Source organism: Perca fluviatilis, chromosome 4 (assembly GCF_010015445.1).
Source record: "Perca fluviatilis chromosome 4, GENO_Pfluv_1.0, whole genome shotgun sequence".
Taxonomy (NCBI): domain Eukaryota; kingdom Metazoa; phylum Chordata; class Actinopteri; order Perciformes; family Percidae; genus Perca; species Perca fluviatilis.
This window is the reverse complement of record NC_053115.1, coordinates 22,758,980-22,903,158: the sequence shown is the minus strand read 5'-3', so window position 1 is coordinate 22,903,158 and position 144,179 is coordinate 22,758,980. Positions and strand designations below refer to the sequence as shown.

Below are 144,179 nucleotides of genomic sequence, written 5' to 3'. Positions count from 1 at the left end.
AAGTAAATTGATTGAGTGGAAAATAACTGGAAGTTTATTGACCACTGCAGGAATGAATTACCAAAAATAGACAGGTGTTGATAAATGACCATTGACTGGGATAATAGTCTTGCATTGCCAGATCTCCACAGCGCTGCAGAGGAGGGTCTGGCTAGTTCACACAGCATTCCGGGATGGGAGAAAAATGTGTTCTGGTATATTGGCATTTCTTTAAACCAATGACAATTGTCATGGGCGGCGCTAAACGCCGGACAAAGCCACGCTGCCGCTGAAATATAGAAACAGAATAATAATAACAACAGAAAACTCAGATTGGACAGATAGTCTAGCTAGCTGTCTGGATTTGCCCTGCAGAGATCTGAGGAGCAGTTAACCATAGTCCTCATAAATTCACTGGAATTTAAAATTCCAACACAAAGAAAGTGGAAGGTAACGGACATCCAACCGAAAAGAGGGACATCCGACGGAATTTCCTTGCGGCACTGGAGCAATCCTGGAAGTGGAACGTTGTGTATATCGACTAATGGGATAATCACCCAGTGAAGATTTTTAACAAACCCCGATTCCCTTTGGTATCATGACAGGAGGCCTATGCAGTAGTCTTACAATTTTAAGCTGGTGAATTGGTGATGTGAGCCGACTTTGACGCTGACAGGCAGGAATAAGCTACAGTTGATGGCAGAAAAACACCAGCATACATACAGCAACAAACAGTGTGTACAGTGCATGCGAGATGGGGACTTCCTTTGAATGCGCTGTCAGCAGTGCTGTCAGCTAGCTCCATGTGTTGCCATCTGTCAGGCTAACACTGCTAGTGCAGTCCTAATCATTTCTCTTGCTGATGGCACCAACCTCGAACTAGCACCATCATCATAATACTTAACCATCTTCAGCCGCAACATCACGCTAGGAACCTCAACCTAACCTTCAGGGTCAACTGTATGAAGCTCAAAAATGATTTTATGATGGGGAGATCGGTGCGGGTCTTTCTGAGGGGGGAAGAGAAACTGTACACAGTCAGCAACTTTAACAAACATCGATTGAGTGGAAAAAGATGAGTGTAGAAAGAGGGCTTTTTCTTCTGTGGCACAAAAAGTAATAAAATTCCAACGGAAACCAATGAATAGATGGACTTTGTATTAGCATAAATATAATTTTTTTTTGTGCTGGACAGTAAATCTATTTAAAGGGTGAGGATTTGTTAGAAGAAATATCAGATATTTTCTCTTGACATGAAATCCATAAGCTATAGACTTTTTGCAGAACCGCGGATGTTTGCTATAAGGTCACATCAGGCTGCGGCAACCAGAGAGAGATTGACGGTTTGAAAATACAGCTTCACGCTTTCCTTCCTCCTCAGCCTCTATTCAGTTTGGGTACAGTGACGGAAGGATGTTGCTGGGGTGATGAAGAGATGCTGAAGCTAAATACAAAAAAAAATAAACACAGACAGCATAAAAACAGAAATTACAGACAGACTATGTGTAATTTCAGGGTTAGTGCCAGAATCCCAAAGATCACTGTCAGATATAGAGGCTTAAAAGGAAACAGATGGTCTGCAATGATAACCATCTGGGAGATGCGTATCACATTTTGTTCAATTGTAAGCATGCAATAATAATAAGTATTAGGGAAAAAGTACATCTTTCTATCTATGATTAAGTATATTTTGTAATAACAGTGATATGAACCAAACCTTATGTGTCTTTTAAGAATGTTTTGCCTCTGGTTGAGTTATTTATGTTGACTGTTTCTGTGAAGCTGTACTACCAAAAATGTTAAGGTCAGCATGCTAACAGGCTCACAATGACAATGCTAAAATCCTTATGTCTAGCAGGTATAATGTTTACCATGTTTACCATCTTTGTTTTGCATGTTAGCAACCCTGGTATTTGCTAATTGGCACTAAACACAAGTACAGCTGAGGCTGATGGAAATGTCATTAGTTTTGCAGGTATTTGGTCATAAACCAAATTATTGGATGAATAAAAAGATCATGATGGCTCTATATAAAAAGTCAGAGGGTCATGAAAGTTATTACAACTTATACCAAGGGGTCGTCGAGACACAAAACCACAAAAGTGATCTCATGGTTTTGCTAGAGGAAGGGTCAGGGGATCATGAAAGTTAGGATTCATCCTCTGGGGACCATGAATGACATTGCCATCACTAGAGCCACGGCACTAGCATGGCTAATCTGAATATGATAAGGAAAAATGTACTGTGAGAATAGGAAATTGTTGGTTAAAATTTAGCTTTACAGGAAACATAAGTGTAACTGTCATGCTCCCCAAAAGAACCTACTCAACCTATTCAGCCCACTAGAAATTATTTTTCAAAGATTATTTTCATGGGTAGTTCCGCCTTTAATGATAGGACAGCTCAGACATGAAAGGGGAGCGAGAGATGGGGAAGACATGCAGCTAACCGTCACAAGTTGGACTCAAACCTGGATCTTCTGCGTTGAGGAATTAACCACAATATATGTGTGCCTGCTCTACCAACTGAGCTAACCGGCCACCGACTAGAAATTATTTTAAAGTAAAGATCTGAGAAAGCTTGACTTGGGGGGTTTGTTATGGGTTCCCTGCAAAGTTCCCCACATAGTGAAGCTTTACACGCGTCAACACGGCATTAGTGTTTCCTCCATTTAGGAATGAGATTCCTGTTTGGTAGGATGCTGGGGGAAATCATAGCAGAAGATGGAATAAGTATTGTAGTGGACTTATACATATGTATGATACAAGCAACTCAATAACAGCACAATCATAGGAAGAACAATCAAATTACAGAGCTTGGGAGATAGAGTGAGATAGTGAAGAAAATGATATTAGCGGAGAAGTGAGATGAGGAGAGGAGAGAGTAAGGAGATCTTGTACATTTTCTAGGAATGGGGAACATTAATCATCTATAACTTCATTTGGAGGTTCATATAGGCAAAAAAGCCACTTTAGTTGCGACTTACACGAGAAGCCTATAACCTACCTGCAAGTACATGCAAGAATGAAATGTAGGAATTGTTCAATAAGGAGATTATGAGTGTAGCTCAGACTGAGTGACAGAAAAAAAGACACACATACTGGCAGATAGAGAAGGTATTCAAGAGAGAAAGTGAAGGATAGACTGCACGGTAAAGGGCTTCACACTAACTTATTATGTAAGGAATAGGTCAGATGAGCTCTAGAATTGACTGCTGAAACCTGATATATCACATGCCACCACAATTAAGATCTCTTTGCGTCATTAAGGAAGGATCAATGGTATCATCTCTGCTCTACCTTTCTTTCCCACTCTCTCTGTCTATCGGGTATCTGATCCTCCGTCGGCAGTTTGTTCTCTCTCGCTTCATCCATAACTTCCACACCTCCTTGATAGCGCGAGTATTCAGAGGAAATGGACCTCGCTCACCGGCTCCCCAAGCACACATCCGACTCCCTCTCCTGCCTCCCGCCCTCCCATCCTTCCCCCGAAGGACTGATGAGAAAATGAGAGCTGCTTGTCTCTGAGCTCTCTCCCGGGCTTGTTCCTTTGTTTAATTGGAGTTTTATTGGTGACAATCAATTCATTTCTATACGTGCTCCAGGCTGCATTGATCTGCTGTCACAGAGAAGAGTCTAATGTACAGCTCCACTCCCACCGCACTACAAACCACAGGCTCTCATGCCAGCTACTATTATTTATTTTTTTTTACTTTCTGTTTTTACCATTTACTGATTCTTGGGATTTAAAGTTGTGATTTGTTTTTCAGGTGTACCTCATAGTTCCTCTAGAGGAGGAAGAGAGGCCGCAAACTATTTATAAGCAGTAAGAGGACTCCAGGATGAGAAGTTGAATACCAATCAGTGTTTACTTTGAAGTCAATGTTTACCTTAAATGCTCCTAAATGCCATAAAGCTGTTCAAGCTGCTGGTGGAAAGCTAAATATCTTTTAGTAAAAAAAGTTATCTTACTGTTGTTCTGAACTTGAAAGATGACATTTTTTTTAATTACACCATTGATACTGAGGTATGAGTTGTGTTGTAAGACCCTTAACATTCAAGGACTTTCATTTCAGCTATCCCGTTACTATTTCGGGTACTTAGATATTCAGTGGTGGAAACTAACTAAGTACATTTACCTTAGTACTGTACTTAAATACACTTTTTAGGTACTTGTACTTGACTTGAGTATTTCCATTTTATGCTAATTTATACTTTTTATTCCACTGTATTAATTTGACAACATTAGTTACTAGCTATTCTGCATATATCATATCATCAGTCAATTGTATCATATTATCAATACAAAATATAATCAACTAATAAATGATTATGTATTATTATAGATTAAACTAGCCAGCATTATATAAAGTAATTAAATTAGCTCCACCTTACTAAAGGCAACATTAAAGTGATTAACATGATAATGCATCAATAATGAGAATCCTGTAATAAAATAAATATTGTTTTGTTTATTGTTAATACCGTATTGAGTACTTTTAGTACTTTAAAGCTGTAGTATGGAACTTTTGTCTCACGCCTCTGTTTCCACAGACACCAAACACCAGAACTCCAGTATACTGAGAAATATAGAGAGCTTTTCCTGGTGGTAATAGGCTTAATCAGAATTATGTGAACTCCAAGGTCTTGAATGCAACAGACATTTATTTATGTGTAAAAGTTGCACTATAGCTTTAATGTATATTTTGATGGTAATACTTTTGTACTTTGCAACATTTTGAATACAGAACTGTTACTTGTAACTGAGTATTTCTAGAATGTGGTATACTGTATTGCTACTTTTACTTAAGTAAAATATCTGAGTACTTCTTCCACCAGAGTAGATAATACTGAGACCCAGAATGCCTTACAGTGACTACACATGGGAATAAGAGTCATTATTTAGGGAAATCTCCACAGGACATCATCTTTGCTTTTTCTTCATGATGTAGTTCTGTTAGTTTCACTGGTCTCTGGCGTCCGGTGCACGCTGGAGCAGTTTTTTACAGCTAAGTGTGAAGTGAATGAGATGAGGGTCAGCACCTCCAAGTCAATGTACTGCTGCCCCCGAGTGAAGGAGTTCAGGTATCTTGCAGTCTTGGTGACAATTGAAGGTAAGATAGGTTGTAAGATCAACAGGTAGATTGTTGCACCATCCACAGGAAGCAGCATGACTGAAAGCCTGTAATGATGAAAAAGCTTTTGTCTGCGGCTCATAGTCAATAAATGTGATTCACATGTGTCTTTAAGTTTGTTGATGGACAGTTGTTGCAAGAGCTTACTGATTATTGTTATTGTTGTTATAGCAATTTTTTGTTTAAGTTTTCATTCTTCCAGAGTTTTTGGCAGTTACCAAACAGCTTCAGGTGCATTACCACCATACTCTGGGCTGGAGTAGGGCCAACCTCAATTTGCATGTAGTCCGTAAAAACCAGGACAGATTGCAATCAGATTTGTGATCTTGCCAATGTCAACGCATATATGTCGCTAAGTGCAAAATAATTTTTTTAATTAGCGAATACATGTGGCTGACATTGCAGTGTCTGCTAAAGTGGGTTCCAGACTTCCAGACGTGAAAGAAACTTCAGTTGGCAACAGACAGGCAGGTCTAAAACAGGTGAATAAACAGAATCAAGCAGCAGGACATCTGCAACAGTTAGTCAAATAAAGAAAACATATTTCAATGTTGGAGTTGGCAGAACATCGCACAGTGTCTGGACTCACCTTTGGGGTGAGGGCTAACGACCTAAGACCTGCAGAAGGAGCATGGAGTACATGTGCTGCTACTTGCATTGAAAGAAGCCAGTTAAGGTGCTTTGGGGATTTACAGTTGTAACACCATTGATGCTTCCCTGTAGCAGCTTGGGGCAGACCCATAGGTCTTATCCCAGGGGTTTCAAATCCCATCTGCCTTATGAACATGGCAGGATCCCCCTAGAAATGTTATAGGACCATAGAATGTCTGGGCCACCACGACTGGGAGCTGAATTGGATCTTGGGACAGAGCTAAAACAGACACGTTAGATATAGAAGTCAAACCTTTGTCTGTTTGGTTAAAGGACATTTCATAATTTTACAAAGTGCTCATAACTGCTGTAAAAATTGAACTAATTTGTGAGACCAATAAGACAGAGAAAGCTGACTTAAACATATTTAGGTGTTGGTTGTGTGGTACTGTGGCTCAGACAACGATCATATAATAATAATAAAGAAACTTTATTTCCTTCGGCCCCCAAAAATGGGAGAACTGAAAATGACATTTAATTACAAAAAGGAAAATAAAGCCAAGAGGAAAAAAGATAAACCAGTAAGAAGAAAATGGAGAGAGAGAGAGAGAGAGAAAAAAGAAGAAAAGGAAAAGGCACTAAAAATGATTTCGCAGTCCAGTGGTGTCGCTGGATTATCAAGAAAATGAAAGCTACTGAGTCAGGGAGTATCAGGGAGCAAGAAAATGGAGCCGAGACAGATAACATAAGGGAGAAGAAGAAAACGAATAAGAGAATGAGTGTAGAGAAAGCAGAGAGGTCTGTAAGACAATGTGAGGGGAAAGTGCAAAGAAAGAGAGAAAAGGTAAAAAGACTATATATATACGACACACAGTGAGATTATGAGTGCAATAAGACAAAAATGAGAATCACTTCACCCCATAGAGAATAATCAGTGGTTTCTTGAGAAGTAATATCTGTAATATTGTTTCGAAAAGTTACCAGCTCAGCTCTGAAATAATTTTTTAGTTAAAGAAGGGATGAAGTACTTTTTCCACATATCAGGCGAAATGTAAAAAGTATTCTGGTTGATCATGAGCAAAGGTTTCAATAAAGAAAAAACAGTACTTTCCATTTGGCCAACATCTAGCATATGCAGCCAATAAAGCTGTGTACCAGTATTGGAGCAAGCATCAACTGAGGAAGAAAGAAAGAAAGAAAGAAAGAAAGAAAGTAAGTAAGAAAGAAAGAAAGTAAGAAAGAAAGTGAAATAGTACTCTCCGCCATCTCCCATCTACATAAGAGGATTTATGAAGGTATTGTGTGCCAGCTTATGTGTTCTATGCTGACAATATTACAAAATATTGCAGATGCCACTATGATTGGACTGAGAGGGAAATGTAAAAATCCCCGGTTCTGGTGTGCAGTAAGAAATTCAACATATGTCGCAATACAAACCCTTCCATCTCTGTTGCATTGCTTTGGCACTTTTAAGGTTCTTTAAGGTTTCGTGTTTTACTGTATTTGTCTTTACAGAGTTTCAGTACAGTTTATTAAAAAGATAGATTATAAAGACAGTAGCGTTCACGTATACAAGCAGGCACCATCTTGTGAAAACAGTCCCATGACCAGTCAAACGACGAATGCCGTGCTTGTGCTATGTTACTGGTTGCACGTTGGCGTTCGTCGTTCGACTGGTTGTATACGTGAACGCTACTGTCTTCATAATCTATCTTTTTAATAAACTGTCTGTACACTTACAAAGTTCTCAATGCTTCGGTTTACATGTAGAGACCCTCATTATGCTACTGTGGAAGTGTGGTGCTATTTTGAGCCTTGTTAGTGGTGTAGAAATAGCGATTTCTTTTTACTTTACCCTCTGCCCCGACGAATAGCTTTATAAGCTAATCAGCAGTTTGCGGTGGCTTGTTTCAAGCTAGAGACACATTCGATTAGCATGAAAACAGATCCCAGAGAATGGTCGACTCGGTAATCATGTGTTATTAACCCCTAGGTTCATTTTGCACCGGAATTGTCCTTTAAGGAAATTTCTTTTGGAAAATATTGCAATTTTATTTACAAGGCAGATAAGGTCCTTAAACTCTGCCAACTGTAACACACAGCTGTAAACTACTCCAGTTTAAATTAGGATGGTAGAGCTGTGAATCACTAATTTAAAAGGAACAACCACAACCAAAAACTGAAAGTATGGAGGAGGAAATGATAACTGCCTCTATAGCACAACGCAATAAAACAAGGCTATAAACTCATGTAGATTTACTGCCCTAAACAGACTATACCGCTCTTATTAACACCACCTTTTGTAAAACATGGTGGGATTATGGAGCTATGAAAGATATTAACCCCAAGGACTGTACTTTCTCCCAGTGAATATGAATCAGTGCCAAATAAGCATTCAGTGCTTACAACACATTGGGCATCGTGTTGTGAGTGGGAGTTTTCATTGATGTATGTTTAAACAATGCTGCCACAGCCAAATCAATGAGAACACGATGTGTATTGGATGTATTACTGGAGAATATCAACATTATATCAGTATCACTGATAAAACAAAGACACAATTAAAAATAAAAATGAATAAAATTGAAAATGAAATCACAAATTGTGTCTTGGTGAACTACATGATTCTCATCAATTGCAGTCCCGCAACTTGAATGAAAAGTATTGTACTCTTGCCCTTACCCTATAATCAGTTTTTAAAATCAGTCACAAAACAGGACTGTGAAAACACAGCTCACGTCTATTATGTCTTCCTTCACATCTGTCTACGGCGTCTGCTGAAAGGTAGACAAGGGAGGGAGTGAATACAAACGGCAGTATGCTTTATCTAAAAAGTCATTAGAAGATTTTGCTCTCAGGAGCCAGACTTCCGTGACGATAGATCAACTGTGTGCAGGAGTCCTCCCTTGTTCCTCCTATCTTACTGATCACATCAGATCAGCATGCCGGAGTGTTTTTTGCCTGGCTGGCTGGGTGGGCAGACTTCCCACATGTCTCCAGTGATGCCACGGCACCTGATCAATCACCCTCGGCAACTCTTTGGGGACTCGTCGGAGAGGAAGTGAGGGACGAAGGAAGGCATCGGTGGATTGAGGGTCTCTCGTTTGCATGCGGGATGGCAGGCAATGCATCAAAAGATGACAGCTATCCCATTCTTTCTTAAATAAGAGTGGTGAGACTCTTGCTGGCTGTGCCTTAACTTTAATCATTCATCTAAATAACTGTTGCAGAAGTCTGCAAGTGGAGGGGGCCGCAGCCAAGCAGGCTGCCATGGGCCTGGGGAATATGAAAACTGACGTCGCGCTACTGGATTTCTCATTTGTAAACGTGTAAACATATATCTGACTCAGATTGCAAAAGCACAAAAGCGCTTGTCTTGATCACCCACAACTCCCCCCCCCCCCTTCTCTCTCATAGATTTATGTATTGAACAAGCTTGAAATTCATCAAAGTTAGACTGAGCAGGTTCGGAGGAGGTGCAGGGTACTCGGGCTCTGGCAGCATGAGCGAAGTGTTGAGCAGCTAAGTGACAGTGATTGATGCCCTCTGTGTTTTGCAACTTATCAAGCGCATATACACGCTCTGCAAACAGATAAACAGCAAAAACATTTGAGATAAATAAAGAATCAAATAAACACAGGGGACTTGCAAAAAAGAAGAAGTAAAAAAAACTATCTGCATAGTGAATAGACGAGATGGAAAGAAGGAGGGAGAAGAGAGGCAGAGATTCCCAGCGGGTGCAATTGAGCCTGGGAGACGTCAGTTGGGAAGGGATACAGGGACACACGGGACGACTCCGACAAGTCACCCAGGCGGCAAAATAAAGCCGGCTTCCTCAGATTTGTTTCCAGAGCTCATCGGTAGGAGAGCTGGATGACGGATGGACTGGCGCTGGGCGCAACGTGAGCGTGTCAAAGTTACTCACCATAATAAAGACCTGCTCTTTTTTCTTCCATTCGCTTCCTTTTTTTTACAGCCACCTGCGGTCCCACTGCCTACAACCCATTTCATTTAACTTTAATCTGCCTTTGTTTTTCTTCCTTTACCCCTCAATACCTTCATCCTTCCTTTATTCAATCTCTGATCTGTCTTCCATCCCTTCTTTGGTCCCTTATTTCCTGCATCATTCCTTTTCTCCATCCCTCTATCCTTCCAACACCTAATTCATAACGTAATTGTAATTATGAGTTCATCCTGACACTTCTTTCCTTTACAAATTTTCTAACTATCATATGCAGTCCCGGCAGAATGGATGGGCATTGACTGAGTCAACTGTGCCGGCCCTGGACGAGCCTTCGTCCCCAAACTCAGACTAGCTAAATGTAATGTATATTTTACAAGACTTTACAGACCCCTTTTTAGTTTACTGCGGCTCCTCTGGCAGCAGGACACCGTCTCTCCCTCTCATCTCATTTCTCGCCGTGTGCACGGCTGACATGAGTGAGTGACTATGGTAATGGGCAGCGGTGTCGCCAGGTCATTTTGTCAGGGCACCTCTTCCTAACTGGACGCGATGCGAACAAGTGATTATTAGATTGTTCTGGTGTTTCTCAATGAAGATGTTCTAACCTGCTCTTTGTTAGTGAACAGGCTAAGCAGCATTTGGCTTGTTTGAAAAACCTCTGGCTCTGGCTCTGTTTTTTTCAAGGTTTCACACACGTCCTCCATCTCATTGGTCAAAAAAAGAACTGAAACTATACTCCAACTATATAGAAACAAGGCCGACAAAAGGTAACTTACCCTAACAAATATTAGCCGTTTGTTGACAGAACAATAGTAAAATGCCAACCTGGCTGAGTTTCAGAGGAGCACACAGCAGTGAAAGGCAATGTTGGCAATGTTGGCTCTGGATTGTTACAATAAGAGAAAACGATATGTCGACCTTCACTCCTTCACATAGGCTACCAGGACTGTTAGGTAACAGTCTGATCACAATTGTTTTGTGGTTCGCATCCTAGCTACTGGCTTGAGCTCTGTGAGTTGATTCTTAAAGCAGTCACGAGATCTCGGAGAACAAAGCGACCCAAAGCAGGGTTCAGTTCACAATGTTCTAAAGGTTAAATGAGACAAACAAGGATATAAACATTTTCTAACAATCGCTGCATTCACTTCAATGACGTGAGAGTAGATAGATAAGAAAGAGGATCCATGGAAAAGGAGGATTGGTAGGTTCACACAGATACATCTTCAGAAAGGAAAACAGTGTAACAATTTATGATACAAATTTATGATACCAATTAAAATAGATGAGAGAGGCTTTCTTCAGCGTTATAACAGAATGGATTGTAACAGATTCACAACAGTGACCCTCTCCGTGACTGTAACTGACTGAAAAAAAGCAGTGTTGGCTAAATATCACAACAACAAAAAATCTCATCTCTCTTTGCTGTGTGCAATCGTTCGTAGTATATCTAGTTTTTTGCATTCCATGTGCCACAGTACGCTGCTCGATGTATGTTAGGGGGAGGTGTTAACCTGGAATTTTTTGACTGCTAAAAAAGCATCAAATTGTAATTGAAAAATTATCACTGGCTAAGCCTGTTTATGTCATGTTTACTTGTATCACTCTGCTGGTCTGAAATCAATCTACATCTTGGCAGTGTCAAGATGGGAAAATAGCTGCATTTCCACTGACCTGTTAAAGGGGGGATAGAATGCAAAACCGATTTTACCTTGTCATAGTTGAAAAACGACAGTGTGGAGGGTAAACAGGACATACATAGAACCTCAAAATCCCATTGACACCTCTTTCCTCTGCAAATCTAACAATTTGAAACTGCCTCTGAAAACGGGTAAATCTCAACGCTAAATGAGGAGGAGCCACCGAGTTGACGTCAACTCGGTGGCTCCTCCTCATTTGGCGTTAGTCTCTACCTTTGTCACGCCCCAACATTTACATAGGCTACACCACTGACAGTTTAGTCTTCTGATTCTAGTTCAGTGAATCTAGTAAATGTTATACATTGTTCGTCTGCTTTTTAATTACTAAATTCACTTCTGATACTTTTTTATGTGAGAAATCAACTATGTAGAGGTCAAATATGGGCTGTTTTATGAAAATTCATTTTCTCATTGACCCATCATTCCTTCCTTCCTTTATCTCATGTTCCAGCAGTCTCCATCCTTTCATTCATCTATAACTAGAATTTCAAATTCTGATTGTTCCTTAATTTCTTTCATACTTCATACTTCTACTTCCCTTCCTTCCATCCTTACTTACTTGATTTTTCTCTCATCTCTATATTATTCTTTGCTTTATTCCGTCTTTCCAGGTTTTATTTCTTTACTGTTCCACCCATGACTAGACATGACTAGAGTTACTCTACTACCTGATAACTTCCTCCATCTTTCCTTCCTTGATTCCTTTCATCCCTCATCCCTCTTGCATTCCTTTTTCTTCTTCCATTTCCTCACCTTTGCATTCTTCCTTCCCTTATTTCCCTGCACCCATCTGCACGTCTGTGACTAGCTCCTGATACTTCCTTCCTTAATTTCAGTAACCCCTCATCCTTAATTCAATCCCTCCATTTGTCCTTCCTGACTACTTTCCTTCCATCCTGCTGCCAGAGTCCAGGACTCCCAGTCTCTCTACCTGATTTGGGAGTCAGCGGACTTTTGTGATGTAATAGGATGATTAGACAAAGATGAAAAGACTAAGCGTTTCCATGTCTGCTTCTTCCCTGCTGTGAAGGACAATTTCCATGTGTTTGGGGCCTAAGCTGAGTGGGGCTGATCGGGGGCAAAGCTCAAACCTGTGAGGGGATACATGGCTCTCTGGTTTGGGGCACACTGTCTTCACCGGGGCTGATGGCAGAGTTAATTGGAGAGAAAACAGTGGGAGGTGCCAATGAATAAAACCCCTCAGAGATGCCGGCAGCAGGACACGACAGCATTCACCTTACACTTCAAGGTTAGGCACACACGCGAAAACACACAACTGCTACTGAAGCGACAAGGTTCCTGCAGTATCATTTGCATAGAAAGCACAAGATTAGCTCCACTTTATTTTGTGAGAGTAATTTGATTAAAAGGAGCTGGAAATAACACGATGGATAAGATAGATAAATATAAGACAACACATACACATTCAAGCACACAATGTATAGCAAGTTTTCTCCTCTCCTGCCTTTTGGATGCCTTTGCCAGTGTATAAATCACCCTGCTTCAAGGACGCAGCATTGGGACCCCTAACTGGGATCTTTCACATCCACCATCTGGACGCAAAAAAACCAGAGTGCTGACCAGCGGCCCTGCTCTCATTCTCAGGACGAGCTGCAAGATGGGGGTTGGGTGTATACTGTAGATAGCAACCTAACGATCCAATGACTGCTTAGTGTGTCCTGGACTTTATAAAAAAATCCTCTCTGCAGATGAAAATGAGTCGAATAGAGCAGTAATGAAAATGTTTGAGAGAGCGACAGAGGCCAGAACAGACAAAAAGAAGAGAGAGAGAAGCCGTCATGTTGCTGCTCATCCAGAACTGTCCCAAGTATTCATTCACACTCTCCCTCCCTCTCTCTTTCCTCTTCGCTCGCCCTCCTCCAGAGACGTGTCCTTCTATCATTCGACTTGGTTTCACACTCCGAGACCCAATATCAGAGTAGATATGAATGAAATGAACACAGGATTGTCTTTCCACAGACAATTGTGTCCACTGCGGTTATTTGTGTCATGCTATCCACTGGTGTTAGTAGGCCTATATCTCTCTGGGCCTCTCACTCGTCTGCCTGCCTGCTGTCTTTCCATCAGGCCGAAAACATTACTGAGGACAGCAGTATTCCTCTTTCTCTCCCTGTCTACCTGATGGGACAGTCACTCACACACACACACACACACACACACACACACACACACACACACACACACACATACACACACACACAATTCTTGATCGCAGATGCCCACATGCATCATAAACATATCTGGTGTTAATGCTGAAGCCTACATATATCTGAAAATGTATTTACTTTATCCAGTGATGCAAATAGGGCTGCAACTAATTATGATTTTTTTATTATTTTTACATTGCTGATTAATCTGCAGATTATTTTCACGTTTTATCGTTTGTCTATAAAATGTCACAAAATAGTGAAAATGCCCATTAACATTTCCTGAAACACAAGGCGATGCCTTTATAAATTGCTTGTTTAGTCTGATCAACAGTCCAAAACCAAAAGATAATCAATTTATAACACATACTGTATAAAACAAATATAATCTGCAAATTTTCAAAATTGGGAAACTGGAATTAGAAAAAAAATCTCCCTAACAATCAATCGATTATCAATTGATTGCAAATTACTTATCTGTCAAACAACTAATGCATAAATCCCAAAAATCCAATAATGCCATGCCATAAGGCCATCCTGCTAACTGATATGCAACATTGCATGCAATGGCCAAACACAACCTGAGATATATAAGATCATTTGTATTCATTAAAACTTTCTTTGTAGCTTTGGTTATTGTTTCCGTTCTGATAGCATTTTACTCACCAAGTTAGCTGCTAAGAACAACCAAAACTGCAATTTTGTGGTCAATACGATATTGATATTTTTAATTTAACAAATCCCCAAAAATACGTCTGTATTTCTTTTTTACATTAACACAAACATTTTGATAAGGATCCCTTTAATTGAGTTATAATAAAATCGTGATCAAGTGATGTACTGAGCAGGACATTTTACAGTTGTCTTTGCTCCTTGTTGGACAAACTATGCTTCTAAATCACCTCAAACACATCTTTGGCATTTCCAAACGTCAGTTTCTTTCTTACTTATTAGTCGACATATACGATACAGATATATCTACAATAGGCAAATATTGGCTGTTATACTGGTTTGGCTATTCCAGCTCTGCTGCCAAGATCTGGGAACACGGTGACAAACCAATAGATTAACCAGATTATCTAAACCAGTTTATTTGGAGGTAAAACCAAAAGTGAGTCATTTTAATAATAATCCCTTAATACACATTAAAACTGTTTGTGTGCACAGCTAAAACAAGCAAGGTTAAAAAAGAAAGTTTGACCAAGAAGTTGATCTGTGAACTGTAATGGTAAGAGTAACATATTTACTGTTCACCTTCCTTTTCAAGTAAATATGAGTTTAAAACCCGTCAAATCATCTGGGTGCACGTTTCTTGCCTCATTTGGCTTCTTTTTAGCAAAGTCTCTGTGTACCCAGATCTTAGTAATTAACTAGATAAGTACAATCGTAATTATCCTTGGTATAAACGATAACGTCTCACTGACAAATTAGCCAACCCTTCCTTTGTATGACTTCTGCAAAATAACTTCGAAATTTGTATAGAAAGTTAAATTGTGGCACTGCTATGATAGCTACATTTGTATTAGTAACCTGCACTCATTCACACTGCTTGTGTTGATTCAACAGCGATAAAAGGCTCTGGACAGACCAAGACATGTGACTAATAGTCCAGCAGGATCTGTGGTTCAATTACTGGGTAGGGCAGCTCTCCTCTGCCCCTTGGCTAGATGCTTTACTGGAATAGCTTCAGTAAACACACACACACACACACACACACACACACACACACACACACACTGAAGCACACGCCAGAGCCCACGCACACGCACAGCCTTTATAAATGTGATGTCACTGACCAAGGGATATCAACACTGATACATTTCTCTCCCTCGTTTTTTTCCTTAAAGATATGTCCAGAAGAAACACATTGGAAGATTGGATATTGGCACTATCTAAATTAATGTTTTTAGGCCCTGGGGAGGCAATGGCTCACTGCACCGTCTGGGTCTTTAAAAATCAGGTGACAGCCGATGAAAAGCTTGGCTGAAGCAGTTTATCCACAATGAGTGAGAAAACTCAGGAAATGAATACTGACCTATGAGGTCTTTTGACAGTTAGTGGGTGGGAAACCAGTTTCAGCTGGATTCCTAATTTCACTCAACTGGCAACTGGTCTCTTGTAAGTTTGAATCCAAGGACTCGTAAGGTACATCTTGGGCAAACAAACTTGATTTACTGAAAGATGTCAATTCCATTATGTTCCATGTAGCACAGCCTCAGTTTTGGACACTATGTGTTTAAAAACAAAAGCAACTGGGCCTTGGCATTCACAGAAGCAAAAAAATGATGAATGACAAAGCATGATTAGAATTTTCTTGAGCTCCCCCACTGGTCCAACCCAAGCTACAGTGACAAAACTGAACTGACTGACACACGCACACACCAACGCCCACACGGTGTAAACACAAGACGGGTTTAACGATCTGGCATGCTTCCAGAGCAGATGGGTGGGTGGGGTAGGGGAGTGGGGTGGACCTGGTGGGTGGGGGGAGCAGGAGAGCGCCAATCTGTCATTTCTAACAAGCCAGGAGACTTGCAGCCAGGGCAGGTCACAGACACACACACACACACGCGTGCACTCCTCGTCCTTATGCAGGCGTCACATTCCGACTGTGGCATTCCTGCTAATTAGAACACAAATTAATGATCCAAGCAAGTGAGACTCTGGCTGAGGCTGACTCTCCCTCCCTCTAGTCAACATTTAGCCTTCCTCTCGGTTGCATCTTCCTTTGCATTGGCATCTCAGTCTTAGTCCTCTTCTCTTTTGTTTAACCTTTCTTTTAGTTCTATTTTCCTTTGTCTTTTTATGTCTTCTCTTCCAAGACAGGTGAGAAAAACACTAAAGGAAGGAATGATGTGCAAATACAACCTGTTTCTAATTTATCAATCAAGAAAGAAAGGGCATCATTTGCATACTGAAATCCAGCTTGTAGGCGGAGGCAAATATGCTCAGACATCTGTCCAAGGGGTTGTGTAAAACCTTTTGCATGTTGAAAATATAGTCATTAACTGCCATTAAAATAAAGGTTATTATCGAAAAAAACGTTTCAATGAAATTTAGTCCAGTTTCAAAAGATGGCTCGACAACTTTCCTGTGCTGTTTTCACTCTAACAAAAACAAGCTGAGACTTTGGTAAAAAAACAGAAAGAAAAAGCCACAAGCCTCTCCACCATAAAATCAATTCCACTTTTATAAATCTCTATTAAATGACAAGGAACAATGACCGACATGGAGTCGCCGGCGAGCCGCCTCCACATGTCGCTTACCTCTTTTAATTAGTCCATACAGCATGCTGACATCCAGACTGGGAAGGTCCAAGAGAAGCCGTAACATTATGTGAATGTTATTTTTGTCATGACTTTTCAGACTAGTGCTTCAAGACTGAATAACTTCCACGTTTGCATAGACTCTACATTTAACGGTCGACCGTGAACAATCCAAACATATGTTCTTCTGTCATTCGCGGTTTTAAAATCGTTGTGGTTTCAAACACGTCATTAACATTGTGAAACAGTAGCAGCTGGGTCATGTTTAGGCACCAAAACTACTTAGTTAAGTTTAGAAAAAGATCCTGGTCATATGTTATGTTACTTGTATTCCGGTTACCCATGTGACACAGAACATGATCTAGCCTAGTTCTGGTTTTTCCGTAAAGTAAAAAAAAAAACTCGCTTTTTACTTATATTTTCAAATGGGACACGAGTGAAAGTCCTGTTTGTTTGACAACTAGACTCCACTTTTGGCCACTAGAGGGCGCCGCCACTATAAACGTAAATATAACTTGTAATTGCTGCTTGAACAAATTACTTACAATGGGAGCTTTTTTTTTTTTCTCAATAAAAAAAAAACTATAAATAAAGGTAGCCATGTAGTTATATCCTAATTTGCTCTGTCTCTTTGAAGATCCTGCATTTTTTGCCTCTCTTACATTAATTTTCCATTAGCATGAAATCATCGGTGCATAACTTGGAGAAACTGTGAGAAATGGGGTGTGTAACTCACAGAACAAGTGCTGGTAGTTCTCCCTTCAGAGCTGCACTGCTGAATAAATTGCTTGTTCTGTGATTGTATCTGTTATTCTTTCAGGAAGAACAGTGATGAATTCTGGGGCAAAGTCACAGAAAACAACAACAAACTCAGTCTGGCAGTGCTCCTCAGCAGTCCAGGACACCTTGCCCACAATGCATCAGTGGAGGGCTGACCTTGAGTGCTAGGCATTAAGTTCAGGAAGCATCATTATTCCTGCTTCCCCGCTGCATGGCTAAGAATAGAAACACAATCACTCACTCATCATCTCCATATATCTTTTCTTTCTAGTTTTTTTCCTTTCTGCAATTCATTATTTTTGATCAGGACTAAAAGAAAGGAAAAAATAAGGAAAAGGAAAGAACTACATAATGTACTGTAGTACATGTGGGCCTCAGTAAGTAGGATTAAATGAGCAGTAGAACGTTTATGAATGCCAAATTAATATGGAACGTGTGTCTAATGTCACGCTTAACTTAAAACACAACTCAACTTAAACAAAAGAATGATGTCCTTGTTTTGTCTTTAGTCTGTTGGAATAAACTGGAAAAATGACACCTTACAGACGGGGAAAGAACAAGTTTTTTTTAAACACATAGGCTACAAATCACCTACTGGTAACAGTACAGACCCTCCATCTTTGTTTCCTTCCCTTCAGCCCCAGTTGGGGCTCTGGCTTACAATCAATACCTTTCACCGCTAAGCTAATCTGCAATAATAAAGGCATTACAGACGGGGAAAAAATAACACCAAATTGTATTAAATATGGGAGATGGTCTCTTTCCTTCGATGTCTTCCTGTCTCTTGTTGCCTAGGTGAGCAGGAAACTGCTCCATTGGACAAATCAACAGGCTCAGGATCAGCGCGGGTATTGTGGGTTACAGGTAGAGTTGGGAGCTTAGCATTCTGCTCAACTCTCATAACAACCATGGATATTTCACAGGTTTGCCTTTTATATTCAGTCTGTGGCTCAGTGGAGCACTCATCTTTATTTCATTTTGTGGCATTTTTTAATTTTAGCTGAGACTTTTTTTTTGCACCCTCCTCCTCTTCCTTCTCCACCCCCTCCATCCTTCCTGACAACCCCCTCTGCTGACTGAATCAGTAATGACATTATGCATCTTGCACTCTGAAGCTTTCAGCAAAGCAAGCACCGACTTCTAGCAATCTGATTTCTGCCCTTACTGCACCAAGCATGGAAAGAAAGATATTCACATTGTAAAAACACCTATGCCCAATGTTTTTCTTACACAATGAACAAAAATCTACCAACCAGCCATTCAGCATCTCGACACTTTGATTTAGAGTGACGAATGCAATTTGAAAATTACACTTAAAATGTGATATTTCATTTAGGGTCAGTTCCCCAAATCACAAAAATTGGTCCTGATGGGATTTAACCATGCAAATACTTTGGGTTTTATTTACCCAGGTTATTTGATTTCTGCTGCTGAGACGTCTCTCACCTAAACAACATAATGAAGCTAATGTCACCCAAAGGTTTTTTTTTCCAGAAACAATGTTTTGAATTACTATTTCTTTGGTAAACACAAACAGTACAACAATATATGTGTATATATATATATATAAACACACACACACACACACACACACACACACACACACACACACACACACACACTCACACACACGCACACACATATTTTGTTGCATGGCTTCATACCACCATGGGTAACTGGGAAAATATTCTACATACATAAAATATGTTTTTGTGAAGAGTGAACTGACCCTTTAAAGGTGATGGTAAGGTGTTAAGACCAGTGTTGGAAGAAGTATTCAGATCCTTTACCTTAGTAAATGATAAAAAAATACACTTAATAATATAAATAAGATAAAAATACTCCATTACATGTAAAAATCCTGCATTTAAAACTGTAATAACTGTATATAAAAAAAAAGTATTATTGACAGCATAAAGTACCAAATGCAGGCAGAATGTCCCTGTTCACAGTGGTAATGTTTTATATTATAACATTGGATGATTATTTCTCATGCATTAACATTTGCACAGCATTTAAATGTTGGCCGAGGTGAAGCTAATTTAGTTATTCTATCCAGTACTGTTGGCTACTTTGACCGTTTAATTCTGCATCACATTTAGATCGTAATCTGCATTAACGAGTAAGCGGTCAGATAAATGTAGTGGAATGGAAAGTACAATATTTATTTATATACTTATATGTGAAGTAAACATATGAAGACGCATACAAGAAAATATAGAAGTGAAGTACAAGTACCTCTGAATTGTTAACTACTTAAGTGAATGTTACTTTCTATCACAGGTTAAGACACAGAGCTACAAAAGTGAGATGAGAAAAGAATATTGTTCTCTCTCCTCTTTTAACCGCAAACATATGAATCTAAAACTTTCTGTTGTCTGTAAAGAGTCATCACGTCTTCTCCACAGTGTCGACAGCAACTTTCCTTTCACACTTCTGAACTATTGCCCATTCCAGAGGACTCACACGTGACAAGGAAGGACGACGGAGCTTTTCAGATCGACTCATTACAGTTGGCTCGGTCTCAAGGGGCAAATTAACCCACAAACACACCAATCTAAACACACTCGGTTAGCTTTGCCAATACACCCTCAAGTCAATACAACCAGCAGCCCACTCTTTATTTACACTTTTGTTCATGGTCTTGTAAAAGCTGTTCACAGGCCCCCTGGACTTTCCCAATTAGCTTGTGATTGAAATTGAGCTTTCTTGATAGAGCCAGAATTATAACAAATCCACACAAAGTCAATTTAAAATGTAATTCACGCTACTGTGTGTACAACATGCTTCATTGATCGTCCCAAAAAAGTTTTAAATTAAGTGAAGCATGGATGTTGAGAATAAATTGATATATCCAAAAGTTATCACGCTCCATTCTTAAAATACAGCGTTTGGTTCTGAGTCCTGGGCAAAACTTCTAAGCTACTAAATACTAAATAAGACAGTAAATGTCCTATGAACACATGACAAAGTACTAGTACTAAAGCTGTATTGCTGGGGGGAGGAAAACTGTTATCTTTATTGGTTATATGTTCCTCCACTGTTAATCACAGCCTCTTGTGCCAAACTACTTTTAGTTATTTTGCATTTTAGATAATAACAACACACAAAGACAACATGCAGAGTTCCTTTACCAATAAAGGTTTTGATTTAAAATACTGTATTTTAGTAACTATTTTAGATATATCATACATTTGTTTGAACAGCATGCCATGAATGAAAAAAATACTCCTTTAGCGGGAACACGGCACCCAACATTAACAAAACTAACTGAGAAAAAAATGACTGAATTTAAATGAACTGTCAGCGGAGCCAGTTGCTGCATAACATTATTGAAACCACTCATGAGGACAAGCTCATTTAACACAACTTTACAGAAATCTACAAAACATTTTCTCTCATGTCTCCTTTCATTAAAATAAGTAGTGAGCTTGTTATAAAATAACTAGAATCACCACCTTGCAGTTGTATGCCTTCGCCAAGCAGTCAAGTTGCAGTTTACATCCATGTCTGTCTAGACCCATATAAATAATTTGAAAGAAATTTCATAAAGGGTATTAAGTGTATTTTGTCATAATTAGCGTATTTATTCTTGAGTTATGGCCAAATACAGTTTTTTTGAGATCATCTTCACAATCAGTTCATCCTTAAGTCAAAGTGGACGTTTGTGCCAGATTTAAGGAAATTCCCTCAAAGTGTTCCTGAGGTATCGCGTTCAAGAGAACGGGACGGATGGACAACCCGAAAACATAATGCCCAGTCCCTCCAGAAAAACGTGATTATGCGATCGCATAATTTAATGCGCAAGTCCGCATATTTATGCGGGGGCCGCATTTTTTCAAATATGCCGCACTTTTGCCGCATAAATTGCTGATTGCCACGCAAAATGTGCGGGGCTTGCATGATTTCATAATCCCCGCATTTTCGTTGCAAAAAAGTCACATATATCTTAGCAGAAAGTTGAAAAATGTTGCGTTTACTTCACACAAGAGCAGCCATTTTCCATTGTTAACATGGGAACGTTATGAAGTGACGTAATTACGCGACGTGAACATAATCGAAAAGCAGGGTGTTGGGGGAATAACTTTTTTTTTCTCTTTTTCATTAAACTGCAGTTTTTGCAAGTTCCCGCAGTTTCATCGCATAAAATTGCATAAATATCCTGCATATTCCATCGCATTTTTTAAGAAAATGTGCCGCATAATCAAGGATTTTTGCCCGCAACAATCACAAAAAAACTGTCGCCGGTGCAAAGGCATAAAAACTAATTGAAAAATGTATCAATAATTAAGTTCAAAAGTGTCATAGGGAGTATGTAGAAAACAGCAATGTTTTGTTTAACTGTAACTATATATTGCATATTTGCAAAGCCTAAACATAATGGGTGATTGTCAATAATCATAAATATTAATATTAAATCATTAGCATTACTTTCTAATCTACATCCTACAAAATAAGGTTTAGTAGTACAATCCTACAAATGATGCTAATGTTTTCACATACTGACACTGACATTCCCATGTCTCATACTCATCTCAAACATCCACTTTGCTGAATTAATAAAGAGATGTATTGCATATTTTGCTAACTGCATTGCATTGTAAAGTTATGCAAAATAATTTTCCAGATTTTTCTGATTCCGTAAAAAAGAAAATGTAGATTTCAAGCAATAGTGTTGTACAAATCCACAAATACTGCATGTACATGTAGAAAACCTCTGCGACTTAAAGGACTGACACCTCTTTATCTAACATGACATTTAGTCTGATCCACAAAACACGTCCGAAATTATTTGGTAACATATTGCAATCTCCTTTTCTATGATGAAAAGGACACGCAGGGGTTTGAAATGTCAATGAAGAACAAGAATGAAATCATTAACTAAACCATTTGGCAACAGAATCTAATCTTTGCTACATCAGACATTGTAAATGAAAATGGGTGGGTGGGTTGATATCTCAACAAAGAACATTTGTTATCACAGATTAAAATCAATTCTTTCCAAAATAAAAATCATTGTGGAGGCAATGTGCATAAAGACACAAGAGGTGTTTGGTGTAGCTGGTAGGAGGGGTACAAAAAGCATGGTTTAAAACCGAACTATTTAAGAACACATTAAATCTCAAAGCCTTTTGTAATCTACGTCATGTAAAAGATAATAACTGGAGCAAAAAGTGTATCTGATACAAATATGAAAAAAATGGTGGGGGAGGAATGTGAATTACAGAATTGATATGGGTGACACAGGGTGGGGGCTTCTGTAAAGCACTGACCTTGTGGATTAAACATCCAAGAAAATTACAAAAAACATTTATCAGCAAAATTCATTTGTAAATCTCATTTTAATCTCTATTTAGTGGATGTGGCAATCTCCAAACAATGAACATCCAGTTAAATACAAATTGCTTTGCCTGATGAGATTTTGTAAGATGTGATAAACCTTGAGGCACACAACAATGTGGGAGCAAAATTTTTAGACGCATCATTTTTAATATTACTCTAAGGTTAAGTCATCAAGTCCATCTCAAGAATGATGTTCAGATAGTAAACTATGCCATAAATTCTGGGTGTTTGTCGCTCTCGAAGCAAGTGTTTACTCATTCAAGGTCTACACAGGGATTTTTGATCCCCGACTACTGCACAAGTACGTATATCTACAATATTATGTTTTATTTTTATTTCTTTTTTAGCCTTTTGGCTGTTATATTTTACAAGGCAACAAGGTAGTAAATCTTTCACAGGTATCTTTTTAATCTCTCTCTTTCTGTCCTTGTGTGTGCATGTGTTTGATTTATGTGGCTCAGCAGGCCACCAGGACACGATGCTGGCCCCTCAATACTCTGCCGTCTGATGTAGCAAGACATGAGATCATGCTGGCCTCCTTATCTCAACTGCAAGAAAACATACAACCACATCAAGTGACAGAGAAAAAATATAAAGGAAATGAATACCTGGAAAACAAGAGGAGTCAGGATAACACTGGGGAGTAGAGGAGGAGGTAGTAGAAGTGGTACAGAAGGGCGAATTAAACAAGACGCTAGCGGCTCTGTAGGCCTACTTTGACAATGCTAGCATGCTCACATTGAAAATGCTAACCTGCTGATATTTAGCAGGCATAACGTTTACCATTGTCATCGTCTTAGTTTTGCATGTTAGCATGCTATAGTTTACTGATTAGATAAAAAGTTAAGGGAACACCATCATGATTACTTAGTACTAAGTTTCATTGCAATACATCCAAGAGTTGTCAAAAAAAAAACACAAAATGTCAACCTCATGTTGAAGTAAGCCAAAGTCATTAGGATTAATCATCTGGGCATCATGAATATCTGCACATAATGCTATGGTGATCCATCCAGTTATTGTCGAGATATTCAGTCTGAACCAAAGTGGTGGACCAAACAACATGCTATCCACCTTGCACCCTAGGGAAGTCGACATTTAAAATCACCAAAGTCATTCCTTTTTGCAGTCAAAAATCAATATCAAGGTAATTTTCAAATGTATTGGTTTTTATTAGCGAAAGAAAGATATGGACCCTTGAAGGACGAGACACCAAGTTGTGGAAGCTAATGATAATCTAAGTAAAGAATAAAGAATAGTAAAAGGATAGTAAAAGGAATGAAAAGCTATTTAGGAGAACATCTGAAATTCTCCTCTAGTCATCAAACCTCTAAGTGGGCAGGCCAATGTCCACGTTTGATTGACAGTTGAGCCAGCATGGGAATGGGGAGACAATAAACAAACAAACAACCATATTCAAATCACGTCTGTCCACGCAGACAAAGTAGTAGCAGTCAAAACAGACTGGGCACACCGCCATGAAACCAAAAATATGAAATATAAATGGGTCCCTTTCGGCTATTTTTTCTTAAAAAAGCATAAAGGACGTAATTGTGACAGTGGATCTGTATCTTGTAGTAGAAAAAACCCCACAGAGTTTCATTTCAAACTTTAAATTCAGTAAACATAGAAAATAAAACATTGTTTGATAACTGAAAAGTGTGTTACAAATGAAAAAAATGAAAGAAATAAAGACTTTTAAAGTCCTACAGTGTGTACTGGATGAGCTGAATGCATCATAGAGCTCGCAAACTAACCAGATTCATTCAAGGGATCACTGTCTTTTCATCCCTAAACTGTAGTTAGTTGAACTTCACGCAGTCACTCATGCAACATATTTCTCTACAGCAGACATGCACTAAGAGTTTAAAGTTATACTGTTGCCAACTTCTCTGCCCAAAGTCATAAGGAGAGGAAGAAGAATTTGATCAGCGTTCCCACCGGTTGGTCCGTCAGGGGGTTACACTGATTCTGCTGATGCCCTTCTTGTTAAAGTGACTATATGTAACTGTTTAATGTTTCTGAAGCTTCGTCAAATTTCATACAATAGTCTTAAATGACTTGTAACAGCAAACGAGACTAACAGTGAAAAGAACGCTATTTTTATATAGTTTTTAGTAAGGCCTCTGCCCGGGTTCGATTTTTCCCGCAAAGTCACAGAATGATTTGCAGCAGGTAGACGGCGCTACAGTAACACATTCTGACGGGTCACAGATTTCTTTGCCAGTGTTAGCGTATCCAGCCAGCAGAGCCAGGTAAAAGGAGATTTCTTTATATTGGCCTAATTGTATTTTAATGTTATTTTAGAAGTTATCTGATGTAGTTATGGTGGATACTGGGACAGGGCCATCAAAGGAAAAGGAAATTAAAGAAGAACAACTACTAACAACTGACCCCGAATTTTCCCTCAGGTATGTAATATGTCTATTTCATTAATAAAATAACTTTACAAAGCACCGTGTGGTTGTACAGCCTACATTAAATCACATCCCCCTTCCAATTTGCACTGACGTTTTTATTCCTTTTGCTCCGTGTTTGTGTTTGCCTACTATTTTCTTTTCCCTTGTCGCCCTGTAACGTTACTTGTGTAAAGTGTCCGACATCCGTGGGTTTCATGAAATACGCTATATAAGTTATTATTACGTTCTTTGCTACAACAAACTCTTAATATTTGGCTCGTGACACAGTGACAGTGATACCAGGTTTAGCTCACGATACATTCTGAGTAGGCTAAGTTACTGTACGCAACACTTAAAATGCAAAAATGCATCTGTAACTTATTCTCTTAGTGTAAATGAATGATTTTCTGTCTGAGCAAAACATTCATCGCAACTATGTGACCTCCCGGTAACGCTAACTCAGTAATCTACTGTGGGTAATACAGCACCGTAACGAAAAGATCTTTACGACAGCAGGTGTAGTAAAAACACTACCGCTTTTGTCCAAAGTGGCCGCTAGAATCAACACAAACTGAAAGTTACAAATGGTCACTTTAATGCTGCATTACATTGTTCACACTCTCCTCAGCTGAACATACAGAGAGCCTCTTGCTGGTGCAGCATGTGTGTGTCTCAGTCTGCCTGTCAATTCCCAGCCCTCATTCTCTGTCTGTCTGTAAGGTGCATTTAGGTGCATTACAGTATGTCACTGTCACTGACTGGTCATGTCGCTACATGCAGGTTGGGGTCTGGTCCAAGTGTCGGCCGAGGGGAGGGTGACATCTGGTGAGCAAAGTGAACCTGGGCTTTGGGGAACTGGTTCCTTCTGCGGTTTTCTGACCAGGACACACAGAGAGAAAGCTATTTCTTTTTATATGAGCGTGTGTGATCCAGCTGGGAGTCAGAATGAGTGACGGAGACTGCAGTTCCAGCTTTGTTTATTAAGGCCAAGGTCTAAATTTGCGTTATAACCTGAATTTTCATACACTGGGTTTGATTCAAAAGAGATGAGTTGTTTTAGCTAGCTAGTTGTGGTGATATATAAAGGTTAAAAGTTATTTTAAGCTACATTGAAATAGTGACGCTGTGATTTTGGCAGAGGTGGAAAGAATTTTTTACTCAAGTAAAAGTACTGTTATTTTAAAGAAATAGTACTTGTGATGAAATTTACTTTAATAAAAAGTAGGTCAGTTAAAATGTTAAATGTTACTTTAATTCCTCACAATTTAGGTAATGTTATTCTCTTCTAAATCTCACAAGCTCCATTTTTGCCATGATATAATAATCTTGAAAACATTAAGTCTGAACTAATCACTAACCTGAAAAAAGAGGTTTATATTATGGTGACAAGCAGAGCTGTATTTTGAATTTAAACTGAGCAACACTCCCTACTTTTGAATTAAAAATAGAGAAGGCATTGCAGATCTAAAATCAAACACAATTCAGAGACTACATTGCATTATATTTTAATCACCACAGATTCTTTTCAAAAGACAGTTTTAGTGAATAGTTGAGGTAACCTTTTCAGCTAAAACAAAACCAACAAATCCTCTTAACTAAAATGACAAAATATAAAATACTAATTAATTAATACAACCTCTAAGTGAAGGTTAAGGACTTTAAGGACTTAGGGCCCTATTTTAACGATCTGAAACGCAAGTATGAAACGCCAAACCCAAGTAGCTTTGTGGGCGGCGATCTCGGACACAAATCTAAAATGGGTTGGTCTGAAGTAGCTAGGTGTGGTTTGGCGTAGCGTAACGAAAATAATAACCAATCAGAGCGTCATCTCACATTCCCTTTAAGAGCAGGCGCGCTTGTTCCGTGCGCGGACTGCTATTATGACGGCGGTAGTTGCCTGCGCGACGCCAGCGGGAGCTGTCCGGGATGCGGCAAAGTAATAAATGCCCGTCTTGGCTGGGTGGCGATGTTGCTGCGGCCTCTCGGGCGCATCTCCTCAAGTCTGGAGAGGATTGCTGCAGCCATGGAGCGTGGGCCTCCAAACGCACCACCTGCACCTGTTGTGCCCCTTCCTCTTCCCCCCACTCCATCTCCGTCCACCCGCTCCGTCAGGAGCGCATCGCGCATTACTTCAGATTCACCAGATTCCGCCGGAGTGTCCAATCCCGCTGTAGTTCAACATCACGTCTCCTTAAGTCCTCTAATATTTCCTCATTTATGTCATCAACACATCCATGATTCATGGAAATGTGTAAAACACAACAAGCCACAAAGAATGCTGCGACTTTTTGAGGACTGTACTGTAAAATGCCTCCTGATCTATCCAAACACCTGAAGCGCATTTTCAGTAATATTTAGGGCCCGAGCGCCGGCGAAGGCCCTATTGAAACTGAAGGAATTATTCTTTCTTTCTATTCTTTTTCCCGTCAAATGAATTGGCTTTTTGAGGGGCTTAACATATTCAAAAACTCACCAAATTTGGCGGTCGCATCAAGTCTGGTGAAAATTTGCGTATTTTAAGGGTTTCGGGAATAGGTGCCCAAAAATGGCTCGCTAGCGCCCCCTAGAAAGTTAAGAAAATTGAGCCCCTGCAGTGTGTTTGACGTAGACTCACGAAACTTGGTACACATATGTAACATGTCCGCCATTTTGATTTCAAAGTTCGAAATTAGTGCGATTTTGTGTGTTTCGCCGCCAAAACAGGAAGTGGGTGTAACTCGAGTGTACGTTGTCCGATTACCTCGGAACTTTTCAGGATTCATAAGAGTCCAACCCTGAGGACAAATAAAGGCCGATATTTACTTAAAGTCATAGCGCCCCCTAGTGGCAACAGGAAGTAGGCCTAAAAGTCAAGGTGCTATACTTTAACGAACTCCTCCTAGAGATTTCATCCGATGGACTTCAAACTTGGTCTGTACCATCTCAACACCTTAAGGATGAAAAGTTATTAAAAGAAAAACTTTTCGTCAGGCGGTGTGGGGGCGTGGCGTGGCGGCCATTTTGAGTGTTTAGCGATGAACAAAGAAGTTGTTGTAACTTGAGTGTACGTTGTCGTATCTGCCCGAAATTTCTCACGATTGACAAGGGTCCAGGCGTGAGGACACCTACAGGCCAAAATTGACATTTGGTCATAGCGCCACCCGCTGGCACCAGGAAATCTGCCTTATATGACAAACATCATCCGATTTACATAAAACTCAGACTGTGGGGTCTACATGTGATACTGAGCCGCACCCTATAATATGGCCACGCCCACTTACTCACGCCCCCCTTTGATAACATTTGAACCGTTTAAGGTAGAGTCTTGTGTGAGGTGTCATTCAACTCAGCACAGAGATACTTTTTAATTGGTCATGGTTTGGCCCGCCCCCTAAGCTTTAGCCACGCCCCCTTTTATAACTAATGACCCGTTTGATGTAGACCCTTGTGTGAGGTATCATTGAACTCAGCAGAGAATTCCTTCTTCATTGGTGATGGATTGGCCCGCCCCCTATGTTTAAGCCACGCCCCCTTTCATAAATGCTGACCCATCTAAGGTAGAGTTTTATGTGAGGTATCAACGAACTCAGCAGAGACTTCCTCATTCATTGGTCAGGATTTGCCCGCCCCCTATATTTAAGCCACGCCCCTTTTATAACTAATGACCCGTTTGATGTAGACCCTTGTGTGAGATATCATTGAACTCAGCAGAGAGTTCCTTTTTAATTGGCGATGGTTTGACACGCCCCCTATGCTTTAGCCACGCCCCTTTTCACAGCTAATGAACCATATGACGTAGAGTCTTGAGTGAGGTATCGTTGAACCCGGCGGGGAGTTCCCTTTTCATTGTTGACGATTTGCGGCGTTTGAGCGCCGCGCAAATGCACGGTCACAAGGAGCGGCGTCCGCCGGTAACCCCGACGCGCGCAGAGGCGCGAGGGCCTGTCCATCGCTGCTCGCAGCTTTAATTTTCTTTGTAATTATGTATGGTTTTCAAAAATGTGAACTGCTGTAGATGAGAGAAGTGTATGCGCGTTGTGCACACACTATATTATGGCCAAGCATTCGTCAGCACTATCTCACCACTAGGTCAATGGTTAGGATTATGGAGAGATAGTGATCATGGAGACAGTTTCTTCATCTAACTATCCACCCCACCCTCTTCCTTCAGATGTTTAGAGGCGCTAAAACAACGTCCAATACTTCAGTCACTCATTCCAAAAGAAAAACAGTGAACTTGCATGACCACAAAAAGAGTAAACAACCAATCTTGTCATTTATCTGATGAGGGCAGTCTCTTATGGAAAGCCCTTTAAACATTTTAATGATTGACATATTTACATTAAAGATATCCACAATGCATTTATGGCATTTATCATATCTATAATCACATTTTGACAAGACAAAATTCAATGTAAAATTCTGCATGCGTAATGAAATTTGCCAATGTGAAGGGCAGTTAAGATGTGAGACGATTTTCTGAAGTTCATCTTTTGCCCACACAGTCTCAAGTTTAGTTTGCTCTGCAATCCTCTCCTTCCTTAGCCCTGACCTAGACTCCCTCCCCAGCAACCTCCTTTGGGCCAACTTGGACCAAGTTAAAGGAGGGAAAGTCTACCCTTGCCGCCTCCGCTCACACCACTCTTTCCCTCTTGCCATCAATCTCCCCATCCCCCCTGCTTCTTTCGTTGCTTGGGCTAATTAACTAAAAAACCAAGCAGAGATTTTATATTATTCAGCAGCGAGAACTGCCATGTCTTGATCCAGAATCACCCAGAGACAAACATGGTGACTGGAGCCAGAAACAACCACAAGAGGGAAAAAAAAATGATGAAAAATAAAAAACTGCAAAGCTTGTCTCCACTATGAGAGCACAAGGAGCTGGAAGCTGAAACAATGAAGTTCTCACATATTTAATTTTTTCCAGGGCTACATTTTAATCAGACACAAAAGCAGTTACAGGCCGGACTTGACCAGTATCAAGGCGGGGAGAGCGGTAGAGAGGAGGAAGTGGAAAGAGCATGCAAGAGGAGAACTGGGGCGACGGAGTAAAAGATAGAGGCTCGATTGTGAAGGTTTTGACAGGCAGGTGGCAGGTGAGAGAGGTGTAAGATGAAAGACAGTGAGAAAGACAGAGAAACAGACTGAGAGAGGTGCGAGGGATCTGTGACCAAATGGTTCTATGGTGTACTCGCTTCTCCCCTGAAATCTCCGGACCACTCTCCATTAAGCTCGAGTCCAGGAAACAATATATATAAAGAAAGTTGTGACATGGGAAAACACTCCCAAAACAAATCACAGCTTGCACAAGCGTATTGTCTTGCTTTCATCTCAATAATGCATCCCATGTAGCTCCTGAAATCCTGAAAGGACAAACAAGAATGCAAGACTCCATTATTGCATGTCTTATTTAAAAAAAAACATTCAATCCCTGAGATTCTTGTATATGCAGCGGATTTCCGCAGGATTTTTTATTTATTAAGATGCTGAGGTTCAGTGAAATACTGAGGTTTACCAGAGGGGTCACCATTCTAACTGGGTTACCTATTTTTTTACTCTCACCCTGCCTCAGTTCTCCAATAAATCTAATGCATGTCTGAATTAATGCATTACAAGCCATGCTGGAGATATTAAAAAATGATAAAAACTAATCCCTCCTCCACAGTCCCATCTGTGACAGGGTCCTCACACTGAGCTGACCCTGCGCGTTCTCTGCCGTCTGCACCATGAGTTATGATATTTGGTGTCGCACGGATTACACTTTAATATTTCATTACCTGCACAAAATCCTATAAGACGTTGTGAAAACCCAAGGCTGTCTAATACCTTTTAACTATGTGCACTACACTCATATGCAAATATTGTGTTGGAAAAGAGCTAAATAAATCAAACACGTACATATACAGCATATATAGAGGTAATTACAAATTGTCCACATAAACGGCAACAGACCAACACACACATACACAACCTGTCGTTTTCTTTTTTTTGCAACAATTCAGCACTCTGTGTGAGCCCATGTTTCGTTCATGCTTGTCTCTTGCACCAGTAAACACACGTGACCGCATCAGAATACACACTGCTATATCAAATAGCAAAAGTATGAAGCACAGCGTGTGTTTTCTCCAAGGGGGAGCAGAGACTAGGCAACACATTGACCACAGGCAGCGGCGTGATGCCATATCTGATGGTCCCCGCCGAGAGCAGAGCTACTCATCATGCATGTATGAAACAAACACAGTGCCCATCATCAGGAGCCAAGCGTCCATTCTGATGTGATTTATTTCCAAAGCTCAACTCTGCTCCTCGCAGCCAGGAAAAAGAGAGAGAAAGAGGGAGAGAGAGATATTAGCACACTGCTCACAGCACAGATGACTGGGGACCTCTCAAAGTGGAGCAACATCAGCAGAGCAATCCAAAGTAGGGCTGACCACTTTACACCCAGAATCTGCCCCTGCTGCTTTATTTATTAAGTCATGCAAAAGAGGACGACGACAACAACAAAATCCCACTGGAAAATCAGGCAAACTAAACTAATTACTCAACAAAACAACAAAAAACTGTGTCTCAAAAAAAAAGAGCTTTGTTTTGATTAGTCTGAATCAACGGAAGTACATTTCCAGAATAATTGCCTGACTATAAAAAAATAACATTTGGGCAGAGGTGTATAGTCCAGGTGCCAGAAAGTAGAAATCCTGTCCAGCAGCTGTCCCAACCATCACTAAACCAGCTCCTCTACCAGGTAGATGAGCTCGTTAGTGAAAACACCTGTTCTAGATGTAGAGGCAGATCCAAAAACATGGCAGGATTTTTACTTTCTGGCACCTGGACTATACACCTCTGCATTTGGGTGAAAAGTCGTCTACCACTCGTCACTTAGGCTTAAATTAATTTTGCATTAGGTAAATATTGGTCTGGATCAACGGAATTACGTTCTCAAAATCCCTTTGCTTAAGACAACAACAACAAACTTTAAGCTAGCAAGCTACACTGAAAATGGCAAGTTTTGGAGAAAATGTGGTTGAATGATTGTAAAGATTTACAAAAAAAATGTTTACGACATTTACTATCTAACTGTGACGATTTGGGATGGATTGCGCAGGATTGCTATAAACGAGGTACACATGGTGATATACTGGTAAGAGCAAATTACATTTAACCATGTATCCAGCTAATTTGAGTATAATTTTACCATATTGTGTTCACAGTTAATTTAATATTTATTTTTTGTGGGGTACAAATGTTCCAGGAAAACAAGTTCTTTCCCGAGACAATTTTGCAGAGGCATCGTTTAAAGAAATGCAAACAACCCACAGCGTTTTATTCTCCTATCCCAGAATGTATCTGTGGTGTAGGTCTGGCAATGCGAGACTAGTTTTGTTTGACAATAACTTTTCAATACTAGTATATGATACCTGAGTTTCAGTACAATACCAAAATGATATATACTTCCAATGCCATACTTTGAGAAATACAAACTCCAAGGTTCTCAAATATTAAATGTTGTCTAACAAGACTAAGAATCTACAGCCATCCTAGTGGCGCTGTAAGGCTGTACTAACAGTGGTGCTATGAGGTAAATGCTAACGCCAACATGCTAACAATGACAATGCTAACATGCTGATATAATGTTTACTGTGTTCACCATCTTAGTTTAGCATATTAGCATGAATTGCAGTTTTTGGCACTTCTGCATTGGCTTAATGTTTCAGCACCGAAGGTTGCTGCTTGGTTGGTAGGCACTCCAGAAACACAAATGTATGTGCACAAGTACTGAAAGAGTTTTTTTATGATATGTCCCCTTTAAGTTTGGCAACCCCTGCCCTCCGTTCAGGAGGACACGTTGCAGTGATGGATGTGTGCCCTCTTATCAGACAGAGTTACAGTGTCATGACACACCCAGCTGTAATGTCCCTTTATCGGCTGCAGCTAAGTGTTCATTTTCTCCTGTCTGCCATCATGGTCGTAGTACTCCAGTGGTAATTGCTGTGTAATAGATAAGCTCTTTGTCTATCACACCTTGGTCATGACAACATTAACAATCGGGTACTTGTGTACCCTGCATTCCTGAATTTTACCTCTTGGTTGTATATGTGTTTATGCCTGTGCTTTGGGATAATTCATTTTATCACAGCTCCATTCTATACATTCACGTCCGTGCCACATATATTTTCAGCAAACAGATTATGAGTAATATTTTCAAATTGATTCCTTTTCAGGCGTTATCGTCTCCTCGTGCATTCCCTTTTTTTTGCCCCCCCCCACAACTCCTCTCAGGAAGCAATTTTCCACAGTCGCTCCATAAGGCTTGGTGAGTCATTCTCAGTACTAGTAATAATGGTAGCCCATCCATTGAGGCAGGCGAGGATGCATTAAAATGCTATGAGAGTGTGTGTTCTGCGGTATGGGTAGAGCTCAGTTCAAGACAGATCAGGTTTGGTTATCTTGACCTGGACCTCCATATGTGCTTCGCCTGCTCTGCCCTCATCCTCCTACCCTTCACTTGCGTAGAGAGGAGAGACAGAAAGAGGGAGAGAGCAAATGGAGAATACAGAGGAAACAGAAGTTGAGTCAGTATGAGGAAAAATTATCAAAAAGTGAGTAGTGGACGTAGCAGTAGTGAATTCACCCATTGGTTTGTGAACTGCCGTTTTGAAGCCTAGAGTTTGGTAATTTGACCGTCGTCATCTTGGTTTTATTTGAAACCTGACATGACAATTTTTTGACGAGAGGGGGGAGCTGGGGAGGTTGATTCGGCCAAGCCAGTGCTGTTTATTGTTGCAATGGCGCTGCGCTAAGCTAAACGCTAAAGTTGCAGATTTTTAACTCTTCTGAAGTGAGTCATCGAGTGGCATGCCCCCCAGGAAGTGTGACGGGCTTTGAAGGAAATTGGACATAGTGGCCAAACAGTGAAATTGCATACATGAAGTTTCACAGACTTCCTGTTTCTCTATCATCCCAGCCCACCAACAACATCATCATCACCTCCTCCTCCACCACCCAAGCTGGCAGTTACATATCTAAGTAAGGGAAAGGTTTTAAGAAAACATTAACAACCCAACAGATTTCTTTAGTAGTAAACCCATAACGTTCAGCCTCTCTCCCCAATCGAATAAACACATCGTTTAAATTCATCAGCTGAAGCGTGACTTATAGCCTTCTAAAGATATGAACTTTAAACCACACCAAGGTATGACTGACATTATGCAACAAAGGTTGTTGCTTTATTGCAAGTTTATTGGCAAACAAGCTCTTCAAAATACTAGCATTCACATAAGTGAAAACATTGACTTAACAATATTTGATTAGGCTTTGTTTACCAGGAATGGAGTTTAGAGATTCTCAACTATGCAAACATAATCTGTGCAGCCATTTGGTTTCAGCATAATTTCATTTCATTTTCATCCCCTCAGTACATGTGACAAGTTTTATATGAAGGCACCATGAATGAAGCATTTTTAATTTGTTCATTCTCTCATTTGGTTCCACTGATTTCAAAATGACACAGAACACAAATTCAAAGACTTAAAGGGGTGGTAGAATGATTATATAGGGTATTTCACACTGTTCCTTAAGATCTCCTTATCAGTGTTGGGAAAGTTCACTTTCTACATAAACTAGTTCACAAATTTTAAAATGAACTAGTTCAGTTCATAGTTCATACTTCAAAATGTTGAACTAAGTTCACAGTTCCAAAAATGAAGTAGTTCATAGTTCTTTTTTTCCATATGTTGCTTCAGTTCAATGCGCCGTTTCAGGTTTGCTGTGGATGTGACTGAAGTGCGGATTTTCTTTTTGAAAGCTGGTGGGCAAAGTTTGCACAGAAATGTAAGATTTTTTCCATCCTCACCGACCTTTAACCTTAAAACTCGTTTAAATGATCATACGACTCCTCCTTGCTGCTTCATCGCCTCCATGCTGCTATCGCCTCCATGCTGCTTTTTCTTTTGATGACACATGCGGCGGTGCGACACTGGTGGCTGGTGTTGCCAGATTGGGTGTTTTTATCGCTACATATTAAGGCCTGTTTACGGTGTGTTTTAGCCAGGTTTTCGCCTGGAAGGCTGTATAGAAATCTGGCACCCTATTTAACAAAGTTAAACTGAGAGAGCGTCCCGTTCACAGACACCAGAATGAACGAGTTCACAGTAACGTTCATCAGGCAGTAATACGGTATGTTCAGTTCACATTCACCCAAAATATGAACGCGTTCAGGCACAACACTGCTCCTAATAGAGTATGTAACATTGGTTGGGCTGAAAATGGCCTGGGTGCTATTCTATGGGCCCTTATGCATCCCTGTGTTTTGGCCCTATTTGCAACGAGAGCTTTTCTTCCAAATATGGTGTTCTCATGAATATTTAGATGAGCTGTGCGCTGATTGGTTGAGTGGACCACATACACATACATTGGAGACAAGACAGCAGGTCTCATATTTCAGACACTGCAATGTTTCGTTACTAAATTCACTTCTAAGACTTTTTTATGCAAGAAATCAACAATATAAAGCTCAAATACGGGCCGTTTTACAAAAATTGATGGCTAATTGCAAATTTGGTAAGACGTGTCGGAGTTCAGGAGCTCCACACAGTCTGACGAGACAGCGGCAGCCCGCTGTGCTCCATACCCAGGGCAAAGTCACCGTTTCTGGGTTACTGGACTACTGGGGATCGGGGCTCCGCGGAGCTGGCCGGCTGCCAGCATAACTATAGTATGTTTACAGTTTGAATTTCGTCACGTCACTTATATTACAGCTACCCTAAGTTCTTACAAAGCTAACGCTTGTGTCCGATTTCAATTTAATGCATTTTTGTGAATTTGAGGGGTTTCGTTAGCTGCTAGTGTCCCTTCGATCCTATGGGTAAAGCTGCAGGCCCTGGAGCTCCGTCAGGGCCTCGGCATTTGGTAGTCCAGTAACCCAGAAATGGTGACTTTGCGCGGGTATGGAGCGCTGTGGGCTGCTGGCCGTGATGGAGATCCATCTAGCTCACAGCGGGCCGGGGTCTGTGAAGGAGGACACGCCAGGTGGCGAGGCAGCACTGGCCGCTGTCACGTTAGCCTGCTGAGCTCCTGCTGAACTCCGACACACAGTCAGACAAAATTTGCAATTAGCCATCAATTTTCGTAAAACAGCCCATATTTGACCTCTACATAGTTAATTTCTCGCATAAAAAGTCTCAGAAGTGAATTTAGTGACAAAATAGCAGACGAACAATGTATACAATTTCTGACCTATTCAGAAGTCTACCTGCTTTCAGATCAGTGGTGTAGCCTATGTAACTGTTGGGGCGTGACAAAGGTAGAGACTAGAGCCAAATAAGGAGGAACCACCGAGTTGACGTCAACTCGGTGGTTCGTTGAGATTTACCCGTTTTTAGAGTCAGTTTCAAATTGTTAGATTTGCTGAGGAAAGAGGTGTCAATGGGATTTTGAGGTTCTATGTATGTCCTATTTACCTACCAAACTGTCATTATTCAACTATGACAAGGTAAAATCATTTTTTCATTCTATCACCCCTTTAATTCAGCCAGTAAAGATAGTAAATCACTAAACACGTTTTGTTGTATTTGATCACTGCCATCATGCCATAAACTATTACTATATGAAAGACATTTTTGTACCATTTTATATTAATTTGAGCTTTCTGGAACACCACGAGAGCCCAGACGAGACACAAGGAGGTGTTTTATTCATATTGTCCACTTCTGCTTCTCTGATTTCCATGTTTTTCTCACCAAAATAAAAGCTTCAACCAATTGCCAATGTTATTTGCAGTTATGTGAAAGTCCACCATCTGGCTTTTGACAACCAATCAACCCAAATCAAAGACTCTTATGAAAGCTGGAGGCTAGTTTGTAAAATTAAACAGAAAAATAACTTGTTTTTTATAAAATCCTGTATTTCCTCACTGCAAGTGCTTTGTCCTATTTAAAAAAAGCATTTATTTAGAAATAACTATGTATAAAGAGATCAAAGGAGAGCAAATACCTCACAAGATAAGTAAAGCACTGTTAAAAAGTCAATTGAAAAAAGTAACAGACTTCGAGAGAGTCAAAAGATAATTTCACTTTGGTTAGTATAACTTTGTTTGTACACAGGGCCTCAATTAAAGACCTGTACCACCTTCTGCTCAATGATTTGCAGATTCAGAGCACAACTTCACCGCATCTTCTCGCCTTCTGCTTCCATCACAACACTGTTTTCGAAGGGCAACGTTGCTGCATCCTGGGCTTGTGATTGGTTTAAAGAAAAAGAAACAACCCAGAGCGTTTTTTTCTTCCCTAAGTATGGGCTCAGCCAGACCTTTCTGCAGGTATAGCTCGTACCAGTGTATCACTGTGTACTTCGTCCACAGCAATCCCGCCAATTAAATCTTTACAATCATTTACAATCATTACCAAAAAATGAGGCAGAGGATGTTTAGGTACAGTTATTTGGTAGATTGAAATGGTAAAAATAAAATAAAATAAAAAATTAAAATAATTATACTCCTTCAATAAAACTGTGGAACTTTTTTGATTCTAATTTGGATCTTGATTTTAAGACGTTTAAGGATTAAACCCTAAAATTTGTTCCAAAGCCAGTTGCATGTGAGGCAGTGGAAACAGCACAGCCCCTCTTTCCAGCTGTTTCCTGTCTGCCCAAAGAAGTATGCTCTGCCTCTGCATTTTAACCTCTGACACAACTGGTCTGCTTCAGACTGGCGAGAAAAGAGCCGGTTAGAGACGTTGAAATGTGAAGAAGCGCAGGACTTTAGTAAACGTGGTAGCCTGCCATCCGGCAATGGCAGGCATTATATTATACCCACACTGTACATCCGGTAAGCCATGCTACTCCTCTCTTGTCTTTCTCGCAGCAACAAAAAAATAGGACTTAAAAAAACTCTACTGTAGTGCACATTTGAGGTACTTTACTTTGGTATTTCCATTTCATACTGCTTTATACTTTTACTTTTGTTGTGCTTTTTATCGACAACATTACAGTTTCAGGTTTTATATACAAAATATATGTTTATAAAATATGATGCTAAGTACCGGCACCTCTAATTTTTGTCCATATGAGGACCCTTTCATCCAATTTATTTATCTATTATAATAACAGTATTATTAATAGGCTGATATTTATACCAAAATAGGCTATATATAATGATTTATTGGGGAAACCAAACAATATGTGAAATCAGACCTTCAGCACCACTATTTAGCCCGAATGGAATGATCCTCTATTTCATTACCACATTTACAGACGCTGTGACGATTCAACTGTGAGATTGGTAGTTGATTCAGGATCCTTATATCGAATCATCGAATAGTCAACTATACTCGATCATCATGTCATGCACTTGCTGAGTTAGGGTACTGGAACCTTTTTTTGGTCCAACTCAGGCACTGATGCATTGTTATAGATACCCATTAGCTATTGTATCTATTGGTTACCTTAACCAACTACAGTAAAACAGTAAAATGATACGTACACATGAATGTATCAGTAATAATAATCCAATAATAGAATAATTCTCACAGGGGTAATTCTTCTGCATAATTGTGTGTGTTTTGCTAATAATACTTACATATTTTTACTTAAGTAACAGTTTTAATGCAGGAGTCGAACTTCAGATGGAGTTTTTTTTTTTTTTTTTACAGTGCACTGCTACTTTTACCTAAGTAAATGATCCAAATACTTCCACACTACTGGTGAGGATTCATTCTGAAATCACTACAGAGATTGATTAAAAAAGTGTTAAATGCATTTTCTATGCATGAAGAGAACCAAACACCCATAACTGGCCTGTTCAGCTGAGAGAGCAGCAGCAGCAGCTGTGAATATGTTCTGGGTTTCTCCTCCTTTGTGCCTTAAAAATAATACCATCGCCTTATCAATAATTTCAGACATAATGCTCCTTTCTTGGATCCTCGAGCTGTCAGTCAAACAGAGGGTGCAGACATTGTTTGTAATTGAATTTTGGCACCATAGTATTTATTCTTGAGCCTGCTCTTTGTCTCCATTATTATAACAGCATCATCTAGAAATTGCAGAATAGTAGCGTGATTATGATGCAGTTATACATACATACATATATTATACATACTCAACTTCGTCTTTAAATAAAAATTAAATGTTTTAGATAATCAAGTGCAATTATGTTTAGGTTAACAGTCCTAAATGAGCTCCACAACCTGAATAGTGATGACAGATGCTTGTACAAAGCAGAATATACACGCGTTTATAACAATGTTTTATTTTACATTAGTCTAAAATATATGACATCTTCACACATTTAAATTAAATTCCCCTCTCCTTAAGGCTAATACAAAGCCTGAGGTGGAACTGTTCACTGCACCAAGCAAGTGATAACTCATTTTAAAACTAATGGGTTGTCAAAAATGGGGCACAGGGCTGTTGAAAGGGGAGAAAACAAATTAAATAAAAATGGATCGTTGCTTAACCTTAAGCAAACCATGTTAGAATCCATTAAAACACAGGATGAATATGTACCATTTATTTTTTTAAAGTTAAAGAATGCTTTGATCTCTGGGAACAATTTCAGAGGCAATAGATAGAGCAGTGATTGTGATTGCTTCTGTCATGTTTCAACAGATTACATATCTAATCGTTCATGAATAGAGAATATAATTTGCACAGATTACAGACCAGTGGTGCCTCCTGCTTGTTAAAACTGGGCCGTTTGACAGTTTAGATGATCCACAGACGGACAGATGGATGGACAAAAAGACAGCAAGTGGGAGGGAAACCACCAACCACCTGGTTTAATCTGTGGTGGGAAAACAACGTGTCCTGCTGTTTTGATGGCTCAAAAAACAATTCTCCCTTACAATGTCGTGAATATAAGTGTGTAACGAGGGCACAAACATGAGGCATGGAAACACACGGTTGTATTGCTAATGCACATTTTACAGGGACAGAGACTGAAATGCAAAGCTATGGAGAATATATGTGATTGCAAAGGAAGTAGGATATACAGTATAATGAAATTAAAGTGACTCAGTTGCGGTAATATCCCTGGGGTATATACAGTAGCTAGTTGTTTTATGGGGGGAGATAAGAGGATTTTGTCAGGTTGAGATGCCAGCTAATGCTATTGTTCCAACTGGGAGCATAAAACAGCAAAGAAGCTTTTCACACATCTTTTCTTCTTTTGTAGTGCCGTTACTATAGATGAGACGAGGTGAAAAAAATGTGAATATTGCAGAGTTGGATATCATATGCAGGATTTACAAATACAAATATATATATATATATATATATATATATATATATATATATATATAATGTGACACTCACTCCTATCAGAGTATGTTAAAACAATTAATTTTTCAAAACAAATTTTAAAAAAAATCCATAAAATAAGTTGACATTTTAAATGTGTTAAAAATGTATTATAAATGATAAAGTTTGAAGGTATCATGAGGATTTTCGTCCTCCCCCACTTTGTCTCCCCGTCTCCTCCTCCTATTCTTCTTGCAAATGCTCACTTATGCACTTGTTCTTAAACAGACCTCTAAGTTACTGTAAATGGCCACTAAGGCTGGGGTTTGATCCAAGAGACCATTAAATTAAGTTAAAGAGATGGTTAATGTTACCTTTACTTCCTTCCCCTCTGCTGATTTCTTTTTCTCTGACTCCTCTCTCCTCTCCTCCCTGTGTACCAAATGTTTCACCTGCCTTCACTTCTTCACTGCATCCTTTACCTCTTCACTTATTAATCCTTCAAGCTAATAGTTCTCCCAAGGATGTAACATGTCATATTATGTCAGCCGAATCACTGCCAACTACACCGCATACAGAACAAACAAGACTCTCATCCTTCCTGACTTCTCAAAAAACCAACAAAAAAAAAACAACAACGATCCAACACAATTTCAAATGGCACATTACTGAAAAGCATGGCTGATATAATCTAATACTAAGTCGATCCTAATACTTGAACCGGAGTCCACTCGCATGCGGAAGAGGCACAGCACTTTGCAGAAGAAATGATTTGTATTCAATCTCCAAAAGAAGTGTAGGTGTTATTACCTGTTATAATACAACCTAGCCCCAATCTGCCAGCAGCCAACAGGGTGTTTAAAAAAAAAATCCCACGCTATATTTTGGGAGAAAATGCCGGAACAGTGAAGGTTCCCCACTCCTCCGCCCCCTCAGCTCTTTACAGGTCTAACACTAAACAAGTGATGCTCCTCTGCTATTAAGACTTGTTCCACACTTTCAGGGCCTTGTAGAAAAAGAAAATTGCAAGATTAAAAAGTCTTGTCAAACCACAACAATGTTTGACAGTCTCGTTTATTTAATGTTTTAAACTTTATTTGAAGACACAGCAAGTGGTTTTTAATGGAAATCAATGTGGGGGAGATGATCCCTAATGGAACAGGAGGAAAAATGAAGGAGACAGAGGTGATGAAGAGGAAAAAGAGGAGAATCATGGTGAAAGGTCATGTTTTTATTCTCTTTCATTTTCTTGCTGAGGCCAAAGACATACTGAGTACAGATGGTCTGTATGAGACATCCTTCTATAGTACTCTGTTGTATTGTATTACGTGTGGATATGTACTGTATATATATATATATATATATATATATATATATATATATATAATAATAACTAACTACATTAGTACTGTCAGTGTGAAGCAATCAGGAAAACAAATCGAATGCGCCAACAGCCAACGATGAGTGTGTGCGCGCGCACACATACACGCACGCACGCACGCATTTAACCACACATAATCAGCAGCTGCAGCAGCATCAGAGCCAAACTAGGCGTACACACTCTTTGCCATAGCGATGACGAGATAATAAAACAAGCCACGGGCGTGTTTCAACTTCTGAAGAAAAATTAGAAGAAGTTGCTGGCAGCGCAAATAGATAAATAGATAAGTGGGGCTGCTTAACTGGGAGTAAAAGGGAAACGCTCAGACAGCAGAAATCTGCGCGTTTGAAGATCGGGGAAAAGTCCCACACCCGTTTATTCAAACTAACAAAACAAAATAAGACAAAGAAATACGCTTATTGCGGGTTGTTTGTAGTCTAAACAGCTGTCATGAAGATATTTAACAACTTCAAATCAAGATCCAGGGAACACAAATGTTATGGAGATCCCGCAAATAACTAAACTATTTAAAATCTCCAGGTCCTGCTGCGTCTGATTCCGTAAAAATAAACTTTATGTGACCCGATAAAAAAACATTGTGCACGTATCATTTTTATTTTTCCCAGCGGAGTGATTTCTAGGAAACTGACCCTATAAAAGGATAAGGCAGGTGTTTCTCTCCAAACGCAGCACCCCACATCTCTATGGTTGGATATATGAAAGAGTTTTAGTTTTTTTTTCCCTCCCTCTCAGGATGATAGTAAACTCACCTTCCGTAGGATCCACTGGCACAGGAGAACTATGGTCCAACCGAGAACCTGCATGTCACCTTCCTTGTAGCGGACCACCCCGAAAAACTACACGTCTCCGCGGCTGAACATATAAAAGAAACACCGCGGAATCCAAGCAATCCCAACAATCAAGCGACAAGTAAAAAGTATTAGGAAAGCAGAAAAACGCGTAAAGTTGTCTGCTTGTTTAGTCAGTGTCACGGGGGTCTCTACAGGCAAACTTTGAGGGGTGGCTTCAGTGGGTCTGGTCCGCCTCATGTGGCACATCCATGGTGTTTGTTTCCGCTCATGCTGGACGTTTGCTGGAAGTTTGCGCGGAGACCAAGTCAGTTTGGAGGGCGGAAGCAAAGAGGGGATTTCATTGAAGATCGCCAGCGCTTCTTGTGTTTTTGGGATACTGACTGGTTGATTTTCTCTCTCTCTCTCTCTCTCTCTCTCCCCCCCTCTCTCTCTCTCCCCCTCTCTTTTTCGCTCTCTCTCTCTGTCCACGCGCGCGTCACGGCACATAGCAGCTCTTGTTTATTCGCAACCACACTGATCAGAACTGCATGTAGGCTATGATATTTTGTCCTGTCAATGTTTAGATATTGACGCGACTATACTCGTCGAAGTTCTTAATCTGAGAGGATGAGATTATGTTTTAGACTCCAATTAAAGTCTAATCCTCTAATAACTAATTGAGCTTGGCTTAAAATATGACTTTCATTCATTGTTTTCTGCTAGAGCTGAAACGACAACTATTAATATATCGACTATTAGTTTTTGATAATTTTTAAGTCATTTTCATCATAGTAAATTTAATTTATTTGGGTTTTTACTGATGGTTGGACAAACAGGCCCCATTGAGCTCTGTGGAATTGTCACTTTTTTAACCATTGTAATGTGTTACACAAGCTACACACATTGTTTGTGTTAGCTGGTCAAAATTGACCTATGATTTAACTCAGCCCAAAATACTCAATGTAAATAAAACAATGATTATCATTCAATAGTTTTTTAGAACGTTTGTAACGTTTTGCCTATAGGTCTCTCAATCAAAACAATGGATGGTAAACACAGACTTTTGATGACATTGTGGAACTATGTGAGTTGTAGTTTTTATTGTTAAACACCATCGCTGATTAGAATGCATCTGTTCACGGAAGAGTTTACCCATTCAAGTTTACGTTTAGTAACGTTTATTCATGTCACTAATAAAATAGCTGCAGTTTCCCCCAACATAATAACCTGTTTCTTGATTCAATTTGTAATGGTAGCTGACCAGTTAGCTAACGAGTGAGCAAGCTAACATTAGCCAGCCAGCTGCTAAAACCACACTATCACAATTTATTTCACACGTCAATGTCATCAGGGCGAACAGGGTTTGTTGTAACGTTACTCAACGACGCTGGGAGACGGGTGTGAGTAGGGATGTCCGAATGGTCCGATGGCCAATGTTGTGTAGAAGCAGAAGAACTCCCAGCTGCCCGGGATCATCTCCCCTTCACTTTTTGTAATCTTAACTAGTCGTTATGGTGCCTAACCCCCATTTTGTCGGGTTAATTTAGCTAACTGTAAAGACAGTTAAATACGAAGAGGGGAGAAATTGGGCAGGGAGGAGATTTTCGGCATGGACACCAGTAAAGCTAATGGAGACTTAATGTTACGGATGGACGCTGTTCTTACTCAGGTGGCTGGGGTCTGATATGGTCTGTTTCCTGACGGTTCATTAAACTGCCGTTAGCGTCCTTAGTACCGGTGCTGAAGTTAAGTGCTGGCCAGGTTTGAATTGCTGTAATAATAGTGGCTGGCTGCTAGCTGGCTGTGGGCTGACTGTGGTTAGCTAACGTTATACACCAAGCATGAGGATTAGCTACTTGTCAACCAACACATGCCTAAAGTTAAGTTGGATTGAGCGATATTGAAACCAGTCAATATCAATAAATAATGTCTCTGCTGTATTACTGTGTTGCAAAGTTTCAGTTTTCTGGTGAGCGCTGAGCGTTACTGCGCAGCCTCCAACTGAGAGAGACGAAGTAAATGTGACGTGAGCAACCTGTCTGAAAGTTGTAAGTCTTCTGGTAGCTTTGCCAAGAGAAATCTCAGTCATTCCCAATCTTGCAGAGACGGAGAACGTAGGTATATGTAAGGAGATAACAGGCTAAAATGCTAGTTAACATTATTAATTAAACCTAATTAGCTCATATAAGTCGAAACTGCCTGCGAGCTTCTCCTGTACTATACGGTAATTCCTCTACTATGTGACACAATCGTTAGCCTATTTTTACAAAAACGTCTGCTATGGAGCCATAATGTGAGGTACAAGGTAATGGCGTCTTTTACACATTGTTGTATTTCCTTAGAAATAAACAATGGACAAATAGAGTCTTTAAACACTTCAGATGTAAAGTTATTCACTGTCAAAGTGACGTCAAAATGAATGGCAGTCAGTGGAATGGTAACGGAACGTGATCGTTTTGTAGCATCAAAATGGCGCCATAGGAGGTTCAAGTTCTGAAGCGAAGCTTACCCCCTTGGTTGTGATGGAAGTTAGAGCACTAGAGGGGTCAAAGGTTATATGACGCCACTGACAGGCGACTAAAGGAAACGTCCCTTGTCACAAATATAATTAGAGCTTTCTCTGGGTTTGAAAATTGTTGGAAAAACTTGGCATATTGTAAGTACAAAACTCGAACAAAATATATAGCATAGGTTTAATCCTGTTTAGAAATTTTAATGCAGAAATGTTACATATTATACATTTAACCAATGTTAGAATAGCTGTTTCTGAGGATATCATGAAGCCTTGTTCCAACATCTCTGAACTTGAAAACGGGTCAAATTTGACCCTAACATAAGAGTTCATGTTGACTATTTATCGAGAAAATAATCAGCAGATTCATCGATAAGGAAAATAGTGGTTGTTAGTTGCAGCCCTATTTTAAATCCCCTCTCATAACATTTCATTTTAAAGTTTACATTTCAGTCTGTATATTTATATAAAGACACCACAGATACCAGCTTTGGGATTCAATGGCTATGTCTTTACACCAACGACAGTAACTTGTAACTTTCTTTGTGGCAGTTTAAACTCTAAAATACATCAGCAAATGGAGAACAATCATTATCTTACACAAAGACATGAACCTTGACTGCTTCATTTACATGACTGTGTGCGATGGAGGCCAACAGCACAAGATAGCCAGACTATAAATTCCCAGAAAAACAGTTTTGAAATATTAATGTTGCATGGATATATTGGGGCAGCGTGGCCCGACATCTCTCCCTGATGGCCAGTCCCAGCTGCTGCCTGCCTGATTGTGGAGCTTTAAAATGAACTGATCTGGGATGCACAGTGTTTTCTCGCCTGTCTTGCGAGTTTATCTGTGTGGAGATCAGCATGTCTGTATGCTGGATTGTTAGTGCGTCTGTCTGTGTAGAGTTATATAATGCTGTCAATCAGTCATACATATCTGAGTAACTGGCGGATGTCTCTTCAGTAGAAGCGGAATGTCTGTCTCGACTTTCTGTCTCTGTATGATGAAGTGTGTCCCTTCTGGATAACTGTCTGTCTAAATGACTTACTGACCAGCTAACTGTCTATTTTTTTTTTCCAATTCCCCTTTATCTACCTGTCTGACTTATATCCTTTTCATGAATCTTTATGTCTGTGTCTTATCCAAATATTTACAGCATGTATACAGTGCATATTCAGTACACTAAATTATCTTTTTTACGATTCTTAAGTAGTTTTTACTGTCTCACTTTCAAGAAGAATTTGGCACTAAACCCAAAGATAAAAGTATGCAGATCAAACACAGACATCGCAACGCTTCCTCTTCCAGACACCAGACATTTTAGCTCACCTGTGGCATGTCCCCATGCTTCTAGTCTCACATTGACCAGGCCAGTTCTTTGAACTGCTGGCCAAAGTGCACATCATGTTGATGGGCCTGTTCTGTGATAACCTAGCACAGATGAAGAGGAGTGTCTGTGTAAAATGAGCTGCATTGCTGTTATGTGAGACTTTATATATTGTATATTAGCAATCTGTTATCACTCTTTGAAATGCAGGCTTTTTGTAGACTGTATGCGGCTCTCATCAGTGTGAGAATGACACAGCACTGCCTCCCTGCGAGGGAAAGAGTCATTGCATGCAGAGGCAAACTTCAGTGCTACTGTAAAAATACTTGATCCCTGGGAACTGTGTTTTCACAAGGGAGGGATCGGAGTGGCAGCAAGATTAAAAATATTTCAGGAATGGATTCTGATAATTGCAGTATGATGTACAGTAAGTCTGCCATTGGCTGGATGATCAAAATGCTGAAGCAAGAAGAGCAGGTAATAACATACCTGTCAAAGCAACATTTCAAGTATGCAACCATCTTGCTGAACGTATTGTTTGGCAAATGTAATCATTTACATAATCTGACAAGAAAAGAGGAAAGACTTTCATTTGTTTAACCTACAATATCCACTCATCGAATATAATACAATATCCTCTTCCTTAAGGTTAGGGAAAGATCATAGTCTTGGTTTAATATTGAAAAAGTCAAACAGTGACTTATAGCATGGCGTGTTTACTGTATTAGTATCTAATCAAAACCACAAACTTTCCCTAACCTTAACTTAAGTGTTTTAAAACCTAATCACATGGGGCGACCTCTAGCTCACTTGGTACAGAGTCCTTGGCAGCGCTCAGATTCAAATCCAACCTTTTTGCTGCTTGTCATCCCTTCTCTCTCTCCCCCCTTTCCTGGCAATCTCAAGCTATTATAAAGGCAATAAAAGCCCTTAAAATTATATTTAAATCTTAAATCTTAAAAAAAGAAACCTAACCTCAGGATACAAACCCCCAAATCTGGTGTCAAAGGCCTGCGATTTTTTATTTTATGTTATCTCCCTGACTACCTACATACACCTTGGGTGTGGTCCAAAACCAGAGCACTTTTCTTTATATAAGAAACATGTGCCTCTGAAATGTAATGTAATGCAAATGAAATTTCCATCAAAACGAATTCTGGCTATTTCGAGACACACAAAAACTTTCTTCTGTATATACACTACTGGTCAAAAGTTTTAGAACACCCCAATTTTTCTAGTTTTTTATTGAAATTTTAGCAGTTCAAGTCCAATGAATAGCTTGAAATGGTACAAAGGTAAGTGGTGAACTTCCTGAGGTTAAAAAAAAAAGTAGAGTACCCAAAACTGAAACATTTCAGAATTTTACAAAAAGGCCTTTTTCAGGGAACAAGAAATGGGTAAACAATGTAAAGCTGTTCTGCAGCAATGGAGGTTGATCAAGCTTTGAAAGTTGGTGATACCAATTCCCACAGGTGTTCCAACTTGTCTGGGTTACTTACAACCCCCTCTGTTTGTATAAAAGTATTGTTGGAACAGACTGTGGTACCGTACCCTCGTGATTATTATATGAACAGTATTGTACTGCAGAAACTAGTGTGTTGCTATAAAAATGGCGGGAAAAAGGCAATTAACAATGGAAGAGAGACAGACCATCATAACACTTAAGAATGTTGGTCTTTCCTACAGAGAAATTGCAAATAAAGTCAAGGTGTCAGTGAGTACAGTATTCTTCACCATCAAAAGAAACTGGGGGGAACTCTGACAGGAAGAGGTCTGGCAGACCTAAAGCCACAACAGAATCAGAAGACAAGTTTCTGAGAGTCAACAGCTTGCGTGATAGGACAACACACAGGACAACAGCTTCAAGCACAGCTTAATAGTGTTCGTAATAAGCAAGTCTCAGTTTCAACTGTAAAGAGAAGACTTCGAGCTGCAGGTTTGATAGGTCAAGTTGCAGCAAGAAAGCCATTGCTAAGACGTCAGAATAAGAAAAAGAGGCTTGCCTGGGCCAAGAAACACTGCCAATGGACTACTGAAGACTGGTAGAAGGTGTTATGGACTGATGAATCAAAATTTGAAATCTTTGGTTCATCACGTAGGATTTTTGTACGCCGTTGAGTAGGCGAAAGGATGGTTCCTCAGTGTGTGACATTAACTTTCAAACATGGAGGAGGAAGCATGATGGTCTGGGGCTGTTTTGCTGGATCCAGGGTCGGTGATTTGTACAGAGTGAAAGGCACCCTGACCCAAAACGGCTACCACAGCATTTTGCAGCGCCATGCAGTACCCTCTGGTATGTGCCTAGTTGGTCAGGGGTTCATCCTACAGCAAGATAATGACCCAAAACATAAGTCCAAGCTATGCCAGAACTACCTTAGGAAAAAAGAACAAGATGGTAAGCTTAAAAACCTGGAGTGGCCAGCACAGTCACCAGACTTAAACCCCATTGAGCTGGTTTGGGATGAACTGGACAGAAAAGTGAAAGCAAAGCAACCTACAAGTGCCACACATTTATGGGAACTTCTGCAACAGACTTGGGAAGAACTTTCTGAAGAATATTTGATTTCCATTGTAGAAAGAATGCCACGAGTGTGTTCAGCTGTTATATCTGCCAAAGGGGGCTACTTTGATGAGTCAAAAATTTAGAATACATTTTGGTTTATAAATTGATTCCATGATTTCTTTTTTAACTTAAATTGTTCATTTGTTGAAAAATTGGGGTGTTCTAAAACTTTTGACCAGTAGTGTATATAAAAAACTAATATGACTTAATGTTTCCTTAATAATAAAGAATAAAATAGTTTACAGTGGCCATCAAAGACCATCAGAGTTAGTTACTCTTTTGGTTTCTGTCAGTCTTACAGCAGCTATAAATCATTGTGTTACACCAATTGCTTCATCTTCAGTAGAGCATGAAACCTTGTCTATCAAACACAGCAGGTCTCAAAGAATGCAACAATTTCCCATTTCCATCACTGCCCTCCATTCAATTTACTGTCTGTGATTTGTATGGCCACAGCACACTCTGTCCTCCTGTTTCCCCAATTTTTTTTTCAACCACTGTCAGACAGGGGTTGCTGGTGTGAGTGCAATTTCTGATCCACATTGGAAGTGGCAGGTAAATTTCGCACAGCTGCTCTACTTCTCTGTTCCACTTAGCAGCGACGCTCCTGTTCTGAGTCATTCGGTCGCCCTATGGTTATAGTAAATGAATGAACATGCTCTGAGCGAGAGCCAAGTGCATCTTCTTTTACAAATATCATCCTCAAATCATTATTCCTCTTTTTCCTCCCCATATGTCAGGAGAAAGTTTTTTTTAACATTTCCAAAACTGCACACTTGAAGGCTGCCTGTGTTTATCATCTTCATGTTTGCAAATGAGAAGTAGTACTGTATGTATCATTGAAGACACTCAATAACAGTCCAGACTAAGTGCATCTAGAAGTCTACACAGGTTTAATCATTAACTAGCCTTAAAGCACTTGATAGATCAGGAAAAAAGCAGATGTAGGTGTAGGTGTAGGTGGTAAAGAAGGATAAGTGAGGAGGACAACATTGTGAGTATGATTGAGGAGGATAAAGCAGCAAGTGGAAAGAAGAGAATCAGCAAATGAGGAAAAGTAGGGATGGTTGGGGGGGGACAAATGGGAGAGAAGGTGGTACATTTGGAACAGCAAGGAGGAGGAGCAGAAGGAGGGAGAAAGTGAAAAAGGAAGTGGTTCAGCGGATTCAAAGAAAAATCAAGTTTAAACTTGATGACAGACCCACTGTAGATAATCTGCAGCATATAGGTTTTGATTTATATTCATCGTCATATTTTGCCTAGCATAGGCACACCAACATTACACAGATGTACAGGTACAGTACATGATCAGGCCATATCGTGCTTTAATGACATACTGGCCTTTTTTACACTTGCCATTTCAAGTGTCTCATATCTAGATAAAATCAAGATGTTTTTTTAAAAATGAAAACACATGAGAGACCAGGGTCAGCCCAACTCCAGTCCAGAGAGTGGTGGTAGTGCATCTGTTTAGTGACCAAAACCGGCAGAAGAAAAATAACTTATGCACTTCAGCAGTTTACATCGATGGTTACAACAACGACAGTGCCGCTAGCTAGCTAATAATTATCTATAAACTGAGACACATGTATGGTTGGATCACATTTATGGACTGAAGTAGGACAGAAGCTCTCGCTTCCACTGCTCCCTCACCTACACAGATCCATGCCATGAGTGACTGAACTGATCAGGGATCAGATGCACCCGCTTTCTGTATGATCGTATGTATTGAAATCACACTTTTTTTTCTTCTTTTTTTTTTACTGTTGCTTTAATGAGACGGGAAGAACAACGGCTAATATAGGTTTAATTTTAGTGTCTTCTCAGGGACAGACCCAGTAGAGATTATTTCCACAGACTTACTAACGTAGATGTGTGTAACTAAAAAGGAGACAATCGCTGAGTTTTTCTTAAACTTGCTTCATATGTTGTCCTAATCGTCAACATTGTCCACTGGATTTAGGAACTTGTGGGTGAAAAACTTATTTTTACAGTCTATGGTTAAAACAGAAGCAGCCCTAGCAGACAATTCATAGTTGTTATGGTCTCCACGTGGTAACTCTGTAGCTGCTGTAGCCCTGATGTGTTACATTTTTTGGGGGAGGTATACATCAGCTACCCCTTAACGCACATTATAAATTCACTTAAAATAGTGGAACAGTAGGATGTTGGAGGAAAAGCAGAGAAAGGGGAGGAGTAAAAAATGGAGGGATGAGGGAGAAGAGGTAGCAGACAGATGTGGGGAGAGGTGGAGATGAAGAAGGCAGAGGAGGAAGATATATGACACAAAATCAGCCTGACAAGGTCGACCTGAAACACTACTTACAGTACATCAACCCAATCTCAGTGCCCACTAAAACATACTCACACATGCCAAAAATTCATTTTGTCTGTAGAAGTGTGCACTTGTGCACACATATGTTAACGCAAACACACTCAGGCAGTAGATAAACTTCAATGATTACGCAAAATGACATACAATTGCAGAGCTGGAAAACTCACCATCCTGAGTCTATTGTATAGAATAAAATCTCTTATCTTCCCAATAAGGTAAAACATGTATTAAGAATCATTATAAGTACATGTAATTGCAAGCATGCCCAGATGGACTAAGAAAAAATATTGTTAGCCTGCCATTTTATTTTTTTTAAAGCTGGAATGTTTAATGCTAAAAATAGAAGGCCGTGCAGTCGTTGCAAAAATGACAGCAAAAAGAGAGTGAGAAAAAAAGTCGGTATGAATGATTCCTTGGCATAGTGTTAGGAGCTCTGGTACATACACAATCACACTGCTCAGTCTCACACACACACACACACACACACACACACACACACACACACACACACACACACACACACACACACACACACACACACACACACACACACACACACACACACACACAGACACTGCTAACACGTACACTGAAGCGCCGATCCTGGGGTGTCTAACTCAGGGGTTAAGGAAGACAATGACAAGAGGTCACCTGGCAGTAATGGAGCCTTTTGTGTGTGGAAATAGTCATTTCCCTGTGTAGTCTCGAGGTATCACAGCAGCGATATGAAACCCTGTCATTTTGTTTTCCTTTCTATCAATTTCAGAAAGAAGAACGTGTGGAAAGGAGAGAGGGCGAGATAGGGACAGGAGAAGAGCATGAGCGGTGTGCCTGTTGCGGGTGTTAGGACTATGCCATTGTCATTCAAATGTTTTGTTGCAGGAAGGGAATTTGAGAGGAGAATGGAAGATGAGTACTAATGGGGAGCAAAGGGAGAAGTGGTATAATTGGATTTGATTACGTCTGTCTGTCAGAACAGGACAGGACATAATATGCGGCTGGAATTATTTTGACAGTATCACAATGTAGAAGACTCTTTGTGAAGTTGGTCCGATGTGAAGAATGAAAATTGTCTCGAGTGAGATTTGTAGCCCTGCTTTCAGCATGGCTAGGGGTAGCAATGTCTGTCAGTCAGTAGATCAGTCCACCACTTTGGTCCAGACAGAAATATATGAACAACTATTTTATATACAGTATATATATATATATATATTCGGGGTGGTACGGTTCATGAAAAAACACCCGAACCGCTCGGTTCGCTAGTCTCGCTTCGGAGCATGTGTGTACCGCACGGTTTGTCAGTACACTGTTAATGTGCACTAACCTCTTACTGCCGTAGAGTCCACTTTCGACACCTATGTTAAAACAGTTACTGGAAATGACGAGTGGGATGGGCGTGACAAACGCAACCCATGGCAGCTGATTGGACGATTGCGTCACATGGGTCTGGCTGGTCCCAAATTTCAAAACAGACTGTCATGGCGGCTCGTTCAGAATACGATCTCATATTGTACTAAAATAGTTCACCGAAACGTGTTTCTGAAAACATTTTAAGCAAGAAATAGGCCATGCAGTTGCTGAATCTGTCTTCATTTAAGATCGACAAAGGTCAGTTTAAAAGATTTTCATCAGATTTTGAGAGACACCGAGCCGACCGCTCCTCAAGTGGCGTGCTGCCGCTGCAGGTCACGTCACGTCACCTGCAGAAATGTCTAGTAGGAGAGATGCTGCCCAGAGCTGGAGGATGCGCCAGCGTCGTTTATAGTCTGGTGTGTGGGAACATTTGGGATTTCACGTTACCTATGATGAAATAAAACAATATAGAACTGCCACTGTGTGCACGTTTTGTGCAACATGCATTCAATATGCTAATTTTAGCTATATGCTTAAGTATATTCTGGAGTGTTAAAGAAAAAATAAGAACCGTACTGAACCGAAAACCGTGACCCTAAAACCGTGATAAGAACCGAACCGTGGGTTTTGTGAACTGTACCACCCCTAATATATATATATATATATATATATGATCTTTACATTGTTAGTTAATTTCCTATCCTGGCCTGGGACACATTTATGCGGTTTGATAAAGTACTTATTGGACTTTAACTTATGATTGTACTTACAATAACAAGCGTAGCTGTCCTCAATTTAGGTCATCCTGTAGCCTACATCTCATCTCCGGTTTTTCCTGCATCCACCGTGTGTGTTTGTGTGTATGCACACGTCAGTTGTGGGGAGAATTGAGCAGAAGCCCCACCCGCTACAGAGAGCCGACAGGATTGAAACAGCAGCAGCTTTCAGTGACTTTAGAGTGAAAAATCGTTACAGCGTACATTGATGTTAAAATGTATACAGGTTGGCAGGACGGTCTGAAATGTTTTGCACGGTCTTTCACTGTATGTTTTGTTGGTAAATGTGAGATGTTCGAGTTACACATGTCTCATCTTCGTGTCAGAAACAAGGAAATAATTTTGCCGACGTACGTGTGTTACGTCAACCCGTTCTAACTCCCGCTTGGTCACATACTGATGCAAAGTCTGGCACGTAGGACTGCTGTGATTGGTTGAAGTCATGGGAAACTCCGGTTATAGAGAGCCGAAGTCACGCCCCTTCCGGTGGACCTCATGGGACCTTAACTCGGGAAAAAATATGAACAGTAGTGAACAGGGAGAGGCGAATAATTTTTTTATCCCGTTTGAATTAAAAGATAATTTTTCAACCAAAGAAAGTCTCAGTTAGCCGTAGGTTTGTGGTAGTACCACTTAGTTTTGTGTGAAACCGCTCAGTGAACTACATCTCTCGTCTCACACAATTTACATCAGCTTGATGCTCAACTTGCTCGCTAGCTAGCTAGCTTAGCTCTGTTCCACAACACATGTAACGTTATCTTACCTGCTGTGTTTTATCCAGTGAAGTGTTTTCAGTAGATAAGCAAAAGAACAAGCAAGATCCTCTGCTCATTTGAGTAACGTTACATCCCCGGTACGATATACACAGACATCGTAGCTTCAGCGAGACGTCATCCATGAGACATTGAAGTGTGCAGTCTTTCTAATTACGTATTTTCACAGTGTTATATTTCAACAGTTTAACAATAAACGGAGACTTTCTTTGGTTGAAAAATAATGTTTTAAATTGACAAACATCATATTTGTAATCCATGGCTCAATTCAAATGGGATCAAAAAATAATTATTATCGCTCCATTGACTCGTTCATATTTTTTCCGAATTAAGGTCCCATGGACCGGAAGTAGAAGGGCGGGACTTCGGCTCTCTATTGGTCAAATTTGTGGTAAAGACATGGGCTGTGTTCTTTCACGCAGAGCTAAAGCTGGTCTGAATGTGGCTTGTAGTCTTCTTGAATTTGAGTTAATGAGACATGTCTGTGCAGTACATCTAGCTGTGATGAACTTTTGAAAGTTTTAATTTTATCTCAGTTTTTTTAATGCTGCTGTGAAGAACTACCATTTTTTTCTAACATAAAGACAGAAAGGTCAGTAACAGAACTTGTTTTTTGAATCTACCTTATTTACCACTGATATAATTAGAGGTTATATAAATTAAAAGGCCTCAGGATGACCATGAATAATGAAGACTGATGCGTTGACTACAGATAAGACTTGGATACAAGCTGGAATCTGATCGATTCTAGCCTGGAGACATGGCTGAGTGTGTCTAATGTTGAAAAGACCCTAAACACTCTGTGACCTAAGGTTACATCGCTGATGTGTCCAAATGCATCAGATGATGTACAACATCAAACTCACCTGACAACATGCACTTACTCCATCTAATCACACTAAAGCTGTAGACAAAACATCTTAAAAAGACACTTTGATCAAACAGAATCCGATTCCCTTGTCTGACTGACATATACTCCAGTTTCATCCTTGATTTGTACTGTTTAAGGTGGATGTTGTACTTTTGCCCAATTTAAAACGGTGACTCTATGAGTGTCTGGTGCTACAGGATCTCTTTCTTTCCTACACACGTAACACAAAATTACAAATAGAGAAAGTATAATTAACACTCAGGCTCAGTTCACCAAATGTTACAACTATTTAACAACAATTTAGCAAGCTGCAATTTGCAACATAAGATAATTTGTGTAGGACTCTTAGGTGTAGGATTTGCGATTTCTAAGAGACAATCATGTGTTAACCTGACGCTGCCATCATTTTCAATCTGCCTGCATACATGTCACATATAAGCTGTTCACTTGACTATCACAAGTCAAGAGAGCTAACAGCCAGCTATTACCTATGTTAACTTTGACTGAAAAAATATTTGCACGTTATAATAAGTTAGCTATTGTAGATATCTGGCAAACTGCTCTCTGATGCATGAGTTATCAAGCCAATATTAGGCAGAGCTCTGTGGCCAGGTCACATGATGACCAAAACATGACGATGTGCCAAACACAGACATAATTTAGTCCAAGACCTGTCCGATAACAAATTGACTATTCGTAGCAAATAATTAGGCTCTGCTCTCAATATGAATAGATGTTACTAGATAGCCGGCAGCAAAGCTAACGCTATGCTGCATACAATAAGCAACAGTCATCACAAACATTTTTCATTTGCCTCTACGTTCTATGTTGAAATACAGAATAGAACATTTTCAGCTACTTTGTTTATTTGCGCACCTTCTCATTTCTATGAGTGAGAGTACCCCCTACCCTCAGTGTTCTACCAAAAGGCAAATACAAACACATCACCTCACAAATGCACAAAACAGAGAAAGCATAAATACACAAATAATTTGAGACACAGTCTATACTGGAGTCAGTTGCATCACTGCTGTTGGAGTGGTGAAGATAAAAGCCCCTTTAAGCAACAATAGTTATAAATTACCAAAATGGCACCTAGGAAGCACAGAGGGCCTGTCAGCACTCTGCAACTCCCCATCTGTCACACACACACACACACACACACACACACACACACACACACACACACACACACACACACACACACACACACACACACACACACACACACACACTGTAACAGCAACAGCATGCATCTGCTTCCACCTCCACTAAACCCCCCACCCACCCTCATCCCCACCTTATTAAGATTCATATCCCCGAAAGGTGACTTCTTAGTCGGGCACAGTGACAACCCCCAACCCTCAGCACCCTGCCCCACAAGCTGCCTGGAGGTATAGGCACAGTGACAGGTAGCTCTTCACTCCCCTGGGCCCTGGGCAGGGTTGCAGAGGTGGAGACATGTGTGCGTGTGTGTGTGTGTGTGTGTTGGGGGGGGGTTCAGGGTGGTAAAAGTGACAAGAAGCAGGATTATCAAGTCAAAGATGCCCCTTGTAGATAAGAAGTCTCTGGGGAAGAATGCCTGTCTGAGAGCACTGGGAACTGAAGCCTCTCTCCCTCTCTCGCTCTCTCTGTCCTCTCACTACCTGCTCTCTTTCTGTCTGTCTATCTCTTTTCTCTCCAGGCTTATCTACCTCTCACCTCCTACGGCTTGCCATTCTCTTTATCCTCTAACACTCATTCCCCCTCCTCCTCTCTCTCTGGCACTCCCAACTCTGAGCACTCCCTCTGCACTCAAACAAATGAATCCAGCCACTTGACTCCTGATCCACCGTGCGGTTAAAGCAAATACTCAGCTCCCCAAAGCAGCCATATGGAGGGGGCAAGGATTGCGTTTATTCTTGTTCCTCTTAGATTGTACCATTTTGTAAGAGGTTGAAAGTTCCATCTTTGTTGGTCTTGTACAGAGTATGGATGTCATTGTGTTTGCTCTATTCTATTCCACCATATTTACAGTAAAGCCTTTAATCATACAGATTTACGCACTTTTCAATGACCAGAAGATTTTGCCTTCCATGTAGCTTTCCATAACTACAACAGAAAAGGTAATGAAGGTATGAAGGTTATGATAACATTGTACTACTTCAGGGCAAGAAATGAGCAGTCAACAATCAGACAGGTTGTAGACAAGCCATCAGTTATCTAAACCACTTAATTTCTAGGTTAATGTGAAAGGAATTACACTCAAAATGTCTATCAAAATCCCTAATTTCACTGGAAAACATTGTGCACTTGGTACAGTAGGTAAAGGAAGTTGGTCTGTAAATTGTGGGGATGTTCACAGACAGTTTGGATACACTTACAGTTCTTTCATTTTTTATTTCAACTAAGTTTGACTAACGTAGATTTCCTATTTTAAATCTGTCTCATCTGACTTCTTCTCACCCTGTCTGCAATGTCACTGTTCTGGAGAAAAGTTCCAGTGGAAAACAATAAACAGATTATTTAGAATCCTTTCCAAAATAGACCCCAGTCAAATGAGCGCATGTTGGAAGGCGTGTGGGGATGAGTCTGCTAACCATACACATATACCTTATGTTGAAAATGCCCTCACTTGGATAATTTTTGGAGGGAGATATTTGTGGGGGGTGTTAGAAGGTAGAGATGAAGGTGGCATGCAAACGAGGAGGAGAGGGACAGGGACGTAAAGGAAATCTATACAGACTACAAGTTTTGGATGTCAGCAGAATTTATAAGAATTGTTTTTGTAATAACTCAATTGGGTTTCTTTGCCCAATAAACATAAAGTTGGGAAAAAATACATTAATTTCCAAACGGATTTTAAACAGGAGATGAACACCAGTCTCCTGGGTGATAGTCCTGTGTTTGATTGACCAATCCACCACCCCTCCCACTGACCCTTGACGGACTTTGGGTCTAAATACCATGTTACATGACTTCCTGCTTTGCTCCCACCACTAGAGGGCGCTGCCTAACAATAATCGTAAATATGGGTCATAATTGCTGCTTGTACAAACAACCTATAGGGTCCTTTTTTTTTGGTGGGATGGGGGGGGCAGTCTCCCTTCACGGTCTGGATGATGTCATTAGGTAGACGGTGCTAGGGACTGACTTCTGGTAACAAAAATGTAAACAAACAATGGCATCCGAAGTGGTTGTGTAAGATACTGGCTAGCCTGTTCAGAAAAAAAGAAAAGGAAAAACAACTGTGACCTTTCGTCTGTTTCACAGTTACACATAGAAGCACCAACAACATCATTCCTCTTTTGCTTTGACATCTTCACAGTTATGAGCGGAAGAGTTCTCTGTGGTCAACGCCACGGAACACGTTGTGGAATTTGAGAGGAAATGTCTGCCATGCTACTCTTTTTGTTGGGACGTTGTGAGGCTCATTTTCGTTCCCGACGCCTTACATCTTTTGGGTTTGGCCAATTATCGGGCCGATATCATGCAGTCTGAATCCGGCATTAGACACTTGCAATAAAACTGGGCTACATTAGCCTAGAAATCTAGACGCACCATATCCATCCATCCATCCATCCATCTTCTTCCGCTTATCCGGTGTCGGGTCGGTGTCAAAACAGACGCACCATAGCGGCAGCAAATTTATTTTGCAGCCAGGGGGGTCTAGGCACTCTCCGTTGACTTGCGAGCTAGAAAAACCAAACTCTGGTCAGGCCAATCACATCGTGTATAGAGTCGGTGGGCGGGCTTATGGCTGCTGCTGCTGGGAACAGCGGTCTTCTGGAAGACTTGGAGTTAAGCTTTTCTTTGAGAAAAGAACAAAGAACGGCACAGAAATCATTCTTAAAAAAGGAAGATGTGTTTGGAGTTTTGCCGACCGGATACGGCAAACGTTTAATCTATCAACTAGCTTCTCTTCCTTCTTCGTTGCTCTGCCTGGTTGTAGCACTATCCTATTGCGTGCAGAGGGAATTTTAAAGACAACCATTTATCCCGCCCCTCAGTTTGAGCCCTGTCAATGGTGAGTCCCCAGACCCAACATCTTGATGTGGGTCTGGCTTGTCAGGCTAGGGCTACATTTGAACTCATGGAGATGGTGCATCTAAAAACAGGCTTCTATAAACACAAGAGACAATTGTGCAAAAGTGAGCTATATATTACTACACAAGAGCACTTTGGAAGAATGTATTCTTCCATTGTAGGGACCAATTCCTTGGGACTTAAAAGCATGTGAATAAAGGAAACCGATGTCGCCAGGGACAGTCAGAGAAGGAGAGGGCCAAGTTGAGGGACTTAAGGTAAAGTTCTGTTTGGTGGCACCTATCAGGTGAGGTGTTTAATGAGGCGGTCCAAGCAGACAGGCAGGGCTAATACCTTCACACCAGGCTGATTAGTGTGAACCTCCCCTAGGCTGGCTGCTAGAAGCATGTCTAGGTGCCAACCTGACCCTCATTATTACTCTTCAAGAAGGGAGGAAAGAGACTGTATTTTCTTTAACCTTTTTTCCACAATCTAAATGTACTACTTATACATTGCAGGTCTTAGGTCATTTCATTTCACTTCTGCTGGGACACATCTTAACAGTCTTAACAGTAAATTTACTTCATATCTGAGAGGCAACATCTTGTTTCCTACCTCCCCTGAAGTTCCCAGCATGTAAGCGATAAGTTTTGTTTTGCTTTGCTTTCAATTCACACAGCCAAAGGTAGACTTTTGCCGTTCCAATTCAAACTAGCCAACATGGCAACCACCATTTATTTTACTTATTAACCACACCATCATCAATAATAATAAGACAAAAAAGGAAAGTGAGTTCACGAAACAATAGTTTGTTACACTTCTCGTAGAAATAATCAACAGCTTCAGAACAGCAGCTCTGACCTCTGCATGACAGCGTACTGTCTGAAAGGTCCAAGTGATAACAATTTCTGTACAAAACGGCCTTGGCTGCCTGATTGTGGTGGAAAAATTCACTGACTGCACCTTTACGATGCTAACGATGGTCCAGTCTTTTTCTCTTTGCCATTTACAACTAAGGCTTTGAGCCTTTAACATCATATGGCACTATCAATTAAATGTGTTTGCAAGCCACCAGTGGAAAGAAGCCTTTGACTGGACACATTTTACACCATGAACTCTACAGCGTACAGAAAGACCAAAGAAAGAAAAAGGGAAACAAAAGAGAAAGTAGAAAGGTAAAGATAAAAGGATGTTCTTTGTATTTATCTGCAGTTATGAATTAATTCTAAAAAATCTAAAGCTGATGGCTACAGTCCACCTGAAACAGTATAGTCAATGCAGTATCCATACAGTAACCATGTCACTGCAGAGCGTTACACTGCAAGGACCATGAATTTATCATGATGGACTTGAGATGGAAGCACACTCCCAATGTCAAAGCGTTTGGTGCTAACAACCAACAGTGCGACCGTTCTACAGAGTGAGTAATTACAAACAAAGACACCACCTACCTACCAACAACCCAAACACTCCGCTGCAGCATGCACACAGTTCATTAGCATGCATTGTCCAAAGTGGGATGCAACGCTCAGGTCCTGTCCTTCATTTTGAGATGTGGATGTAGCAGGATAGAGGGCAGGAGATGGCAGGTTAGCAGGGATGGGTTGTGGCTCTTAATGAGCTCCTTGGTGCCTTCCCATCAGCACAGAGCTGGGTTCCACTTACAAGGCACCCTGGGAGCTTGTTAAGAAGCATTCCCTTTAAAACAATCATCTGCCAGCAATCATCGCTTCCCTGCTTTTTGTCTGTATTTCCAAAGTTATTTTATGTCACGCCCTCTGTTTCTCTCTGCCCAAGCCTGACTCTGGTTTATCTCACCCCCCTCACATGAGCTTCTTTCCCACTTGTTTTACCATTTCCTCCCTACCTCCACATCACCTGTTATTATGGCATTTTGCTCAGTATTCAGATTGGTAGCGGTGGCTTTCCCTGGGGAGCAGATCCAGAGTCTGACATGTTTAAGAGGGATCAGAATGACAGGAAGTTGAGATGGGAAGAGAGCCGGCTGAAATGCAGCAGGAGGAATATTCAATATGCATCTCTACTGCTGAGAGGTGGTAAGATATGGAGATAAGGGAGAAGAAATAAAGTAGGTAGCCATAATGTACTGTATTTGCAAATGAGAGTATAGCAGAGAATTGGGAGAAAGAATTTTATCCAGCAACGTTGTTTCTAACAAATGACATTCATATGCCACTGTTCTGCATTAGGGATTTATATTTAGGAGCAAACATCTGTTTAAATGTAGGAGGTATGTTGTATAAGAAGATCACGATAATAGACAGTCATTAAAAAAAAAGGTTTCCGTACGGGCAATCTGGCTGTCACATCCTGTCCAATGTACAGAATCACATTACTGAGTAGCTGTGGAATATTATATCATTTAAAAAGGTGTGCTTGAAAATGGAGTTCTGTATCTGGGATCTTTTTTGTTTTTGTAAATTTGTACATAGCTGTAAACTCTGTGTTTAAGTTTGTATAGTATTGGTGCTCTTGCACGTCTGTGTGTGGGGGGAGCGCTGAGGGCAGGGGGAAGGGTTAGTCAGAGCCCAGCGCTACTTTCAAATCTCGCCAGCTTCTCAACCTTACCAACCCTGCCTCTAAATACAGAAGACACGTTTTGGTGTGGTGGATTTTGAGTGCTTGAAAGACACCTTTGTCAGAGCTGTGCTGACAGAATAGTAATGTAACGAGCAAAGCAATTTACTTGTGCTGTTTAGAAGTAAAGTAATGAAGGTATTTTTCACTAATGAGTCATTGATTACATTTTTCAAGTAACTTACCCAGCACTGGTTGTGTCTTAGGCCTAGTAGCAGATACACTATATTCAATATTGATATTCTTTTAGCTGCAGAAATCTGAGAGAAAGTAAGTGTAAGAGAGAGAGGTAAAATAAGTGAGGAGAGGTTGAAGAGGATGTGAGATGAGAAATATGTTAAATTAGTAAGTAAAAATCTGTGAGAATACAGAAGTGCAGTTGCCACATACTGTAAAGCACACCAATGTGTTGTGCGCTCTCATCACACCTTCTCAAACACAGAGTTAAAACCAGCACACTCACAAGAGAGGTACACTTTCAGAAAACAAGGCGCGGAGGTTTGCAATTAGTCATTAAATTGTACCTAATCTAAGATTTGAAGCTAAGTCAAGGTTGACGCTGTGGAAAACAAAGTATGGTAGTTTGAATAGTGAGTACTTTACTTCTTTGCCACAAAAGCATCCTTTTTTCAAGTTGTGTTTTTTTCCACACAGAAGTATGCTGGCTATTAAAGCTTTGTGAGGATGTTTCATGCAGTGCCAAGGGGGTGACCATTAACACATTTTGGGATGAAAAGTGTTAATGCAGCCTAGTTTTTCTGTTTGACATTAAAGAGCATTTCAACACCATTAATGCGAAACTGTCAGAACAAAACCAGATGATCATAAAAGTGCCTGACAGTATATAGATTTCCAAATAAAACTGTGTCTGTTAGAGAACTCTCACCACTCTGATTTGTGTTATTAAATCGGTCTATTAGTTAGGATTACATTAGTCTATATCAACGACGTTTCATTTACGGGATTATTCAGGTGCCGGATGTCCCTCATTTCAGCCGGATGTCCGTTACCTTCCGCTTTCTTTGTGTTGGCATTGTAAACTCCGGTGGATTTCTGAGGACTATGGTTAACTGGTCCTCAGATCTCTGATGGGTAAATCCAGACAGCTAGCTAGACTATCTGTCCAATCTGAGTTTTCTGTTGCACGACTAAAACAACTTTTGAACGTACACGTTCTTTCCCGAGGCTATTTTGCAGAGACACTGTGGCTCCGTCCGGCGCATAGCACCTCCCAAGACTACTGTGATTGATTTAAAGAATTGCCAATAAACCAGAACTCGTTTTTCTCCCATCGTGGAATTCTGCGTGGCAATGCCAGACCTACCATCACAGGGTGACATAGGTTCACTCTGAACCCGCCTACACATGATCCGTGGTAAAATCGTTCTGCGCTGGCTGTGTCACGGTTTTTCTTTAGGGAGAGTGGTGGAGACAACTTGGAGGAAGCGCTTCCCTGGCGTGGCGCTTTTTCTTCGGCCGCTCGTTTGAGTTAAGTGGAGCGGACAGCACCGCAGAGTCATGTAACTGCGACTTCATGACATTGTATTTCGCAGAAACACTGCAGGCCATATGAAAACTAAGGAAACGTGGTTATCTGTAATATTGTCAAAACACATTGATTTTTTTTAAATGTCATGAAATCTGAATTTATCCATTAGACCTTTTCCATCGGGACCATCAGACATCTTTTATTGGATGTACTTCATAATAAATTACTATTGGATTTACAATAACTCCATTGTTGAATCCCTTGTGTGTTGAATTGCTACTGTACTAACTGTTAAAAATAACAAGTGTCCCACCTACAGCTTCAACTGAGCACCATGCCATCAGAGCAGGGGGGATTTTTCTTCACCTCTCCCACGATTTTTTATATTTTTACCTTGTGTGCTCCTGCGTGCTGTGCTATTTTTTTGGGGGCCTTTTTTTCCTGTCTTCTCTCTAGCCAAAAGAGCTTGGGCTGGTCTGGAGGCGGTTAATCCTGTTGGCCTGTGACTGAGTCATTGTGACTTTGTCATTGTATTGTGGCTCAGTACAAGTGCCACACAGAAAATTGAGTACATGACGGTACTTAATTTAAATACAGTGCATTAGGATCGGAACTATTATAGTTTTGTTTAGCCTCAACTTGTGGCAACAAATACAAAATTGGATTAGAATGTTATTTTACCATTTGTTTTTGCAGACATTTCTTTCATATTTCATTCCATCAAGCCAGTGCAAGGATGTTTAATGCACCGGTTTAATGTAGAATAAATGTCATCAAGCCAAATTCAGGCAAACCAATGAGGTAAGGTGGTCTGAAAAAGTCTGAGGGGATAATCTAAAGATCACACCTAATAACAAGTCGATCCCTTTTGTATTACTGAACATTTTAGAGAGACATTTTACTTGGAACAACCATTATGTACTGTAGTACAACATGCATTAATTTGTTTATTGAACATTCTTGGCTTTAAAAAAAGTCTCTTGATTTGATTCAGAATTCCTAATGTGGCTGTATTCTTGTTATGTCTATTAGAGGAAGAGAGACAGTAAAAACGAGAGAGAAAGAAGCAGAAAAACACAGGGGACAGCAGGGTCTCCACCGTGCACAGAGCTAATGTGTCTGTATACATTGTGACATTTCCAAGTGGTCTCTGATGTAGGGATGGCACACCTGTTTAATGAGCCACTAATGGTGGCACTAATTGAGGTGGGCTAATTTCATGTCATATGGCACCAAAGGAATTTTCTGTGACAGCCGCCGGGTTAAATCGAGGCTAGCCTGATTGCTAATAACCCCCCTGAATCAGACAAGTCTCTCTCAGCTCTCTGGATGTGAAATGCAGAATTATTTCGATTGGCATCAAAGAACTTATCATTTTATTAAAATGTATATTCGGCATTAGAAGACTGCGCTTAACGTGATGACAGCAATACTCGACTGAGCAGCCACTCCTTAGATACAAGACAGATTAAAAAATCTTTTTTATGATGTGAATTTTTTCCTCTGTTTTTTTGCAGCAACACTGCTGTAATGAGCAGCGTTTTAAAGCTTGGCTGAAGGTTTCAGTGGAGTGGTCTGAAGGATTGTAAGGCAGCGGACAGTGGAGAGTTAGTAGTTAGGGAGAAGACACAATCCCCTCACACCCCCAGGGCTTTTCCATTATCCTGCTCTTTCTGGATCATATAACACAGGGCTGTGTGTGTGTGTGTGTGTGTGTCTGCGGCCAACTTGTATTTGGCTGTGATTGTGTGCACGTGTGTACTCTATATGGATGTGTGCACGTTCACATCCATCTCACCAAGTCCCTGTTCATTTCTTGCTCTTCCCTCCTCTTCTCTTCTGTCTGTTCTTTCTTTTTATTACTGTCAATATCTGGTTTGTTCTACCAACTGGGGCCAATGACAGGCGTGTTTGATATTAATTTGCAGAGTCTTGAGAACTTTGTGGGAGGAGAGAAGAGGAGCAGGATAGGAACAAAAGAAAAGGAGTAAAGTGAAAGAAGAAAGATAAAGAGAAGATTTTCATTCATCGTCTGACACCGCATTGTCACACCACAGTTGTTCCCCTCTTTACTCGGCACACAGACAGTCACACACTGTTAGGTACGGAGGAAGACACAAACAGGTTCACTGACAGACATGCATGCAACCACACTTAAAGCATAGGTTTACGATTTTCTGTCTTAATACAATACTCACATGGACACATGTACATTTACAGTTGCAGGAGTTAATGGTGGCTGTAATCATTCCTTTTGTCCAAACTGTCTGTGTGTGACAGATTGAGACAAAGAAGGAAGTAGTGTTACGTTATTATACAGCCATAAGTTTCACAAGGAAAAACGGCAGACTTTAAAAGGGGAGATCACTGTTAGTTTCCCGTTTCCTATTGACAGTCAGCGATGGTTTCTTTTAACCATGACCTCGGTCATTCCCCAACCTTAACCAAATGGTTATTACTGTAATTATGACATCGAAGGTCCCCTAAACTTAATGAAGTTGTATTTTTAACCCAAACCATGATCTTTCCCCAAAACCTCCCAGAGTTTTATCGGGCCTTAACCATTGTCATATCAAAAAACTGTGATTTGTAACAATTGGAAGGCACAGACACACTATGTCGTCCTGATAGTGGCGTCAGATCAGAAAATAGTCTGTGTATGTGTGTTTCTAAATGTGTCGACTTGTTGGATGCACACTTAATTTGACTAACTCAAAACTGTGTTTTTAGTACAAAATTAGTATGAAGACAGTATTCCGTACTAAAATGACAAACTTTGGTTGATACCCACTTATTTGAAAAATCCAGACGGATCAAGTCTCATAGTAGCTTCAGCTGAACTTAAGTAAGCATTTTACACAGAACATTAGCAAGGAATCTTTTAACAACTACTATGGACAGAAGAAATGATTACAGTCACCATATGGCCATTTTGTACTAAGGTAGTAAAAATCTGAATCTATCCTTTAATATTTTCTCCCTCCCTGGATTTGCTCTCATCACTGCTGCTCCCACACAATATTACATCAACTCCACTTCCATGAAGCTTGCATGGACTCCAGCAGGGCCCTACGCAGTTGGTGGACTGTTGGTGGCACTATTCTACCTCTACAGTAAACATCCCTCAGTACTCTCTGTGTGCGTTAAGACACTTCATGTCAGAACGTGCCCTGGGTCAGCGTATGCCTTCTCTCTCTTACACACCGCATAGCCACACTACTGTCTGCAGCCTTACAAAGCAATGGAGTAATGAGTCCCATGATAGTCCGGTGGAATAGGCTCTGAATAGGTAATGATGGAGTCTGAAGGTGCTGGAAACACTGTCTGTGTCTGATCGGGGGGGTTAATGTAGTCTTGGAACATTCTTCCCTCTGCTAGTCAGCGAGAGTTGTGCTGGCACAATACCTGTTATTGTATAACGCTGCATGCCTGCGTTGGAGTCAAGTTTACCCACACTCTGCCCATTGAATCATATTCTGATCCCTAACCGTGGTTAATGGTCTATACATATTGTACTTCCCCCATATGTATGCTATACATTCTGCTGGGCTCGTAATAGGGAGGTGTACGGCAAAGCCACTATGACGCTTTATATTCAGAGGTGGTGGAGCCCAGACAACGACTAACTGACTGGCTGGACTGAGGAAGCTTGGGACCTCAGCTGACAGTTACTGTGTTACATTCCAATGACTTGTGTTAATGTGCTATTCTTTGCAGCTCCAGTGATTGCATATTATTGTGTTTATCTGTGTGTGTGTGTGTGTGTGTGTGTGTGCGCCACATGTCTTTGTGTGCCTTGCTGTCCACCTGTCTGTATATTTTTCGATCTGTACTCATGTATTTATGTATTTATGCTCAGAGAGAGGCTGCCTTGTAGTGCCTAAGGCATAATTAAGGCCCAAGAGTCGAAGCAGAGGAAAAGTTCTGGGAGGTGAATCAGAAAAAGTAGCGCCTGGCAGACGCTGATAGACAGGAGTGGACGGTCATCTCTGTACCTCCCAGCACTGTGTGTGTGTGTGTGTGTGTGTGTGTGTGTGTGTGTGTGTGTGTGTGTGTGTGTGTGTGTGTGTGTGTGTGTGTGTGTGTGTATGTGTTGGGTGGACACATAATGCTCTATTCCTCCATCTCATCTGCGGGCACTAGACAGAAAGAATTTATGGCTTATCTCATCATCATCGTTCTCCTGTTTCGTTTTACTGCCCTTGAGATTTCACCCTTGTCATCCAACTGGTAATCAGAGTTTGGAGAGTTACATGTATTACTGTACAATCACGTATCTGTGATTAGCTGCTCTGTGGCTTGCCCTTTCTTGCACTTTAGGCAGTCTACTCTGTTACCTTTGGATTACAATGCCTCCACATCTATAAGCAATTTCCGTACCTATCGATAAAGTGAAAGTAACAACGTACTTCATTATTGCATGAAATCCTTGACTAAATGTCACCCTAGTGATACATTCAGAGAGCTGGAAAGAAAATATAATTATTGGATACGCAGCTGTACATTCTTACTTAAGCCATGTAGCTGCACTCTTGAAGATATGTTTTTTTAAGGAACATTTTGAAAATATTTATCTTACCAAAAATAAAGCCTACGTGGCAAATTAACCCTTCATTGTTGGAGCACACATGCACCAATGATTGTAAAGTTATGTATTATCTGACATTTATGTATTATGTATGTAATCACAGCTATAGGCTTTTTTTTATTGAATCACATTTCTCACACACAGTAGCATGCTGCTCTTTAATGCTCATCAAGTGTATGAACACCTGCTGTACTGTAGCAGCTGAGGTGCTGAGCAGATGAATAAAATGGTTGTTCATCATCGGGAAATATCTCCAACCATGTGCCTCCTCCTTAAACCACCATGTCTCATTTTTATTTCCTCAAGTATTAAATACATTATTAAAACATTTCTTAGATGCGCCTAGCCTCTTTGTACATTAGTTCTGGAGGTCACAAGCTTCTCATGAGGGGAGTTTAATCAGGACACCAACATAGACCGGCGAAAAAACCTGAACACCACAATGAGGTTTTTCAGCTTATGTCAGCATTATCAACAAAAGGTATGGCGAGTGAGGGAAAGGAGAAGAGGAGATGGTGAAAGAATGCATAAAAAACTACTAAGAGCCTGTCAGCCATAAATCTTACGACTCCTTACCAATTGAGTGGCTGCAGAATGCTTTACCCCTTCCTCCCCATCTGTTAAAAGCCTGTCTGGTATGGTGGGATAGGTTGGCAATGTGGTGTGTATGTGAGCGAGCAGGTCAACACAAACATGCATGTGTAATGTTTCTATCTGTCTTAAGTGGGGTTGCAAGGGCCAGCTGGTTTTAGGGATGAAGACTGGCCACCCACTCTCTCTGTAACGTCTCCATCTCTCACTCACTCACTCACTCACACACACACACACACACACACACACACACACACACACACACACACACACACACACACACACACACACACACACACAGTCTGAACCTGAGAATACGGACATTTTTCATTGTCAGAAACCTGCTTGAGGAAAAACACCAGTGGTAAGGTCTGCTGATTTCAGCAGGATAGGGATTTAAACATCATAGCTGCGTGGCATTGTTAATGTGAGAGTCTCTTTACTCTGCTTGATAAAGCCATTCATAAAAATGTAATTATTCTTTTTTTGAGTTCTGGCAGCTGATGTTAGACTCTGGTAGTGAAGACATCAAAAGGGCAGTAGAGCTCAAATCCCCACAGATAAGACTTGGGTCAAATACGAGCAGTAACCACTACGGCTAAGTGGAGAAGTCAATGTGAACCTGCGTTAAGATACACCTCCTCGGTGGCCGCCTGATGCCAGCCACAAACAAAAGGGAGACGGTTCTTTTGTGGCAATATGAAAATTGTCTGTTTGTCTGATGTAATGTTTGAAAGTAATAAACAAACTGCATTCAACACCAGTTTGTTTTATATTTGATTTTTGCGTATATATATTTGCCATATTAATAATAATATATCACAATAATTATTTAATACTTTAAAATAATAAAATTAGTATGAAATGACCTGATGATATAATTTATTTTAAACATTGCCTCCTACTTGGCCTACTTTAAAGTTGCACCGTGGAGTGCATGGGCGTCCTCGTGCACGAGATAAACAAAACAGGGACCCACTGATAGAAGAACAGCTCCAAAACGCTAGTAGAGGTCAAAAACTCCACAGGGAACCTTTTAAAAGAAACTGCTCTATACAACTACGATCCATAATCAAAAATCCCATCGAAAATATTAAAGAAATATAAGAAAACTTTGCTTTGTTAATACTTTGTGTGTGATTACATAGTTAACAAAGGTTTTACATCTCTTCCCTCACTAAGAAATCCAGAATACTGTATATCAATATTAAAATATTTTAATTTGAAATGTTTACTGGACACAGGATGTCTCCTACTTCACTGAAAAATCCATGAGGTTTCTAGTTTCCACATCACACAAGTTGTGATGTCACAAAAACATGCTTGCACAAACAGGTCTTAAAATTGTAGGTGAGTACAGATGCTTATTCACCCTTTTGCAGAAGAATCTGAAAACTAGTCAAAGTCTGCAGTGAAGGTCAAACATCCAATTTAACTAACAATAAGCAGGACACATTTTTGAGTGGTGGTGGACTTGAAAAAAACAAAATGGCTAATGCTTATTTTATTGTTACCAGATGATGTAATGTTCTACATTATGTCAACTTGTTAGAGACAAATGTTTAACTGACCTTCAAATAATCTTTGCTCTCTGCTGGTATTGCATTTCTTTTTACAAGTTGTAAGCATCATCTACAGTATCTAGTAGCATTTTGAAAACCAAACTAAAATTACTTATTAGTTTGCCATTCTCTACCTCTCCTCCCTCAGCAGCTGTGCCTCAGCACAACTCTTGTTAGTTGAACCTTTATGCATGAGTGCTGACCTTCTTATGACGATATGTGAGAAAGAGGGACCAGAGAAATGATCCTGGTGTCTCCTCTGGATTTTCACAGTCATAAAGTGTCTTAATCAACTCAAGGTAGAAGTACTTGCAAAGTTGTCATTCCTATGTGAGTTAATGCTCCACAGCAAAGTTTGAATACTTGATTTAAACCTCTTCATTGTGAGAAAGAAAAACCTGCACAATTACTTACATGTGCCCTTTCCTGGGCCCATTGTCTGAGGAGATCTCTGTTCCTTAACCTTTATCCAGTGATGTATGAGCTTAGAGAAGTGGCTGCAGGCCTGTGCATCCATAAAGTCAGAGTGGAGAGGAGCATGGCACGGGAGGAGTGAGAAAGCCATAAACAGGACTGTTATCTTTTTAATTGGCTTTAAATAATTAAAAACAATTTCTAAATGTGCAGTATTGGACACTTCTCTGTCTAACTCCTCTGATTAAAGCTTCTCTAATGTGAGAATCGGCTGCTTATTTCTGTTTTATATCATATTACATTAAATATCTTTGGATTTTAGACAGTTGGTCGGACAAAACAGGCAATTTGGAAATGCCACCTTGGGCTCTATAGTGTCTGCCTGATGGAAGCAGTGCATATTTATTGAAGAGTATGTGTGAAGGATCTTTCAGGATTCTGTGTGCCTATCTGATTACGATTGACTCAAAGGTGATTTGAAGGGATGGGTATGATTTCTTCCATATCACTTTCATTGCTGTTTTGATCATGTTTGCTAATTTTGCTGATATTAATCTGGATAGGATATACTGTATAACAAAAAACATCTTTCATGCAAAACAGTTCTACAGCACCACAAAGTAAATCCACCAAAAAGACCATACAGTTGAATCAACACCTCTATAAAACAGTTTCAACGAAAACTGAACATGAAGCAAGGATTTATCACAGGACTGCATTAGTTTTAGCTAGCCGTACCTAATAAACTGGAAACTGGGTGTAGTTTTCATGATACGGAGGATGGCAAGTTTTGTACCCTCGTACGTTACCAGTGCTTCTGCCATAAGCTCCTCTAACTTAATAATGTCTGTATTTGCCACATTCCATATCTATGTTTGTCATAATCATAAAGATGCATGAGCAGATACTGTCTCCGAAATTTGTGTTTTTTTTTCTTTACATAACGGCTCACCTACCAGGCAAGTATACAGCCACAGCTGTAATAGAGGCTTATCATTTGGAGGCAATTTCACACCATTCCGCCCCTAATTGAACAGTCTGTTTGTTACACTTCCATTTTCCCCTCTCCACCCTCTCAGCGAGCATGTGGGACAGGCCTGAGAAATGACAATCTCTGCGTCTCATTGAGCATCCTCAAGCTCAAACAAAGCTCACAGAGCCGCACACAGGAGCCACGCATGGCTGCCTTGACTCATTGCTTCTACTTTGTCTGCTTGTGAAGGAACAAGGCAGACAAAAGGAGGGACAGAAAGAGGGAGCCTTCAGCTGGCATTGGCTTGGAAGAGAATCTTTTTACGTTGGTTGTCAAGGCCATTTTGCAACATGGTGACAAAAAAAAAAAGATTGTAATATAATTGATGGCATGTGTACATCCACCCACTCTCAGTCCTTCTTGCTAAATGTCAATACCTCTATTTCATAAGAAAGATGCCCTCAAATGTTTCAATGCAGAGACTGAGTAAGATGATAACCCTGCAGTCACTGACCCCTTATCTGTTAATCCTAATTAATATCCCTCTAATTGGGGGATGGCTGAATGTTCATCAGCTTGAGAGGAGAGATGCAGAAAGTCACAAAAATACTTAATTGGGCTACTGATTGGCTAGTGCTAATTGAAGCGAGCACACAGAGAGCAGAGAAATGGGAAAAAGCAGAGCACAGGAAGTCACGAAGGGAAACAGTGAGCTGTTGATGATGGGAACGGTACGACACTTCTGTATAGTGTGAGATGTTGTTCCAATTAAAGCCACAGAGGATCTGTCTTTCTGTTTGCCTCTCGCTCTCCCTGTGTCTCTCTGCTTGTTAATTACTGGAAGGAGTTTTGAACAATCTGCTTCTGAAAACAAAGTATCTGCTATTTTCTTTAAAAAAATAATTCAACAGATTTATTAGAGATATGCTTTCGGTGGCTGCAGAAAGAGGAGGGTGATTAAAACTTTCTCACACCCCGTATCATGGGGGGAAGCAAGTGAAAGGTCATTTTATGATTATGATGATGACAATGAGAGGGAGGAGGTTGCTGATGAGGAGAGGGATAATATTCAGTCAGATAACCGTGTGTCTTTGTTCACAACTGCAACAAGTTGTCCATTTACAGATGACTTTGACTCGCTACAGAAAGTCGTGTTCATTCCTGTCAAAGTTTCTCACAGGGCGTCCATCGTTTCTGAGAAAAAGACAGCCTAGCCTGTAATTATATTCTAACACAGTTGGACAGCAAACAACTTCAACTAAATCACTAGAATGTGTTTAAGTTTCATATTAGGAACTAGAATCAAAGTTTTCAGTCACAGACAATGGATTACTTATAATAAAGAACAAAGCTAAATCTCCGTCCAAATGCTATCTTCAGATATCTATTGTTGCTGTCCAGTTAAAACCCTGATTTTGTCAAATGAACTGAAGCATTCAATGCTAAACTGATATTTTGGCCACTTTGGGGGAGGCGGAAACAAGTTGTAAACACAACAGTGACATAATATCAACAGTAAAATTGTGGGCCAGAACAACAAACGAGTTGAAAGTCGCTATAAAGCACCGTATTTCCTAGGGGAGCTACAGAGTCGAATTCTCTGTAGGTTTGTCACTACAAGCGACCCTTTTAACATACAAGTAGTCAAATGAGCCATTGTTAATATTAAAATATTGATTATACCTGCTTTAAGGGATGAGACAATTCTCGTAGTTCTTATAAAACTCTTTAAAAAAATCTCAAAACTTGATTGCCATGAGGCTTGTGAAAAATTGACAGTGATGCTATGTGACAATACTAAAAATGTAAACTTTTAAATAAGAAACACAGAAGCACACTGCCAAAGTTATGCATTTATTATTCTGTGTAAATGAGAAATACAGTTGGTATAAATGACCACTCATGTCTCTAGAAGGAAAAAAAGCCACCACTCTATTTTTATGCCTGCTCGCAGTACATCAACATTAATCTTTACCACCATGGTTTGACAGTATGAAGACAGTGCCAATTATACAGAAGTCACTATGGCTAATGTCACTATAAGATGATAAAGATTTGATGATTAAAAGAAAACACTGCTTGGATGAAAACGTATGAGCAGCAAGACGTGTGTGTGTACTTTATCCCTGCCACAGTTTCTAATTCTACTGCCTTTCCATTTGTGTCTATGTTCAATGCAAACCATAAGAAACTTTTACTGGTTCTTTTCCTGCTGCTCTGGATCACATGGTAGATCATCTTCAATCCCATGACACCTAAACAGGACGTTTCCAACAACCTACCATTCCTTAATAATAGTCCTGTCGACCTCTTTACCCCAAGTTGTCCCATTCCTCTCTTCCTCCTTCCAGCCAACCTCACCCCTTTCCCTTCATCTCATTGTCTCTCCATTTCCTTCAACACCCCGCTATTCTTTCTTCCCTAATCCGTGGCATCCCCCTCCCCTTGTTTCAGAGGCTGTCTGGTATATGATGAAGTGCACATATTGAGAGACTCTGGTTCCCATCTTCATTTCCCTTTATCTCCCCCGTTTGGAGTGTCAGTGTTATTAATGCAGGCCCAGGGTCCGCAAAAGGGAGAGAGAGAGAGACACAGGTAGAGAATAAGAGAGAGAGAGAGAAAGAGAGAAGAAGGACTGGAGAGAGACAGAGAGGTGGCACTTGGACTTCCAGCCGCATTAAATACACAAGTAGGAATAGGAGAGAAGGAAGAGGTGTGTCACGGTGTGATTTATTACACAAATTTCCTAAGGCAGCAAACAAAAGGTCAGGAAACCTTAAGGTGGGCCTTGGCGACTGATGGAAAATGCAAACAGCTAAGTATTCTTAGATACAATTAACCTTTTCCTTCTCTCAGTGCTCCTCTCTCTTTTCCTTTCTCTCACTTTGTAGACTAGTGCAGCACGTTTCAGTGACTGGAGCTGTCAGCAGCTGCTGTTCCCCAACACTTATTAGGCTTTAATCTTACAGTTTTAGATTTCTCTCCTTTTCTTTCTTTTTATTCTTTCTCCGAACAACTTGGCTTGGAACTATAAAGTGACCTGTGCCTTGGTGTGACACATTTTTCTCATGCTAATTTGCAGACAAATGTGAAGCTGCCTATTCTTTCAACACAACAAGACCAATTTCAAAACTCCTACATTAGTCACATTCAGGCGCTATTATGGTGCATTTTCGTGTGAATTTGTATTTCCATTCAAATGTCAAAGGCTCAATTAAATTCAGCCCATTGGCATGCTACTGCAGTGAAAATATCGCCTTTTTTTGAGGAAACTCAACATGAAAGTGCTCAATGCTATAAAATTGGAAGGTACTGTTCAACCCTAATTACTTTAAAAAGCGTAGTGAGTACAAATTATTTCATTCAAAAGGAAGCAAAATCTTACCAACACTATAATTATTTTAAACTAAAAGGCAACTCATATCTTTGGTGAGTGGCTCTTCACCTTCAGTCCTTTTCAAGACCTTAACTGAAGCAATTTACCAGAAGGACGTCTGTTTAAACGAAATTCTGTTATAACATTATTCTATAACTTCATTCCTCCTTTCCTTACACAAAAGAAAGAGTTTTGAAATGTATTTTATTTGATGTTTAATTATATGAAATTCTACTTAATGAGTAAAGAATGATTTGCCTTGTTCTAACTTAGCTTTCAAGCTATTCTACCAGAGTTCCCAGGCAATCTACCAAATCCTTAAAGTTTAGGATGCAAGATGGAGTCCTGCTCGCTATCTCATCCTCCCCAGAGGCAGAGTAACAAGTTAAAGCCCTCATAATACACCAACTGGAGAAGTCACACGCCTGGACACACGTTTACAGGATGAACCACAGTAAACAGACTGGAGGACATGTACTGGTGCCATTCAGAAGTAATAATTCTGCGAGTCTTGTGTTGAATACTTGGACACATTTTATTTATTCAAGTAGAGGGGACCATATTTTTATGATGAACACATAAGGCAAACAATCAAGTTTTCAAGGTTATCATCATTTCAGGGCCGTTTAGTGCACTTGGCATTTTAAGTTGACAACACAGTTGATGAGGGCAGGATGGTTTATGACGGTTATCATCGAGAGATACAGTTGAGTGGTTTTGGCAAAGCAGTGGGACTGGTGGTGATGGCAACAGACAATTTGACCAAGAGGCAGCGGAGATAATTTAAAGCTTTAGTGCGTAACTTCTTGATATTAATGAACGTCCGTTACCTTCAAGCCATTGCCAAATGAGTTGCTACAAAGCTAATTAAGACTATCAGCTCCACAAAACTCTCCAGGGCTCAATGCTAACTTTTTAAAGTAGTTGCCGGCTTGGCAACCAGGCATCAGCTTTTGGTTGCCGAAACTGACAATACGGTTGCCATGTTTTAAACTGCCTATATTTGTAACAATTAATTTCTTATACACCACACATTTTAATAATGAAACAATGAGATAATGGCTTGCAATATAATTCCCCATCCCTCACGAATAGGGGTGCAATGGATCACAAAACTCACGGATCGGATCACAGTTTTGAGTCACGGATCGGATACATTTTCGGATCAGCACAAAAAAGGGGGGAATTAAAATTATTATTAAAAATGTAATAACTATTAACAATAATAAAAATTTCTTTCACCAGTAAATTGCTGTTAAAAGACAAAAACAGATGAGAAAAGGGTATTTTACAATAACTTTGAATGCACCACAAGGTTTACCAGTAAACGCAACATTTAGTCCCGTCTGTTTTGCGGCAGGCTGTTGGAATCCTCTACAGTGAAATACAGTCACACTTTTACATTGTTTAGCTGTCAGCATTTTAACCGTGTTTAATCCAGTTACTACTGTAGCTAACGGTAGGCTAACATTACCTGCTGCCAAGTGTAAAGTGTTATTTATTTATTTTTTATTTTATTATTTAGTAGCAATGACATGCAGCGATGCTTCTGTTGCCTTTTACGTCTGTTTCGGAGCATCAGAAACCAGCACATTCATTTGGATGGCACTGTAATGAAGCACCGAAATCCGCGTTGCATTTCCATCCGGTGGATATATTAGCACCAGATTTTAACATGCGCCGTTAACATGAACAGAAAATTGCTTTGCCTGTATCTTTTCACAGCCTTATACAATAAAAAAATGCAAAATGTATAAGCAACCAAACTATTGAAATTTAACATTATTCATGAAAGGAGTACTGGTAGTTTACTGGTATTTCCACGGATCTAGGACTCACCACCACTGAAATGCAGTCTGTTGAACTCCACACTGCAGGTTTACTGGGTTATTAATGGCCTTAAATGTCCTGCTGTGAGGCTCTTCTCTGCAAGCAGATGCTGAGGTAACCGTTAACTGGCCGCTTAGATGAACATTTGTGCTAGGCAGCCTCTAAAGCACCACCCTGATATCATAACACCACCTGTTCTCTCCAGATCCTAAAGAAGCAGAGTGCGTCTGACTGTCATAACCTGTTCCAACTCTCTCTCTTTTTCCAACATTTGCAACCTTCCACTTCCCTCTCTTAATTCTTAATTTCTAAGTCTTATTTCATACACTTTCTTTTACAGTAAACTAAGCAAACATATACTGTAGATCATAAACAAGAACACAGGGAAATACATGCTATGATCTGTCCTCTGAAGGGAGCAAATTACAGTTTGTTGTCAGCATTGTTGACAACAAACTGTAGTTCAATGAATTATCTATAATAAAAACACACATCACACTGCACAGAGTTACTGTAGCAGTGGTACTGACGTTACAAGCTGTTTTGGCCATCCAGTCAGTTAGTAAGGAGCACCATGATTGTTACCAGCAGCTATGTTTCAGAGGGGCGATACAAATAAATAGAGTTAAGTTATCACATTTATAAACACACTTTCTCATACAGTTTCATGTTACATTGGATGCAGTTTCTGGACTTCTATATGTTGACTAAGATGGCCATCTTTGTGGCTGTGCAAAATAGACAGTTGTCAGGTCTCAGCCAATCTAAATAGTTTGTTTAGATTAATTCAGTATTATCTTGATTCGGGACTGAGAAACAGATTTTTTATCATTATTTAGCTGTTAAGCATTACTTTTGACCTCCCTGGAATGTGTTTGGGATAACATCAAGATAGATAGATAGATACTTTATTGATCCCCAAGGGGAAATTCAAGGTCCCAGTAGCTACAGAAATCACACACAACATACACATACATCATAAACAGGATTATAAAATAACAAAAAACAAACAAATCCACATGAATAATATGGACAATAAAAGAAAAATACTAAATAAAAAATCCACATGAATGTACAAAGGAATGTATAAGCATGAGATGCTTGCAGTGACAGGGCAGGTAAGGTGCTCTATGGCAAGGTGCTCTATGAGAGTGTGTGTCATGGTGGTAGTGCAAATAAGTCCAATAGTGCAAGGAATATAGACATAGTTATATAAAAACTATACAGCAGTGCAAGGATAAAGTTTAAAAAAAGACAGCATTAAATATGGGCATTATATGGGAATAAAGTGAACAGTAGGATATACACAAATCAACAGTCAATATTAGGTTTGAATATCTGTTTTTTTTATTTTCAGAACAGATGACAGACGCTGATGTCAAACTTTGTGATTAGTTCAGTATTGACAGTCTAAACAATATTATACATTTTGCTGTGTGAAATAACATATTTATCTTCAACATTACTGTACTCCAGCCATGTCAGTATTTTTTTTCCTTGGCTATTTTCACTTTGAAAACTAGTAATTGTCTTGTGATGGATTTCAGATGTACACTGCTCACATCTACTGTAGTCATTATGCATAATGGAGAGTTACTTATAATAAAATCTCCACAGAACACAACATGTGCATTTTTAGTACATTAAGTCAAAACAGAAATCTAAAATTGAAGATTCTTTTAAGTGATAAAGATTCACTGAAGTACAGAATAACATTGTGGAGCTGCGCCATTGTTACTGTTATTCAATCCATAAGCCAAACATTATTTTTCTGTTGTTTACTCCAGTGTGGAAGGAATATTGAAGGTCACTGTGTAAAATCTGCTACAATGTGAATTCACAAGAAAACCCATCAATAGAATGTGTATCTTATATAAGGTGTTTCAAATGTAGTATCAAAGTATCATTGTATGTGCTCATTGCAAACCAGATACACTTTACCAGTCCTTCCAGAAAAATGCGTTTTTTTGTGATTGTTGCGGGCAAAAATCCTTGATTATGCGGCACGTTTTTTTTTAAAAATGCGATGGAATATGCGGGATATTTATGCAATTTTATGCGATGAAATTGCGGGAACTTGCAAAAACTGCGGTTTGATGAAAAAGAGAAAAAAAGTGATTCCCCCAACACCCTGCTTTTCGATGATGTTCACGTTGCGTAATTACGTCACTTCATAACGTTCCCATGGCAACAGGGGAAAATGGCTGCTCTTGTGTGAAGTAAACGCAACATTTTTCAACTTTCTGTTAAGATATATGTGACTTTTTTGCAACGAAAATGCGGGGATTATGAAATCATGCAAGCAATTTATGTGGCGAAAGTGCGCCATATTTGAAAAAATGCGGCCCCCGCATGAATATGCGGACTTTGGCTGATTATGCATTGAATTATGCGATCGCATAATCACGTTTTTCTGGAGGGACTGCTTTACTAACAACAAACATGCTGAATGCAAAACAGCACAAAACCTTTCACAACTAGGTTTGATTACAGTAAATAAGGTAGCACTATAAAAAAAACTACAGGGATGTAGGTAAGTTTTTGTGGGCAAACTATGAATGCATTTTCACACTCTAGATCCACAGAAAGAGTAGTCCCATGCAAAACGGCATTATCAGTTTTTGTTTAAAAGTGACTTGTGGTGCATTATCTTCCTTTCACACATACACTAGCTGTATGCATACAGTATGTGTGTTTATTTGTGTCTGTGTGGCAGCGGCCCTATCACTTGTCAGTGATAGGGCGACAGATGGGAGTGTGTCCACCTGTGTTTTTGTAAATGCAGAAATGGGGTGTGTGTGGGTGTGTATTTTGTGTTTGAAGCAGTGCAGTGAAGTGTGAGGTGACCTTTTGGGTGGTGTGGAGGTGGCATCACTGTGACAGTGTGACAGAGTGAGCCTCAGCCTTCCTGTAATGGATGAGCACTCTCAAGGTGAACACCTCTCCTTCCTCCCTTTTCTCTTCCCCCTTCATCCCACGTGTCCTCTTTTCCACCTAGACTTCCTGTGTCTTGGTTTTTGCTTTTATTTTTTCTGTTTTTGTAGTGTTGCCGTGTAAGACAAGAGCCTGTCTTATCCCATAAATGTATCACAATAGTATCAGGTAACTTTTCAAATGAACAAATTAGAAAAAAAAAGATTTTGAAAAAGAAAATCCACTCAGACGTATCATGTGATTGGTTCATTATCAGTTACACTAAACTACTATCTATCCTGTTGTATCTCATAGAGCTTATCCTGTCAATTGAATTTCTGTAGTGTTCCAATCTAGCTGACACTGCCCTTTCAAAGAGGGGATATATGATAATGATGTTGAAAAGGCACATACGAATCCCTCAGAGAGTGGAGGTGTGGATGGGGGTTTAGAGGGGGGTGTGCAATCTGTTCGTGTTATTGATCTAAGCTGAGGGGACACGCATGGCAGGTCACAGCAACATACTTGCATGATATTGATGAGTGAGCAAGCAGCCGGCCACCCACATCTCTGAGAAATGGACCCTGCTGTTCGTCCTTTAGACCGAGCAGACTGTGGGAGACTGTATTCCTCTTGCCTGGACACACAGGCAGCGGACAGTTCCAATAAATTTATGACGACCAACAGCATTCCCTAACATCAGCTCACATATGCAAAGAAACCTTTTTTATTATTCAAGTGTACAATAACGTTCACACTTGTTTACGAGTCAAGACCTCAGTCAAGTCCAAGTCAATTGCAAAAATGTGTATTCAAATTTCCAGACCAGGTCAAAAGTATCGTAGGTTGAACTGTAGTCGAGAGTAAATCTAGTCCATCTCAAAGCCAAAAACAAATTTGCATACTGTATGTGTTTATTGTGAGCTATTACGGATGTCTTTATAGGTTTAAACTAGGAATGCAGCATCTCTTGACACTGATTCCGATACCTCAAATTTCAAAATCTGTATACCTATAGATACAGATGGATTGTTGTTGTCCTAGTTTAAACATCGGCATAATTTTAAGATGCAATTATTTGGTATTGAAGCTGTACATATGCTCCAAGATTTGCCTTAAAACGTGAAAAATACCATCCATCACACTTTTAAACTAAGTTCGTCTTTGTGTGCAAATGTAAAGTAAAATGTAAGCACACACAAACACACAAAAACACACACACACACACACACACACACAAAGGAAGAAGAGGGGCATGACCTTTGTGTCCTCAATAGTAGGTGAAGTCCAAGGTGTAAACAGAGAAGCCTACATAAAAAGAGGTGGATGAGATTGAGACAAAACAAGTTTGACAATTTTTTTTTGGAGAGAAAAACAATAATAATCAACAATGTTGAGATCAAGACAACAAAATGTCTGAGCCCACCTTGTCAGTAAAGAGACATCAAGGGATTTTTGACTGAACCGACCTGGTTACTAACAAAACACAGTGAGCTCACTCAGCCCAGCTGTGTGGTTCAGCACAAAATGACCATCATGCTGTATATGCTTTATGTCACATTAGCTCCACAGCTACAACACATCCCTCAAAGCTAATTGAATATACCGTGGCTTTGCCTTAATTGTACAATATGCTACTGTAAACAAGTCTAACGAGATTAACATTTACACACACTGATATGAGATATTTGTCATACGTATGTACTCTGTAGTCGTTGATTTAATTGTCAGATCATTAAACGTTAATGACATGATTAGGGCAACACTCTAGCTGGTTTAGCACAGCACACAAGGCCTTGCCCTGAGCTGGGAAACAGCAGAGCGATTCAAAGAAGATTGCATTTGTGACAAACACCATTCCCGACTCATCCATCATGCTTGCCAAACTTAGACATTCATTATAAAGTTTGCCGATGGATGCAGCCCGTTCTGCTCGGCCATTCATTTTTTAGACCCTCTCTCTCTTTCTCTCTTTTCATCTCCATCTTTTTACCTCTCACTCTCTGTTTTGCTTTTGTGTACAGCGCGGTGTGAATGAGTTTCTCTGGTTCCTTCTCTCCTACTGTGGACTGAAAGATGCTGAGCAGCAGTGTAACAAAGGAGGCAGTGCATTAATTAAATACAGCAATTTGCTTTCCTCTCCTTTTTGTTGTGGGGACAGCACCACTAAGATTGATGAGGCACTGTCTGATACACAAGAAGCCCACTACATCTATATCTGATGCTGATTGTGATGGAACACCCATTGAATGGCCAGTATGTATTAAGATGTCAACTTTTATATTATAAACTGTGTCGGTCTGTTTATTCACATTTTATTTCATTTATTATTTTTTTTTCCCTCTATTTTGCATGCAAGCATATTTGTTTGCCAAGCAGCAGTCGCGCTAATAGCAGCTTTGCAAGCAGTGCTGTAGTGCATGTGTTTCTGAAGTCAAATCAAAAGCGAGGTTAAGGAAGAACTGGAGAAAAAAGAAATCAGTTAAAAATGTTTTGGTAAAAACACAGACAATGTCCATCTCTACAAAATCTGAACTTTGTCTTCTTTGAATACGGCTAATGTGATTCTGCTGCCTCGTGCAAACGTTCACATTATGTACAAGTGTGTCAGCATACATTAACGTAAATGTCTCTGCATGATGTCCATACATGTTTGCAGAGATGACCTGTAGTTTGTTTTAACTTTATGCATGGAGGAAAAAAAGAGTATGACATTAGAAGAGCTGGGAAGGAAAATAAGGAGAGGAGAAAATAGGACTAACTGCCATGGAAGAGCAAAAAGAGCCCTTGAGGGTCGTCTCATTATCATACAGGTCGGTATGGATTTCACATTGCGGGGCCGTAATGACCATTTAATGAAGGTTTTCATCAGCCAAATTCACATCAATTACAGCATATTATTAAATGTTTCTGTGTTGATATATGAATCCTGCTGGGATTTGCCTGAAGGCACAGAAACAATGTCCTACTGTAAGTGAAAAAGGTCCTCTTGGTGTGCAGCATAGCCCAACCAACGCTGGATTTTCAAGGCCAACAATACTCCTACGATATTTGAGAATTTTAAGTTAACACCAGGCTGAAAAGCTGTGTTTCACTGCCCTCTGTGATTGAGTTTCTCACCCAACATTGAGTGTGGTCAGAAGTAGGCCTGTAAAAATTATTATATAATTGTCTAATTTCAATTTTACATAATTGCGGTTTATTTGTTTAACCGCAATTAATTGCTGACATAAGTTAAGGTCCGGAAAACTATATAATACTGTACTTTTGTCAATTTTATGTTCATTTAAGAAATAATTACAATGTTTTTATGATAATAAAATGGCGTGGTTTATTTCAGAGACTGTGTATTTGTGTTATTATATTATCTGGGTCACATGATGATGACCAAATGACGTATCCTGGAATTCCTTCAAAACTTTCATTTGTTTGGAAAAGTAATAAATAAATAAAAGAAATTGACTGAAAGAGACAATTAAAATTGTTAATTGCAATTATTTCTGAGACAATTAATTACATACAGCAATTAATACAGCAACATTTGGAATTGTTACAGGCTTAGTCAGAAGTGCACTCTTTTACACCAGTGATGTCACAGTGTACCGACAAAAGCTGGCGTACACTTTTAACACACCGCAATGGGAAAAAGGTGCCTTAACACTTTCCTGCCTCGACCACTTTTTTTCTCTCTGCTGCACTTGTAGATGGCTGCAGCGATGTGAGAGATGTGTTGATTGGTATGCCAATGTGGTAAAAGGTTCATTGGGCTGACACGGTTACTGGGCCAAACAAAGCTAAAGTTAGCTCACTTTTGGCAAGCCCATATCACTATAGCTAAGTAAAACAGAATGATTTCATATTTTTATTTTATCTACAATTTGAATAACTTGGAGAAGTGAATGTAGACGTACAGTTTAATGATTATTTGTGCAGCCACATGCTATTTTCTATCACCCTCTAACTCACCGAAGTAACACTATAATTCCAATGTAGTCTCAGAGCTTCACTGAACACCCACCTCTGCATCAGCAGCACTGTGCCTTGCCGTTTCGTGTCTTCGTTGTATTTCTCTTCCGCCCTCTTTCACCTCTGGCCTCCCCTTGGTGCTGCAGCCTCTCGCCTCTTCACTCTAATTGATAGGAACAGACTTAGTTAAGATGTCACCCCAACACATCCACAAGCCCTCAGACATGGCGACAGCCAACCATTGACAGCCCACTCCATGCCACACATGGACTAACCGATGGTTAAATTGGTGTTGTAGGAGGGTCAGGAGTGCCTGTAGCCCTCAGGGAAAATTTGACCCTTCCTGTCACACACTTGCAAACCCGTACACACTTTTTACACTTCAGCAGGCAAAGCCCAAGCCCCACAACCCATTTACTCCCACAACAGCTTAGTTAGAAAATACAGCAAGTTGTGCACTACTGGCTTTTAAGTATGCACATAATAACATATATGCACACACCGTTCACAAGCAGCATATTGTGATTTGTAATTGCTTCTCTAAGTCTGACCCAGCTGTCATGATCAATGGGTGTGACCAGGTGATTAGACAAGAGAAGCACCCAAAGCCATTGATTAGAGACATCCATTCCATAGGATATAGATTTATGAGCCCATCCACTGCACAATGAGTCAACCCAATGGGATTTCTTGTGTAAAGGTTACAAAAGGGTAGAGAATTTTCATTTCGAACAGGATAGAAGTGACCTTTGTAAGAAACTTTGTCAGAATAGTGAGGGATGCAGTAATTGCAGAGCATGCATCTTTAAAATTCAGAGTATGGACTCCGTTGTAAGGCAGAAGGGTTAGGGTTAGGGGTCTTGATTGAAAATCAACTAATTATTTCTACTTCTATGATGAAAAATTGTCTTAAGTTAGCATTGGGTCCTCTCGTGTTTGTAAATGATTCAGGGAAACAAACCGTTACCATCACTGTTTTCACTGTACTTAACACTGGAATAAAAAGACAACAAACGTCTAACTACATTGTTGATTACTATTCTTTAAACATGTTACAAATGAATTGAAAGTCATTGTAGAAACAAAAAAATGAATTACTGTAAATGTTTCTCTCATGCATACAAATAACAAACCATTAGGTGGGATCAATACTCTACAGTTGTTATTGTTGCATTGAGCAAATCAATAGACTGTAATGTAATTGTTTTTGGTGTGGTTAGATGGTACTGCAGATGGAGGTTCATTAAAATCAGTGTGTGTGTGTGTGTGTGTGTGTGTATTTGAGTGTGTGTGCATACAGTATGTACAGTAGATGGGACAGACTCAATAGGACCGAATGGATGCAATTTTATTAGTTTTTGCAGTAGCCAGAGGACAAATTCATAAAAAATGCAAAGTTGTGTTTTTAAAGTAAGCCTAGTCTTCCAATTGAATGATATCCAGAACTTATTTAAAAAATAAATAAATGTGCTGTATATGAAACTTCCAAAGTATATTCTTTTTTTCAGTATCTAACTTTGTCCTGTACTGTATGTAACTACATAAATTAGGAAGGAAATCCAAAAACCTCATACAATAAGCGTCACATGTCATCTTCATCATAGTTTGATTACAATATAAATATTAAATGTTCTGTTCTTAACAATACCTCAGCTGTTTTGTTCACTGTTCTGATTGGACTTGATGTACCAGATTGGGATAAATGATCTTTAAGATTTAAAGAAGACGCTAAGCTGAACACCTTCAACATGCACCTTGAAAATAAAGGACTGCTCCGACTGCGCCTTGTGCACCCTGGAGGATCTCACTTATGGATTAACTTAGATGGGAGATGTGATGGAAATGCCATCTTAAGAACTCATGCTTTGTGATAGTGGTACCCCAGATCCCAATCAGGTCAGTGTGCAATTTGACAGCAGTAGGTCATACCCAGTTCAACTCTATTGGCGTTTTTCCATTACATGGTACCTGCTCAACTCGCCTCGACTCTACTCGCCTTGACTCAACGTACTGTGTCCGTTTTCCATTGCAGATTTTAGTACCGCCTCAGCGTGGTTGGTCCTCATAGCGGCGCCGCAGTAAACTGCCGTGACCTAACGCGGCACACACACAGAATGTCAAAGGTGTGTTGTTGTTGCCACAGCCAGAAGACACATTTTGTTTCAAATGAAGACTGAAGGCAGCAAAACAAAAACACAGCTGGCTAAACTATTTAAAAATGGCGGGTTTGTTCAGGACACCCCCCTCTGCCGCTTTCACGTCACCTTTTGGTATCGCCTCAGCTCGCTTTGAACCTGGACTGAGGTGGTATTAAAAAAAGTACCTGTTAGCAGGTACCAGGTACTTTTTTTCGTAATGGAAAACCAAAAAAGGTGAGTAGAGTCGAGGCGAGACGAGCAGGTACCATGTAATGGAAAAGCGCCATATGTCTCCATAGAAGACGGGCGACATAACAGTATCAGTATGATAAGACAGTGCTGCCTCAAGCGCTCCCATCCCACCAACGTCAGGGGAGGAAGTTAACACATAACACATACTCACATTCATATGCACAAACCTAAGGATAGCATCTACTGCAGTATGGTCTAGCCAACAGTGTCTTAACTCTGTTGTGAGGTGTTTGGGTTCCTGATTAAGGTAAGCATATGTGTTTACGGCGCCTGCAATATCTTTGTTTACATTGAAGGTTCAGCTAAACTTAACACCTCCAGCATGAGTTTAAATACACCTTCAGGAAGACACGAATGCCAAGGTTGGGATGGCACTACACGATAACACTTTGTGGTTAAACTGTACTGTTTTCCTAAATTCTCCTCCATCAAGTTCAATATTTCTGTGTAAGTCATCAAAGTCTCCTAAACCTTCTTCACGTATGTGAATATGAGTTGTGCTGCTCCTGAGTTTTTCAAAAACTGGAGACGTGAAGCATAAACCTTATTCATTGAGGATAGAGAAAATTAAGAAAACTAAGAGTGAACAAGGCATTATAATCCATTCAATAGTTCTGGTGGAAGGGGAGGAGGGGGTTTCATTTATCTGAAGATACACAACCAACAATATTTCACTGGATAAAAACTGGCCACATGCCTGGCCTGTTTTTCCTGTGTAAACAAAAAAGCAAGACTTAGCATCTCCCCCCCTGCTGTTCACGTGGTGATCAGCAAAAGTGTATCTCAAGAAACTTGCTGTCAGGCAGAATGGATTGTACTTAATTTCCAATAAGGTGCTTAAGAACGATCCCTAATCACGCCTTTAATTAGAATCCCTTGGTCATTAAGGGGAGATAATTCAGTGAAAAATAACTATGCTCTCTGTGGGAGCAGCAAAGCGGCAGACGGACCAACAGTCTGCCCTGTACATAGGTCAATTCCTCTCTTTTTGTGCAGAATATGTTACAGAAGGCCTAACTATGCAGGTAAAAATTAGGCTCCATTCGTCTGACCGTCCTCCTGTTAAAGGAGCGGCAGAGACTGTAAACCTTTGACCCAACAAAAAGGACAATAAACCATATAAACATATCTCATGACCTTGTGTAGACTTAAAGTGATGGTTCGGAGTAATTTCACCCTAGGGTCCTTTGCAGCATGACCTCGAGCCAACACCCCTTTTTCACAGTGCGTTTTTACCCGGTCTAACATTGGAGAGTTAGCGTGAGTAGCGTTAGCACGCTGAATAGCTTAGCGCGGGCTAATGGATCCGGTCTCTTAACATTACCCCACTAATAATGCCCGAAATGATACCAAAGGTCTACACTAGTATATATAGGTTATGCACTCATAAAACGATGGATTGTAAAGTTTGTAAGTACACCAGAAGGTTATGTAAATAACACTTGCCTGCTGGCTTCTGCTCTCTGCTGTTGTTGTTGCTGCTGTGAGACGAGTGCTTAGGGACATCTACAAATTACAACACGAAAGAGATGCAACAAAAATATTTTTAATTTAACTTATTTTTTAAAGTAAGTGCTGTAGTATAACTAGCAGGAGACAAGTAATAATTGAGGTAAGTTTGGAGACATTACCTTATTTAATCATTAAATTAATAAATATTTTTGTTGCATTCTTTTCGTGTTGTAATTTGTAGATGTCCCAAGCACTCTTACTGTCCGGTAGTAACAGCAGCAGCAGCAGCAGAGAGCAGAAGCCAGCAGGCAAGTGTTATTTACATAAACTTCTGGTGTACTTACAAATTTTACAATCCATCGTTTTATGAGAGCATAACCTATTTGTACTACTGTAGACGTTTGGTATCATTTCGGGCATTATTAGTGGGGTAATGTTAAGAGACACTTCGGATCCATTAGCCTCTGCGCTAAGCTATTCAGCTGATAACGCTACGCTACGCTAACGCTAACGCTCCCAATGTTCGACCCAGGTGAAAAAAGCTTCTGGGGGGGGTGTTTGGCTCGAGGTCATGGTGCAAAGGACCCTAGGGTGAAATTACTCCGAACCATCACTTTAAGGACCACTATTTTCTCAATCAGCTTCTAATGAGCAATTGAATCTTACATTAAGATGCAATTTGCCAAAGCTGGATTTCTGTATTGTATTGTTTTGTTATATCTGTGTTCTTCTCACTGATGTAAAGTAGGCAGGAATCAGTAGGAAAAAAAGTGATTTCATGTAGGCCTATTTCTGCGCACTCATAAGGATTTAGCAATATTTGGATCAAAATTTGACAAAGGTGGACGGTTCGTGAATCAAATCTGATCAAGGCCATTTGTGTAACTAAAATGACTCTTTGATAGTGTCACTCTGCAGTGTGGGCATGTGTATGCAATTGCAGTTTGGCTGGCTGTTTGGGGCTTACCTCAAGTTAGCATTGGTGGTTCAAGCCCAGGCTGACTGCAACTGGTCAGCCTAGTTCATCAAAAAGGTTGAGGTTGGGGTCTAAAAAGAAACAAATATGCAGTTAGTCGGTTTAACAGTTCTCACCTAAAGAAAAGTATAAAAACAGGCATGGGTTCTCTCTCTCACACACTCACACACAACTCCAGTGCTGCTACACATGAGCACAGAATACACCTAGGTCTCTGAGTTAACTGAAAAGCCTCTACCAGCCAGGCAAAATAAAGAAGAAAGTTTATATCGTAAACCTACAACTCAAGGACTGCTGATTATACTAAACATGCCCTTTGGGAGATAACATGGCTGTCTCTTTTTTAAAAGAGGGTGTGACTACACAAAATGATTTTTCTTTGTCCAAATAAAAGTGGAAAAGTTTACTTTGTTTTTTTAGGTCCACATTATCCAATTACATGCTGTAAACCAAGGATACTCAACTTGCTTTGGTCAGGGGCCACTTTTGCAAAATGACAGGCGGCCAGGTGATAGGTTGGATATTTCAGCCTACATGTTTCAAATGAATCATCACCCGATATCACCAGGGGCCAGTTAACAGGGGTGTCCGACTGGGGGGGGGGGCAGGGGATGGGACTGAGTACCCAGGGCTCTCATGTGAGGAGGGCCCAAAAAGATGCTAGAATGAATAGCTGTAGATTTGGGGAGGGGCCCATAGAGAATGCGTGCTACGCCCCTGCCAATTAATAAAACAAATAAAGGGAAATTTGTCTGTCCATTTTTCATTGAACTGCCTGTTTTTAACCTTTCAATGTTAGCTGTCCTCCCCTGGCACTTCTTTCTTTTCACTGTCTTTTTTAAATTTCACTGCGGCACCTTATTTACACAACAAAATTATTTACAAAAAATGTTTTCCAGTGTGAATCAATTTATTTTCAGTGTAAATTAGCAAAGGGTCGGCAGGACACCCAGCATTTGGTCTGAGGGCTGTAAGTTGAGTGTCACCACTGTAAACCATGACTTGGGAACAAAAGTCACATGAACACAAAAAAAAAATATGTCTTACGTTTTAGTAACCTGCTGAACCACCAGCTCAGGGACTTTGGCAGCATGGGAATCCCGACTGCAGTGGGAGGTTGTGTAGTATTCCAACAATTTCCTGCACGCCATAAAAATAAATGTCATAGCCTAGTGGATTTACTAGTGGTAATCGGCCTAGAAGAATGTGTGGAACAATCCATGGATGTGTGTGTGTGTGTGTCTCCTTAGTGTTATTTTTTGTTACTTATGATCTCTATCACTCGTGTGCCAATTTTTTTGTACGTGTTTGTCTTATTTGTGTGCCCGAGATTCAATCTGTGCATGTGTGTGTGTGTGTGTGCATACAGTATGTGGATATATAGTGGCGTTTGATTAACAGTCTCCTGACCATTTCATTACAGTAATCAGGTCTGGGATCGGCAGTGGTGGCAGGATGACTGAGAACTTTGGGCCTCGCCTCATTAACTCCCTGTGACCAACGAACGACACCCTCGCGACAAATTGGAATTGCCTCAGCACCCTGACTCAGACTCTTCTGCAGTGAGTCCAGTAAAAGGAAAGATAATATCCCTTTCCCTCTAATCTTCTGTCTCACATTCATACCTGAGATCATATTCCAAGTAACCTGTCTCCTTTTCCCTAGAAAGCCTTATGTTCATTTTTAACATTGACAACACAGATGTACAGTACTATTAAAAATAGTCAGAAATATATTTATCAAAACTCAATCCCAGTACAGGTACAATGATTTGCAGTCCTTCTCTAGTACGACACGTTTTATTAGCGTTTAGTAGCATTGTAAACTGACCCCTTTTCTTTTATCTTCAATCCTATTCCACACTATTCAGTCCTTCCAGAAAAATGCAGAGTTTTTTTGTGATTGTTGTGGGCAATAATTGTTGATTATGCGGCATGTTTTCTTAAAAAATGTGATGGAATATGCGGGATATTTATGCAATTTTATGCAATGAAATTGCGGGAACTTGCAAAAACTGCGGTTTGATGAAAAAGAGAAAAAAAAGTGATTCCCCCAACACCCTGCTTTTCGATGATGTTCACATCGCGTAATTAACGTTCCCATGGCAACAGGGGAAAATGGCTGCTCTTGTGTGAAGTAAACGCAACATTTTTCAACTTTCTGCTAAGATATGTGACTTTTTTGCAACGAAAATGCGGGGATTATGAAATCATGCAAGCCCTGCATATTTTGCACGGAAATCGGCAATTTATGTGGCGAAAGTGTGCCGTATTTGAAAAAATGCGGCCCCTACATAAATATGCAGACTTTGGCTGATTATGCATTGAATTATGCAATCGCATAATCACGTTTTTCTGGAGGGACTGACTATTAAAGCTATAGTGCATCGTTTCTGTCTACCCCATGAGGAATTCTAAGTAATGACAACAAAACTGTCGGCGCATGCACATGATACAAGCCTTCCATGATTGCGTAACACCCCCACCCCTCCTCTACGCAGTTGCTTGTAACCATAGACAGTATATAAGAATGGACCAAGAGACTCTGGACGGAGACCAGTGAAGGATATTAGAAGCACTTTTCCGGTGAGCGCTGAGCGTTACTGCGCAGCCTCCAACTGAGAGAGACGAAGTAAATGTGACGTGAACAACCTGTCTGAAAGTTGTAAGTCTTCTGGTAGCTGTGCCAAGAGAAATCTCAATCATTCCCAATCTTGCAGAGACGGAGAGTGTAGGTATATGTAAGGAGATAACATGGGCACAGGCTAATTATTGCTAACTAAAATGCTAGTTAACGTTAGTTATTAAACTTAAACATCTCATGTAAGTCCAAACTGCCTGCAAGCTTCTCCTGTACTATACGGTAATTCCTCTACTATGTGACACAATCGTTAGCCTATTTCTACAAAAAAGTCTGCTACGGAGCCATAACGTAAGGTACAAGGTAATGGAGCCTTTTATACATTGTTGTGTTTCTTCAGAAATACAATGGACATAAAACAATGGACAAATAGAGTCTTTAAACGCTTCAGATGTAAAGTTATTCGCTGTCAAAGTGACGTCAAAATGAATGGCAGTCAATGGAATGCTAACAGAGGTGATATTGTTGTAGCATCAAAATGGCGCCATAGGGGATTCGAGTTCTGAAGCGAAGCTTACCCCCTTGCTTGTAACCAAGGAGGACACAAAGGATTAAAAAAACATGGACTCTTCAGAAGAGGTAGTTATCTTTCTAAACACAGCCATACTGAGAAATACAGAGAGAGTTGTGCGGACTTCATTAGCTTTATATTAGCTTGTTTGGCAATGGCTTGAATGTAACGGACGTTCAACAATATAAAAAAGTTATGATCTAAAGCTTTAACCCAAATTTCACTTTTACTTTGTCTCTGCTCCTTTGATTATTGTTTTCTATTCATCTTCTCATATGTCAGGTACAAAATAAATTATGTTCTTTACTTATATTATTTCCTTTAGCATGAATGGTCTCCTGCCTCAAATAACCCAGTGACAGTTATTTTGACTAGAAAGTATGAAAATAAATACTCAGTTAAATACACTGCATACTGTAGCTGCTATTGCTTAACAATTGCCTGGACATGTGGTTTTAAACTCTTTAGGCATCACTAACTCCCAATTGTACATTTGAAGTCAGATACTTTCCTAAAGCTTGTACCCCTGTTTACTGCAATTTGCATTTTAAGACATCTAGCTAGTGCCCACGCTTAAATAATGACCTGCTGTCATCTCCATGCCCTCTGTATCCCCCTCTTAATCAGCCCCCTCCCTGTGCAGTCATACAATTTAATTAGCCACCCACCAATGTTATTATTAAAACTAATTGCAAACATCCCAACCAGACTGATCACATCCTGATGCTCAATTTATTTTGCTTTGGTGAAACCGGTAGCTTTACAGTCAATAGATTTTCAAAATAAATATTTTGCTGTAATGTATTGTAAAGCCACATCACTCAGTGCTGGTTTGATGAGATCTGGGGGACATTATGTAAACTGGCCCCTTTGTAATTTGTAATTCAACAATAATTAAATGAAAAAAAAAACTCATCATCACAACTAGCATCCAGAGTCGGCAGAGCAGGGGGCCTCTTAACCACGACCCTTCAATGTTAAGATCCTGGCTCTCCGTCCCTCTGTTGGAGCTAAATGACCTCCATATTTCCCTGTGTAGCTGACACTAATGGAAAAGGCGCTGTGTCACACAGCTCACCGCCCTGTCTGCCTGAATTCACTGATGCTCAACCTACTGGATTTCTCTTTTTCTGCGCTGACCACAAGTTGTGGAGCAAAACTTCAATAACCCGCTGGGCTAATGCAATTAGTAGTCAACAACCATATCACTTACACAAGCAATGAGTGCTGCCCAGAGGAAGAGAACGCTGTTCGGGTCTATGCGTGATAAACAATGAGGTCTTCATAAAAGGGGCATAGGAAAGGAGGGGTGGAAGGAGTAATGCTCCTGTATGATACAGCCTTGGTGTTATCAAGTCATCAGTGTGAGGTTGAGGGTGAGAAGGAGAGAGAAAAAAAGGTGAACTGTGTGCTATCATGGGATAGGATGTTATCTCAGAGGAATTTTGTCAGTTTTGCCCTTACTACTGTATCACCGCTCTATCTCTGATGAATACTCCATAGTTGCAGTGTTCACACTGCGAGAGATATGGCACCTGTAAAAGTATTTTTTCCTGCAGCGCAAACATAACAGGTAGATAAAGAGCTCAGAAATCTAATGGTTTTCCCAATGTTTCAGAAAGAATTATGGCCTTTTTTGTTTTGCATATAGATTCACCAATGGCTACACTACATATACTGTATGTTTTTGCATATTTAATTGAGTATGGAGCTGTGAAAATAAGTAAACGTGTTTGTTTTTAAGTCAGACACCATAAAACATAAAGGTTTCTACATTTGCAAGGATTTCAAAGCAATTTGTGTTGCTTAGACCACAAAATATTAAACAATCATTATACTATACACATAGGACAGGTGTACATTTATGCAATACTTGATATGACATTTTTCAATAGTTCAGTGCATCTTGAAATGTTATATAGGTAAAGTGTTTATCAGCACCCGAAATGTACATTTTGGAATATGTTGGTAAAGATTATGTCTAATTAAACTATTAAATGAAAATAATAGCTTGTTTATTTTTGGTGAGTGACACAGGCTGAGTATCCAGGTGTCCGTTTCAGGACGGAGGTTAAAGGTCCCATGGCATGAAAATTTCACTTTATGAGGTTTTTTAACATTAATATGCATTCCCCCAGCTTGCCTATGGTCCCCCAGTGGCTAGAAATGGTGATAGGTGTAAACCGAGCCCTGGGTATCCTGCTCTGCCTTTAAGAAAATGAAAGCTCAGATGGGCTGATCTGGAATCTTGCTCCTTATGAGGTCATAAGGAGCAAGGTTACCTCCCCTTTCTCTGCTTTGCCCGCCCAGAGAATTTGGCCAACCCAAGAGAGACATCATGGCTTTCAAACAAGCAAAGCAAACCCCCACCCTCCACCTTGCCCCCCCCTCTCCTCCTCAATAGCTACAGACACAGAAATGGCACATACTAAGGAAAGCTCATTGTGGGACTGGCTCTAGTGGCTGCAATTCTGCACCAATGCTGAATTTCGCAAAAGAGACTTCAGATGCAGTATTAGGGGACCACTAAGGTCTGTATAAAAGCATCCAAAGAGCACCATGTCATGGGACCTTTAAACAAACTGAGTCTAACCCAGCGCCGGCCCGAGCCTTTTGGGGGCCCTAAGCAGAATTTGATTTGGGGGCCCCCCCTCCCACCACGCGGAGTCACCTGTGCTTGACGATTATTGACACAAATGTCACGCTATAATGTTACATTATAAATTAATACAGTGAGGTTATGTATTAATACAGTGACAGAGTATGAACTACTGTCCCCCTGGGCACAGATGCATAAGGACCCTCCCCCCCTACTCTATTTGTGCAAAAGTGGGTGCAAACCGTGAGGAGTAGGGGGGTCTGGGGGTGCTCCCACAGAAAATTTTGAATGTGATAGATGTGATTTCCTGTATTCTGGTGCATTTTTGGGATGGTCAGCTTGAGAAGGGGAATACCTAAATTTGTTCAGATTCATAGCCTTTTGCTTTTTGACTTAATAAGGTAGTGACTTCACACAACTACTTGGGCTTCAGGGCCAAACAACACGTTCAATCCCACAGGGCTTCATGTTCTCTAATTATCCTGATAGGGATGCATATTTAGATTTTTTGTCCTGACCGATAGCCCGCCCATGTTAACCGCTTATTAACCGTTAACAATCAGCCGACTAAGTCCAAGTCCACCCTTCTGGGAGAGTTAGCAACCACATCAATTAGTTTAGCTGCATGGTTGTCAGCTGTGGGTTTGCCAGACATACACTGTGTTAGTAGGAAGTAGGGCTGGGCGATATGCCCTCAAAAAAAATCCCTGATTTTTTTCACAAAAAATCTGATTCATGATTTAAATCGATTCTTCCCCCCTACTTAAAATCAATCTGCAGATGACAAATAAATGACAAGATCACACACACACACACACACACACACACACACACGGGACATGTATACCATTATGATTATTCATGCCAATTTTATGCAAATTCATTTGAGTGTTTTCCCAACAATTGTACTGGGGGGGGGGGGCGCCCTCCGTAAAAGAATGACAAAATGATATCATGCTATATATTCAAAAATTATATAATTATGCTATCAACAACTAAACGGATGTGTGAGATAAAGCTGTTTTCACACATACAGGTAATTCACTTCTCGTTCCTCAGTAAAAGTTCAATTCATTTTGACTTTAGTTGTTTAGTAGTTTGACTTGCTCCTGTTTTCACCTGTTGCTGAGTAACGTACATTAACATGCCATGGTCTCATGAGTGTAGCATACCTGTAGCAAGCTCCTTCGTAGTAACTAGCGGTAAAAAAACAAAAAAACATTGAAGAGGAGCTCCGTGCTATAAAGCGGCGATTGCTAGTTGTTTAAGCCGCTACAGACCTCCGTCACAGCTCGGTTGTATCAGCGGCTTAATGGTGCGTTCTAGTAGATGTGTTGAGCTGCAACCGAGTTCCTCAACACCGGGTCTCAACAGCTGACGGTGCTCCATGGTGCTCCGTCCAATACTCGCTCCGTCAGGTCAGCGGTAGTTCGTGGTTCAATTATTCGAGAATAGGTGACTTTGAGCCGGGTAAAGAGCACCATGTGCTGCCGGTCATTTCGGTGGAGATTACGGTTAAGTAAGTAATGAAACGACTAGTTAAGAAAATAACTAATATTAGCCGCTGTCGCTGCCATGTTGTTTGTGTATCTCCAAGGCAAACGCGCGGGGGGAGGCCTGGGCCCATTCTGAACTACGGGAGCCCAGATGGGACCGTCGGCGAATGTTAAGGAGACAAAACAACACTCGATTGGGGGCCCCCTGGTGGCCTGGGGGCCCCAAGCAGCCGCTTAGTTCACTTATACCTCGGGCCGGCGCTGGTCTAACCCTGAACTCTGAGTTGATTACCCTGAGATGGGAAACTCTGAATTTTCAGTTCCAGAACAGCTGATTTGAGTTGGTTCAATCAAGTCGGTGTCGGTTCACTCAGAGTTAAGCGCGTGCACCACCACTATAAAAAGGCAGCATGAATGGAGCCATGATACTACGATTTACCATGGCAACAACCACAAACAAACTGGTCGGCAGAAATACTCATGCGCACATACAGCGAGTCTGAACATATATTTCGTTAAAAAAGCAACACAGCTGCTGCTGCAAAAGAGCGAGAATTTGTGCGGGAGAAAAATGCTGCTAGAGTTTATGTGTAAGTTCCACTATAATATATTCATTTCATATTTAATCACCTAATATTACTGGTGAAATGGTATTGAACCTATAAAACCTATAAATTTCATTTAGGTGCAATCCTGCAGGCGAAAAAAGTCCTAGGCCTACTAATCCCATTCTGAGGTTGCAGCACCATCATTAACAGAATTATAATTCATACTTTTATTTCAAAGGGTTTACATCATTCACCTGCAATCCTGTGGAACTCCTTTTTAATAGCTCTCACTGGTTTGTGTCCAGGGAACACTACAAAAATGTTTAAAAAACGTTTCAGAGCGAGTCACACTCTTCTGACCGCCCTGCATACAGTGGCTTTACTAATATTCTCCGCATCACCAATGTTATGAAGAAAACTTCCGTTTGCAAAAAAAACTTAATGTGACACAAAGAATCTGCTGGGATGTACTGTAAGAGCATGTCCATGATGGGTGACGTTAGTAATATGAAGACGGATAAGGTTATATAAACCTACATATCTGATGGACTGTGAAGAAAAACGATATAGCTGAAATAGGTAGTTATCTTGAAATGAAAATGCATCTATAGTTGGGCCCTCAATATCATCTACCGACGTATGTTTTAACTCCCTACGAAGTAATACAGCTTCTTCATTGACGGGATTGTCGACAAAAGGAAATACCATGTTTTGAGAAAAAAAACATTTTATAGTCTGCCTAACACAGTTAATAAACCAACACTGTTTTTTTATTCATGCAGGTCAGAGGGAGGAGACTGAGACAAACTCAAGGTTTCTTGAAGAAAACCTGCTCCCGACCAGGTTAGGTTCACAGGCTCAGTTAGTTAGGTTAAGTTACCTCTCTTTCTAAACGGGCTGGAGTTACCCCTCTCCCTCAGGTTTGATTAACCACCCTTTCTGATACAAAAAACCCAGAGTTTCCCTCATCTCAGGGTTAACAAACTCAGAGTTTTTACTAAACCTGCTTTCTGAAACGGACCTCACTGAAGCACTTAAAGGTTCTCTAAGTGATGTGACACGTTTTTTAGGCTACAACATTTTTTGTCACATACAGCAAACATCTCCTCACTATCCGCTAGCTGCCTGTCCCCTGAACACACTGTTAAAAAACGCGGTCTCTGAAAACAGCCCAGGCTCCACAAACAGCAACAAAAACAAACTGTGCCAACCTGCCCCACGAACCATAACAAACAGTGTTCCAGCCAATAACAGACAAGAAGGAGCTGGTTGAGCCATCACTGCAGCAGCATTAGCACGTAGGCTACTTCCACAATGCGTATTCATGACTCAACCAACTCCTTCTTGTCAGTTATTGACTGGAACACTGTTTGTTATGGTTCGTTGTGCAGGGGCCTGTTGCAAAAAAGTAGAATGAAGAAATCCAGGATAACTGAAAAAGCACAGCTTCACTTACTGTGGTCTACTCATCTACTTAATCGGTTGCACGTTTGCCAAGCCAGGATGAGAAGGTGAAGCTATGTCAAGCCAGGTGTACATAGCTGGGATAAGGGCACGTCCACGGCTTTCTTAAATAGACCACGGTATCGATCACAGATTTACTGATGCAGAAATGGAGAAGACGAGTGTGGCATATGTTTCACCCGCTGAGCAGCAGCTTTTAATGGAAAATTACGAGGAGGTGAAACATATAATATGCAAAAAGGGAACTACGGCTGTTGTTATCAGACAGAGAGAAAAAAGCCCAACAAACATTAGGGGACCGACTGAATGTGTAAGGATTTAAAAAGATCTACTTAGAGCCTACTAGTCACTCCACATTTTTACAACGTTGTACACTCTGTTTTAATTGCTTTTCATATGCTTGTTTTATGTGTTGGTTTTATTGCTGTATCTGTTTTTATGTGCTAAATGTGCTGGTTTTACTGTAAAGTCTCTTTGAGTAGCCTGTAAAGCACTATATAAATAAAATGTATTATTATTTAGCTTACTTTGCCTTAAAAGTGAGCAGAGGGAATTCTTGTTCCTCGGGAAATTTACCCTAAGGACTAGGCTTAATTTCTTAACTAGAAAAATAAGTGACTTCAATACACACTGTAAGCATATCTTTAAAATAATATAGTCTATTATTCATGTTTTTTTCTCACTCCCAAGCTTCAAGATGCGTAACAGCACCAACATAAAAAGATTAAGAAGCTTTGTGGCATTCCAACACATTCTCACTCCCATCTCGTAAAATACGGACATTTGGTCAGGTGCCATTGTCGTCGTTATTGACGCTAAAAGTCTCCTTTAGAGTCCGCTGCACGGTGTGGGAGGATCCCCCTGCCTCCCCCCACTTTTCCACGTTGCACGGGGCAAATTTTTTTTTCAAAGCAGCGGAGGAAAAGCCCATTTCCTCCGCATTGTCCCACTTTATCTCCGGTGCCAGTGCAACCCTTTCTTACCATCCAAACAACTGCAATAGTAGGATTTAAATCAAACTTGTGACAGCAATAGTGACAAGTAATGCACGGTAATAAAAATAAAGCAGAACACATTCAGAAGACAATGGAATAACTGTTAAACATGTTTATTTCGGATCAGAGCAGCAGCTGATTTAACACACTCTTATTAATCTTAGCCTGGCTGTTAGCCTGCTCTGGAGCAGGCTAGCTGCAAAGAATAAATCTCCATGGTTACTTGGCTGGGTTTAATTCAACCTGCTTTTGTGCAACCAAATCAAAGCTAAATTCATCCAGGATAACTTGAATATCCAGGCTTAATCCCTTATCCTGGTTTTGTGCAACAAGCCCCAGGTTGGCGCAGTTTGTTTTTGTTGCCGTTTGTGGAGCCTGAGCTGTCTTCAGAGACCGCGTTTTTTACAGTGTGTTCAGGGGACAGGCAGCTAGCGGATAGTGAGGAGATGTTTGCTGTATGTGACAAAAAATGTTGTAACCTAAAAAACGCGTCACATCACTTAGAGCACCTTTAACAGTGGTGGTTGTGGTTAGTGCATTACACCCTCTTCACCTATCGGAAAACACACACCAATAGGGCTGGGACGGTATGGATTTTTTCTTACCGCGGTTGAAAAGCAAGAAATTCCCGCGGTATCGCAGTAAACTGCAACCCCCTTACGAGAGTAGCGTAAATTAGAGCAAGAATGGTAGGGTGCCTTAAGTGAGTGACATCAGTGCCCGTGTGGTCGCGCAAAGAGAGCGAATGGTAACAAGGAAAAGAGAGAGGAAAAAGAGATAGCAAAGTCGATGTAAAGTGAGTTAAAAGTAGGGTTAGGTACCTTTCGCATCTGAACCAATCCTAGTCCTGATACCGGTACCTGAAATTCGGTTCCCAGTACCCAACGGTACTTTTTTCGTTACTTTCCCTCTGTAATTACAAAAAAATTATTTCAGTTGTAAAAATAATTCCAAACATATTTCCTTAGAACATGATGCAGTCCTTTCAGAAAAATTTTTCTGTGATTGTTGCGGGCAAAAATCCTTGATTATGCGGCACGTTGCGGCACGTTATGCGGCATATTCCATGCAATGGAATTGATGAAAAAGAGAAAAAAAAAGTGATTCCCCCAACACCCTGCATTTCGATGATGGTCACGACGCGTAATTATGTCACTTCATAACGTTCCCATGGCAACAGGGGTAAATGGCTGCTCTTGTGTGAAGTAAACGCAACATTTTTCATCTTTCTGTTAAGATATATGTGACTTTTTTGCAACGAAAATGCGGGGATTATGAAATCATGCAAGCCCCGCATATTTTGTCTGGAAATCGGCAATTTCTGCGGCGAAAGTGCAACGTATTTGAAAAAATGCGGCCCCCGCATAAATATGCGGACTTTGGCTGATTATGCATTGAATTATGCGATTGCATAATCACGTTTTTCTGGAGGGACTGATTATGTTATTTATTTTGAATATTTTACACAAAAATAAATAAAAATAAAACCCCTCCCTCTCTCCTCCCAAACCCATCCCTACAACCTATTAAAGTGAATAATTATTAATTTCTTACTCACTGTAACTTTTGATCTTGTATTTGTATATTATAATATTTTATTTTCGTCATGACCGTTTTTAATTGCTCTTTAATGTTTCATGTAAAGCACTTTGAATTGCCTTGTTGCTGAAAGGTGCTGTAGAAATAAAGATGCCTTGCCTTACAACCTCAGCCTGTCAGTCAGTCCCCAGGGCATAGAAACTACTGTTGTGCCATTAATATCATATCACAGTGAATGGTGTCTGCGCAAAGTTTTGTAAAACTGTAACCACACTTGAAACCACTTAACGGCATTGCCGTGACTCACTGTGACTCCAACAAAACTGCAGAGCTGACGTAGTTTGCTCCGTCCTATGACGTTGCAGACTGCCGTCCGCTGTATAGAGCGTAGGCATACACGCGGATAGCTCAAAATGCGTACAGATAAAACGCCACTTGGCTTTAGGTTCATGCGAAGTCATGATATCACGTTGATAAAATAGTTTACAGACAATGCCGAGTGCAGCCCGTCTAGTAGCTGAGCAGACAGAGAGCAAAGAGGGCGACTTGGCAGTTCGCTAACTTGTTGCTCCCTCTACCAATATAAGCCGCTCTGTTTTAGGATACAAAATGTGCATGCAGGCTGAAATTCAACCGTACCTTTTTATCGGGATAAAGCTATAAACAGAAGGAAACTCCGCTAGCTGCTAGGCTAATGTGCAATGGTAAACACTGCAGCTTGTTAAGCTAGTTAATGTGTCTACTTCAGCTGAGATCAGAGAAATGTCTCCATTACAAGACATTACACAGGTACTCTCGCATATATAGGCCTAATTCTCAACACGAATGGAATGTTATTATGGGTCATGGAACATTGCGCTCCCCAACTCGCGAAAGCTCGGATTTGCTCCATCTTTTGATGATAAGTTTTGTTTAGAAAACCTTGAATGTTTTTTGTGGTGATGGTGGTGACAAGCTCAGACCTGTCACGTGTCCGCGGTAATGCGGTGATGCGGTAACCGTCCCAGCCCTACACACCAATATGTATGATAATTTAAGGAAACCTTGACCAAAAAGACTTTGGCTACAGCTGCATTAATGATGCTTTAACAGCAACATTCAGGGTGTACATCGTCTCGCCTCTCGTTGTGGTTTGCCCTTTAACCTGATGACAATCAGCACCTGATGTAATTAATAAGGTGATTAATTGCTGGATTGATCCATTGATCAATGAAAAGGCTCTTGGGTAGAAATTAAAATCTAAACCCAGTGTAATTACTGGGAATTAGGAGTTTAATTGGATCTTATGGTCAATTTTGGTGAAAATGTGTCTAATTATTTGTAGTATGCTGTGTGAACTTCTTTAGTATTAGTTATTGAAATGAAAGTAATAGCACCAATAATTGAAAAAACTGCAGTGTGAATGAAGTCTTACAAACTTTCATTACATTTTGAATAAAACAATGTAAATCTAATTATTATAAAAAGTGAAGATACAATCACATTAGATGATTTTTAAGTCCAAGCTAGGACTGTTTACTTTGTTGCCTTTTCGTTTATAGTACAACATAACTCCACTGCATAATTGGCTAGGGAACTAAATCATAAGAACCCACAAGTAGCTCAAGTATTGTATTGAGCTTTATCAAAGCTGTCGCACAACCAGGTGAGAGATTGTGGCAGCACAGGAATCAAAACATCCAACTGCAGTCTTTTAGCTTAGCATTATGAACTAGTCTGCACTCGTTGCCATAACCTGCTTTTTGTTGTGTTCACAGCTACAAAAGCTTTGTCAAATTACTCTCTGAGACCTTTGAAATTCCTAATACCTCTGGATTCTTGCTTGATTCATGCACTGTGATAGTGCTGTAATGTTGCAAAATATGATTTTACTGTTTATACCAGGAAACAACGAAACAAGAGGCTACCATAGCCTGGGTTCATTTTGCTTTGCTAGGCTAAGGCTATGTAGTCAAACAGTGCTTTGCAATATTAGTGCTTTGGTTGTCTGATAACAAAGCCAGTGAAAGTAATGCTGTTTCCTGCAGCCGACTTTCACGTCTTAAATGCTTACATGGACCCCTGTCAGAGAGGAAGAATATGAGGGATAACGTGTGTGACGGTGAAGACATGATGAAAAACGCAGGTAGTAAAAACACAAAGGAAAGCACAGGCACTGCTAGAGAAGGAGAGAGAGCTGAAATAAGGTAGTGGTAGTAGAGGCTTGTAGCTTGGGAAGGTGACCCTGAGACACAGGCAGCGCTGTTCATTTAGGCAGGCAGGGAGCAGAGCAGTGACAGCCAGCACCAGAGTAGTGGTGGACCCCTGGAGAGAGGCACTGTAGCAGATGGAATAAGAGAATTTAGATTCAACAATCCCACACCGCACAATGTCACCATGTTGATGCTGTTCTCTTTTTAGAGGTTATGTTGGACTCTAGTACCTGAAGGACTTGGGCCAAAATAATTGAATTCCTCTGACACAGCCTTTTTAAGAGAATACATACACAAACCAAAAAGGGTTTTTATGGTAACGGATGACCGAGAACTGTGTTAAATAAATGATGAGGATACAACTAAAGTATTTTAATTATTGGTTAACCTCTAAATTATGTTATCGATGAATCCATTAATTGTTTAGTCTGACATTTTTTTGAAAATAGTAAAAAGCACCCACACAATTTCCCATAGCCCGAGGTGTAGTCTTCAATTTGCTTTTTCTTTACAAATAGCAAGATATAAAATTTTACAACAACACATAAAACTAGAGGTAGGGTAAGAAAAAAAAGAGTGAGATCAGATTGAGTGTGTTCAGGGTTGGCCAAACTCGTCATTATTGGGTGCTGGACTTGTAATTTGTCCACCTCAGTCTCATTCCCTATTTCAAGGACACACTGGCTGCTGAGAGTGTTGCTGTACCAGCGATGCTCCATTGTGGTTAAACAGCCAGCTGCCTGATGTATTATATCTTCTGATTACCACCCACCACACACACTGATAAGATCCCAGCTGGAATAGGACAGAGGCCAGAGTGCCAGCACTCGGTCTGTATGTCTTTTGTAAACCAGTATCGGCATACCTTTGCATGAGCATGTTTGTCTGGCTACTCAAACAACAGCACGCCTGAATGTATTAGCGAAGACCACCTGACGTCAGCACTTCACATCTGGGTGGTGTTGGGGAAAAAAAGGGAAATACAAAGACACCATTACTCACACACATGCAAACATACAGATGAGCTCACACACACAATCCACATACTCATATCACACACACGCATGAACAAACAAACATAAAACACAGATTCAATTTAAAACACTTCCCTCTTGTCCAATGAGTTTCATGTTCCAAAATAAATAAATTTCTTAGAATTATAAATTTAGATGTATATTTGGTATAGCTTCTTCTGGGCACTGTCCATGCATCCGCACCACCCAGGGCGGTTGTGATTGGTTTAAAGAAATACAAACAAGCCGGAGCGTTTTTTAGACAAGCGATGTAGCCAGACCATACTCCAGCACTGTGTCAGCACTGGCAGTGCGAGACTAATAATCTAATAATACAGGATGAAATAAGAATCAAAAAGTTATCTCAACCTTTCATCACTAGGGTTGCCAATGTTTAGCTCATTACTTGTTGTCTCATCTGTCAATACACAGTGCACTTGTAATAATGATTAACTTAAAAATAGATACAAAGGGAAGACTGGTAGCTTCATTATCAAGTTATTGGAATTAACCAGGTCTCATTGTATCCATCCTGTTTGCTGTTGTTGCGTTTGTTGCAACTATCCAGGCTGTTGAGATTATTTTACTTTATTATCGCTATTGTTGTGCCTTCTCTTTCTGACAGAGCCATTTCTCAACAAGACACTCTCTTCTAATTCATTTTCCTGAAACATAATTTATCTCCCATTTCTCTGCAAATACAGGAACACATTCATATTTTCTCTTCAATAAAAAATAAGGGGAAAGGGACTTTGTTGCCGGAGAATGTCTCCCATCTATTTTTTTTTCTGATGTTCCTGATGATCATCTCTGTATGTAAACTGTCTGAATTTATAATGTGGCACTGACAGATGCAATCATTTTATTGGCCATTTGTCTGATTCAATATTATGCATGTATCTGAGAGTGCTGCCTCTTCTTCTCACTAGCTGTTACAAAACTCCTCCGGGGAAGAAATTACTGTGTAAAACTCACCTCAAATGATGCCTGAAAATAGATGTATAGATGTTTATCCCTCCCTTCAGTCTGATGTTGATATGACACTTGTCTGTCACTTAAAGGTATTATGCCTTTCTTCCCCAAGGGACCATGTGTATATGATAGCTGATCTGCCACTGGTGATGTACACAAAGCTCACTTGAAGAGTAGCAACACACACACACACACACACACACACACACACACAAATTAAGAAAAAAAAAAAAGATTAACATGCAACACAAATGTCAGATGGATTTTTTTTACATTAACAGCCCTAAGCCATTTTTTCCTCATCTCTCCCCTCCTCTCACCTCTTCTTTCCCCTAATCTCACTCCATCTTTCCCTCATCATTCTTTCTGTCTTTCCCCTCATCTCCTGAACCTCCAGAGGGTTCTTCCTGATTCATTATTTCCTGTCAACCTGTGTCTCCTGAGGCACCCATGCACTGGAGCCCCTTCTCTAACTTCACTTGAGCTGTTAAATGGGTACACATCCCCTCTTCTGCAACGGCTGAACCTGTGTGTCAATGCTTTAACTTTTAAACAAGTAACAGGTGCCTTATATTGAATAATATTGAAAAGGTTTGTGCTCTTGACTTCAGGCTTATCCTAAAGTGGTGCCAGGTGCATATAGCATTAACCCCCAAGATGTACTGACGAGCTTCCTATGATTTCAGTGGGAATTAATCTAGACTGTAATGTAATGAGTTTTGAAAGAATAATAAATAATTAATTTAAAGTACCAGGTTTTTTCCCGTAGCTGTTAAATAGTTATACATCAATGTGCCTGTCTAAAGGCCCTCGTAACAACAGCTCCTTGGAAATACATACTGTAACCAAGTTGTGACATAAATGGTGGCTTGTGGAATTTGAGCGTATTTAAAATTGCGTCATTGTCCACGAAAAGGTTTTGTTGGAGTAAATAAGGAATATTACAAGCATAGTGTTGATGCCAGAGTTATGTAAATTATGGTAAGCCAGAAATAGAGCTGGCAGTGCTTGCTAGGCCTATAGGGGATAGAGCGTGTCATATGCTGTACAGATTGTAAAGCCCCTTGGGGAAATTTGTGCTGCTGCCTTGACTTGAGTCATGTCAGTGGTGGTGAAAGGCCAGATACATTTGAAAGTAGGTGTTAAAAATATATAATTTTTTAAATAAGGACCTGGAGTACTAAATGTAAAATAGAACGCAGCATTAAAATGTTGTTGATGTAAAGTTGTTGCCTCTTTCTTACAATATTTGCAAAGCAAGGGTTTGATTGAAAAACACTGATTCCTGAATAACCTGAATAAATGCTTAGAGAAACATAAAGAGGTGCTTCCATACAGGGCATGATGGGTCCCTGAATGGTTTGATGAGTATAAAAATAATGTGAATCATAAGCTGTGGCCGTTGCAGTCACCAGATCTCCTATGGGAGATTTTGGACCACCATGTTGGACAGCACTCTCCCCCACCATCATCTAATCACCAAATGAGAGAATACCTTTTCGGAAGGTGTTCATCTCTCCACTCTTGTGTGCTAAGGAGCATTGACGCCGTTCTGGAGGCCTGTAGTGGCCCAACACTTCACTAATGTTTTTAACCCTGCTGTACTTTTATATGCATGCAGTACAGTATGTGTATGCACAGAAAAACACACACAATAACAAATACCCTTACTCTGCATCTTGTTTTTTGGCCCCTGCTGCTCGCAGGATCCATTGGTTCTCTCAGGGCAGCATCAGTCCACTGTGTCTCTGCCTTTAGCTGGTATTCACATGTCCTCTCTGGAAATCACTTTTTGGGGATGAGGGAAAGAGAGAGAGAGAGAGAGAGAGAACAGATCAAATGTAATTTATCCGGTGTTGGACAGCCAGCCAGTATACATGCTGAAAAGGATCATGAGGCCACAGAGTGGAAGGTCACAACTGCATAAATATTGACACAGCAGTCCTAGACATGATTGGTGTGTGAATAATGGAAGATGTGAGTGTAGTACGTATCTTTTAAAGACTGTGCTACAAGCTGACCCATACTCACCTCCTTTAACAGCTTCTTCTGTATAATTCATAGTACCTTACCTCTCCATTCTTATAATTATTATAAGAACGGAGAGGTAAGGTACTATGAAGTATACAGAAGAAGCTGTTATTGAAGAATATGATGTTAACTTTTCTGCTAATCTGAGTAAACATTATCATATCATAACTGGAGAGGATTTCTATATGGACTGTCACTTTGCTCTAAGGTGTTGTTAACGTGGTTTCTGTGAGTTATGGGCAGGTGCAAAGCAATCTGGCTCCAGGCTGTTGGGGTCAGACACCTTAATGATCTGACCTGAAACCTTGGACTGTCACATTGGCAATGGAGGCAAAAAAACAGCGACGGTGCCAGTTTAAAGTAAGTCAGCGCAGTTTGACAGGTCATCATCACAGTATATAGAAGAGAGATATGTACTGTATTGTATGCTTATCTTGGGAGTGATACGGTACTATGACTGCATATAACGGATTAAAGCAATTACTTTGAATGTGACATTTCCGTCAATGAATTATATAATTTTACCATCAGATTTAATCTGAGTGTAATTCATTTATTCATTACATTAGTGTTCAGTATATTGTAATTTTCCTCAGGGTTGACTGAAACGTAAAAGGTCTGCACAGAGGGCATGGCAATAATATATTGGGGCTCTGATTGGGGTTTTGGTTATCAGACATTTTTATTGTAAAAAGTACTACTAAAAATGACACAAAGGTAACAGTGTTGCATATTTGGGCAGGAAATATATATATAATTTAGCAGCGGATAAGCAGTCAGCCAGCCATTTTTTCTCTAAAAGCTGACAGCATTTCTTTGCTCACTGCAAACTGGAAACCCCAGTCAACTTCTCCTGTTGCTCAGTTTATAGAAAATCAACAGTTTATTAATTTGTTTCTGGTGTTGATGATTGCTATAGTGTAAAACTTGCCCTCACAAGTACTGTTCAACATTTAACTTCTTTATAACCTATGACACCCAAACTCTTTTTATCCCTCCCTGCATCCCACTGTGTCCTAGCAGTCCATTGGCTCTGAAGGTCAGCCTGTCTCTCCTAACATATGACCCTGGCTGACTGTGCTGCTTTTGGGGCAAGAAAAGAACTGCAGGTGTGTGTGAGTGTGCGTGTGCACATACTGAACCTGTGGGTTCTGATGCATGTTTGTAACTTATGTTTTAAAGGACTGTAGAAAGTCGGTTATTATTTCTGGCCCAATTCCCACTCTAGAACACGGAGCTTTTTGCTTTAGCAGTATCCTCAGCCTGCATACCTGGCTTCAGTCCGCATGCAGATATCACAACATGGATTTTATCGATGAATTTAACTTGTTCTGGAATCGTGCGTCTCTTTTCAAAAGAGATGGGATCCATCCCAACAAGTGGGGTAGCCAAATGCAGCCTGCAATTATTCAGTATGAGGACCAGTCTTCTCCACGTGCATCAATGTTTACACAGCACACACCCACCACAACGAAACCCCCTTTCTACTCTCCTGTCTCATCTCCAGTAGCCCCCCCCCCCCACTGTCCTCCCCTGGCATTACTGGCAGTAACAGAATTTTGTGATGGATGAAACCTTAAATATATGATATTAAACCCACTTAGGACTGATCCATTACGATCCTTTAATGCTAAGCTTGCCTTAGATCTCTATCCAACAAGACTTTTATCCTAAATGATGTTATACATGTTATTTAATTTGGACTTTTTTATTTTTGACAGAAACTTGGTTGAAGGTTGGTGACTATAGTCAGCTCATTGGACTTTGCCCCCGAAACTATGAGTCTTTCAGCTCTCCCCTGGTTACTGGTCGTGGTGGTGGCCTTGCTGTTGTTTTTAAAAATCAGCACAAATGCAGCCTCATTACAAGAACTTCTCAAGCTTTGAAGTAAAATGATTGGGGCCACTCCAGTGATGTGTGTGGGCATCTATGGGAAAGTTGAAGGTATGAAGGAAGTTGTTTTGGTGGAACGTGTACGTTCAAAAGTTGTTTTAGTCGTGCAACAGAAAACTCAGATTGGACAGATACAGTAGTCTAGCTAGCGGTCTGGATTGACCCTGCAGAGATCTGAGGACCAGTTAACCATAGTCCTCATAAATCCACCGGAGTTTAAAATTACAGCACAAATTAAGCGGAAGGTACCGGACATCCGGCCGAAAAGAGTGAAATCCGGCGGAATTTCCGGCAGCACCTGAGCAATCCCGGAAGTGGAACATCGTGGATACAGACTAGGGCTCTAATAAAAACCATGAATCAACTGGTGTTCTTTTTAACCTTATATCAAATCACACCAGTGACAAAATGCGGATAATAATACAGATAGAAAAAACAGAAAATGTTCTTGTACGTAAAAAATAGCTATTTTTTCTTAATGCCTTAATTAATTAATTAAGAAACATTTGCATTATTTTATAACAGGCTTACTATCAAACTTCACTCTTTAGTTTTGGTTAAAAACCAGCAATTATAACAAATATTTTACACTTGTGGTAGTAAAGGACAAGGCATTTGGCTACTTTTAAAGTAACTGTGTGAGATACAATGATGGTGTAAATAGTCCAGTTCCCATCAGCCAACATAGCCTCTCTTTAGAGGAAATTGTTGTCCTTGCACAGAAGTGTAGAATTGCCACAAGTGGATGAATTGCATCTTAAAGTAAATTAGCATGGGAGAAGATGACACATTTGTTTGCCTGCCATGCTGCTCTTGTCCCAGAAGACCCGATGCCCAATGAAACAAATAGTTCAGTGAAGTAAAGTGCAGAGACAAACAGAGGCAACAGCAGTCTGCAGGGACAGGGACCCACCAGCCACATCTAAAATCTAAAGAGGATGTAACATACAAACACACCAACAGCTCCATGTTGTTTGTTACATGACAATCATTCAGTCTAGAGCCATTGGTTAAAAAAAAGAAAAAGGTATTGGCAAGTGTTTGGATTAGTTTGAATGGGCATTACTTTTTAAAGCTATACAAATACAGCACAGACATAATACCTTCTACCTGAGTAGGCATGCTGTGTAAGAAAATATCTGAATGATAAAAAATTGCGTGTACTGCTGGACCATGACTGACACACACCTTTCTGTGCCTTTCCTTCCACTTCACCACAGACACATTCATGGAAAGAAACCAAAATATCAGGTACAGGTAAGAAAAAGAAGACTGTAAAGCTCCAAAGTGCAATATGAGGAAAAATGCTTGTTCCACAGAGCACCTGGTGTTAATGAATGAATACACCTTGTTAGCAGCTTTAAGGGTGATGAAAGTATTTTGACTGAAAGATTAATTCCATACAGAAACAAAACATCACACCACAACACCCACCTTTGGTTTATCACTACTGTAGTAAACACTTTATGTATGCGGTCATAAAAGGATGTTAATGTTAGAAAAGCTGACGAGTAGACATGAAGGTACTACAGGTAGGGAAACCCATGTCCTCAGTATCTCTCTGTCAGAGAGATACCTTGTCTTTTTCAATAGTCAGACATGAAGGAGTTACGCAGAGGTGATTACACTTTTCTTAATCTTCCACAATGTTGTGACCAATCATGTTTCTAGATACAATCTGCATTATGCTTTCATATATTTCTTTTCTGGTGTTGGACAACGTAGGTTCTGTCGTTTCCTAACGTTATAGAGACCCCCCAGTACTGATTATCACTTATTTTCCATGAGCGTACGTTGAAAGTCATATCATTAAGTAGTGTTTAAAGGGGTGATAGAATGCAAAACCAAGTTTACCTTGTCATAGTTGAATAACGACAGTTCGATGGCTGAAATGGGCATACAGAGAACCTCAAAGTCCCAAACGGGCAAATCCCAACGAAGCTAATAGTTGACGTCAACTCGGTGGCTGTACCTTAATTGGCTCTGGTCTGTACCTTTGTCACTCCCCAAAATGTACATACAGACCACTGGTCTGAGACCAGCTGGTCTTCTAAAAGTAGGTCACGCAGATCTCACACATATAGTTTAGTTGCGAGCTTTGCACTTCCAGGGGAATTACAAAAAAGAAAGTTTGGAAGTTTTTCAAGGATATTGAAAATGAACCACGGTTGTAAATGCAGTGTTCCAGGCTGTACAGGGAATGCTGACACTTTTCACATTTCATCGCGGGCTGCCGGTCGTCGTGCTCCAGGTAAGCGGTAGTTAGTGGTTCAGTTACCGGGTAACTGCGAGTTTGGCTTGCATGTTCCCTGATATTAATAAATTAAAGTTATGTTTTCATATATATTGCAATGTAAATAATACACTTAACCAGTAGCGGAGTGCCAACCAGAAGAGTCGGGATTTTTCCCCAGTGGGCCAGTAGTGTTTAGAGGCTGCGAGGGATGGTCTGATAATAGTTATATGGGCAGTGTGCTGCTGGAGCTGCTGCTGCTGCTCTCTGTCTGTGTGCTTGTGGGCTTCACTCTCCGCTAAATGTCCCCGCGCTGAGACACTGAACTAGCTACAGCGCAAGTTGTGATTCCTTGTCTGGAAGTGGAGGTTTTTTATGTCCCAAGGGTAACGTTACAACAACACTAGTTGTAATGAAAGTGTTGAAACTTTGCATTGGTGTGTGCTTGACACACTTGAGCATGACTAAACTGTAACTAAAATGTGACTCTGGTGCTTTGTACAGTAACATTAGTTGATGAGTTTAAATGTGTCGGAGCAGAAATTAAGTTTGAAGCCAGCCGGGGATATTTTCTCGGGCCTCGGCTGCTCCAGCCATTCCTGCTCCGGCGGCGCTGCCGCTGTCTCTCCTACCTACACTGGCCCCGCACCCTGTCCCTTCTCCCCTTTCTACCTGCCTGCGCACTGTGACAGTGTTGCCAACTTAGTGACTTTGTCGCTAGATTTAGCGACTTTTCAGACCCCCTTAGTGACTTTTTTTTTACAAAAGCGACTAGCGACAAATCTGGTGACTTTCTGTAGAAAAGACGTCAGTATTGTCGAGCACATGAGGTATTTCTTTCCTGTGGCCGCCAAATCACCTCTCTCTGTGTCTGAGCTGCTGAGGAGCAGCATTGCCTCATTGTAAACCAACCAATCAGCACGCAGCTCATCTAAATATTCATGAGCATACCATATAAGGGAGAAAACCTCTCATTCATTCCAGGGCAATTTCACAGGGTTGCATTAGGGAGCATAGAACAGCACCCGGGCCATTCTCAGCCCAACCAATATTACATACCCTATTAGGAGATTTTAAGGAACAGTGTGAAATACCCTATATAATCGTTCTATCACCCCTTTAAGGGTGATGCCAGAGTAAGGCCATGTTGTCACCTAGATAAAAAGGGTTTATCCTCTGTACATTTTTGGACATCTCAGACTCACACTTACGTAATATGCTGACATTTAGTATGTTATTGCCGCATTACAAAAGTAATGCAATTACAGTAATGTATTGCTTTCTTGCAGTAACGCAGTAATATAATGCATTACTAATAAAATGTCGATAATATTATACCCGTTACAATCTCAGTGAAGCGAGTTACAATGCATTTCAACCGGAAATTAAGGTTGTTTTTTTTTTGTTTTTTTTTAAGAATTCACTAACAGCGTGAAACATTTCGGCACCAGAGAAAAACAATCTGTGAGTAAAAGAGTGACGTTATTTCCTGTTGCTGGAATTTGATGGTTGAGATGACTGCAGAGACTGATTCTATATGTGCAAGATGGACATACTCCCATTATTTTCAGGAGTTATTACACTGCGTTGAAGCGAGGTGCTGTCTCAGTACTGTTCCTGTGGTCAGAGGCAGAAACAGAGACGGTACGCACAACACCTGTATCCCAACAGGTAACGGTACGTCAGTGTGGACACCGGTGTGTCCGAGCAACTGACAGATATAAACTTGTCGGGAATTAAAGTTTAGGCTTGCTACACGTAACTTTTAGCATTACATTTATCAGCAGTGGAAAGTAACGATACTGTGCTTTAATAAAATTGTAAGGTAGCCTACTTGTAACTGAGTATTTCCATTTTCTCCTACTTTATACTTCTACTCCACTACAATTCAGTGTCAATTATTGTACAAGTATTTACTTTACTATTTATTTTATAACTTTAGTTACTTTGCAGATTCAGATTAATAATACAAAAGATTATGAATAAATAAATTATGATGTATTCAATTGGATAAAGACTTTGTTGATCATGTGGTGAAATTCACAAGCTACCAGCCAAGTCATACTTCCGTGGTTATTTTGGTGAAAGTAACTAAAAAGTAACACAAAAGCTTTACAATTCAGAGACAGTAATATTGAAATATATTTAATTACTCTCAAATGACAGTAATTAGTAATCTATAATGTATAACATTTTGGAAGTAACTTGGCCAACACTGGTTGACATTAATCACGGACTACAGCTGAGGCTGACAAGTTTTTAGAGGTATCCTGTCTTAGAAAAGTTGAAGTTACAACTCAGGGATCACCAAAGTCACCAGGAGTTATCCTCTGAGGACCATGAATGTCTGTACCAAATTTGATTGGATGACAAACCATCTAACCATTGTCAAGATAATTTACCCATCATCGTTTGGTCTGTTCAAGTGTGAGACGAACAGACCAAAAGGCTAACTGGGATTATAATAATAATAATAATAATAATAATAATAATAATAATAATAATAATAATAATATAATGAAAATACATTTTATTTGTAAAGCACTTTTCATTGCAAAAAGCAATCCCAAAGTCCTAAAGAGTAAAACAAAATTGAAAACAGGTTTACGTGAATTTCTCTTTAAAAGAAAGGTTTTTAGCCCCTTCTTGAAGGAGTCAGTGGTTTGTGGAGCCCTCAGGTAGTCTGGGAGGGGATTGCCCCATGACTTGCGGCTAAAAACCTTTCTAAATAAATCTAATTAAATATATAGCTATTGCGGCCACATATATTTAACCAGAGGAAACACCCTAAACGTTGATAATATGTGCTCCCAGAGTCCCAATATTCATTTGTAGAATCTGAACTACAAGTAACCACAAATCTGTTTCCCTCAGGCTTGATTTGACAGTGCATCTCTCAGAATCTGTCTGTAGAGGCCCGGTATATTCTCTAAAGGGTATTTGTTGATCAATGGCAACATTCTATCATTCAACAATACAAATGATTTACCTGAACACAAAGACTTGAAAGAATATAGTCAATCTTTATCAATCGTTTCCTGTCACTCTTCTTTTTCTTAAAGAGCTGTATCTACTGCCACCACTTAAAATATTACAAATAGATATTCAAATTTCAAAAAAAGTAAAACAGATAAGGTTCATGAATGCAACTATTTAAATAGAATAGAGGCTTCGTTAAAAAAAAGTAAGTCTAGAAACACCTGCAGAAAGGGAAACTGAAAAAATCTTCTCACAGCACTAAACCACCTAAAAACTAAAAAGAGGATTAATGGTCAGTGTCTCATCAATACCATTGCTAACTGAAAAAGAAAAAAAAAATGGGGCATTTTGCAACTGGACAGTAATGTTTACTGATTTTCAGCTGTCCCAACTTTTCACTGGTTTGAATGACTCTGTTTTGTAAGAAGGTATCATGGTAGTTTTCCAGAACTTTTCTCAAGAGGGCGAAAACTGCTTACGCTCTATTGATTTCTCTTTTTTTTTATTCCCCTCTCCCATTCTGCAGACTCTTCACTTTTTTTCTGCCCATCTGTAAGTCCTGCATTTCCTGCCAATAGATAACAGTTATATGCACAGTTATTAGTAGCGACTTAATAATCAATAGAGCTAATATAAAATGGTAAAAAAAACAAGAAGCCTGATACCCCAAAATACATTAGCATAAGTGGGTTTGAACGCAGAAGCCACCAGGATGAGTATTAAATGAGATGGCGGGTGGGAGACATGGAAATGAGTGTGGTGTAGCTGGTGGCATTACCACCTCCACTGCCACCTGTCAACACATACTGTACACACACACACACACACTAACATGTACACAATTACATGACACAGAGAGAGAGAGGGAGAAATCGAGAGGAAAACAATTGCTAACACATACATACATACACACACCAGTCAAACCACACTGCCTCGCTACCAGTTACTTTACACACAGAGCCACTAGTTTGTGTCTGGCCCATCTGCTGAGAGGACAGCAAAATGAGTCCCTGCAAAAGAGAGGAGAGGAGGATGAGATGAAAGAATATACTGTGAGTATGTGTTACGCTGGTAACTGTCACTTTTGAAAAAGCATAACGCATTCTAACTGAATATAACAGAAAGCTGATAAACATGCACATAAACAGCCTTTTGTGTTTATATCTCACGGGTACGCATTTATGCTCGCAGAACATTATGGTAGTGCAGAAGCATATGAAATATATAAGCACATTCTACATGGATGCAGTTCGCCATTTGAATAGAGACATCTGCAGCAACAAACACATCCACACAAACAGAAAAACTGATGTGTGACTGAAAACAACAAGTAGCACCAGGAAACCAGAGGCATCCGTTTTCCATGAAACTTATATTTACGACTGAGAAGAATATCAAAACATCATACAACAACTACAAGATGGAGGCATTGATTACAAGTGGAAAAAACAAGCTGAAATGATGGCAAGTATTTTGATAATCGAATAATACATCGATTTTTAGCTGGAGGACGCAAGACATTTTAGGATTTCACCTTGGACTCATGGAAACAGAAGGACATTTTTTCACTGTTTTGAATAATACATAAAATACTGTAAAACGTGCTATAATATTTCACCAGCGATAAAGTCATGCTACCTAGAAAACTAAATAATGCGAGTATGATGAATTGGAAAGGAATGGGCATATTGCTTTATGGGCCTTTATTTTTTGCAGAGCACGCTCTATTTCCTTTCTTTCTTCACAGTGTTTGAACTTGTTTAAACTTTGGAGCGTATGTGCAGTCTCTCAAAACAAAAAAATGGAGTGCCGGGTACACGGGAAATGTTTGCACTGAGAGGGTGAGAGGGTAAAGGGGGATACAGAAATAGAGTTGTTTGTGAGTTTATTTTGAGCTCCATTACCCCTATTACAGATGAGTATCTGCTCTCCACCCTCTTCTAAACGCTGAGGATGCAGGTGGCCCACTGAGGAATGAACCTATAAATCTCTCCCTGGCAATCTACCTATCTGTCTGCCCATTTATTCATCAGCTCATCTGATGACAATCTACCCTGTCCATTGCACTATTCTTCTGCCTCTCCTCCATCTTTCAGATAATCGGTCCATCAACACATCCATTTGGGCACCCATCCAGCAATTCATCTACCCATCCATTTATCTCCCCATCATTCATCCGTTTGTCTATCATCTATCCATCCATCCATCTATCCATCCATCCTAACACACGCTTGCTTCTATCAGTTTCCAGCGGCTCCATCAAGACTCCAGCATCTCAGTTGTATAAAGTGCCTGAAAAGAATACAACCAGCTGTATGTTAGACTTCAGAACAGAGAAACAGAGGAGCTTTTCAATCAATAGACAGCTGTAACCACTCTTGTGACTCGATAGTTCTAGGAAAATGAAAAATACAGCAACAGGGGAAAACAATTAAAAACACTAATAGAAAACAATGTACAGACACTGTTCGAAGGCGTTGATTACCAAGACTTCGTCAATTACCAATTCACAGATATATCCTGTAATTGAAATGGATTAGTGTTCAATGGTTATTCTCCTGTGCTATGTACAGTAAGGCAGTTGTGTAACACTCTAGTAGGCACAGATTAAAAGAATAGTTTGAAATTTGGGGAAATATGCTTATTTTTTTCCATAGAGCTAGATGAGAAGATTGATACCACACTAATGTCTGTAGCTTAGCACAAATACTGGAAACAGGGGGAAACAGCTAGCCTGGCTGGTAGGTTAAAGTCCGCCTACCAGCACCTCTAAAGCTAAATAATTAATATGTTGTATCTTATTTAATCCATGCAAAAACAAAGTGAACAACAATTTGGAATTTTCTATATAGTTACTAATGTAACTATTTTACTAGTTACTAATGTAACTATAGAACTATGACAAACCATGAACATAAATGGTAAACCAGATGCAGAAAAATGACATAGCATAAATGAAGAGCATAATCTAGGGGTGGGTGAATCAATATTATAATTAATCACTTTACAATGTTATCATATCACGACTATATAATCTTAATACATTATTGTTTTGCAAAATATTGGGGTTAAATCAATAAGATGAAACAAATTGAGGTTAAAAACTAATTGGTTTGTAAATATTTTTTTACATATATTGAATAATAAAAATAATTTCCCCCTGGGATTATTAAAGTATTTCTGATTCTGATTCTGAATTGCTCTCTCTGATGTGGTGCTTAACAGTGGAGCACCTTTCAGTGCACTGAATACCAATTTATGTCATACAGTGACATATATCAATATTAGATACTCTGTTTTCCTATCAATGTCAGGATACTGACTTAAACCCATCCTCCGTCGTAGCAAAATCTTATCTTTATTATATACAACTTTTTTACATGCAGATGACTCTTTTGCAGATGACTCTTTTGCCTTATAATGTTCTCCTGTTTTGACGTGGTGGTTTAGCTTTATTCATATAGGCCACCTAGCAAGCGATTGACACTTTCTTTTGTATACTGCCCTGGACCTTAATTTGACACCATATTGGTTGAATGCCAATTATCGGCATTAACATTTGTCAGCTAAAAAAGAGATCTGGCAATCTGGCAGTAATGAAAATTGATACTGAAAATACTTTAACTTGTTCGGTAAACCAACGAGGTAAGTAGTGGCTCTGTATTGACATCACCTCAGGGGAATAAGAACTGAATATCTGTTATTTGCAAGGTTTAGTATTTTGGACAATCAACGAATTATTGAGTACTTCCTCTGTTTATGGTGGAACATCTGCAATTGGCTGCGAAGGTGAACCTCGATATTAGGAAGAGGAGAAACAAATCCAGAGGGAAGAGCTTAGCTGAACATGTCATTCTCTGACACCCCTGCAGGCCAACAATTACCAAGCAAGCGGCAATCACCATTTCATCAATGTTCACTGCACGGCCTCTCCCCCTCTCGCTTTTATTCATGTGTGCTTCCTTTTTAGTTTTGTTTTCCCTCCTCAATTTCTCATTTTAATTTCATCACTCCTCTCCCTCTCTGAGCACTTCTCTCCTTCCCTTGGTTGACTGTGGTGGATTCATCTGTTTATCCGCCTCTGTATGCGCTGAAGAATGTTGATTTGAGTGAACAATAAAACCCCATTGTGTATGATTGTGTACGTCTGCGAGTGTGTGTTGGTGTTTGTTTGCATGTATGTGCAGCCACCTCAGGGCGACCTGATGCACCCTGGTGGCAGATGAGGAGAGGTTGGTGTCCGGCGGCACCGCTGTTATGGGATAATGGAGGATGTATCACTTGTTTCTCTCATTTCAGGTCTCTGTCTTTCTCTCTCACACACCTCTTAATGGTCTCTTTTCTCACGCACACGCACACACACACAGACACACACACAGACACACACACACACACACACGTGTTCCCCTTCCCTCCCTCTCTGAGAGGCTTCACTCACAACCTTATCGACTTAAACCAGCTCTGACAGTGCTGGCCCCGCTCACACACACCTTGTCTCGGGGGCACACCACATTATGAAACAATTACTCCCTTAATTGACAGTTAATTAATCTAAAGTCAATTTGACCTTGCCAGCCTAACCTTGAGAGATTGAGAGCAGTGGTAGTCATGACACTGAGGCAAATAACTGGGTAGATGGAGGGATAGAGGAGAGCAGAAGAAGAAGCGGAGAGAGATGGAGGGAAATGATAGACTAAGTCGACTTATCTCCACACCAGCGGAGAAATCACTTGCAGTATCTCGCTGTCTGAGTGAAGATAGTGTGTGATATGTTTCTGTGTGTTGTGGCTTGCTTGTGTGTGTGTGTGTGTGTGTGTGTGTGTGTGTGTGTGTGTATCATTACACATTATCTGACAATTGCCAGCTCATTCTGCTGAGTTGATCATTTAGGTGTTAATTATGCCTCTCATTTGCAACGCATAGGTGTTCATTCTCTCAGGAAACCACCTTTAAGTCAAGTTGAAATAAAGTTATGTCAGCAATAATCATCCGATCATCTGTGTGTGTGTTGTGTGTGTGTGTGTGTGTGTGTGTGTGTGTGTGTGTGTGTGCGTGTGCGTGTGCGTGTGTTTAAACTTTGGTTTGATGGCCAATCAATAGAGGAAGTGATCAATCAGGCAACAATATTGATCATATTTGAAAGCATATTTATTCACAACGTGTCAGACAGACATTAGACGGGAAAAAGTATGTCCAGAGAAAACATAGATCTATTTAGGCAGCAAACAAAGCCATACAAGTCTAGTATGTCACTCATCACTCGTCACTCGACCACAGTAACTTTCCCCCGGAACTACCTTTTTTCGACCGCAGGGACCAGGATTTAAATTTAATTCTGGGGACATTTTCCAGGACCTTTTTATCCCCTAAAAAGTCCCTGACTGCAGAGACGTTGGCTGTGAACTTGTGCAAACGAAGAGAGAAAAAGAGAGAGAGAGCGGAGGAACGGAGCTGTGAATGAGAGAAATAAAAATATTCTCTGATTGTTTCACAGCGGCGTTCTAAAGTACAAATAAATAACCATCAAACACTCAAGAGATGACTACTCTAGTATCGATTTATGACCATTTTAGGACAATGGGGAACATTTCTTATTGTTTAATGAAGCTCAGCGTAAATTCTTAAAGGAAGACTTCATATACCTTTTCCATCACTCATAATGATCAGCTGTTTCATGGTACGTCACTTGTCAGTAGCAATCAGATCCAGCTGTGTCGTTGTTAGTTAAACCAATCAGGGTCGGCCATTTGTCACGAGCCTATCACAGCATGACATCCTGCTTTAAATCTGCTCTCTCTTCCGCGGTTGGCAGTTGTTGTTTCAGGAAATAGAGTGCGTCCCGCCTCCTCCCCTTCTGCCACCGGTGGTCACGCCCTCGGACTTGGGTTTCGTCTGCGCTTGGCTGTCGATGGTTCCTCTGCTCGTTCACCACCACCAGTGTCTGGACTCCATCGGGTGATATGTTTGGGTTTCCTTAACCCTTTAGGACATTTGGTTTCGATGGAGTCCAATCTCCAGAGACTTGTACATTTACATGTTTGTCTGTACAATAAATATGTTCATAATTGCAAGGAAGTCTCTCCTGATTGAAATAACATTAAAGTTATTCTTTGCTGTCGGCTTCACAACTCATTTTAAAAAAGAGAAATTTTCACGCAAGCCAGCGGCCACACTGAACTGCCTGCTGCAGATGTGTGTCTCGGGCGAGCAAGAGAGAGAGAGAGAGAGAGAGAGAGAGAGAGAGAGAGAGAGAGAGAGGGAGAGCGCAGCAGTGCTGTCAATGAGAGAAATAAAACCTTGTTTTCTGAGTTTTTTTTTTTTCAAGTGTTTTTAGATGAAACGGGCGTAGGGCTGCAGCTATTGATTCTTTTTGTAATCGATTAATCTAGCACTTTATCGATCGATTAATCGGATAATTTTTTTTTTTGCGTTTTTAAACAACCAAAACTAGGGAAAAAAGCAACATTTTCGGAAAAAAGCAACATTTGTATTGCCTCATTGCTTACAATATCATCTCTCAAAAAACTAAACATATTAAGTGCATTTAAGTGCCATATTACATTGTTTTTAAAGATTTTTTTTTTTCAAATGATATCAACCTCAAACTAAGGCATACATTAAACATACACAAACATTACATTAAGTTGTGCAACTTAACTTTCAGAACTACAAGTTTCAACCTGAGACTGATCTTTATATACAGTAGGCCTATATGTAAATATTAGTTAAACTCAACCTATTTTCATTTATATATTTGATCATAATGTCACACAGCTCTGTTACACTTATGCTATTAGATCGTTGATCAGCTGTTTCTCCGTGGAGAGAGAGAGAGAGAGAGAGAGAGATGCACAACAATCAGCTGTTTTTCCGAAGGGATAGTCAACTCTTTAGATCAGATCGTGGTCACCACTGCGTATTTTCTTGTCTTTGATTTTGGTAGTTGTTGTGTTTGGTGTAGTTTCATCGTCCATACGACTCTGTGATTTACTTTTGTCGGGTCCGCTTCGTGGAATGGAGGATTAAGTTAGACTCCGTGTTTTCTGTTGAGATGCTAAAGCACTGACTTCGTGCTATTATTGTGGTAAGCTAGTTTGATTTTGCAGTAGACATACTGTACAGAGTTTTAGTTTTAATTACGTTTGAACTGATTCCAAACTTTGGACACTTTCTGTCGTTTTCTCCAGCCTGTCTCTGCCTCGCTATTTACGCTCTGGCATGTGTCGCCAGCAGACTGAGCCGCGTCTGGTGTGCGACAGTAATAATGCTCCGTGCAGAAACACCGTCCGTCAGCGATACAACGTTGGTAACATTGATTTAACGAAGCTTCGAGGCAAGTCATTTTGCATCGAGGATTTTTTGTAATCGAATTATTCGAGTTATTCGAGGAATCGTTTCAGGCACTAAATGTAGGTTGCAGAGTGCGTTTATCCTCGTGACCACAAGCAGCCTGTCATGTTGCTTTATCAGCGGTCTAAAATTGGCCTAATCTTCACAGGTTTTAGAACGTGGTGGAAAAGATGACAACAATGGGTTGAAGGAACCTTCTAGGTCCTTTAAAAAAGTTCTGGGGACTCAATCGACCACAGAACCTTGTGTCGAAACGCGACTATAGTTTCAAGTCATGGTTCCTAGTAGTTATACATACATTTTAAGTAAGACTTATTACCTGGTGCTAGGTAACAAGTCTTACTTAAAATGTATGTCTGGGTTCTCCATATATGGACATGTTAACATCTTGACATCTGGCCTCTCCAGCTAGACTGAGAGAACCTTCTAGTCCCTTCATACATTCTCAATAGAGAAGAAATGCAGGCATAGTGTCCTAAAGTTACTCAAGCTTATAAAAGACGCATAACAGATTCAAAAGTGAGAATGGCGTTATTATGAAAAAAAAACATATTAGATAGGATTATTTAATATCATGGTACAAAAAGCATCCTATCAGAAGGTCTCTTCTGCACTAAATCCAACCTACAATCAAACACAGAGGCAGGTGACATTCAGCGATGAATGTACTCAATGGATTAAGAAGATGGTGGGAGATATAGTACATAAGACAATATCTGCATTGTTACATAGATTGTAAACTGACTAATGTGTTTATCAGGTACACCTGTAATGCAATCCTATCAAGTAGCCATGTTTGTGAAGCTTATAATATTATTTTTTTGTTCCCGCTGTGTCAGAGAGGTGTTGTTTAATTGTTATTTTTAAAGCTGTAATTGGTGGTGGTATTGTAACGGACTGCATAATATTAAAATATGTTTCTAAAATTCTCTCTGCTCCTATTTACATACAGTACATGAGAGGAATGAATCAGTATCTGTAGTGTTAGTGAACATTATAAGCTTCACAACGCTGATTTTTAACTCATTACTCTACTCATTACATTACTGTAGCGCAACACAGCAAGAGCCTGGCATATAGCTCATAAAGGGCTTAAACACACCTTCAACTCACAACACAACAGTAACAGTAACATCAATGTGTTACATTAGCTCAGTTACAGCCAAATTTGATTATATTATGACATTACTTTGTAAGGAGTAACCCCCGAACACTGGATATCATATGTGTTTAAAAGCATGCAAGGACATTTTTTACTTATTACTTATTGTATATCAAGAAAAGAATTCTTCACAATTTGTGAAATATTTGTTCTCTTAAAGAGTCATCTACATTTTGGAACAAAATGTATGCAGGGTTGAGGAGTGACTAGTTACGTGTAATGAAATTATTTTATTAAATTACAAAATTTAATTTTTAAAAGGAATTAAAAGGAAATTGCTTTGCATTGATAAAGTAATCCAAATAAAGTCATCCAAACCACATTTATAGTGGGTAACTTATAACAGTAAGCAATTACATTTCCAAAGTAACCTTCCTAACACTGAATATATGTGAGATTCAACACATTATTTCTGTTGTGTGACTGTGTGGAATTTCTTTGAATTTCCATGAATTTAATTCCACTTCCTGTCATTCAAATTCAAATTCAACTTCCTGTGGGGCGGAGTCAATTAAATTCAAATTCCAATTCATGAACTGAATGGAGGCCAATTCTGAAATTCTGAATTTTGCACAAGCCTGCTTCTGATAAGCCAGGTGCAAAAACTGATTTAAACTGGCATTCTCTACCTCCCATGCATTCTCAGACTTAGACGGGCCGATCAGGGCTGTTAAATTTACCCCCTCCACATTGCTGTCAGCTTGGGAGAGGGTTAATAAGCAAGTGATTCTCCAAGACTCTTTGTTGATTATCTCAGACTCTCATGATGAACTGAACCTTCTTTGGGCAAAGAATAAACACTTAAAAGACTTTGTTGACCGAATCTTTATCTCAGATATCACCCTATGTTGTAGAATTTCCACCACAGGAGCAAATGTAACCACGTGTTGTTGCACCAGCTTGTGTGTGTTCTATCAAATATATTAGCATAATACTGCATTTGTATTAAAAACGCACTCAGCATTAATAATGTCAAGCAATTCCAGAATCACAATGACAAAAGCAATTCTTTATCCAGCTTCAACTTTACATCGTCATAGCTGTCAAGTTAAAAGTTCAACCAAACAGCAGTCTACACTCATGAAAACAATATCAGGGCCGACCTCAACACGAAGACCCCTATTTACGTTTAGACCCTTCTCTTCCCAAACGCTTACACATGTTCTGTATCAAAATCTATGGCTTGCTGGATAAATTTGTCTCCACTTTGTGTTTCTTTGACAAGACAGAGCTCCGGCTTCATGGCCGACTGAATTTGTGTGATTAAAGACGACAAGCAAAACCATCTGCTTGTCACATCCATCTGTCATCGCCCAGCATTCGCCATCAGCTGCACATCACTCAAAACAACAGCAAGTCGTGGAAAGAGAGAGAAAAAAGAGAGGGGGCATACGCCGCAATGCCTCAGAAAGAGAGAGAAGAGAGGAGGGAGGAGAAGAAAAAGGAAGGAGGGCTTAAGAGACCAGAAGGGTCAAGAATGAGAGTCAGAGGATGTGAGTGAAAGTAAATGAGCAACGGTGAAGAGACAGAGTGCAGGGGTGATGGAGAGAGAGATGAACACAGCAAGAAAAAGAAAAAGACAGATGGGAGATTTTCTGCTGTTTTCTGCTGCCCCTCTCCGTGCCAACCTGTGGCTGTGCCCTGTTGTGCCCAAAGACTTTCTTTTAGTTACAGTGCCCTAGCTCCCACCAGCCAATGATCCAATCTCACCAGAGTTTTTATCCCCTCTGCTTCCCCTACTTGCCATCCTCTCTTCTTCACTAGTGTGTTTTTACACAAAATACTAAAAGCAAGTAGACAGCTATCACTCCTTTTACAACAATACCAAAAATGACTCACCTGACCACACAGTCCTGAGTGTACCATAGAAGGACAGGACGGCTAGTGGTAATCTATAGATTTTTATTGTCAAAAAATGAAAAGTGTGAAAAAGTCTAAAACCAATCATTTATTCTGGCACTGTAACAAATGCATTATTTCCTCCTGTAACATCAATGCATTATTTCCTCCTTTAACACCAGAAAAACCTAAAGCCACAGAACCAGCTCTACCATGACTCTGCATTTCTTAGCAAGCTTAGTCAAAAGTGTATAAAATAAGGTTGTTGTTTTAGTGTATCTCTGCTTGCTTTCCAGGATTTCTTAGTTTCATTCATTCTCCTTTTCCTCTACCTTCTTTGTCTTTTTCTCTCCTCTCACCTTAACTATGTCCTCTTATCCTCAGATAAAAACACAGTCAGCGAAGGGGCCTTTGGGAGTTTGTGGGAAAACCAGCCCTCATCTTTCATCTTCCCATCCTAGCCTCTCTCCCTCTCCTATTCCTCCTCTTCTCTCTCTCCCCCAGCCACTTTCTCTCCATCTTTCTCGCTCTTCCTCCCACCAACTATCTCTAGGTTTATCGATTTAGCGTAGGCTGTGATTGAGTCTCACTGGGAGTAATGCAGGCCCTAAGGCGTCTTCTGAATGGAGAGCATCATGAGTTATGGACTAACTATAGTCACTCTTCCACAACACCTGAATCACAGGCGGACATGATACACACACACACACACACACACACACACACACACACACACACACACACACACACAAATGATCTGATGATTATTGCTGACATAACTTTATTTCAACTGACTTAAAGGTGTCATTTTATAACCTCTTGTGCTTTGGCTTTTGTTTGTTTGCAATTTGAAAAAAATAAACCTTTACTCACCATCAAAATAGAAGAAGACGGAGGGTCGGTGCGGAACCATCTTAGGATAATATCCTTTCAGTCATTAGTGCCCTTTGTTGCAATTAAGGTTCCTCTTAAAGCTCAGCAGCAGTAAGCAGGCGGTTCTTGTGTGAGGCATTGGTCCATGTTCAGTGAAAATAATCTACAAGGCGAAAAAGACAGTGGTCTTAAGTAATTTACAGTACTGAAAGTACATTTAGTCAAGAATTGTACTGATGTACAACTTTAAGGTACTTTACTTTCCGATTAACACTAATTTATACTGTACTTCTACTCAACTGCATTTTCAGAGGAAATATTGTACTTTTTACTCCATTACAGTACATGTACAGTACAAGTGTAATACAGTTGCTACATTATACTACCTACATCAGATTAAAATGTTTATCCAAAGCACACAATAACCTTTTAAAATAGCATTTAGCCTACTGTTCCAGCTTAAACTGCCCAACAATATATAAAGTAAGTAATAGTACAGTACTGTAATTCCATTTAAACCAATAAACATTAACATCCTCTTCACAATAACATTTCAATCATAATAATAATCCACTACAAATATAACATAATAATATGACACTCTGAGGGGGTGCAAAATAAGTACTTTTGATACTTTTATATTTTGTATAGGCCTAGCTGAAACAACGAATCAATTAGTCGACTAACTATTTAGAAAACTACTTTTGACAATCAATTAATCGTTTAAGATATTTGTTAATCAAAGATGCCAAAACTTCACTGGTTACATCTTCTCAAATGTGATTATTTGCGTTTCTTCTTTATTTTTATTTCTTAGTGTTCTATATAGAATACTAAACTGAATATATCTGGGTGTTAAACTTGTTGGTTGAACCAAAAGCAGTTCCCGTTGTTTCTGCTTGATGTTAGCTCTTGATGTCTGACTGTGGAAAAAGTGTAGGCATAACAATTTCTAGCTTCAGCCAACACCTGTTTCAGAATGCTGAATTTTTTTTTATCTTGAAATAAATGTCAATTCCAATGTGGGTGCCTCAACTTGGACTATAATGCTGATAATATTGTTATTGGTTTGTTTTTTTAGTGTTGTCTGACGTTCAATGGACCAATTAAGCAATAATCAAGAAACAAATCGACAGATGAATTAATAATGAAAATATGTTAGTTGCAGCCTTTTATATATGTCAATGGTTGCAGCTAGCTAGCCAGCAAATATTTTGCTGATAATACTACTGTAGCTAGCTAGCTACTTTTTGAATTCATAACTTTAACAAAAAGATGGATCATCATGACGGTTTACAAAACTATGCTAAGTAACGTTAAATGGTCTAAATACTTCTACCTTCACTCTGAAAACAGAGGCGTTTCTCGATACCAAGTATAACGTTACGAAAAGTAGGATGCACTTAAAGTCAGAATGCGGTGACAGCTAGCTAGCTAACGTTAGCTAGCTAGCGCTAGTTTGGTACGAGGCAGTCAGTGGCAGGAAAAACGATATATATATATATATATATATATATATATATATATATATATATATATATGCAAACGGTTAGGAAACTATGGATATGTTCCTAACAGTTTGCATTACTGTTACAATATAACTGTTTACCTTGGATAAACAGGACTGGTTAACGCGGTTCATGTCAGTCCCCAACATCACCCGGGCAACAACAGAGGCAGTCTGTACCCCACTAACACAGAACGTTTAGGGAACGTTGGGGAACGTGGTTCTCTAAAGGTTAGTTCGAACCAAACTTATATACTGTCTATGGAACCAAACCAAAAACTAACGTTTAGGGAACGTTCCCTCAGCGTTATAACGTTCCCTAAAGTTAGGGGAACCAACCAACTGAAACGTTCTCCTGTGGTTGCACTGTTACCTCCACACAACGTTCCCGTTTGGTAGTTTTTGGTTGCTCTGAGTGCGGTTTTGAAATGTTTATTTAAACCAGCTCCATTTAAGTTTTTGAAGTAGCATATAAAAGGTTTGCAGTCACTTGATTTAGATTCACTCAAAAACGGCCGTTGAAGTCAAGCTTAGCAGTTAGCTAGCTAGCTTAGCAGTGACTGATTAGTTGATTTTCCTCAGTTTGGTAAAGGAAAAAACAAATATTATTTTTCTATTTTCCTTGACCTGTTGCACTCACCTCGACCCAAACTGTGTCCTCAGGTGACGTTACTGCATTATCTGGCTACGTCTATCTAGTTAAATCCATTTAAGCAGACGTGTGTGTGTGTGTGTGTGTGTGTGTGTGTGTGTGTGTGTGTGTGTGTGTGTGTGTGTGTTCTCTGCAAATTGGTGGACACATTTCTTTCTTTCTATAAATGGTTCATCACATATTTCATTATAACTTAAGTGTTCAAGGAAAAAACTCAAGTAGTCAGTTCAGGGACACCACATATATTATTGATGATAGTTTGGGAGGCTATAATAGGTGTGCATAATTGATTAAAAGGCATTTTAGCATATCGTATTTGCTGCTGATGTCTCCAAATGCTAGCTTTTATCCATACATTAACTTCCTCCTCAAGCATCCTCCGTGCACCAAAAACAATACTCATTGTAATTCGCAAATCTTATTAGGATTGGCCCTAGAGTCGGCCTCTGCTTAGCAAATAAATAATGGTAATGATGATGATCCCTCATCTTGTCACTGGGGCTCTCCCCCGGGGGCCTGGCAGGGCAGGTGGAGGGATCCTCTCCTGGCCTAATTGGTTCCAACCCTGCAGTCTTCTCTCCAGCCTTTTCTCCATCCCTCCCTCATGCTCTCTCTCTCTCTCTCTCTCTCTCTCTCTCTCTCTCTCTGGGCCTAGGGACTCACTCTGTAAACTTGTCTTTCTCTTTATGTGTGTGTCATCACCATCTTTAATTTATTCTTGCACAAGCATGAAATCACACATATACACCAGCACTTTCTGTCTCTCTGTCCTGGTCTCCCTCTGCAAACACAGATGGATGAACAGACTGGAAACACACACATGCACGCATGCACGCACACACACACACACACACACACACACACACACACACACACACACACACACACACATATGCACTGTACTGTGGTAACAGGCTGCCAAAATCTTGCCATTGTCTTCCCCTGCGGTGTCATTTTGGAAGCGATGCACATAAACACCTTAAATTGTTTAATGGTGCCAGACAGGAAACTGTTTCCATTTCTTTACCTGTCTGTCTAGTCCATAACTGTGACCTCTGCCCTGCACTGAGCATCTCCAACTATCACCATACCTCATTACAATTCCACTTAAAAAAAGAAGAAGACAGTTTTGTAACACACAAAATTGCAGTCAGTTTGAATGTATGAGTAATGGAGATTAATAATCATAGAAATCAGATTAGATTATTGAATTTTGCGCCTCTATGAAAAATGAAAATAAGTGTTATTCTGCAACAGTTATTTAAAAGAATCATGTCAAGGATTTAATCTAACGCTTCAGAGGTTCTGTCAGGAAATATGGGATTTGATACCCATTCATGCTATTCCACGCACACTTACACACATCTGTGTGTCACAAAAACAGAGACAGACAAGAGCAAGAGAGTAAAAAAGAAATTTCTAAAAATAAAACCGGTCCGTAAGCTTTGTGAAAGGCATAAAACGTGTTTTGTTGCTTTGAGGACTGTGAGAACAATCAGCTTTAGCAGTGGCCTGTGGAAGAGACTTTCTGAAACATTTCTCTAAAAATCAATACCTTCTCTGCTAGGCAAAAAAGGATCTCTAATATAGTTTTATGTTATTATTTTTCCTCACACATTGCTACATTTCTTAGCGGCTGGCAGAGGGGAAGATGGATTTTCTCTTCGACTGGATGCTAAATGTGATTCTGAATGTGGTGGGTCAATGAGATGATGCAGAGCCTGCACTCTTAAAAAGGGATGCGTCACTTTCTGCACATCCATAAGTGCAGTTTGACACCTTACAAAGTTGTATTGCTTTTCAACGCTGTATAATGCTGTTTGAATATGTGCTGCAAATTACATACATACATTCAGAAAGATCTCCGATATGCATGGGAAGTAACAAGCTGTGTGTCTCAAACTGCACCCATGGGTGTGATACCTAACAACTCAGTATCACAGATTGAGGAGAGGGGGATTTTAACTGTGATTTGATCACTGCATTTAATACAAACCATATGATACTGATGACAATCTATTAAATGTCTGCATTTGATTATATGGACAGATAATCCCTTAAACACTATGGAAATATGGGTTCAAATATGATTGTTAGAGACCAAATGAATTTATTTAAAACCAAATGAGTTATTTAAAACGACATGATCATTAACATTAAAATGATGTGTTCCCTCTTGCAAGCTTGTGATCCTTTGGCCTATGCAGAATGCACATCAACTGTTATTCACAATAAACACACACTGGGTGCCTGTGGTGTGTGAAGTTGGTTCAGGAAGAATTTAAGCTGTATATCCGGGGCAACAGGGACCTCTGTTGGGTGAAATAATCAAGACATGTCTCAGTACAACTCATTGTAATTCAGTGTGTAATATATTTGTTGCAATACGTGTTGGTTTCACACATGGAAATTCTGCTTTTTTTATCTTTAATTTAAATTTAGAAAAACATTTTACTATTTTACTACTTTTTATAGCACCTTGATGATTTTAAAAGTACAAGAAATACACAATGTACGGATGTATTCAATTAACATCGTTGACAATATGAATGCATTTTCTGATATCCTACATGGTCTGAAATATTACTGATTCGAAAATTGGTCGCTGAAAGTCTTTTCCAAGCAGTTATTCAAAGCCAAAATGTTAAATCTTTATCTGCCTAAACATCTTTCTATATACCGTAGTGATCCTAATTTAAAGAGCTTATGGACATCTTCCTTGGTTTTCTTCAATGGCATACATCTTTCGCATTGTAAAAACTGAGGTCATTTGTGACCTTGGAAACAGCAGTAGATAAAGCAATCTCAACTTCAAGCTGTAGTTGTGGTCGTTGCCATGGAAATATTGTGCATGTATAAACTTTCAAACCGGCCCAAGCAAGGTTAATAATGAAGCTGACAAGCTCAACTTTCAAGTCAGCGTGGATGAGAAGATGAAGTGGTGCTCAGAATCATGTAAGGTTTTCCAAGCATCTGCAGTGTGTTTGGAACAAACTTAATTTGCTCTTGAGGACCATGAGATTTAACCATAAACATGGTTCTATATTATTTAGAGGTTATAAATGAGCCCTTTTTACTTCCCACTGTTATGTTTCCATGTGTCCTTTGTTTGATTTTGACCGTATCAAATAAATCAAACTCAAAGTTTACCTGCAGTTGGACTCTAAGTTTGGCTCTTGATGTGTTCTCAATAAAATGATCTTAAATTGAACAGATTCATTGCCACAGAATCATGCATCGACCCCCTCCATGCCCTCGCACACACGCACACACACACACACACACATATATATATATATAAAATCATCATCCAGCAACTCAAATCTACAAACATTTTGGCACCCCTCTTCCATCCTGCCTGTCTGGAGTGGCAGGGTCAGGGGGTCGGGGATGACAACATGGCAGCTGTGATATCTTCCAACGAGGCCCCTCGGTCCAGAGCGGCATGAAGCAGAGGCTGTTTCCTAGAAGGAAGTGACCCGTGTCTGAAGGGGTGCTCTGTTGTCCAATCAGAGGACTGCTGAAGCCTGGCAGCACTACCTGCTCGGCCACGCTGCTCCCTTTTTTTCTCTGACAGACAACAGAGGAGGAAGGAGGCATGACCAGGCAACTCATCATCTGCATCCAAACGTGGTCGTTGAGAGTGTGAGGGAGAGGAAACCAGGGAGACACAAACAGAACAGAAAAAAAAAATCTAACCGAGAATAGTGAAAAAGCAAAAGTATAAGAATTAAAGGATTTATTGTAATAACAACAATCAGAAGGCAAGATGTAACCAGTAGCACCGAGATCGAACAGTGGCTGATATGCCACTACAGCGGTATAAGCAGATCCCCTGGCGGATTATGTCGCTCACTACAGCAGCATGTGCCGGTCGTCGGAGTAGTATGCCGCTTGTGTTCTTAAGGCTTATGCCCACAGACTGTGCTTATGCCACGAACCGTTTAAAGTAACAATAGCCTATTTATGGTGAATAATAAATACTGTTATGCCATACGTATGTCTGTTTAATGTTCCACAACATGTTTTATATGATGGAATGTTTTCTGCTATTAAACATGCCAAAAGTAATATGTTTTATTATAGTTTTAGTTTGCTCTAAAGTTGTTAGCTCTAAATCTCTGTTATGGGTTGGTCAGACTGTTAGCATAGGCAAGCTGTACTATGAATTTAGGGTACATCAGGGATTATATATGAAATTACTATAGTGTAATTTCAAAAGCATCGCTTGTATCCCAGAAACCTAACAGATAAGAGAAAGGTATACATTCCTTTTATTTGGTTAACTTTAGTTCGTTATTGATTAGTCAGACTACAGTGGCGAGGCAAGCAATAGCCATTTTAGCTCAGGCTAGCCCTAATATTAACTTTGAGTACATCGGCAAGGTTTGTCACTGACAGTGGCCTACCACTTCATCCTGTCGCTTCATCCGGCATACATCTCAGGGATCAGCTTATGCCACTGTAACATAGTGGCATACCATCAGCCACTTTTCAATCTCGACATCACTCGATGTAAAGGTAAAAAAGAGATGTATGGAAAAAGAAACAAATGCAAACCTCTGTCTGTCTGTCTGTCTGTCTGTCTGTCTGTCTGTCTATGTGTCGTGTTATTCAGGCCTGTAGTGGCCTGTACTATTGGAATGTCTCTTCGGACCTACAAATGCCATTCCCTGCATACCTGATCTCTCCCTTTACATAGCAAACCATCCCCACAGTGTTTCCTGTGGATAATTACACTGCACTCAGGATAGCTACAGAAATAGCTCTGCATCCTTTTAAGGTTCTGGAAATGCCTCTGTCTCATTTGAATCTATCATTTTGTTCTTTGACGTGAGGAAATGAAAGTATTCTTCCTTTCACTATGAATGACTCTAATAACTAATTGCTAACAAACACAGCACAGATTCACCTCTTTTCTTAAGTTTCTTTGACACTTCTTTTACACACACACAAACACACACACACAAATAATGTTCATCTGAGAAAGTTTTGTTTCCAACAAGTTTGATCATATCTGACCTGAGAAAAGTGTATGAGAGCTACAGTGTATGTACAAGTATGATTTGTGACTTAATCCCATGTGTAGAAAGACAATGGGGAAACACAGGCTGTCTAGTCTATACTTACATGTCAAATGTGCTAACCAAAGCATTGTCCCTCCTAAAACAACTCTGTCTCCAGTTTACTGAATAAATCAGGGAATAAGAGAATAGTAATCAAGTTGAAGAGAGTAACAGAAATGTGTCTCTATATAACAAAGTAAATAACATACCGCTGTGCAATGAATTCAAAGTTTCAGAGTAATAAATTGTCATTTTACATTTACAGTGGTATGTCAAATGTTGTTGGTTGAAATCAAGGGGGTAAGCTTCCTTTCAGAACTCGAACCTCCTATTGCGCCATTTTGATGCTACAAAACGATCACCTCCCGTTAGCGTTCCACTTCATTTTGACGTCACTTTGACAGCAAATAACTTTACATCTGAAGCGTTTAAAGACTCTATTTGTCCATTGTTTATTTCTAAAGAAACACAACAATGTATAAAAGGCTCCATTACCTTGTACCTCACGTTATGGCTCCGTAGCAGACGTTTTTGTAAAAATAGGCTAACGATTGTGTCACATAGTAGAGGAATTACCGTATAGTAAGCTAGTAAGCTTGCAGGCAGTTTGGACTTACATGAGCTGTTTAGGTTTAATTACTGATGTTAACTAGCATTTTAGTTAGCAATAATTAGCCTGTGCCCATGTTATCTCCTTACATATACCTACGCTCTCCGTCTCTGCAAGATTGGGAATGATTGAGATTTCTCTTGGCACAGCTACCAGAAGACTTACAACTTTCAGACACGTTGCTCACGTCACATCTACGTCTTCGAGCTCAGTCGGAGGCTGCGCAGTAACGCTCAGCGCTCACTGGAAAAGTGCTTCTAATATCCTTCACTGGTCTCCGTCCAGAGCAACGGGATCTGTTGGTCCATTCTTATATACTGTCTATGGTTGAAATAACAGCAGCTCATACATGTTATTAAATTTACCAAAAAACATTATTTAACTACTAAAAGATGACTTTTTTTCTGGAAAGTGCTCAATGACTTATTATAAAATAGCAAAATACACAAACACATGTTTACAGAACATCAAGGCAAGTTTATAGAAAGAGTTAACAAGCCCCCGACCCCCAACCCTCCTTACAGTAATACACAGTGTATTCTGTAGTTTAACACAGAGGCAATGTCCATAAAAATATGTGAACTAAAAACAAGAGCTTCTAAAACTAAAGCAAGTCCTGCGATATAAAAAACAACTTCCAGCGATGGTCAAAATACATCACAGATACAAAATATGCCTACAAATAAAATCATTCTTGTTGACAATGGCTAAACAGTTGCATGACTTGTTTGTAGACCAAACCTTTATTTTCTTATTCTGTTATTTATCTGCCTATTTAACACATGCCTCTGCACACTGAGTAAATGCATCCCAATATATTCTGCACGCAGGCTTTGTGAGGTTGTAAGTTTACAGACGAACAAAGGCAAATACCAATGTGTGTTGATTCAAGTGAAAAAGTGTTTTTGTTGCTTTGGACCATAAACAAGCATGTCTGCCACAGCAGGTGATGAAGCTGAGACGGAAGCTGGCCGAGGGTTTAATGTGACGTCTGCCAGTCCTCCTCAGATCTCCTGCAGGAGATTGGCGGGGAAGAAGCCGAGCTTCCGTCCTGTACTGACCTTTAGGTAGCCGTTTACCTCCTCACCCTTCTTCACTACAATCTGAGGACACACACAACAAACACACAAATTTCTTAAATGTCTGTCGCAAGTGAAGGCTTGTTGTTTGCCTTGATGCTTATATGTATGTGTGTTTGTGTCTATTCATGTCTTTTATAGCTGTCATGTCAACACACACGATGGCTGCATTTACATGAATAACTACACCATGTTTAAAGGCAGGCTTGGTAACTATTTCCAATATACACTTTTTTATACATTGTTTGAAATGGCCATTTGATTTCGCCATGCAGCTCAGGCTGGAAACCTGTACATTTTTCTATTCTGCTTCGGTTACAAATCGGCGGGGATCAATCACAAAATGGCTTATCCACCTGGTGCGCTATTGGCGGGTTTAACACGATGACGATAGAGAAGCGACGGCAAGCAGCTTTTTGTTTACATTCAACATGACGGCCACCGAAGCGCAGCAACCCGTTGATGCCGCTGACGCTGCTGTTTTAAAAGATTTCAAAGGCAAGTTTTCTCTGAAAACGGAACAGAAACTTAATACACAGAGTAATACAGAGCAGACTCCCCAGACTAATGTTCAATCTTAAAAGATTGAGCTTGGTCTGGTGATAGCCAGACTACTTTACACCCCGACAGCAACAAATAACTTACTGTAATCCTGTAAAAACGCCCACCAATCACTGCCTGAATGAAATGCCTCCTTGCCCCGCTGCACGTACTTTACCCCTCCCGTGTACGAGCCTGAGCTCAATGTGCTCGTCACATTCAGAGTTACTGTAAGTCTACTGCAGAATAGAGTAGTCATGTTTGTTTTTAACATTCAGGATGATAATATTAAGTGTTTGCTTACCGGTGAATTAGACATGAAGCACCATGTGTTTTCTTTTAATTCACTCTTGGAAAACCCCATATGTAAACTGCATAATTACTGCAATTGTTATTTTTGCCTTCCTCCTCTGGATCAGTGTTTAATAATTATTAAAGACATACACAGTCTCCAGTGTATGTAGAGTGGATTAAGTTTTGCTTTAATTAAGCAAACAATCTATGGATAATTGATTTAAGAACTGGCCATACAGTGCTTTACGCAGCATGTTGGTGTTGACGTTACATCTTTATATTTGTGTGTAAAGTATATGTGTATTTCTGTACCTATGAGGATCGACTGTCCTAACAGCCACAGAAAGATACACAAAGACATATTTCAAGTTCTCAATTCTTTATTTTAGTATGTTCACTTTAGAGATAAGACTAGGATTCAGGTTTATTTTTTATAGTGGAGGCATTTATGGTTTGGTTATATTATCATGCATCTGCAAGAGTGTGTGTGTGTGTGTGTGTGTGTGTGTGTGTGTGTCTGTGTCTGTGTGTGTGTGTGTGTGTGTGTGTGTGTGTGTGTGTGTCTGTGTGTGTGTGTGTGTGCGTACGTGCGTGCGTGTGTGTTAACCTGGTCTTTCTTCAGAGTGATTTGGCCCATCTCTCTGTTGCCAACGAAGGAGCGTGTCACCTTGTACACCCCCTCTCCTGCTCGCACTCGGATGATGTAGTTGGCAGGTATGAAACCCGTTCTCTCTCCGATCTTCCCCTGGTGGAGAGAAAGCTCTGAAAGTGACGTGTTGCTGCCCCAGTTTCTAATTCAGATATCGTAGATGGCTCAATTTAAACATGAACATATTGCCCAGTGTGGTTTTGAAACCTGAGTGACTTGAAAGCACAGACCAAAGTTAAAACTGCCAATCATCTACTGTTTTGTAAAGCCTATTTATTACCCTTACGGACCACAATGAGGGAAATAAAAGCGTGGGCTGGCGTTTAGAGGCTGCAAATGGTTAATTTATATGTTTAACCTGGAACTCAGATCGTCAGAAAAGTTATCGCTGTGAACTAGAAGCTCAACACTCAAGGACAGCTCTGCAAAGCTGCAGCTCTCATGGTTTTCATTTTTCATTAAACACAACGCTCTAAAGTAGCCAACTTGGAAGGTGATGAACACACATATGAATGCACCAGAATTCGTTTGGCTGGATGTACGTATGTGCGCAAAAAAAACCATAACTTTTGGATAGCAGACAGGATTGAAATCATCATCTTGACACTGAGTAATGTGAGAAAAATAATCTGGGACTCACCCTCCACCATTCCTCATTGGAGTCATCTATCACCGTGATGCGGTCACCAGCACTTGGGGAAATATTAAACATGTTAATATTAAATATTGACACAAAAAAGTATGTTTGGTGGAGTGAGACAGTCAGGAAGAAAGAGTAAGTACAAAGAAGTCAAAGAGAGATTCAGAGACACACAGGGAGATTAGGCGAGATGCAACGAGAGGCTTACTGAACATCCAGATCATCTTTCTCGATGGCTTTGAAGCGGTACAGAGCCAGATAGTAGTGAGACTGACTGAACACGCCGATCTTTCCTGACTGAAGTTTTTTACTCTGATGAGCACAAACATTTAAAGCACAGCGCTGACTCAACATCACAAGTAAAAAAGTATCATATCGTTCATCATAGTTCGTTTTCATTGATGTCATCATTATCGTTATTATCACATTCTGTCCTGTCATCTGACCTTGTCATCAACAGGAGCCTTGTCTCCTCTCTTGGCTCCTTCTGTGTTTGCTGGTACACAACAACAATATAAATGAGACAAACAAAGTATTCAACTGTACATATTGTCACCAGTATCGTAAAGAATATTTGACGTTAGCACACACTTACCTCCTTCACCTCCTTCATCCTCTTGTTTGGGCTGGGACTCATCATCCTCTGTCATCATCATCATCATTATCTGAACAATTTAGGATAAACAATACATAATGCATTTATATAGTACTTACTATAACACATTTAATAACTAAAGTGTGCTTTAAGAATCAGATTAAACAAATAAAAAAGTAAAATGTGAAGAAGACAAATGGAAAAAGGTTGGTAAAAACAATTGACTGTAACAGTAAAAAAAAGTAAAACTATTTAAAAGAAGATTTTACTAACCAACCTCGTGACTTAAAGTCAGAGCTAGGGTTACCAGGAGATTAAAGTCTAGTGAAATAGATCTACATATTTACAACGGGCCATTGCAGAAACTGGCAATGCTTTAAAAAATGCAATGATTGCACCATGTTTACAGATGGCTGTGTGCTGTATGAAGTGTTATAAGTGCATTTGCACTCACATTCTTCTTGTCCTCTGACCCTTTTTTACGCTCCTTGTTGGCCATGATCACACCAACACGCAGCGTCTCAAACACAGGGTCGGTGCGGTTTGACTGTGCTGCCAAATCAGATGTCATCAATCAATCAATAAACAGAGAAAAAAAAGGGTGCAGGTGAGTGTGACGTTCTAACAAGAGGTATTCAAGTTTAATCAACTTCAGGCCTTATCAATGTTGTTTCTATAATCTTTTTGATTTTGTGAACCACAGCTAATCTTTTCATCTGTGATGTTGTCTGGTGACAATTCAAATACCTGATCTGTGACTAATGAAAAGGACACTTGGACTTCTGTGAGCACATTTCTGGCTTACTTTACAACCCTCATTGCATCTGGACCATAACGTCCCTTTCACTTTAGAGCTTATGCACACACTACATTTAAACAAGGAAAGAAAAACTTTGTTCAGACCAACATTTACACACAACAACATACAACTAAATTAAGCTAATAAGATGGAAATTCCCATCATGTGCACTGCTGATCTAAGTACATTATATGTGACAAACTTAACATCTGGCTGGGAAAGAATTGCACATTTTGAAGCATTTTAAAAATAAAAATAAAAGAATGGTTAAGGAGAAATGTACATTAGTTGAACTCACAAAAGGGCAGCAGCTGTGAGACTGTGGAATTTGGCTGACTGCTGTAGAGAGGTGAACTGTAGGCTCTTCTGAATCCTGGAGGCTAAACGAGGGGAGGAGAGGAGAGGAGACACTAAATACCTAAAAGAAAATTCTCTGCAGTGCATTTTTGGATTAAAGCAAGCAGCACTCTGTAATACAAAGCTCACAATTTTGCCAAAACACCTCTGGAACTCCACGTACGACTGACACTGGTGGTGGATGCTGGTTTTGCAGTTCTTACATCGCAATGCAAACTTATTGTTCACTGAAGAGAAAACCAAAATAAAGCAAAATTACAACATCATTTTAAATCCCGATGTCGTGCAGGAAACAAAAAGAGACAAGATGGACGTACAAACTATCATGCGTGCGCAGACGTCACAAAACTTTGGTTTCTTGCAGTAGTGGTCCTTGAACTTGTGAGGTCTGTCGTTGACTGGTTTGATGGGTTCTGCAGGAGGAGGTTCCTCTTTGTCTTCGTCCTCTACCTCCTCGTCATAGATGAAATATACCTGGATATAGGTGAGGAAGGAGGTTCAAAATCACAGCAGAGCAAAATAAAAATGGGTCATACAGTTTTGAACTGCTAGAAGACAAAACGTGAAACATAATGGACAGATAATGGCCAACATAGGTGCATATTAGTGTTTCTGAAATGGGAGTACATGTACCCCTAGGGGTACTTTGGAGTACTTCAGGGGGTACGTGAGTTTTTTTGTTAATTAAAAAAATATCAGTCCTGAATAATTCCTAAAATAAGTATACACTATAAAAATGAATGCATTTAGTGATTCTAAACATTGCAAATGTAGTATTTAAATGTTTTTCAGGTACAATATGCAGCGTTGTATTGTGCCTCTTTACATACTGTAGCTAGGCATTTTTTGTTCTAACAAAAATGTTTTGTGCTGGTCAGGAGGTACTTAGATGAACAAATATTTGAAAGGGGGTAAATTATTGAAAAAAGTTTGAGAACTATATATATATATATATATATATATATATATATATATATATATATATATATAAAAGTTTGAGAACTATATGTATATATACTATATATATAGTTCTCAAACTTTTTTTCAATAATTTACCCCCTTTCAAATATATATATAGGGTTTTGTTTTATGTCCTGTTTTATTTTGTAGGTTCTTCTTGTTTTACTTCCTGCCTTGTGTGTTTTCCCACCTTTGGGATTGTCTGCCCTGCCCAGATGTGTTTCATCACTTCCTTCTCAGACCTCATGTCACCTGAGCCCCCGTTACCACTCTCCTATTTTTGAGTATATTGGTCTTGGTGTATATTGGTCTTGGTTGACTCATTGGAACTACAGCTGCAGCTAAAAATTACATAGTGTTGCTTTAAAGTTTGCTTTTTGTTCTGCCAACCTGCCTGACTGGTCTCCTGCTTTTGAGTCCTCCTTTTGATATCTCAAACCGTGACAGTCAGTTTGTTTTTAATCAAGCAAAGTCGAAACTGGCTAAATCCTCCATTCAGTTTGGGGATTCCATGGAATTGTTCTCTACTGTTTGCTTCTTTATTTAACCCAAACTGTCCCGGTATCCTGCACCACCCACAGCCTTACAGATTTATATGAGAACAACGCTATAAATACTGAACCACCCTGCGGTCTACTGCATATGGAGTCTGTCTGATGTGTTTGTTCACACAAACTGTATCATCTCAGCCAGAGAGAGATCCACGAATAATTATAACAGACAGCTACTCCTAAATATACTACAGTCTAGTCAAACAGAGCCATGTGGATGTCACACACACATTCAAAGATTTGTACACACACACACACACACACACACACACACACACACACACACACACATACACACACACACACACACACACACACACACACACACACACACACACACACACACACACAGCCAAGCCAAGGGACGCCTGACAGGCTGGACTGGCTCCGACTCTCCGTCAGTGGCAGGATTACCCGTGCCCTGTGGCCGTCAGGCTGTGAATTTACACTACAATAACTGATAATACCAGGAACAGTTCAAACATTACAGCACCATCCCTCGGCAACTCGTTTTAACTGTCAGGATTCCTAAACAAACCTCCCACAATGTGTCAGTGCACTCAGCAGCTTAATCGACTTATTCAAACTCACTTTGGCAATCTTTTTCTCAAATCAAGAGAGCAGAAAAATGTGATATCTGTTCAAACATACTGTTAGGCTGTATGCTTATGATTTTTTTTATGTAAATAAATTAAAGGGTCAGTTCACCCATATTACAAAAATACATATATTCCTCCAGCAGGATTCCTCCAGTGGTATCTGGCTGTCCAGATAGTTTTGGTTTCGTTGTCCAGGACTAACATTCATCAAACTGCTAAAAAAAGTGTGAAAAATGAAAGTAAAACTTAACTTTTGTACTTACAAACTGGAGAATAAAAGGTATTTATTAAATTGCATTTGACATAAAAATCCTTAACTAATATTAAATTTAAGAGGGCTGTCTTAAGTGTTATGATTGATGATACGTTAGCTGAAGCAGTGTATAATTCAGAAGAGGATAGTTTTAGCCTGCTACCTGAATTTGATTTAAACACATGTTAGGATGTTACACCCCTTTTTCTTACTGTTATCAGGTGTGCAAACAACAAGAATAAAGCTGGCATTGATTATCTCTTCTATAAATCTCCAATAACTGCTCTTGTCAATGTCTTACTAAATTCTCTTTTATGATATGATTTCTCCGATGTATTAAGTCTACCAGCAGCAGCCACATTTCTTTCCTACACCAGTAAAGTTTTCTTTTTATTTCCTATTTTTGTTAAGGATTTTTGCTAAGGATTTCACACAACTGAAATCAATTTAAAAAATAGTGAATTACATGTTTTTGCAGAATAACATAATAGAATAAAAGGAAGGATTAAAAAAAAAAGAATAAAACAATGGCGCAGACATAAGTTAAACACTTACTGTTTTTCTGATTGGCTATTGGTAGCATACATTTCAGAGACAGATACAGTACCAGTCAAAAGCCCAAACTTTTGACTGGTACTGTATCTCAAATCCTGAGCAAATAATCCAAAATGATCTGCATGACTATGTTTTTGTCATTTTTAATTTTATTTAACCAGTGATTCCTATGAAAACATAAGCTCAAATGATCTCAATCAGACATGAATCATTCCTAATGCCATGTAACATTTTGTTCAGAGTTTCTTGGCATTGATAAATAGTACACCGCCCCATGATGTGGTGTGTATGCCACGTGGTATGTTGTGGATATTGGATGTCTCACCGTGTTGTCTTCCTCTTTCATCACATTCTCAGGGAGAGGAGGGTTGTCATGAATATCCACAGAGCCCTTGTCATCCAACCTGTCATCATTGGGTAGCAAATGTCATACGGAGAAGCAAATGGCAAAAGAAGGCAAAAGACAAATATGTGGCTAAGATTTGTCATGGTAGTCTCACTGTATCATTGCCTGCCTTAAGATGTGCACATTCTAGGTTTTTAAGTATTATTTATGTACTTCTCTGGTATGACAATACATGATGAGAGTAGACATTTGATTATCAGTGATTTACATAACATCTAGACTAAACTTGTTCAAGTATCTTTATTCCTTTCCTGTTCCCGTCTACAGAATGAACTTACATGTCATAATAAGCCATGGTGTGGCTCAGTCAGTCACGGTGTAGTTCCTTCAGATATTCAGAGTCTGGACCAGCAGATGGCACTGTAGACAGAAAGCACATCAGCATCACTTCTGTTGCCGTGAAGGGAATCCCAAAGTGTCCTCTGAAATTCCTGTAGGTCACTAACAATAAAGGAACTTCTTTCTGCTTGGCTTACAATTGATGATCAAGATAAAATATTTCATGTTTAAATAATATTAACTCACAGCTTTTCTTACCATGTTATGCATTACTTTCAGTGAACAATGTGCAGCTATTAACAAGATGGACGGAACGCTGAGGACTGTTCTTGATAGGCAATTTGATCTTAGCAAAGTTAAAACAGGACTCACTCGTAACCTGGTACAAGATATATGGCAAACACATCTACACTGGGGTTAGAGGGCTCCCCCTATCTTAGGCTGCTACATGTTAGAATCCATGAACAAGAAAACATTAACACTGAAGTATAGAAAGGGTTAAAACAAAAAAAAGGGAGGGTAGATCATTCATGCAACTGACCGTGAAACTTGAATTCCACTTCTTCTTATAGTGTGGTGGTTCTCAGACACTCAGGAGGGGTCCCTGCAGCTTGAAACTTCTTGGGACTCTTTCTAGCTTTATCTACCAGGCCTGTTGTTAAGTCCTTTACATGCTCAACTTTCCAAATGAGGCTCCAACAGGTGGGAGATTGGGATGAGTAATGCCAGCAGGCCAACCCAGCCCAGCCCTGAGTTGGTGTGTGTGTGTGTGTGTGTGTGTGTGTGTGTGTGTGTGTGTGTGCCACGTGACTTTTTGGGACAGCTGAGCACTTTAAAAGCTGAGAAGCTCTCCCAGCAGAGTGGTACAAACAAAAAAACAAAGTGGTCTACTTTTGGTTTCTCACTCAGCAAAGTAAACGTCATGTTAAATATTTATGGACTGTGGCCGGGTTGGCTCAGTGGGTAGAGCAGGCGCACATATACTGAGAGGTTTATGCCTCGACGCAGAGGTCCAGGGTTTGAATCTGACCTGTGATGATTTCCTGCATGTCTTCCCCCTCTCTCTCCCCTTTCTCACCTAGCTGTCCTGTCAAAATTAAAATAATCTAAAATAAATAAATAAAAATTGTGGACTCTGTGGAGATTATTTTACTGAAGTAATGGCAGTATGAGTATTTACATATTCAAGTGTACAAGTGAGATTGTGATTATGGACTCCCTCTGCCCCTTGGCTGTGTGTGTGTGTGTGTGTGTGTGTGTGTGTGTGTGTGTGTGTGTGTGTGTGTGTGTGTGTGTAAATTAAATAAATGAATGGATGCTGGTATATAAACAGGCAATACAATGTAACACAGTTGTTCATGTAAAATATGTCTTTATGCCATCAGTTACTGTAATGCTTGGAAATACTGTGCATTAATTACACTGTACTGTACATTATAATGTGTTATAAACTGTGTATTATGTGTTAATTTACTGGTTATAGATGTACTGTACATGGTGGTGGTGGTGGGTGGGGGGGTAAAGAGTGTGTGTATGAGCATGGAATGTGTGTGTGTGTGTGTGTGTGTGTGTGTGTGTGTGTGCACGTACGTGTGGAATATGTGTGTGGAATGTGTGGAATAATGAAGTAGAACAGAACAGAACAGAATAGAACTTCTTTGTGATATAATTCCAGCATCCCATGTTCATGCACATAATTCTCAAAGAGAACCTCACTTCAATCCTGGACTTTGAACTGTGAACATTTCAACCACAAAAAGAAAAACTTTTCACTTCAAACTCATCATTTGGCATCATTGGGCAACAAGCAGAAGAAAGAACTGAAGATGTCTCAACAGAAAGAGGTATAAATCATTCTTTACTTGAGTATTTTAGCCTGCTTTTGACTTCTAACCCACTTCAACTATTTTTGCTGCACAATGTTAATTTTACAGCTACAAGTACTGGTTATTTTTTCAGATTAACGTACAATTTACATACAAAATATATGACCAGTTTATAAAATATGACGCATTGCATTAGATTTAAGCGCCCAACGGTTTATGAGGCAGTTAAAATTAGCTACACCTCAACATTTGAATGCAGCTTACACGTTAGTCAATAATAATAATGATTCAATAATATAATAACATAACACTGACAGGGGCCATTCTGCATTAATAGTACTTTACCTCTGAATGCTTTCAGTCAGTTTTGTTGCAAAGACTTCTGTACTTTATAAATTTTGAATAGGATTTTTTCTAAAATAGATAATGTAAATACTCTAAGAACCAAAAAAAAAACTATGTTCATGAGATTATATCAATTGTAAAAAGTATTAGAAGGTAGAAATGAAGCCATGAAAACAATTTATTATTTTTAAACACCTTGAGTAAAATTGTACTTCCCCTGCTCACCAAATAAAAAATTGTGAAGTTGTCCGTTCATTTATAGTCATCACTATATTATACACGTACATCGCTCCACAGGTGCTTTGTGGCAACACTAGTACTAGTAGTACCTGTATCTTACATTTTGCCACTGTATGTCTTTTTCCAACAGAATATAAATGCCAAACAAAGCCCTCTGGATCCAGATAAAATGGAGAATGAGGCAGAACATTTCAAAAACGGAGAGACAGATTCTACCTCCAGACCCTCCAGCAGGGAAAGCGAGAAGACGGTCTCCTCAGTAATCGATGAAATAGCCAGCATAATTGTGTCAGATACACTGGATCGGACTTCTTGCAATATCAACGAACTGATGCAGTCTATCTCCTGGTGGGAGGCTGAGGAACGCTCTAAGTCAGAGACTGATAATGATGAGGATAAATCCTCAGCAGATTGTCGCATCAACCAAAAGGTGAAGCGGCATTTAAAAAGGTTTTTTGGCCTCCGCCGAATATTTGCAGAGCACAAAGGAGAGACACTGACAGACACAAAGGAAGACCTGGTCATTGAGATGGATTCAACACAGCCACCATCAGGACAAGACGGACATCATGTACCCACAAATGTCAGCACACAAAAGTTTTGTAATTCTGACAGGACAGTTGAGAAATCTGCAGGCACACATGGCAGAAAGGTCATTAAGAGGATGAAGTCTGCATTGAAGCGCCACTTCAAATTGAAAAAAAAGGCAGC

At 39.9% G+C, this 144,179-nt stretch overlaps 2 protein-coding genes and 1 long non-coding RNA gene across 5 annotated transcripts in view; all 3 read right to left on the bottom strand.

Annotated features, from left to right (window-relative positions):
• Positions 1 to 43,105, bottom strand: part of LOC120556810 (neurexophilin-2) — a 46,134-nt gene extending 3,029 nt beyond the window's left edge. Inside the window, exon 1 of the mRNA XM_039796538.1 lies at positions 42,680 to 43,105. Coding sequence (XP_039652472.1) covers positions 42,680 to 42,733 — 54 coding nt within the window. The 5' untranslated portion in view covers positions 42,734 to 43,105. The remainder of the gene's footprint in view (positions 1 to 42,679) is intronic.
• A 35,897-nt stretch (positions 43,106 to 79,002) lies between these two features.
• On the bottom strand, positions 79,003 to 126,918 carry LOC120556826. 3 transcript variants are annotated; one of them, XR_005638896.1, is made up of 9 exons: positions 126,276 to 126,348; positions 124,667 to 124,829; positions 105,978 to 106,094; positions 104,310 to 104,471; positions 103,187 to 103,273; positions 88,329 to 88,408; positions 83,572 to 83,682; positions 80,814 to 80,861; positions 79,003 to 80,190 (listed from the first exon to the last, which is right to left on the bottom strand). It is a non-coding gene; the product is annotated as an uncharacterized LOC120556826 (long non-coding RNA). The 3 variants fall into 3 exon arrangements; XR_005638895.1 differs by lacking the exon at positions 126,276 to 126,348 and adding an exon at positions 126,814 to 126,918 and having other exon boundaries at positions 79,003 to 80,861; XR_005638894.1 differs by having other exon boundaries at positions 79,003 to 80,861.
• A 6,208-nt stretch (positions 126,919 to 133,126) lies between these two features.
• On the bottom strand, positions 133,127 to 141,688 carry LOC120557968 (SH3 and cysteine-rich domain-containing protein 3-like). Its single transcript, XM_039798723.1, has 13 exons — positions 141,599 to 141,688; positions 141,057 to 141,138; positions 140,698 to 140,776; positions 137,772 to 137,928; positions 137,584 to 137,681; positions 137,396 to 137,477; positions 136,753 to 136,850; positions 136,299 to 136,368; positions 136,150 to 136,199; positions 135,912 to 136,015; positions 135,704 to 135,755; positions 135,022 to 135,159; positions 133,127 to 133,604 (listed from the first exon to the last, which is right to left on the bottom strand). The coding sequence occupies exons 2-13, from the start codon at positions 141,071 to 141,073 to the stop codon at positions 133,506 to 133,508; spliced, it is 1,044 nt and encodes a 347-aa protein (XP_039654657.1). The 5' UTR covers positions 141,074 to 141,138; positions 141,599 to 141,688; the 3' UTR covers positions 133,127 to 133,505.
• Between the last annotated feature and the right edge of the window lie 2,491 nt (positions 141,689 to 144,179).

What these genes read in the sequence shown, in the direction of transcription:
- LOC120557968 (XM_039798723.1), bottom strand. An exon ending in GGATGAAGGAGGTGAAGGAG is followed by an intron (nt 136,200 to 136,298) that starts GTAAGTGTGTGC and finishes GTTGTGTACCAG; the next exon opens with CAAACACAGAAGGAGCCAAG. An exon ending in CCAATGAGGAATGGTGGAGG is followed by an intron (nt 135,160 to 135,703) that starts GTGAGTCCCAGA and finishes TCTCTCCACCAG; the next exon opens with GGGAAGATCGGAGAGAGAAC.